The sequence below is a fragment of the Alligator mississippiensis genome, chromosome 9 (genome assembly GCF_030867095.1).
Source record: "Alligator mississippiensis isolate rAllMis1 chromosome 9, rAllMis1, whole genome shotgun sequence".
Lineage (NCBI taxonomy): Eukaryota > Metazoa > Chordata > Crocodylia > Alligatoridae > Alligator > Alligator mississippiensis.
The window spans coordinates 71,559,229-71,703,407 of record NC_081832.1 but is presented as its reverse complement, the minus strand read 5'-3'; the positions used below and the strand labels follow the sequence as shown (position 1 = coordinate 71,703,407).

Here is a 144,179-nt window from a genome sequence, read left to right as displayed (position 1 = left end):
TATATATGCTAAGAGGCTGGTAGATTGGAGCTCACCTCTTGTGAATGCTCTCAATAAGGAAGTTAGGACAAAGAGTATGCTATAATATACCTTCTGCAATTTTGCTCTAATTGAATCCTTCAGCACAAATAATTATGGCACTTTTTTGTGACAGATACTGTTGAAAGTCACCCTTCCTGTGAACTACTGGTTCATTTTGCTCTCTGAAGAATTCCCTGGGAATACAACTATAGACCTATAGCTTAGGCTAACTCAGGGTTACCTGAAAACCAGAATATTCAGTTTTGCGTTCCCTACAAAGTGAAAAAGCAAAAAATGTTCCATCCATTGCATAATGAGAGCCTCCATTCATCATGAGTCACTCATTGTTTTTATAACATACGCCCTCCTAGCTGCAGATCTATGTGGTTTTCCCCAAGCAAGAGGCTTGAATTTAAATAGAATGGAATCCAAGTGGAATGAAACCAGAGTTAAGCAAAATGCTGCAAAAGATGCATCTTCGGTGTGGTTTTCATGTGAATCCATTCAGGTCCAAATGCCTGTCCAATCTCTTGATACCAACATTGAGAAATTAAATTTTGTCTGTCAAACCAGACTGTCATTTTGTGTCCTCAAGTTAATTCTGCCTATTCCATGACAAAGCATAAATAATAATGTAAGCCTTATCTGATCAGCTGCAAGTAAGATAAGAAAATGGTAATCTGCTTGTGAAGACTGCGTGAACAGAAAAAGAGGCTCAATTCATCACATAGTTGAGACTCAGTCACTTGGCTTTAGGCATCATATTTAACCAAAGATCTGCAGAGTCCCACCGAAACACCTGGTCCTCTCTTTGGCCTTTCTAATGAGGGAATTGGACCCAAAAAAACATTCGAAACAGAATGACCTATTTTTGTAAAGGTTTTTCAGGGAGATGTGATATCTTTTATTAGACCAACTGAGTAGATGGAAAAAAGTTCTTAGCAAGCTTTTGGGTGTAAGTACACTTCTGCAGGCATAGGGAGACTCTGCTATTTTGAGACTCCAAGAAACGAGAGAAGCTAAAGGTGTGGCAGGTTGTCAGTGAAAATGTAACTAGGTAGAAATTTCTGTATTTCCTATTTTTGTAAAAAAAAGTTTGAAACTCTGTTTCAGAGCAGAAGTTACTCCTACCTGTATCTGGCCCAGCATGCCCCCTGCATATGGAAGAATCAAGATGGTTGGACACTCGTGTCTTTATGCAGGGCGCCAATGACTTCCTGAGCAACAAAAAGAGGGCTTTTCCTTGTTAGTGTACAAACTAACCATTTGTACACTAACTAGAAGCAACCACTTAGCCCTCAATGAAAGTATATGGGCAGTTACGTGGAGTCCCCCCCACCTTTTACCTTACAGTGGCTTGCTTGTGTGTCCATACTCACCTACAAAGGCACGTGTCTCAAACACAAAAAGGAGCACTTGGCTATATTGTGTGGATCTGTAGGAAAGTGTCGGGGAGGTAAAACACCATCAGATGCTGGCACCCTGGGAGAAATTTCATCTTTTTTCCCCCATATGTCACATGACAGTTTAAGTGAAGTTATCCTCCTGTTTTTATTCAAATCACCACTCTAAAATTACAAAAGATAAGTACCACCTTTCAGCATGAATAAACTCCAATACAGTCTAAAAATAATTCTGCATTAACTTTTCTGGTTTCAGGCTTCTGCAGAGAGTAAATGGGTCTAGCTTTCTATTACACACTTTGCAAAATCAAATGTCAAAAGCCTCAGTAAAATGAAAATTGCATATCCAAGGTGTGAATCTGGCACAAAAGTTATTTACATTAAAATATTTTTAGAAGTCAGGGTCTCAATCCTAAAGAAAATCCAGCCTTTTGAGATGGCAACGGGCAAATGACAATGGCCTTACAATGGGTAGATGAAATTCCTCTCTCAGAGAGGGATCACTAGGATTGATATTTGGGATGCAGTTCTGTCACATGAAGTTGAGGAAATGAGTGTGACCACCTATAGAGTTGTTAGCTGTAGCCATGTTGCCCTACAGCCAGAGGCAGGCAAGTTTCTTTGGGTAGATGTGATATCTTTGATTAGAGCAACTAAATAGTTGGAAAAAATGTTCTTTGCCAGCTTTTCAGGCATAAACACCCTCCTTCAGGCATAGGAGACTCTGCTGGTGTTATGTGTTTAGCTTCTTTACTACCTTGGAGAACACATTACACCAGCAGAGTCTCCTATGCCCGAAGAAGGGCGTTTCTGCCCGAAAGCTTGCAAAAACCATTTTTTTTCCCAACTATTTAGTTGTTGTAATAAAAGATATCACATCTACCCAAAGAATCGTGCCTGCCTGCCACCTGTAGAGTGCAGACCAATACAAAGTGAGCATGGAAAACAGAGCTGATAATCTACAATATGGAGAACTTGTGATTCTGACCAGGTCCTCATGGAAAGCAGCATTAACCTGTTTGCCCCTTTCTATCCTCTTTAAAACCCCCAGGGTGAAGCAAGCAGATTTTGGTACAGGCACATAAATGGAAGACTCCTGCTTGAAATAGAAGTGGACTAGGCTTTGTACCAGCACTAAATTACTACCCTCTAGCACACTACTTCAGCTATTCCCGGCAAGGCTCCGCACCCTATTTGCACCTCATTCACTGGCAATTTACTGCTCACCTATCCCACTGGTACATCTCCTTGGGGAACACAGAAATAAGAGATGCGTGGTGCTTCAGAGCTCTTTCTCTGTTAGGGCATCTTGGTGATTTTCCTGGATTGGGACAGCTTCCTTGCTTGTCTGGTCCCCAGAGGCTTCATTTCATAGTTATAGTGAAAGTGGTCACCACCATAAAATGTTCACCATACGACAATAACTCTAGTATTGACATATGATTTCTGAGGGCCACCACTGAAGTGGGAAGGCAAACCCACAACACTTCTCATAATCAAATAATCACTTAGAGTTACTTTTTTTTTTTCTCCCCCCAATTTTTGGAGCTGGTTTTTGCCCCTGAACCACCTTATTATTCTCAAGGAGCTTGTCTGCAAAGGGTTTCCAAATGAATTGGAAAGTGGAGATAATAAAAACATTTATTAAAATTGAGTACAGCAGATTAAGGTATTTAATTCCTAAAGGAAATACAGGAGAGCCAGCTGTTTTCTATATGCAAGACTGACTTTGACAAATCCCAAGAAGAGCAATGTGGTAAGAAGTAGGCAAAGTGTAAGACAAAAATGAAATCATAAGCACCAAGTAAAGAAAGTTAGGGAATTAATGCAAAGCCTGGCTCCAGTTAATTTGAAACAATATAATTTAAGTCAAAATTATAGAATACAGAATACTGTGAAAAAAATGTAATGTATTAGTAAGCAATCAAAAGGCAAACTCCCCCCGTCTCCCCCTCTCAAAAAAAAACCAAAACAAAAACTTTTAACCTTAACTCTGCTCTTTTTTGTACAGGTATTCTTTAAATACATAACAATATACTACTTTCAAATAATACTATATCACACAGTATATTTTTAAGAGGGTAGAATATATTGTTTCAAGTCTAAGAGCACATGAATGTATAATTAAAGACATTATTGTCATACATGTGCACAAGGATCCATAAAGCAAACTTGACCACAGCCACCTGTGTTAGCTAGACTCTGCTGACATAATTAACTCTTGGAATCGCTTCTGAAAAGAAGTCATAATTTCATCATTATTTGGAGTCCTAAAGCATTATCACGTCTTTTAAAAGATATGCATTAAGAACACCACCCCCTGGATCAACTCTATCACCTACTTATCAGGGAAAGAAATTTCCTCCCAATGCATGAGTCACTAGTTCTCTGGTACATGTTAGCAAGAGGTCAGACTAGGCAGTTCACAGATTTGTAAGGTTATAAAAGCTGTCTACATACATACAGAAGTGCTGGGGGGGGGGGGTTAATTAGAGTGGTTCCTAGGCAGCCACTCTAATTAAGATGGCTCACTGTTACATGTATTAACCCTGCCCCCCCCCAACACACACACACACACACACACACACACACACACACACACTTCAAAATGGCCATGGGGCACTGTAACTAAAGCTCATTTGACAAGATTTAGTTAAAGTGCACCCATAGCCATTTTGAAACATGGGGGGGGGGGGGGGGGCTTAATACATGTGATGGTGAGTAGACTTGGTTGCATTCTAATTAAAACATAAACGAGCATGTCTGTAGGCAGCCAAAGAGATCATCATCCAGTCTGACACCAGCTGCTGCATTTCACCAATGGCATGTATAAATTCCATAACCCGATATTGTGAGTGTGCAAGTGATCAAGACTCTTAAAGCTCTCAGCACTTTTGCAAATGGGTGCCACAACACCCTTTAAAGCCAAATCTCTGAGCCTGTGTTTGAAGAATAGTACTGAACAATCTACATCCCAGTCCTCAAGAGAGCTCAGCAACTGCATGTCAGCTCAGATTATCAGTACTCTGCCATGAGAACTGCAGGATAGTGGGCACCTCTGCCAACGTGGCCCACCTAGCTCAGTCTGCTAAGGGCCTGATTCAACTTCTGCTAGCATCAGTGGGAGCTGGTTGGGGTCCTGTGGGAGTTAATGGCAAACACCCATTTGAAAAGCCTGTGAGAGTTTAGTAAACCTCCCTTAGCTAGAAGGTTGTATGTCATGGTAATGGCTGAAGATATCCAACTTCTGAAACTGCACTTGACCCTATTGATTTTAGAGAAGTATGTTATTTGTCACTTTCTGACCCAAAAAAATGCATCACTTTATCATCCAGATTTTCAAAAGTGCACAGAATTGGGCTAATTGTGTCCACTGAGCTTAACTGGAAATCTCTCTGATTTCAATGGGAGCAGAGTTAGGCCAATGCTGAGCTGCTTTAGAAGTATCAAAGCCTATATAGCAACATTTCACATGGTTGGCTATTGCTTTAACTAAGGCTATTCCCACTGCAAATTTCCTTCCCTCTGGCAATACATTCCTTGTGAGATGATATCTTAACCATGCAAAGTTTCACATTTAACGGATGCCTCAAATGCTGCGTAGTTCTTATCGTACAAAGCACTTTAATTCCCCCAAATAGGTTTCCTGCATCCTCTTCAGCAGTGCGAATGCCTCTAAGAAATTTCCAAAAACAGTCAAAGATTGCCTTATAATGGAGAGCTGCTTCCCATCACAGAGCAGCAACGTCTTGTGCCTCAGATAATACTGAATGGGCAATCAGTAAATGTACTGGTTTGCATCTGTTGGTGGTTAATCTATAATGCCCTGCTTCTCTCTAACCATGTCTATGCTACAAAGTTTTGGCAGCTGGTACTAGGTGGTGGGCAGATGGAGGGGAAGGAAGGGAAGAGATGTATGCAAAACAACAACTCTACCCCCTGGCTGACAGAGCTGTACTGGGAATATACTGAGGACAAAACAGTGGGGTTTTTGGTATATCTTGGTAGTGTCAGAGTAATGTTGTAGCCGTGATGGTCCAAGCATTATGCAAGAGGCAAGGATTTCTTAGGGTGATATCTTTTGTTGGACCAACTATATAGTTGGGATAGAGTTAGACAAACTTCCCAAAACATGACATTCTTCATTAGGTAAATCTTGTCATTTGAGGAGATGGGGTAGCCAAACTGGAAGAAAAACTCTCTCTCAGCATACCTGCATCTCTATCAGGAGGCTCTGCTGGTACAGCTATGGTCATGGAAGCTATTCTAGTGTGGACAACTCTTTTGTAAAATCAAGATCCAACTCCACCCTCAGTTTGGATGCAATAACAGGGTTCAATTATTAACCCAAAACATCTCTAGGTTCCAAAGTAACATTTTGCTTTAAAAGCAAAATTTGTCAGGAAGAAACAATTAGCCTTAGACTCAAGTATTTCAAAACACTTAGCCCCATATTTGAGAGGTCTCTGGAAATGAGAGGAAAGAGTCAAGTCTGGGTTTAGGCTGCTGCTGCTAAGTCTGGGTGATTGAACAACAAGCCCATTTATTTTATTTTACCAAACTTTTTTTGTACAAAATAGTCTGGTTTGCTTTAAAAACATTTTAAAAATCCTAGTGTTGGATTCCCAAAACTCACAGTGAGGTCTGGAGAGAATTGGACATTGAAGCTCTTTCTCATGATTGGCATGGCACTTTAATTAGAGCTAACCACAACTTTGCCAGCAAAACATTTTTAATTAAAAGACAGAAATTTTGTGAAAGCTGCAGGTGTTCTTTTCCGGACTCCCTCTATTCATAGAGTCTCTGAAAGATGTGTCCAAATATTTTAGACATCCTGTTACAATAGTGTTGAAAAGAAAAATGTTACATTCTCATTTAAAAAAATAACTTTCCATCTCAAAAGGGAATGTATTTATATTAAAAAGGGCAAAATGACAAAGGATCAAATACAATATTTAGGAATCATTGAAAGAAAACATTTGATCTTCTGCATTTTTTAAATCAAATTATTGGTTCACATTTTTTGTTTCTGAGATTTTGACATTTTGTCCCATTTTGGAATAGGAAAAAGATTTGAAATCTTTTAAACTCTCAGGGCAGGGAAAAACCATGCCTTACCCAGCCTTACTCCTGATAATGAGGGGAAAATAAAAGGGTTATACGAATTAGTTCTGTGACTCAGAGACAAGGAATGGAGCAAAAGGTAAATCTGTGAAAAGACAAGATATTGAAACATGTTGCTGGTAGTGATACAACATCTGACAAAATGATTCACAAGGGAAACTATTACAGAAGAGTTCCTCTCTGATCGAGACCTTTCTCGTCAAGATCCGGAGGTGAAGAATTCCCGAGGCTCTGGTAGTCGTGAGCTTGCGGGGAGGTAACAAGAGAAATATTTGTGAGCAAACAAAGAACTAGGTCACAACTCAGCAGGAGAGGAAGACTGTCAAATTAAACTATGAAGATGTGCATTGGAGATCTTTGGAGATTTGTTTTCAGTTATTCTGTTTAGCCATGTGGAATCCATATTTTAAGCAACGCAAGGTGCGAATAATTCATGGCTCAGCCCAGTGTTTTTAGCTTAGCTGTTCTGAAACAGAAAGGTGATTTTACCTACATAGAACAGGTTCATTTTGTCATACTTTTCTTCCCCAAATGCAAGAATTGGGAGATACTTTATAAAGTACAATATCTTGCAGAACAGGTACTTGTGGCAGGAGGCCTTGCTGATCAAGCCACACCAAAGTCAACCTCAACTCCATAGAACAGATGGTGAATTTCAAGCTGTTACCATTCATTTGTTATCTCTATTGTGTTCTATATCGAACACACACATACCCACGTGTGTATGGGAATATGTCTACAAACATCTACATCAGTGATTCTCAACTAGGTTGCCACACCATATTACCACTGCTAGGTATGCAAACACCTCCCCATGATTCACAAGATAAATCCAGAGATTTCAAATAGGAATCCATGGTGACAAAAACGTTCTGACCTCTCGTGGTCTTTCTGAGTTCTCTGCAGCAGAAATGCTCTTTTATTTTTCTGTAGTCAAAAACGAGTGAAAGCTAAGAGTTGGTATTTTTCAAGGGATGCCTTGAGTCTAACAAGAGGTACTTTAAGTCTAAAAAGGTTGAGAACCATTGATTTACATATAATGCAAGAACAAGGAGCAACGGTTTCAAGTTGCAGCAAGGGAAGGTTAGGCTACATATTAGGAAAAACTCTCTCACTAGAAGGGTAGCAAAACACTGGAACAGGTTACCCAGAGAGGTGGTGCAATCGCCATCCTTGGAGGTTTTTAAGACCTAGCTAGACAAAGCCTTGACTGGGATGATGTAGTTGAGGGGATGGGTCCTGCTGTGAGCAGGGGGTTGAACTAGGTAACTTCCTGAGGTCCCTTCAAACCCTCATTTTCTCTGATTCTAATGTAACTAATGCTATGGACATATTCTTTTTTCAAGATCTCTATATTTAAACTATATGTTCTTTACAATTATCTGAATAGTTGTTGAAAGAGTTGCTTGCTTAGGGCTGGATTAGGGTTACCATACATCCAGGTTTTCCAGACACGTCTTCCCATCTCTGTCCAGGCACTTTTTTTAAATATCACCAAGTGTCCAGGATTTTGCTCTGCCTCTGCTTAGCATTGAAACTTTTCCCAGTGCTTCCCAGTTTGCCATAGCAAATTGCTGCCTGGGGCTGGGGGCAGTGGAGGAGGGCAGTTGGAGGCAGGATCATTGTGTGCATCTCTCACACGCCCCAGCAGCTGCAGGCAGGTAAGCCTATGGGGGGTGGGGGTTGGAGGGCCAGGGCTGGGGACTGAGTGTGTGCGTGTGCGTGGGTGTATGGGGGGTGGGTGCCTCCTGGCGCTGGGGAAAGCTGTCTGGGCACCGGGGCTGCAGCAAGATGTGGGAGGCGGAGAGGACGTGCCTGCTTCTCCAGCAGGGGAAGGGGGCAGGGGAGCCCTTCAGGGGCTGTGGCTTGGGAGTGAGGAGCACCAAGGGAGGCGGGGGGCACAAGTAGGGCCAGGGGGCTGTGAGTTGGGAGTGAAGGGTATCAGCAGGGATTGGGGGGAGGGGGGAGCAACGGGTTGAGAGTGAGCAGCACCAGCATAATCTGGGGGGGCAGGGTACTATGGGTAAGGAGTGAGGGGCAGCAGCAGGGCTGGGGAGCTATGGCTTGGGAGTGAGGGGCAGGGGCAGGGCACAGGCATATCATTACCTGCCCCCTCCCCCCTGACAGGCATCCTCTTTTTGGAAACTAGAATATAGTATCCCTAGGCTGGATCCTAATTACAATCTCAAGAGATCTTTGGCCCCCAGTCTCATGTCCGTACCTCACAACATCTGTTACTTTTATCCCCAATTTACAAATGGGGAGCTGCGGTAGGCTTACATAGTGAATCTGGCCCAGAGAGCTATAACAGAATAAGGTTCAGTCACCCAAGTGAGATCATATTCTATCCCATATAAGTCCCTGACAACTCATGAAACATCCCCTTAGCGTTAAGACTGAATAAAAAAACTGCTGTGAGGAAGTTAAGAACTAATCCATGGTTTGAGTAAATGTGATATTTTTTATTAGACCACATGCAAAGTAACCAGCTAAATTTAGTGGTCTAATAAAAGATTAACACATTCACGCAAAGAACCTTGTCTGCCTATGTCCTTAGACCAACGTAGCTACCACCAACATCCCTAAAGCTTAGTTTGTATTAACAGTTTTTCAAGACAAGGTGGAATAAGTTCACACTTGAGGCACTAACAAGTGCAGCAGAATCAGGAGTGTCTGGATATGTTCAGCCAAAATATCATCAGAAATAAGGTATGGAATTTAATGGAAAACAGCCAGCATTTTCAAAAGAGCATATTGAAAACTTTAGACAACAAAATGCTGTGATTTTCTCTTATTTTTAACAGCCAAACATCCTTGAAAAGTCAACAGAGAACAGGCCTCAGAACTCACCAAGAAATGTGTTAGGATTTGCGGTATCAGTGCTCTAAGCCAGCAACACATCTGTACCAGGGAAAGGAACGGCTCAGGCTGGATGTTGACACTTGGCAATGTAGGAAAGATTAAAGTTATGGAAATCAGAGCAGTGGGTTACTTGAATAGTCGAGTGTGATAATATTAAGACAGATAAAGTAATTTATTCCCGAGCAATTGATTACAAAGATAAGAAATCCATCCCGTCACAGCCGGAAAGGAGGGGTGGCCTTATTTTCTTTCATCTGCACAAGTCTTCGATGGTGTCACTGAGATAGTGTGTGGGTGAATGTGTGGATTTGTGTCTGAGGAACAAGGCACAAGTGAAAGGATTAGCACGGCATCAATCAGTACCTCTTTAATTAGGCTCACACCTGGGTGTGGAGAGGATGACCTGCAAGGTGAGGTCCCTCAGAGTGTGGGAACGGTGCATTCGAAGGGGTCAGAGAAAGATGGCACAAAACCTCCTGGCCTTTAAAGAGCTGTGGAAGAGCAATCAATTGGGCAGTAATTCTGCTGACATGTTGGATACATCTGACTCCTCTTTTCTTCCTTTTTAATTACTTGCATAAAAACAGGTTCTTTGTTGCTTAGGAAACCATCAGCTCCTCGCGCTCATCTGAAGTCCTACTCCAGTTTTTACGGTATCACCTTTGTTCATTACAATGTCTTGAATCAGAGAGGAGAGGCTTCAGGTGGGGAGGAGGCGGCTGTGGGAGTCCACAGCCATAAGATTCTCAGTCTCAGACAAATAGAAAAGAAAGAACAAAAGAAAGGACAAATTAAAAGGAAAATTAAGATTCTTTATAGTTGGAGAATTAATTCTCAATAGTGTTATTTTAATCTTCCTCAACAGAGTACTTAGCAGTTCTTCTAGCCTTGGAAGTCTTTTAGTTCCAGCATTTCTCATTATGCTTGTGTCAAAACAGTTCTTGTGTGTGGTTCTGTGAAAGACCAATAGGCTCACAAAAGCTTTTCCAAATACCAGAGGAAAGTCAGCATGTTTAAGCTAGAATCAGGGGGATGATCTATTTGAACTATGTGCATCTATTAGAGGAACCCATCCACAACTAAAATTCTGAGTGCCCAGTAGATGGCCCTCAGCTTCAATGAATGTACTTCGGAGAGCTGTCTTAATAGTCTTGTTGATGTCACGTTAAAGGAAGCCTGGGACTTTGTGGAGATGCTGGGGTGTAAATTAAGAACAAAGAGATGCTCCCAGGTGTATGGACAGTTCTAGGTATCCTTCATACAGCTCTTTTGAACTTGACACTTCTCATCCAACTTTCATATTCCGACTGAAAAAGCTACAGATGCACAAAGAACAACCTGCAGCATGTCCTATCGGGTTGTAGGAAGGAAAGCAATATTCAGGAGTTCAGATGCCATGGGAGAGGCATCCTATAACAACCTAGACAGACAAACACTAGGGCTGTACGAAGGAGCACCATTTCTTTTAGACTTCCGCTTCACCATTTTGATGGGACAGTTTTGTTTCGAGTTTTGTTTTGTTTTGTTTCAAAGCACCGTCCCATTTTGTTTCTTCAAAACTGTTTCACTGTTTCAATGCTGCTTTGACATTTCGCCCAGAGGCTATAATGGGGAAGCACAGAACTGCCCATAACTTTGTCATTTCTTGCCTGATTTGGATGAAAACAGCAGGGATAGTAGCCCCTTCTGAGGGCATGAAGCCTGCCAGCTTTCAAGGAGCTAGGTGCAGGGGTTTCTAGGAAACTGCATCTCAAGCTGCTGACAAGCAAAACTCGTGCCGTGTGACTGTGTGGGTGTGTTAAGGCATGCCCACACTGGCACTGGGGCCTCTACATGACATGGCAGTGTGGCCCAATGAGGCCTTCTCCTCCTCCCCTACAGCCTCAGTCTAGTCTATCACTTTAAATGACAACAGGTGAAATAATAACTTAGTGAGCAGCAGCACAGTAGCACCAGCAACATCTCAGGCAGGCAAACTGTGACAGAGCCCTTCTTTCCTCTCCTGCAGGGGCTTCTTCTCCAGTGTGTGTGTTAAGGTGCACACTCACTGTGTCCTTCCCCCCACCATTTCTTTCTGTTTGCCTGCAGGCAAGCCCAGCTTCAGCTTTGAAATTTGGAAACATTTTGAAACATTTTGACTACCCTCATTTCATCTCGAGGCTGTTTTGAAATCCTTTGTTTCATATCAATTGCACTGTTGCAAACTCGAAACAAGCCAAAACAGCATCAAAATGAAACAGCCGGGAAAACTGCACATAGCCCTAACAAACGGCACTTTGTTGAAGGTCAATATTGTACTGTCCAGTTCCAGTAAGTTGCCACCCTATCACTGTGGTGTCCAAGTACCATCCAACGAGCCCATAAGCAACTAGAAATGGATCCAGACTAACACTCCAGATGTTAGGAATCTGACCAAAAGCCCAACTCCATGACAGGCCTGTTTCTAAATTCAGCTCAGACAAATTTACAGGCCTGAACACAGCAAACTTGTAAAGTGGATACATCAGGTCCTTCTCTAGGTTGTGGTCTCTTACCTTGTGGTACTGCTTTGAGGTTTAATCCTGGATTCTTCTTCATCACTGGGGGTTTATTTTAGAATCAAGGAATCAAACAGGAGTTCTAGTTCCCCCAGGGGACTGAACCACATCGTATAATATAAACTGCTTTCACAGCAGAGCAGCCCACTCCAGTTTGTTCTTATGAAAGTCTTTCAAGGGCACAGCTCTCCGTAATCCTCTCCCACCCCTCCTAAATCTCTTTCAAAATAGCCCTATGGTCAACATCCTTCAGATACACTAGTATCTTAAACATAGGAATGGCCATACTGGACCAGATAGGGGTCTATTTTGTCCATCAACCTTTCCCCTACAATGAACCAGATGTTTTCAAGGCCTGGCAACCTCACCTAGGAAAAGTTTATTCCTAATAAACGTTGCCCTCAGCCCTAACGCATGAGTGTGTATATCCTTTTTCACCAGCAGCATTACATAGCAACAAAGCCTTCTGCATGGGGTAAGTTAATGTTCTATTAAGACTTTTAAGAAGCAAAATGACAGATAGAGTAGGACTAATTTGCCTTACATGTCTTGTTTCAAAATGTGTCAAAACCATGCACAGAGTTGTACAAGCCTGACAAGCACCTCAGGAGTTGTACAGACATGTAGAAAGAGCCAAAACATAATTCTATTAGAATAGAGCGGTGTGATAAGCTTCAAGGGAAAGAAATAGCTTAAGGTAGCTCAGAATTACTTCAGGATCTAATTGGCAGAAGTAATTAGCAATACTATTTGGGGGCCAGGTTGGCAATTCTTTCTTTAATGAAGCAAAAGGAGCTGAAAGGCATGTAAAAGTGAAGGCTAGAACAGCACAGGAGAATATCGGTACAGATCCAGATACATGTTCTTGCTGAAACTGTCACAAAACTACCAACGATACCTGTGGGGTGTATTGCAGGAGTAGCTGAGCACTTCACAGGTTTTAATGTATCCATCCTCATAATAGCTCTGCAAGGGAGGGCAAAGGGGCCTAGATTCTCAAAGGTGTACAGGTATTTACCTCCCATTGATGTCAATACCTCAAAGGCATTTAGATATGCAGGCAGAGAGAATAGAATGCAGTAAAATACAGAGATACCTGAACTAGCTTTAAACCAGTTACTTTGGGTACATCTACATGTGCAATTAATGCTCCTGAATTTTCTGTGCAGAAAATTCAAGTGGCCTCTGGCTGCTTTACCACTCCAGCCAGGAGCAGCACAGACCGTCTGCAGATGCTTCCTCTGGTAGAAACAGTAACATAAATCATAAGCCCCTGGGCTGTAACATAAACAACACTTGAAGCACCCCTCTGTCCCTTTAAGAGGGCAAACATTTACCCCAATATAGCATGCCTCCCTGTTCCTGTAAGCAGCACACAGTCAGCCCAGTGTGAACGACTGGTGCCTCGGGGACTGCCCGGTGGGGGCAGTGGGGTTGTGAGTGGCAAGCAGGGACTGCCCACAGATGCCGGTGACCATGTTGACTACTGGGGTGGAGGGTGGCGAGCGGGGACTGCCTGCAGATGCCAGTAGCTGCATCGACAGCAAAGGAAGGGCAGGTAGCGAGCAGTGACTGCCCGCAGAAGCTGGTAGCGGCTTTGGCAGTGACCAATCTCAGGGGGGGCACATGCCCCCTGTATCCCTCTACATGTCGCCTATGCAGCCCAGCATCCTTGGGTGGCTTTCCTGGGCAGGAGCTCCTTCCCCTGCAGCAGCCAGGGAGAGACTCCTCTGCTAGCCCCAGCCTTGGGCTTATACGCTCCCAGGGCCCTGCCTACATCCGGTCAACTGACTGCTTGCAGGCATCTGCTGACTGCCTCATTTTGCCCTCTTGCCCTGGCAGCTACTGCACCATGCCTGCCCTGCAGTGCTCCCTGGCTGGCCTGCCTTTATCTTACATTGCCCCACTAGAACCATCTCCAAAATATCTGAGGAAAAAAATGTCCTAATGAAAACCTCCCCTGATCAGTGGACTATATTAGCTGAAGCAACCCTAGAAATGCTTGCATTTCCCCCTTCCTTTCCATGTCTCAGGTGGGCATCTATACTAAAGAGCCTGTTCAGAATGAAACAGCAGTCTTATAAACCTTTCCAGAAGTGTCAGGGTTTTCACATTTTCAAGAATATGGAGCTAACTAAGCACTATTACCTCTTACTTTAACAGAGCCAACTTAAAAAATATGGAAGGACTTATTTTTCAGAGGTGGGTTCTGAAGCCATTTGAATCATCTCATGAGGTATCCTGAGCATTGGTGCGATTCCTCTGCATCTGTTTAAGGAATGGAGTACAAATACCACGTCATGGTAGGGTAGGAGCAGAACGGCCTAGTCCTGTTCTTTCTGAAATCAGTGGCACCACTCTCATTGGATTCAGTGAGAGGAGGAGTGAATCCATTAGTACATACCCTTGTAAAACACAGAGTACCAAGCTTGCAGAGCCATGGTTTGCCCCCAGGATATGAATCATAAGACTGGCAAGGATGGTTCCATGTAATCAAACTGAAAAAGGAATGATCTAGTCTTGGTTTATGTTCTAGAAAGTCCACACAAAAAAGGAGGATTAAATAAGAACATCATGACAAACTTTTCTGACTCCTCCTATTAATTTTCACACTTTAATATCTGATGGCATTTTGCCTATTACAGTGCCTAGAAAAGTCCCTGTTAAACCAATCTGTCTGGGGTCTTTTAAGCCTCATGTGACCTTTTTTTTTTTTATCCTTCCTTTGTCAGCAACAGCAATATAAATTGTTGTGCAGCAACAGAAGAAATCAATGTCTTTATCTCAAAGCTGCGTTCATTAGCTAGTCACAGCTTGTCCTGACAATCCATCAGAACAGACGCTCGTCCACTACCCAGAGTGGATGGTGGACGTACACTTCATCAGCCGACTTCCTGATTGATCGCTGTGGATGTTTAAACAAATAAGCCCTTTTCATTTCCAAACAACAGTCTGCAAAGCAGATTATCTGTTCTGAACTGCCTCATAAATACTGAATATCTGAGACCGAAGTCAACCACATGAGCTGCATGACACTTTACTGGTGAAATATCAGAACTATAGGCTCAATTGGGATAATAATAATAATAATAATAATAATTTATTGTGTAATAATAATTTTCCCTTGAATACTTTTGAGGTTCTTGACTGCTCAGAAATTAATTCCCAGCAAAGTGAACAGGAGATCATCCTAAAACACCATTATAGTTTTCCAATGAAACAAAAAAAAATGACATGACAATTCTTAGCTTGATTTGTGTGAAAAGGAATTAATGGAATTTTCTCAGGTTGATCTCTTGAAGAACAGACTTTTATAACCTTATTAAAATGGACAAAGAATGATCATTTAAGTATATGGCCCGTGAAGGTTAGGGAAAACAAATCAACATACTATACATGGTATGTCTTACGCCCCTAATTTATTAGGAACTTCAATTTAAGAGGTTTTTCTGGCTGACATAACACTTTAAAGTTAAATGGGTATTTATAATTAGTGAATCATTTTATATAGTCTACAGGGAGAAACACATTTTAGGATGACGACAACCTTTTCCTTTACACAACCTATTTAAAGGTTTAGAGATGGGTTACTTGATAGCTATAGTTCAGTTATTCTACTATTAACCAAAGTTAATAGTCCCATGGCTGGCAGTTCTCAGAGATAGTGCAGGGTTTTTCTATTATACGGTAAGAATTTTAATAACAGTGCAGTGCTGTATTCCCCAGAAGCATAGGCTTGAAAATTATTATTATTAAAAACTGAAGATTATTTGCCTAAAAATAGCAAAATGTTTCTTCTTACTAAGACACATTACTTTACTTGCTGCACAGCCCCCAAAGAGCCTACAGTATACTTATTGCTCTTTTTCTTTTCATCAGAGTTTAAAGTCAGATGGAATTTTACTAAGCAGGGGCATTAATGGCAAATATTTCAAGGAGCTGAGAGGGCTGAAGAAGTCTATTTAGCCTGGCATGATATTTCATACAGTGTGATTTCATACAATTTTCAGTTTATGACCACTAATATAAATGTGAAAGGGCTAATGACATTATCTTAATATCACTCATTCTGCTTTTGGGATTCATTTCCATGATAAAGTTCCAGCAATGAAATTGAATGCAGAATGAATATGCTCCATGAAAGGACAGACGTTCAAGGAGTGATAAGATTTTAGATTATTGTAGCAATCACTATTGCACGTTCATAGATTTTCCTTCGACAAAAATGCAGTCAATTAACATACATTTAATGCCACCGCTGCCAAGAGCATTTTATAATGTCTTTTTTTTAGCTGGTGGCCAGTGAATATGTGCATAATCACAACCACTACCATGGATGAACCAATGGATTGGCCTCTCAAAATGTGCCAGCCCCATTTACGTCGAAATGTCTCATGCTAGCTGAATATCGACACTTCGTTACATGCATGATGTGGAACTGGAAGACCTGAACTTCCTCAGCTTCCATATCACCGCCTCCTGGAGGTTTTTATTTGAAAAAAAAAACAAAAAACCATCAATTCTTTTTTCTAAAAAAAAAAAAAAAAAAAATCAGTGAAAAGCTTCTGTCTACTCTGTTTAGATCTCTTTTAGATATTGTGCTTCATTTTGGCATCTTGAAATTCAGTGCTCGGAAGAACTGAGATTGTTTTGTCTGAGGAAGAAAAGACTAAGGGGGAATTTTAACATTCTTCAAATACAAACAGGCGTGTTATAATGACAACACATCGTTTTCAGCGTCCACAAGGGATGAGAGAAAAATGCAAATGGCTGAAATTGGAAAAAGGGAAATTTAGGTTAAAAATGAGGAAGAAGTTTCTAGCCAGGAGGGTGATTAGGCATTGCAACAGGATACCGAGAGAGGGTGTGAAATCCCCATTGCTGTATGTTTTTAAGCACAGGTTAGACAAGCATCTGTCTGGGATGGTTTAGACAGGAATGATCCTACCCCGAGTAAGTCCTGGACTAGATGACTCCTATAGTCCCATCCAGCCCTGTTTTACTATCACTCTAGGAGTTCCTTAGCTCTTAAACCTTAACTCTATTCATGCTTTAAAAGACCAAAGTAACCTTGCCTTCCACATGTGTGGGATGCTGCTACTTCTCAGAAATCCTCTTTTAATGATATGCAAGACTCATCTCCAACACTGAAAATATCTCTTTAAGGAAAAAAAAAAAAGACAGAGATATATTTAATTTGTTCGGATCTGAAGCCTAGCAGATGATGAATTGTTTTATAATTTCTCATTTATCTTCACCAAGCAACAGACAAACAATTAAACTTGGGATATCTTCCTTTAGCCTGCAGAAGAATATCGCGTTCAATTTTTAGCCTCGTTTTTCTCCAGTCATAGATAAAAAATAGGCCTTAAGTGGTTACCAAGCCCATATAACATTTTGTAATCTCTCTCAAATAAGGTTTATCTTAAATTTCTCTCAGACTAAATAGACAACCCTGCCTCTCCTTGATTAGATTTACTGCTGCTGTCACCTAGATACAGATAGTATCTGAAAATTAGCATCTTTCATACCTAACACTGTCACCTGGCATGTGCCTGTCCTACAAATGTGTTTCTCTCATACTGATAGTCAATAGTAAGCAGCTGACTGCAGGCGTTTGGTTTTGGGGGATATTTTAACTTTTTCAAATGGAAAAGCTTCTGTGCCATTTCCAGTACTGAGTTTGTTAGTATTGAAAATTTTAAAGAATTTGCTAAATAGTCAAGACATGTTCTTCTATAAGAATGGGGATTCTTGCTTTGGTAGAAGGCTTGCAGCCGTGACCCTGTCTCTAAGCGGAGAGGAGAAAAATACACATCTCACATACGTATGCGCACACACACTCACAGGCAATCACTCAATGCAGCAATGATTAAGATCCTAGATCAGGTGTCCTCAGCCTGGGTTTGGGCCTCTACCAGAACCTTTAGATGCTGAATATTAAGCAACATCGTTGAGTTGTCATGTGTTCACAGGTCACACAATATTGTTTTTGCTTCTCGATTGGATGGCCGTAATGCCTGTAATTAGGGGCATTATGAAGAGCCCCCATTTCTTTGAATCTCCCTCCTGGGGAAGTAGCAGCTTAAGGAAAAGCCAAATAACCAGATTAAGGAATGATAAAAAACGTTTTACCCTTTCCTTTCTGGACTAGATACGGTTTGTTTGAGACATCCTTTATAAGAAAAACTAGGCTAGTGTCAGTGTCATAGGTAAGGTGAAGAAGCTTATTTTCTTTTCATTCCCCTCACAGTATGTAGAGGACCATTTGGTGAGATCCCACCTGGGTTGTTCGATTATCTTCACACTCGAGTTTCATCAAAGGAACCGCGTCAGAATATACCGCTGAGGTCCAAGGACCAGAGCATTCAGCTTTCCCATTCATTTAACTCACATCAATGCTCACAGATAATGAGATCACAGGAATGTTTGCCACGAACAAATGCAAGGAGGAAAGCCAGTAAGACCAGAGAGGATTCATCTCTCCATTCAAGCAAAGGTCTGCAGAATTTGTTTTATGCACCATGCAACCAGTTTGCCCATCCAGTTCTACATGCTGTATGTGGCAGACTTAATCTCTCTGTCATTCCCACAGATGTCTGACATAATGGGCTTCCTTGTTCATGTCCTTGTAACAAGGTGCTTAGAGTTTGCAGGTGTGCAGGTTCATTGGAATCTAACCGGGCCATACACTGAGCGCTTCTACTGTCCCCCTGAGCTTGCAACCTCTGGGCTGCATCATTAGCACCCACACCATCCCAGCCGCCATGAAATCTGCTTTCCGATAGGAACACTTGGGTTCAAAACCACTACTTAAGTGAATCCTCCTTAACCTATACGTGACAATGCACCTGTAGCATCAGGCTGTCGCAGTCTTAGTAGTCCACTATGCTAAGAGTTCATCAGCCGCCTGCCCTGTTCCAGTCCCATCACACTGGATCTAGGTATTTTTAGCTCCTTGGGGTTTTCATCTTGTCTGTCTCTTGCTATGCCTACAGACTTCATTGATAGGGTGCCAGCCTCACCCTTCACAGCACAGTAGTTTAGGCACACGTGTTCTCAGACCTGCCGTGTTTTGGGCACCCTGATTCCAAAAGTCACACTTCGCTTTAGCTACCACAGCAAACACACAGCCCTAAACCAAGCAACAAGTACCTACATGCCCTTTCCTGCTTCAGTTTCCTCACCACTTTCTAAAGAGCTTTGGGCTTAGGTTAGAGGAAGCCAAGGAGTCTAAGACTCTTTTCTCTCCACCTGGTTTCCTCCATATAATTTCTCCTCCAGAATGTACATGTAGTTTTGCAACCGGTTTCTTTCTACACACTCCCTCTCAAATGCTGGTGGGAAACTTTCTAATCTCCACTCACCAGGGCCAGACACAGGCATGGGCAAACCGGGTGGCTGCCGGGGATCCGGACAAAAAGGGGACCTGAAAATGGTAATTTTTGTATTATTATCATCATTATCTCTGGTGAAGGGGGGCTGATACTAGAAGTTTGCCCAGGGTCGCCGGAGTCTAAGTACAGTGCTGCCACTTACCTTTGTTGGGCGATCTCTTCAGCTTCATTAAGCTAGCAAGTCCTCTATGGATGAATCATAGTTTAGTAAGCACTGCCCTAGAGTTCAGACCAGAGCAGGGGGTTGGACTCGATGACCTACTGAGGTCCCTTCCGACCCTAACATCTATGAATCTGTAACATCTAAAACCAGCTTGCCCAAAAAGCCAACTCTTAGTGAGGGTGTCTTTGAGCATAGACAGTCATTGAGGTTAAGTGCCTTACCGTTGTTTGTCTCGAGACACCTCCGCCTGGAATTTCGGTCCAGAATGCAGATGTAAAGAGAGAAAATAGGATTCACCGTTCCAAGATGAAACTTGCCGCCTGACAGAAAGTCCTGGAAGGTCCTCATTACCAAGAAGAATCCATAAGATGTGCATAAATTCTACAAATTGCTGCACTTTCCTATAACAATGCAAAAGATCTGACCACCAGAAGGATGGGATAAACAACCAGGAAGTCCCAGAAGAAAGGCAGGCATTTTTGATGCACAAATCCTGTCTTGATTTGTAAAGCTTTACCTACATACTCATCATGTTCCCAACTTCCTAATGCTGGCACGCTAGGATGAAAAATCTGGGACAGTAGGAAAGGAAATTATCATGTATTGTCTCAAATGATAACGGCCAGGTGAGCAAAATGTTTCAGTCCCTACTTCCCTAGTGATCTGAATTCCCAACAATGAACTAAGCACGTATCCTATAATTATGATGAATACTTGAAAGTGTAAGTAAAGAAGCGTTCCATGTAGGCTAGGCAGCTTTTGTGCAATAGTACAGGAAAGAGAATCTCTATTTTTGTCTGAAAAGGAACATGATGGGGAGAAAAATTAATCTGAATGCTTGTACACACACCCATGCTGACACCAAACTCCTTTCCCAGCTATGTGTTATGTTAAAGGTAACCTTAGCACTGTCCTGAATTAGCTGCTATATAATTTGGGGATCAGCTAGGAAGGGGTCTGCAGGGTCTGAGAGGCTGATGGGATGAATCAGGAAGGTGGGAGAAGATGTGGGGTGAGAGGGCTTGGGGAACAGCATGGGCTCTGGGATCTGTAGCGTCTGGGTCCAAGGGTGTTAGTGTGAGGTGGATGTCTTTCACCTGCTCAGCTGCAAAGTTCCCAGTTTTCCCAGCCCCACAACTGTCAGGGGAAGAGGCTTGCCATGTCTCAGGCTGCAGCAGTAGAGTGCAGCCCCAGTCACAGAATGTCTTCCTGCAGAAGCAGGAGGTACTTGCAAGCAATGCATGCTGGGAAGCTGGAGGATACCATAGCAGCTGTAATTGATTAGGAAATGTATGCAAGTGTTTACTCAAATGCACAAACCCCAATCGATTAACAACTCAACCTTGATCAATGTGGCAGTGAATTCTACCACATCAGCCATTTTAGAGGGTTGAAGTGCTTTGAATGCCTGCACATGCTGCATTTCAATTGCAATGAATCCCGCCAGATTAAATGTTACCCTTGTACATGCCAGAAGGGACTGCATTCAAATGCAACACTTAACAGTGAGGAACAGCATATCTTTCACTGCTTTCTTCATTGACATTATAGGATCATAGGAAAGTCACGCTGGAAGGGTCACCTCGTCCAGCCCCCTGCTCAAGGCAGGATCATCCATAACTAAACCATCCCAGTCAAGTGTCTGTTCTACCTGCTCTTGAAAATTTCTCTAGATAACTTGTGTGGAGGAATCACCCCATCCAGTCTGCCTCTGCTGTGAGCAGGCAGCCCCCCATCTGTTTCATTTGACACTAAGCTGTGACCTGGGCTGGAGATATTCCTGAGAGATGGGGAGGCCTGCTCCCATAGTCTGGGTTTCCCCACCATTGCAGGTCATGTGATTAGTTCCCTCACTTGGAAAGGTGATGTCATTAGGAAGCACCGGGCAGTAGCTGCATCTGGTGGGAACTTTATGACGAGGTCATGACAGAGGTATAAAAGGGTCCCCATGAGGAAAAGGAAAGAGAGCCATATTGAGGAATATAGAGTAAGCACATAGCCTTTGGAGTTCTTCAAGGCTGCAGATGAACATGTGAGCAACTTCCCTGAAACTTAACTAGAAAGATAGCTTACTGTAATATAGAAGCATTTCAAACAGCTACTATGCTGGCACTGTTTGCTCTGGGTTATTCTCTGATACTTCTCCCACCTGTACCCTTCCCCAAGCCTACCCTCTTTAACTGATAAAGCTCTCCACTATAAGAAGTGTGGTGGACTAGCTGAGAGAGGGATTGGGTACTCCTTTGTGCCCCCTAAGGGAGGCTACTTTCTGTGCTTCAGGCTAAAGGAAGCACCCCAAGTTCTCACAGTGGGTCAAGCACCCTCAGGGTCTACAGGGCCTGTGTACCCCAGGGGGCACAGGGCCTGAATACAGACCAGACCCTGGGTGGTTGCAGCGGTACCCCAGGCTTGCGGGTGTGCTCCAGAAGGGGGGTTAGCCAGATGTAAGGCGCCCCAGAGAGGCACTCGGAGCTTGGCAGGTGGTCGGGCAGAGTGAGGTGGGTGGCTCAGCACAGGAGCACCCCCTACTGGTCTGCCACAACTTATTCCAATGTTAGCCACCCTCAGAGTCAGAAAGTTCCTCCTAATTTCCAACCTGCACTTCTTCTGCTGCAGCTTGCAACCATTGCCCCTAGTCCCATCCCCTTTGGTCACAGAGAAAAGCCCATCTCCATCCTCTCTAGAATCACTCTTTAGATATTTAAAGGCTGTTATCAACCCCCCCACACCCCCAGTCTTCTCTTTTCCAAACTAAATAACCCTAGCTCTTTCAGCCTTTCCTCAGAAATCTTGCTTCACAGGCTCCTAGTTACTTTTATCACTCTGTACCCAACTCTCTCAAATCTACTCACTTTCTTTTTTAAATGAGGGGCCCAAAACAGGACACAGTACTCCAGGTGAGGCCTCAACAGTGCTGAATAGAGGGAAGAAACATTTCTTTTGATTTGAAAGAGATCGTCCTATTCATACCACCCAGTGTGTTGACTTTTTAAACTGCAGCTATTTTCCATAGCTTTGGAGTCAAATATTAGGATCGTAAAAATTGCCTATGGCAGATTAGACCAAAGACCCATCTAGATCAGGTACCCCATTTTTGACCATTACTAGATGCTTCCAAGGGAGGTAGAAGAAATCCTATAAAGGACAAAGAAAGGAAATCCTATAAAGGACAAAGTAGAGGCAGTTTCATAGATTCATAGATTGCAGAGTTGGAAGGGACCCCGAAGGATCATTGTGTCTGACCCCCTGCCCCAGGCAGGAAAAGGACCAATGTCAGACAACCCCAACCAGGTGCCTATCTAGTCTCCTCTTGAAGACCTTCAAGTTAGGTGATAGTACCACCTCTCTTTTCTGCCTAATTCCTGGTATAGGATCCAAAGCATAGTGGTAAAAGTATAAAGGTGCATAACCTATCAACTTCACCTCCAAAATGTAACTGTTTTACACAACCATACCCCCACGTAAATGTGTTGCACATGGCGAGTCACTATTGGGGAGAAAATAAGGAAGTTCAATATATAGCTGGTCCCTGGACAAAATATTTCCTCTACAAAACACCTCTCTCTGCTAAGGGTCAAACTCGGTGTGGTTCAAAAGCTCCACACAAGACTCTGTCATCAACCAGCTTCTGTAGCTGTGGAGAGGGAGATGTGGGAGGGAAGCATCCCACCTTGAAGCAGAAATAGAATAAGCAGTACGCAGCGCACTAGCTTAAATATCCTCCCCACTTCAGCATAGAGGAGTAAAGCTGGAAGGGACCTCAAGAGATCATCTAGCCCAGCTGCAGATAGACCCTCTGACCTCAGTGTTATTAGTACCACAATCTAACCAACTGAGCTAATGGCCACTTACTTCTGCCTGGGCTGGGGAGAAGCAGGGGATCTTCATTATTATTTATCGCAGGAACGCAGGGCTCCTCCAGTATTTTCTTGCATCTTTTGCCCTTCTACTTCAGAGAAATTGTTCAACTGGACCCAGTGGACCTTTGCAGATATGGAGAAAGGGAAAAGATTGATGAGGTCATGGGTCTATTGCAGTGGGACAAACTTCATTCCTGATGGAATATGCTAAAATCTTCCCGACTAGGTGAACACATTTTGAAGGAAAATTGCAAAACATCTGAGACATCAGCAGTGAAGACATGTCCAGTGAAGGTGACGCTAGAGCCAAGTTCTAAGTACCACATGCCAAATATTACATTGACAAGGAATTTCTATCTTCTAATCTCATATTTAGGTCACCATGTTAAGCATCTATAAATATAGGCACTTAAATCAAAGTGGGCCCCTAATCAGACAAAACTGGTGCTAGATGCCTCAACTTAGGCACCTACATTAGAAAATATAGGCCATGAAGTTTGAAAGTAAATGCTGATGTCTGGAAAACAGAGTGATTCTTATGAGAAAAAAAAAGTGAGTATTTTCTAGTTTTCTTTCCTTTATGGCATTTTGAAGCTTTAAGGCAGCTTTTATTGTGCTACAAGACTACAGCATATGATTTCTTAGATTTTAGTCTGCTAATAGAAACAATTCCCCTGGACTGCAGTTTGCTCTTAAGAGCAGAAGGATTGTAATACAGATTGTAAATGGTTACATTACTGAAAAATACTAGGTCTCTTTCCTCTTTAATTTCCCTCAGCTGATATTTATCTTGGTGGGGGTTGGATAAGAACGTAAGGGATGGATCATGTATTATTTACCACTCTGTCACAATAGGACCATAACCGAAATGATTGTTACCCACTGTGATCATGTCCTGTTTATGTATAATGTGGTTGAATGATTGCTAAAGCAAATATTATTACTCCGTCAGACAGTACAGCGCTCAGCCAGCCCTTGGTGTGGTGCACAAATAACAAACAACAACAGTAGCTAATTTCTTAATCTGTGAAAACTTTATTTCAGTATTTATTTAATACCAGGGCAAGACTAGACCAGGAGCCAGAAGACTTGGGTTCTTGTCTCTGAACTGGCACCGAGACAGCCGGGTGCTGGGCAAATTGCTTAGGGCCAGATCTTTGAGGCCCTTGATCCCACTGATGAACTGCTACTTATATGAGTGGCCCCACTGATTTTTGAATGGATGACCTGTGTAGGTATCTGCTTACCAAAAGGAGTAGGGAGTCTGAAATCCAGTCCCTCAGAGCTGCCTCTGTCATCTGAATCATGCTAGGAAGCAACACGTGTGAAAGTCATGTCTGTGCCTTGCTGCAGGATAAATAGCCCAGCCACAAATTGCTATCTCATCCTCTGCTACTGATCTGGGCAGAGAGAAGTAGGTGGGTAGGGGAGCTTTTTTGCTTTAAGGACAGGTGGGGAGTCAAGTTCTGGGTCATCGCTGGCAATCTATCAATTCAAGGATGATCATGACCATGGCTCATTGATGGGCCTTGTGGCAACATAAAATTTCAATCATTGAGCCACAGACCTGTCTGCAGAAGTTGCAGGTTTTTCTGCAGGGGAGGGTAGGCTGCAGGCTGGGATTCTTCTCCTCCTTCCTCTGCTCTAAGGGCAAGATGCTTTACCTCGAAATGGGATGCTGCTTAGTTGAGGTTGCAGCGCCATTGGAGTCAGTTGGCAGTCGGCGCCTCCCAACTTTTGAAGCTGGCATCCGTTTTCTTGAGGTAGACCTTCAGTGTGTCCTTGTAGCATTTCCTCTGGCCACTACAGGATCTCAGGCCATTACTAAATTGGAAGTAGGTCAGGTTTAGGGTAGATCAGACAGGCAGGTACAACTTCTCACAACCTGGCATGGACATGTAGGCCTAGTCACAAACTTACCCTTAATCTCCTGTATCCTTGTTTCCCCAGTTATTTAAATTGGGTCAGTGTTACTTATTCTTCAGAAAATGCTTTGAATTTTACAGATGAAGAATAAAGATGATAACATAAACCTCCAGGGATGTAAGAGGCCAGCCCCTTGGCTTATGTCTGCATCTTTTCCAGAGCACAAAAATACCCTGCTTAAACAAATCATTAAATAATGACAATTCAAAACTCCCAAACCAAAGATGAGTTAATGGCAAAAAAAAAAATGCAAGTCACTTAAGCTTTTCAATGAGATGCTCTACATGAAGGAAAATAAAGAAAAAGGCTCAATTCTTATTTTTGTAATTAAGGTATTACTTATGGCAAATTAGCCATTAGAAGATTAAGCCTGAATTGAACAGCCATGGCCCAAAACACAACCAGCTTACTCCCAGGGCTTCCCATCAGCTCTTCTATCAGATTCAGCCAGCCAAAATGGAAGCAGAAAGCAGCAAATGGATACTAGAGGATCAGTACACACTGGTGCTCATAAAACACACGGAGCATTTACTGCAGACAACTAATAAGTTGTCTGGCACTTGCAATCCAAATTGAGAGCTGTACTGGTATATCTGCAGGGGAAAGAAAAAAGAATCTTCCAAGAGCTTATGATACAATGTTGGAGGAGGCAAATGGAAGATGTTGGCCTGCTATGGGCAGGAAAAGTGGGAAAAACTAGTCCGCTCACTCAATTCTCAAATCTTAGAGCTCATCTACACCCACCTTCCTGCAACTCCCACACCTGCAGTCCCCCTCTTTCCATGCCTGTGACACCCCTTGGGATCCAACTCAGAATGGTTCTCACCAAAGTTTGGACAGATTCAACCCATGCTCAGTTCTGCACATGCTACTCTGCCCCCCTGAATCACTGAGTCTCGGCATAGACGCCATAGACCTCCTTGTTGCAAAGATACTGTTGGCCCTTCACTGCAAGGCCCCCAGCCCTTCAGAGATACTTGTGAGGATCATGAACCCCTTCCTCTCCTACCATGAGACCCCTCAAGGGAAAAGTAGATGGACTAGTCCCACTGCCTGCACCCACTTCCCAGTTTAACAAGAAGCAGCAAAAAGCAGAACCCTTAAGAACGAGCCAAGAACTCGCCCTTTGGAACTGAACTAAAATGCATCAGTTCCTTGTTTTTCCAATATTATGACATTTATATACATAGCCTTTGTGGTGCTTTTTTCCCAAAGGCTTTGTAATTTTTGCAAAGAAACTATTTATAGCCAACTTTTCTAAACAACCTGAAGCATTAAGAAATCCTTGTCCCTGCTATAACTCAGCTCCCTGGCTGTTTTTTACAGCCTTGTGTATAGATAGTTGAAATAATAATAATAAGGATGCCTGGGCAGTGTTGAGTCAACCTTGGAAAACATCTAGGAAGGACAAAGTTGAGGAGAAGTCACTCTCTCAGGACTGTACATGAGAAGCTACACATGGACCTTAAATATAGGTCTCTCTCATGCTGCTTGCATGGGCCCCTGGGTGAGACGCATCCTTAAGAGCTCGTTATCAAAGAGCAATAAAGTATGCAGGGAATCAGTAGATAGCTAGCACACTCCTTCCAAGGGGGTTTTCTAATTTAGCACCTGCAGACTCTTCAGCCATCACTGGGGTCCTTCAGCACCTAGCTCTACAGATGTGGCAGGTGAAATATGAAAGACATAGGTGTGAAGACTGGAGGAACCTGTGAGCAATTTAGCCTCGGAGTCCCTGGGCGCAGCTTCTACACGGCAAACATAAAAGAAAAAGAGACTTTCTCTGTTTTAAAAAAAGAGAGCAATGACCAGAGTAAAGAAGCATATGCAAACACCGGGGCTTAGAACCAGCCGCTGGTAGAGCGGTGGGTCCCAGTGAAATCAGTAGGCCTTAAGCACATGCTTAAAGTTAGGCATGCACTTGTAGTTGGCACGGAAGAGAGGCAGGGAGCTGAGTGAGGGCCAGAAAGAAGGGTTGATGGATTCGGTCATACACAAAACTAGAACTCTTGGTTCCAAAATGATACCTTTTATTAGACCAAGTGGGAAATCGCAAGAAAATTGTCCTTTTCATTCTTGCAATTTCCCAGTTGGTCTAATAAAAGGTATCATTTTGGAACCAAGAGTTCTAGTTTTTGTACGTCTTCTTGTCTCAGCCCAACACGGCTACCAAGTACACTCCTGGATGTAGTCAGGATCTTTAGGCCTGGCAAGCATCTCAGTGCCAAGCCAAATGGTGCCTAGACATTTTTTGTTATTTGGAGGAGAAACTTCATTCATTTTGTTCTTAAATTTCTTTGAATGCAAGATTCTTCTTCCCGCCCAACCCCCCCCCTTCCCCCCCCATTAAGGCAGAATTATTTTATGATGTTAATTAAAATGCTTACCCATGCAGGACATTGGGTACGATGGCTTGTCGTAAGAAGCCTTAACGTTGACTTGTGTCCGAGCCTTGAGGAAAAGGAAAAAACGTTTCATGCTTTCCTCTGTCAAGCTACCAAATGTTACCTTCCTCCCCCGCCCCTTTTGGAGTAGCAATGTGTTAAAATACAGTATTAACCATGCTTATCTGATGTATTGGAGTGAGGGACTGTGAAAGAGAGCTGGCAGCCAGCCAGTGGCTAATAGCACTGTAAAAGCAATTTGATGAAAAAGAATTAACATGCTAATTGTCAGGCTGCAGAGGGTGCCGGGGACTTTATAGGGGAGACAGAAAAAAAAAGACATTTTCTGTTTACCCTGGAAAGACCCATTTTAATAATAAAAGTCTAAGGTAGAAAGAAAGACTCCAATGCAATTTGCTTGTGCTCTTTGTCTCCCCCCACCTCCCTTATCACCGACTCTCAACCCAGAGCCTCGAACACTCGTGAGGATTTATGATGAGATCGCTTCCTTTTTAGCATCAAGTCGCTGCAAGACATCACAGGCTCCAGAAACATTCAGCACCACGGTGTAGTTCTTTCCTTCACAGTGCAGCAAGTGATGCTGCGGGGAAGCTTCTGTTTCAAGGGAAAAGTCACATTTTACAAATCTTTATGCTCAGATCCCAGCCCCAGGTCACAGCTGGGGTGAACTGGAATCAGGGACAAGGTTTCAAAAGAACTTAAGAGGAAAAAGCACCCACCAAACATTTGAAACAAAGGAAACTTTGAAGCAGTTGTATTTTTTTTTTTTTAAGGCAAGTGAAAGAAGTGCCTGACAAGGGGATCTGGAGAGCAAAGCCTTCTTAGTGCCAGCTGCACAGCGCACAATTAACAGGGATCAAGAAAGTCAACTAATGCTTCACAGGACCAGCCGTTCATCAGTGAGGAGTACCCCAAGAGAGGGAATTGCTGCTGGGAATTCAGCCTGATGTCAGAGAAGTCACTGCTGCTTTTGGTGGCTCTGGATCCTATTTAACGCTGGATTTGCATGCATCACCCTGGAGAAAAAAAATCACCTGGAAATCTGTTGTGCCTTCCTTTCTCTGAAGTGGTTGGTCCTCTTTGTCTGGTTTACAGTACGGGGTTGCATGAAAGAGGGAGACTCTCTTTTGCTATGCACATGAGGCTTGCACGCTACTCTTCCAAGAAAATTCAGGCAACCTTATAAACTCATCCCAAGCGACCAGCTCGGTTTGCACAGATGACCCATTGTGCTGCGTAAGCTCAGGTGAACTGGGAGAGCAAGTGCCAGAACAAGAGGTATCTGTCTCGTTTTCTGCTTACTGTTTGTGGGGGAAATGGTGTAAATGCGATCTAGGAAGCCTGAAAGAAGCACATTTACTGAGCCATGCGAGTGAATTGAATTAGCTGCTTTTCCCTCCGCGCAGAATGCAGCTGGGTTTCAGCCTGTTACAAATGGGAACGGTCCCTTTCCCCACCAGGGATTGACTGCTGTGGGCTCTTTTCTATTACACCTACTGTGGAGGAAATTTAAGCAAGAACATGTATAGTGAATTGTTAAATTCAACCAGTGCCACCGAAGCCCACCTAATCATACAGACCAACACCCCCTACCTGAGCAGCACGCAGAGACCAGTGAGCTCCTCAGCCTTTTACATGTCAACTGCCAGGGTCTTAAAAGAAGGGGAAATAAATAAGCCAGATCTGGTGACATATATAGTCCTGTTTTTCTTCCTGCTCTTGACTGTGACAATAATTGTGCTTTTTATTAACTGTCAGCTGAAAAATTCTTTCTTTGCGACTCTGCCTTATGACAGATCACTCAGAGAAGCAAGGAGCCCGTGGAAAACGCAAGCTGTCTAATACTAGAAGGGGGAGGCATTGTCAAACGCAGCTCTGCTTTGATAGTAGCATGAACCTGCAAACCTGTGCAATACAATGCTATTTCCTTCCATCACCGGGTGTGTGCAACCCCCCTTAAATAGTAGTCTGTGTCTTGGGAGGAAAAAAAAATAAAGTTTTGGCAGGAACAAAAGAAATACAAAAAAGTTGTACCTTTATACGTGTGGAGGTGAATAAAGACGTAATATGGATGCAAAAGATAAAGCATTATTTATATTGAATTTATGTATGGAGGAGCATACCCCCCAAAAAGCCCTCCTCCCTGTTCCATACAGTAGAAACCGCTGTTTAACTCTCTATGTATGCAAATTTCATCAACGGACCCATTCAGTCGCTATACAAGGGTCCTTGCATTGACAATAATCTCTAATTCATGCATCTGGTGAAGCCTCCAGCCTGTGTTTGCAAAATTCTGGCATAAAAATGTACAAAAAAATGTTAATATATTTACTTAACTGCTCCACTCCGAAGAAAACAGTTTACTTTACAGGCTCATTTCTCCTCATTGTTACTAGAAACATGGCCCAACGTCATGGAAGATAAGTCTGATAAAGGGGAACAAACCAAACATGTTTACAGTTGTATTTATTTAGCCTCTTCCAGTGACATTTGGCTAGCCAGCATTCTTGATGCTCTGTGTACCTCAGTCTGGTTTTAAGTCGACAGTTCTGCTATATGAACCACTTAAGATGGTTAGAGAACTTGGGATAAACTTTCCAGAGCAACAAAAGCCAGCTGTTGTAACCAAGGTATCAAGCCAAAGGAATCATTTAGGGGGCTGGAAAAAGGAAAATGCTAGAAAGGCATGGAAACTTAGGATGTGAGAACAACGTACGACAACTAGAAGTCGTAATTATATAAGGACTGGTACTTTCATGCTATTATGGTTTTCCTTTGTTCACCGAATACATCTGGAAAGAAACAGAAGCATGTATCGTTTCATAAGAAAGGCAGCATTGTTTAATCCCACACTCACTGCTGGTGACAAAATTGAAATGTCAAATTAGTTATCAATTAGAATTGATCATAAAAAAGAGCTACATGAAATGATCTAATGGTCTAAACGTGACAACTGACTCGGTTCTTTTCATGTAGATCAATATATCATACTACAGATCTACCAACTTTAATATCAAAATGCCAATTTTGCAGAAGAAAACCTGAACATTGACTAGCATTCATTACCCCTCTAATAAGCAAAGAACCTTTTTTATCCAGTGGTGCATCCAGGTCCAGATCATAGGTATGGATGGATGTGTATGTGCCCCTACACATAAGGCCAAATTCTGCTTTCATCTACAGGTGGAACACCAATGCAAATAGTTGGGTCCAGCTGGTGTCACATTTAACAGGAGGACCAGAGTTTCAGTATATTAACAAGCAGACTGTGTGTGTGTGTGTGTGTGTGTGTGTGTAGCTTCCTTTACATCAAAAAGGGAAGCTCTTACACACAGGTCAAATATATGTAACGTAGGTAGATATGCGCACAAGCCAAGGGGGTGAGGAACCCGTTCGAAAGTTTCCTTACCTTAAAAGAAATATCTCTATGAGTCACTTACACTTCCATGCTACCCAAGTAGTTAACACCTCATCTTTTCATCAGACAGATAAGCCATGCTATAATATACCTAAATCTGACCTTTTCAGCAAGGGGACCATTCTGATCTCACTGAACCCTGTTTCACAATGGTACAATTTCAATGATTTTTATTCAAATAGGAATACAGAGCGCTGTTTAAGAGCTGTCTTTAGCTTGGCACATCTAAGCGTAAATCAGGTCTGAAGATCAAGTAATCAAACGAGGCAATAAATGGTTTTTAAATAAGGCGAGCTTGGCTTAAAATACCAGGAATACAGAGTCTGGGCTAAGAGTTTCTATGGACAGAACGATTAAATCTTTGGAAATGTGTGATGCATTGTATTGTACTTCACTTGTATTAAACTATTCCATCGAGCAAGAATAATAATGGTAGAATTCTGTTTTTTAAAAGGTAGATGTCAAGAGGTGTTACCCCGCACGACTGGCACACTTATGAGATAGCACTTAGCAAAAGCAACAGCTGGCTGAAATCCTGCAGCCTTTCATCAGCTCCTAGCAATGGCATGTGTTTCACAAGTTCTAGTAATGACATTTTAACAAAGGTGCAGAAAAGATCATATATGTCCTCTTTTGATCAGGCCCACAATTTTGGCAGGCAATTCACAGAAAAGAGATAACCTAGGTTCAGAGAGAGGCTTTCCTGGCCATAAATTCAGTTTTCTTATGTTAGCAGACAACCCCCACTATGTATACGAGTGACTAAAACCATGAGCAAATTTTTCATTATTAAACATTATGCATTTCAGCGACTGTCCAGAAAGGCCTACATACAATGTGCATGTGTACAATGGCCTCCTATATGATTGCTTGCCAAAAGCCACTTTAACTCAGCAAAAAGAGATTCAGTCTCAGTGTGCTACAGCGCAAAGGAAAAGTGACACCATGTGTTTAAAAAGTACCAGAAATCCAGCACACAAAACACAGCATGGCACAGCTTAGATTCAGAAGTGCTTTTAAGCACCTGCTTAGCTTTAAGGAGGGAAAGTCCCTGCTTGGAGCGAATTGTGTTTAATGCTAATCATAGAATCACGAAAATGAGGGTTGGAAGGGACCTCGGTAGGTCATTTAGTCCAACCCCCTGCTCAAAGCAGGATCAGCCCCAACTATATCCTCCCAGCCAAAGCTTTGTCTACCCAGGTCTTGAAGACCCGTAGGGATGGAGATTCCACCTCTCCGAGTTGCCTGTTCCACTACTTTACTACCCTCCCTGAGAAGTTTTTCCTAGTATCTAACCGAAACTTCCCCTTGCTGCAGCTTGAGCCCATTGCTCCTTGTCCTGTCACCTGCCACCACTGTGAAGTCCAGCTCCATCCCCTTTGTCATCACCCGCAGGTAACTGAAGGCTGCTATCCAATCCCTCCTCCCTTAGCATCTCCACAAAAGGCATGTCCCCCAGCCCTCAAACCTCATGCCTCCTTGTTTGCTGAAGCAGGGCTTGTTCTGAACATAATTAAGATGCTCCTTATTCTAAGGCAAGGACACAATCATTATGTTGACTTTACATATGGCAGGATGAGTGTGACCTTATTTCACACAATGCCACAAATTATCAATGCCATTGTCACCACAAAATTAAATTGCTCTTCCTGAGACCATACCTTATGACTATTCAAAAAGCTGCCACTAATAAGCAGGCTAAAGTACATTGGAAACTTTAGATCAACACTCTGTGATCTGCACTGATTTCTAAGTGCTTGGCTTAATGCTAAGCTATTGGTTCTGAACCTACATGGCCCTAACTAGTTTGGCACCTGGTTAAATGAGCAACTGCCTTTCATACCATGATGTCCTGTCACATCTGAGGCCAGCAGTGGCCCTTGGGCTGGATAATAAGGGGGTGCTTTTGCAAGAGATCTTTGATTACGGTGCTTGCTCCTAGAAGTACCCACAGTGGCTATTTCAAGCATGCTGCAATGTCCATCTCCCTTCCCTGGTTTCTAAGGCTCTTAAGCCTGGGGATTGGGGTGGGCATATTTATGGACAGGCTGTTTGCATTGCTGTCTGATTGCGATTAATGGACTCAGTGCCTACTGCACAGCCTGGACACCAACAGCAGCAATTTGAGAGACTTCTGACTGATGCCGAATTACCAAGAAGCCTGGGAGCAGTTCAGTGTTTGTGTTAAAGTTCATCTCACACAAACACCGTTGTCCACCCCCTCATCCCCCCATATGCACACTTTTTAAAAAGCAAAATCAAAAGAAAACATGTAGAGTACTTGCTAATTATAGGGTAAAAATGCTGATTGGCCATCATGCTTGACACCTGGAGAGAAGCGAGTCTTCCACAGAATTCATGGGTCTATCATTAAAGTAAGATGCATAGCAAGGCAGCAGGTGGGAGATAAAAAGACAACTGCTAAATTTTTCAGTTCTATAGAAGTCTCTGGCTGCTGGATGCAGCATGCCTGTTTATAAAGTCTGAGGCAAAATTGCAGTCGGTGATCACGCGCTCCAAATTGGTGTCAGACTGAAACTGCCTCAGCAATCTGTAATCGCCCTTATTCTTATGGGGGTACATCTGATAGCGCCTTCAAAAGGAAATGAAAAATCACTATTCTGAGACAGTACTTCAAAATGGAAATCAGCAAGAACAAGTCTATGCCACAATTTAAATTTCCATGAAAAGAAAAAAAAGAGAGAGAGGACTTTTGCAAACAGTGATTGTTAAAAATAGCAAAGTTTAGCCACTTGTGAATTATGTCACTTCTGGATTGTTTCTGGCCTTGCCAATTTACAAAGGCTGATTTCACTGAATAGCAGCTGGAGCGACTGAGTAGGATGAGTGCCCCGATTTCCAACAGTGATGTATTGTACAGTGGGACCTGGTATTTATATAGGAGTAGGTGGGTTGATCTGAACACAATTGAAATGTTGGTGGGAGACGTTTAGTTTTGTTCCATCACTACACCCAGCAGTGTCCCTTGAATGCCGCTCTGACTCAAGCCTTCATTTTCCTGGACCTTTAGAAACCCAATACCTTAAGATACCTGATATTTGGAAATGCATTCAAGCTTTGAAACATCAGCAAATAAAATCAGACTGAAAAGGTGAAAGGGAAACACTACTGGAGTCGGTACACGAGTTGGGGCTGTCATCTTCCTATTTCCCCCTTTCTGAAATTAACTCACCCATCACTGCAGATTGCATAGTAAATGAATAAGACAGGTTTATTAAAAGTTGGGTTAAGGTGCATAATCATAAACAGACATGCAAAGATACGGCATCTATGTGCACTACCTCTTAAGGGAGAGATCATCAGCTTTATCTTCCGTTGCAACTGTTCTTCTCCACTATTATTTATTCATTGTACCGTCTTTGACATGGCAGGGATTTCTGTGTTGCTCACCAGGTAAGTAGGAAGTGGCTTTGGTAAAAATATCATTAGCAAATCTCAGTCCATGACCATTAGCAAATCTCAGCCTATGAACACAGTCTGTTTATTCCAAAGGGCACATTTCTCTTAGTGTTTAGTGAAACTGTAACCATCTCTCTGGCTCTAATCTGTTGGAAGCGTAATGAGATTTCTTCCCCTAGCCTCTCTGTAATAAGATCATTTTTAGCGCTGCAACAAACTGTTCACTAGAGACTTGAAATCTGCCAAACAGGCCCCAAGACATAACTCTCCATTTGGCTTTGGTGTCTGCTTTATTTTACCTTGACATTACTTTCCAGTCTCTCAGTTCCAAATTTCTCTCTAGTTAATCCTCCCACGCTACTGCTTTCTTGAGATGCTCATGACTTTCCTGTGAGTTTTTGGGTTTGGAGAAACCTTAGGAAAAGAAATGTCATGAGAATGGTCAGATGACACAGTATTCAGCTTGCTTTTAGCCCTCAGATAGCTCTGTAGTTTACTAAAAAAGACTTGCAACTTCAAGAGGGGAATGCCAAACAGTTTATAATGCTTCAGAACAAAAATACTTGGTAACCAGAAATGACAGAAACCATGAATTTTAAAGGAAAACTACTTCCTGTGTCTCTCAGACCCTGCCAGCCCTGTGGCACCCCAGGGGAGGACAAGGAGCAATGGCCATAAACTGTTAGAGGATGTTTCAGGTTGGATGCAAGGAAGAACGTCTTTACACTAAGGGTGACCAGAGTCTGGACTAGACTTCCCAAGGAGGTGGTGTCATCCCCAGCCTTAAAAATCTTTAAAAGGAAACTGGACAGACGCCTTGGTGGGATCATTTGATCTCAGCAGGATTCCTGCCCAGAGCAGGGGGGTTGGACTTGATGATCTTTCAAGGTCCCTTCCAGCCCTTCATTTCTACGATTCTACGAACATCAGCATTTCCTTCCCTACCTCCTGAAATCGGAGTTTACAGCTGTGCATTCTCCATGCCATGCTAGTGACAACATGAATAATGCTGAAAACGTATCAAATAGTAGAGCTGTCTGCTCCACTTTAAATATTAGTGAAGCCAATGAGCGGCAGAAAGAAAAACAGCACCTGAAATTGGAACCTTCTGGGAAGAAGCTGTGCAAATTACCACTCTCAGAGAAGGTTTAAAGTGAGCAATGAAGGCACCTGGTCACATCCTCAGTCACTTCTGGGTAGATCAACAGGTCATCCACATGTGATTCTTGCAGCTCTGCCCAGGGCCCGATAGCCTTGCTATGTACAGAACAGGAGCGAAAGGGCAAGACCTGATTCTCAGTAATGATCCCAGGTTTGGCTAGAGAACAGAATTGAAATACCCCATGGCTGTGTCCAGAGCAGAGGTGTGTGTTTGCAGAGGTACAAATTTGTGCAGCTACTTTCCTTCCCTACCTCCTGAATGTGCCCTTTGCTGCGGGCTGTGCCCGCTCCTTCTGGCTACCAGCTGGGCATCACGTGCTGTAGGGTGTGAGAGGGAGGGGGAGAAGGCTGGGGCACAGGGTGCCTCAGCGCAAGGATAGTTGGCAGGCAGCCCCCATGCTGAGGCAGCCTGCACCCCAGCCATCCAGGGAGTGGCACATGGAGACTGTCTCTCTGCACTGCAGAGCCCTTGGAAATCCCAGCAGCAAATTTTGCCCCTACACTGCAAATTAGCAGCACTGTGCATGGTTTAACGTGCAACATGTGCAGTTTGTTGCACCATGAACTGCCCATGCCTGCACATCTGGACGTGCCCTATGAGTATGACACCAGTTCTGGTCACTACTCCCCAGAGAGCCATGCTGGTCCAGAGCCTCTCAAAGCCTTTTCAGACAGAGCAAAAGCACAGGGTAATTATAACAGATACCAGTTTGTTCCAAATGAAATATGGGTTGGGAGGAACAAAACCAAATATCACATGCTCACCTTTACCAAATTCCTTGAAGTCTTTTCCTTTTTACAGGAAGAGAGATCACTTGGCTCTTGCCTCCACTAGGGAGCGTTGACTGAAAAGTTAACCAAGTAAAATCCCAGAGGGAGCAGACCTTGCAGTTTACAACCTGAGGTCTACACAACCTAGGAGGTCAACTGAAAGACTATGGGCAAACCTGAGGCTTTCTGTGACCTGCTAATGCACGTGAAACCTGCAAATGGCCCGTCTTCATTAGGAGATTACCTCCGTCAGGTCAGTTCGCTTATGTTTGCTAGTAGGAGGTCGGAAGATGCCTCCAAGAGAGCTTGGAGATGCCAGTAAACAGGAGTTTCACCTAAGTACGTATGGTCAGCATGCAACTTTTCTTTTTTTAAAAACTAGTTGTGTTTTTACATTACAGTAACCCTGTTGATATGAAATCCTAGTCATAACTGACAGAATTTCTTCCTCTGTTGCTGCGGTCAAGCCTAGTCCGAACACCAGGGGTTTAATTTGCTTAGCTACATCAAGGTAAAGACCTCAGGCCTTGAACTTCAAAGGCATTTAGTGAATAACATTCACTGAAACTTAAATACCTTGGAGTGTTGCAAGACAAGATTAGACAAGGCTATAATGCCTTGTCGCCATGTGGGTTTTATATCCAAGCTAACTCAAGATAGTTATCATGATTAAAACACACACCTTGCTATGCAGGGAAGGAACAGTTTTAAATAACCCTGGGGTAAAGTCTCTTATGCACAGTCTATAGTAACACTGAGTAGTCTATGGTAGCACATGAGCCCACATTGCAGTATGTGAATTCTGATTATGGGAATCAGCAGTAAGCAAGTTGGCAGTATTCACTATGTTGCACTAGATTTCAGTATTAGCAAAAACCCAGAGAAAGACTTGCACACACATTTACCTGAAACCATGAGATATCTTTGGCCTTGAAGGCATCTGGAGTAAGAAATATTAAATAACCCAAGAAAGCATTTTAAGACTTCTACTATATGTAACATATCCTATATTTGGTCTGGGTAACCAGACTAGTTCTCTTCCCATCCTGGTTTTTGAGTGCAATCAGCTCTGGTGTCAGGGCTTATGCCTTTATCACTGCCAGGGTGGAAGCTTGAAGTGGGAAGCCTCTGAGTGTTGGATACTGCTAGGAAGCAGTATGGTGTGCATCCAACCTTGCAGAGGTCAGCCTCTGAAAATCTTCATAAGTGACCAGATTTTAGCAGAAGCCATAAAACCATTAGAGAAAAAGGAGTCAAAACAGAAATTAGTCTGCATGCATGCCTAACTTCCTTAATGGCCTACCAGACCAAGGGGACAGACTGAAGCAGGCCTACTTCCTTCAGACACCTCTGCATCAGTCTGGCATCCTCGAACAGCTCCCTTCCTCTTTAAAAGAGGCCCTTATATTCCAGCCAGAGTGCCTTTGTCCTTGTTAGTTCTGGGGCTGTTGTCTTGTGCAAAGATAGATCAGCCTCCATTCCCCACCCTGCATTCAGTGTTTTATGCCCATCTGTTCATTTTGCAGTAAATTGACTACTTTATTATTATTTTACATGTTTCAGAGCACAGTTCCTTTGTTATAGAACCAGCACACTTAATAGCCAGTTGATCATAGCACAGGACTATACTGTCTGTTTTATTTGATTCTTGCTAATTTCTGCCTATTGCCACACAGTTGCAAAAAACATTTTCATTAAAGAATAAAGAAGCTGATGTTATTGGCATTTTCCACAAGGTGATGGCTTTCAACAAATTTCAGTTAGAAAGCAAGGACTATACTATAAGCAAAACATGTGCATTTCATAGTATTTTTCTATACGTATAGACAGCATTAAACTTTCCAGATCAGTTTCTCCATAAATTGGTGAGTCAACAGAGCTCAACACACAATACTATGTTATCTTCATCATTTTGAAACTTCATTTTTTAAAATCACCTCTTTCATGGAAGAAGTATGACATCTTACAAAAGTAACCAATATAATTTACTTAAATGAGTTTCAGAAGTCTGTAAAAATCAGTTGTAGAAATGAAGAGTGTATTTTGTACATTGGAAACCCAGTTTTATAACTGAGAAGATTCCCTCATTCCCCAATAGTCTCAGGTACAATAGAAATTGTTTGAACTTAGGGGGAAGACACAAAAAATAAGAGACGTTACATTTCAAAATATCTGTATAAAGAAAGATATCTTAACTCGTTGTTATAGCACACACTAATATTTACAAAGCACCTAACACAATGGGATTCTAATCCACGAATTCTTACAACTACAGCCATGACTCCACTGAAGTTAGTAATAAAACTTCCATCCACTTCAAGGGCTAAATACAGACAGTCAAAAAGCCCAAGGCTGAATCAATTCAATCTTTGCAGGTTAGTCTAAACTGAGTAGACTGAACCAATATGCAAGAGAACAGACATTCACTTTTGATTCTGGACATGTAGCCACATGCCTGCGTAGGCTCAGGCCAGAAGCTGAGGAGCTCTAGAGCACACCTCCCTGGTGGCCTGGAGTAGACAGCTTGGGCCAAGGCTAGCCCACCCATCCTGCAAAGTGGGGTTTGCAAGGGAGGTGAAAAGCATCCTGAGATGCTGGCAGACTGTGAGCTAACTTGAATCTGGAGAGAATATGGGACAGAAGTTCGATAAACTGATTTAACGTAAATCTGTTAAGTCTGCTACTACATCAATGCAGGTTTATCTTAAACTGGATTTGGCCCTTTTCAAAGCACTTTATGTGCACTGAATTTCTGTTGTGTTATAGATTTGAACTGGTTTCCAATCACTTATAACAGTTTGTGTGTTATTTCTGTTTCTAGCCAAGCAGATTAGGATGTCATTCTCCTGATACTAGGCATAAGGCTGCTTCTGAAGGTTAAGTCAGAAGCCTCCCTGCAAGTAGGTTATTTCTGTCTACAGCAGGGTGTCTTGTACCTTCTCCTACAGAGAGCATTTGGTAGCGACTTCCCAGAACATGTCTACACTCTGTCCCCTGGGGGGGAAGCATGCTCTCAAGCATGCCTTCTCCTGCTCTTGGGTGCCAAACCTGGAAGACGCATAGTTTCATAGTTAGCATGGTCAGAAGGGACCTGAGCAGATCATCAAGTCCAACCCCCTGCCATGGGCAAGAAAGAGTACTGGGGTCAAACAACCACAGCAAGGTGTCTATCTAGCCTCCTTTTAAAGACCCCCAGGTAGGAGCAAGCATCACTTCCCTTGGAAGTTGGTTCCAGCTCCTAGCCACCCTGACACTTATGGCCGTTATTCCTTGTTACTCCCAGTAGTGCTCAGGGGAACAGGGGCTCTCCCATTGCCTGCTGGTCTCCCTTGGCCAGTTTATAGACAGCCACCAGATCTCCTCTCAGCCTTCTCTTGTGGAGGCTGAACAGGTTCAGGTCCTGTAGCCTCTCATTGTAGGGTCTGCCCTGCTGACCCCCGATCATGCAGGTGGCCCTCCTCTGGGCCCTCTTGATGTTGTCCACATCCCTCCTGAAGTGTGGCACCCAGAACTGGACGCAGTAGTCTAGCTGCGGCCTGACCAGTATCACATAGAGGGGGAGGATCACCTCCTTGGACCTGCTCGTGATGCATCTGTGGATGCACGACAAGGTGCGGTTAGCCTTCCTTGGCAAGCTGTGGTTAGCCTGTGGATGCAGTTGGTAAAGTCCTTCTGGGCATATCATCATTGGCTGCTTTCAAGCACAGCTGAGACTGAGATGTCAAAATGTAACCTAGGAGTGCATCCACACTGCACGCAAGGACTCCAATGTAGTATAAACACAGCCAGTTTAGGTGCTGCTAGTCCTGTGCAACAGTAGCGGAGAGCTCAGTGCAGCCAGCTCCCCAGGGACTAGCTGCCTAATTATGGAAGCTGTCAAGGTCTGCAGGATCTATCATTTCAGCATTGTGTGTTTGTGCTTGGACCAGAACTTCATTTTTTACAAATCAAGTGAATGAGAACACTTAAGTGCTAGGGTTTTTCTTTCTCCCTTTCTTGAGAGACTACTTGGCATTTGTACTCAAGGAACTATTGGCTAAGCTCTCTTAGAGAAGAGATCCCTCACTGAAGTGGTCTTTGGATCAAATACAGGGAAAGCTTTCTCAGAGTGAAAACGGACAGTGGGTATGGCTATGAATAAAAGGGAGCCCAAAAGAACACCATTTAAATATAAGGTACAAACCAGAAATCATGAAGGTAACAAAGAGCTTCCTTTAGATCAAACGGATGGCAGAGGGAAAGGAGACCATCCTCAGATGCAAGTCTACAATATGGCAGAAATGGGGCTATGGAAATATTAAGATAGGACTGCATAACAGTTGCTTCACGCAGGGGCTGCAGTTAGCTGTGCTGGGTTGTTTTCCTTTGAAAAGACTCAAAGAATTTCCTTTCAATTCAGGCTTTTTCTGAGTCTTGAGCCAGCAGCAGATTTCACAAGACTTATGCCACATTTTCTAGAACAGCTTCTGGCTACGCTGGCTTGCTTTCAGCTGTGCTCCAAATGACTTATTTTTCAGGAGCCATCTTCTAAGTTTTGCTAGTTGGAGTGGGGAATTCATGATGTATAATCAAAAGGAAAGACATTTTGCTGTCCGAGTTGTACAATATGAAACACAGGAAGATAAATGCATTGCTCCGAGTCCCTATTTGCATATTCTTGCAATCGCTACAATGCTTTGCTTTCTGCTACACATTATATTACATGCTGTCCCATCCAGAACTGTTCCTGTCAGCCTACCGTAGAAAGAGCCACAAAACAAAAATCAATAAGCTTGCCACACTAGTTCATTAGAACTGTAATCACACAGATAATTTAAGGACATCCAAGCTGAAATTGAGTGGATTAGAGTTTCCAGTATTTTGGATTGTACAGGAATCATTTTTAACAGACAAAAACGGGTGTCTTGCTTTGCATCACAAGTCAGAAGATTAACATTGTTCTAAGATTTAAAAGGGAAATCGCAGCCAGTGGCACAGCTGAGTGCAGTCCAATGATTTTTCATGCCAGCAGTGTCTGAAAAGGACGCCAAGGAATTTCTCTAAGCCTTCTGCAACAAAACATACTTTGCTTTCTGCAACTGAACACACCAGGTTTCCTGACTAAGATAACTGATCCCAGCTATATAAATCACGGAAAGCAGAATAAATCAGAATCCATCATGTTCTGAAATCAGATCCAATATGCTTTTTGCCACCCTGCATACCCAGTAGTTGCCTTCAGAAGCCAAGTCTCAAGGTGCGACCACGCATCCAACACCAATTTTGAGTAAGCAGGGAGTTCAGCAATTTAAGTAGGCTATTAATTAGATTAGGTGGCATGAGTTCATTGACTTCATGAATTATTTAGATTCTTTTGCAACTTGAGCCTGGTGCATAAAAAAACTCTGTAAATATTTTGTCCATTGAGCCCTAAATCGTACAGGCTGAGATACTGAAGTTGGCAGGTTAAATGGAAGATTCAGCATTTGTCACAAACTGTGCTCTTTGTGAAAGCAGTTCTAGCACACCCAAGTGAATGCAGACTCAACATGCTAAAGCAGACTGAGGCATATACCAACCTGCTGAATGGATCTACATATGAATGTCACCATCCATCAGGTCAGAAGTCATGAAGGCCGTGAAAGCAACTTTACAATCCTTGCTTAGCTTTTCAAGATTGCTTTTCCCTAGGTGAGTGGGATTTCTGAATACATCAGTAAGAAAAAGCAACATCTTTTATAAGGACATCCCTGAGGTATGCTCTTAGACATAAACCAAGAAAATAGATTAATGACTCACTGGGCGCATCTACACGAGACTTTAAAAAGCGCAGTAGACTAATACCACTGTGCATTACTGCAGTAATATGGCTTTTGCTGTGATGCACTAATGCACAGTAGAATTAGTCTACGGGGCATTAGCGGCACCTAAAAGACATGCGCCAGCGCTACTGTGCAGTAGTGCCAATTATGGCACATTTAGTACTTATTACAGGTACTAAACTTAATGTGCCATAATTATGGCACGTTACTGCATGTGTAGACATGCCCACTAAGGCATGCCTTGAGTGCCCTAACTTGTTGGCAGTATGGATCAGGTGCTATCATTGCCTTAAAAAGCTTCAATATCAACACTCTCTGTGGGCACAAAACTACAACGTACGCTGCACCCTGGGTGCAAGCAGGAATACATGTACAAATGCCCCCTATATAAAATGCATGAAGAGTTTGGTGGGTGCTGCCAGGGGAGGGGACAAGCGGAAATGGGTTAACAGCAGGCATGTGAGCAGAAAGGGGCAGGCACCACCTTTTGTGCAATAACTTAGATAAAGCCTCAATCACGCAAAGACTGAACCTGCAAGCTGATCAACAGGATTTCTTAAAACATCACATGTGCACAAACTTTTGCAGAGCAGTGGCCCAACGACACTGCAAGCAAGATAAAGTTTCGACAAGGACCAGACAGGAAGCACAAGCAAAGAAAACTGCTTCAACGTCTTCTGTTAGAAGATGGGGAAGACAAGAACAAACAGCAATAGCAAAGTATTTGCATTGAGGAATATGGAGGAGGGGGGAGATCATTTAGAAACAATTAGAACGAGCCTGTCGGCACATCTACACTTTTTTCTTGGAGCAGGGCCACAGAACTAATTACTTGTTAATGGCATGATTAGCATATGCTAACATGAAAGAGGTGGCATGGTCACACTGCTCTGTATGAGGGCTGCACGGAGTTTGTAAAACAGGCATAGCCTGGACCACAGCATAATAAAGATCAACAGCATAGTACAGTGTTGCTCAACTGCAGGGTACCACTCAATAGCAGCAGTTAGGTGTGCAAACACTTGCACATGATTCACAAGATAAACCCAGAGATTTCAAAGATTTCCATAGCATCTAAAAAATTCTGACCTGTTGTGGTCTTTCTTCGTTCTTTATCATAGAAACCTTGCTCCGTTTATTTTTTTTTTTACTACAGAAAAGAAAGTGAAAGCCAAGAGTTGAGATACTTTCCGAGTGGTGCCTTGAGCAACAGGCACCATAGATGGTGCATTTACATTTACAAGGCAGCCACACCTATACTATGCTGGACTAAATGGCAATAATTCATTCCAGATTAACCCAATGTTCAAAGTGAAGCAAATAGCTCAGATCTCAATGTGCAGGTAGATAAGGCACAGGTTCCTTGCATGTTCCTCTCACTGGTTTTCAGTAAGGAGCTGAGAGGGTCAACGCAGCGCTTATTTTACCTGTTTGCATCTTCACTGCTTAAAAAGAGTGTTTCTTGTCTGAAGTAGCTAACACATGAGCAATGCCAAAGGGAATTCACAGTAATAATGCAAAGCTCTTACCTTGTGGTATGCACTTCATTTAGATCTATTCATTCCATGAGGTGAATTAAAGAGCATTTTTGTTGTATTTAACCACCTTTTTTTCCTCCTTCAAAGCAGTGAAAACTTAAAAACAGCCTTTTAGCACTTGAATCCTCCAGCCCATGTTGGCAAACCGTCATGCACGCTCAGGGGAAAGGTATAGTTAATAGGGCTGCGCAAGGCTTCGGACCCTGATTTGATTCGACGGAGATTCAGCCCGATTCAGTGGCCGAATCTCCAAATCGAATCAGAGGACCCTTTAATCTCTCCGAATTGAATCAGAACCCTTCGAATCAATTTGGAAAGATTCGGCAATTTGGACATAGAGACAGCTTTAAATGTTTTTTCTATATACCCGAGGTACCAGGCGGCTCGTGAATGCTGCGATGCTGGGGTGCATGGAGCATCCCACAGGAGTGGGGGGCTGTCCCCAGTCACTTGGCAGCAAACCCAGAAGTGGACCAGAAGTAGTTCTGGTCCACTTCCGGCAGGGGCAGCGCATAGGGGGTACATTGGGGTGAAAGCGCCAGTGCACCCCATCAGGAGCCATGCTCTCTGTGTAGGCAGGCTGTAGCGATAGGCACGATCCAGGTTGAGATCCCGAGTATCTCCAGGAAATCGCAATTCAGTCGCTCCTGGGATGAAGCAGAAACACTGGGCGTAGGACTTCCAAAAGTAGGCCTTTACGACTCAAACAGTTTTCAGACACGGGTGCCTAGAAATCTTTTAGGAAGAGCTGCCAGAGTCTAAGTTTCCCCATGGAGTACCACAGAAGCATTAGTCAAAAGACATAAGGGTGATTTTATAAAGATTACTTTGTCTTTTGCTCACTGGATCCAATTTTAAACTCCTCACACAACTGCTGATTCTCTTTCCAGTTTGTTCTCAGGAGTATTCATAGCATCACACCCAGTATCTATCTGTATTAGTTGCTACTTTGGAAAAATCACTTTTGAGTATCTGAAGCCTCTGTAAAATAACAACTTCAGACGTGTTCTTTTCTATTGGTATTTCAGGAATGACTGCAACTGCTCACCACGGGCAAGATTTTCAAACTCCTATGAGAAAGTAAAATTTCAACAGATTGTAGTATCTAAAAAAATTGTCATGTTTATAAGAAATAATTAAAATGCCTTTTAATGAAGGCGGATATTTGTGCCTTCACTGATGAATAAAGTCATTGAAATTAATAAGCATAAATTGTTAGCACTACGTAACACACTGAACATTTTCCTGTTATAAGTTTCTCTAGTTAACCTAACAACAGATGTTAAATATTTTTTTATATACATATTAAACTCAAACTACAAAATACTACAACTGTTCATTTTAGCTCGAGCACATATTCATATATTTTCTTTCTTCAGATCATAACTGAAGTTACATGCATTTAGAAAAAAAGATATGATAAGCTTCAGATACATAATAGCATTCATTTGAAGCTCAGCTTATTTTGTATGCCAAGTGGAAATCTGCTTAGCCTTCTGCACGGTCTATACACCACTCCATGTGCAATGTATACTTTTCTGTTTAAAGCACTTTATCTTCCGAATGAATCATTTTAATGTTTAAGTTGGGATATTTATAAATAATTAGGTATGAAATGTACCTTTTTTTTTTATTACAAAACTTCATAATTTCTGCACAGGGAAGAACAGACTAACAAGTCTTTTACATTTTGGTCTACAAAATGTAATTTTAATTAAGCCATATTAGTTGTAGAGTTATCTTAATATAGCGAGCCAATATTGAATTTCCAGACAAAACATTTTAAAGCTGTGTTCAGTCTGAGAAAACAGAGCAAATAAAGGGTAAAGAAACCTTACAAGATGGTGGCAATTAGTAGGAAAAGCATTCTTAAAATCCCCCAGGCTTTAACATTTGGGTTAAAAGTAACCCAAATATCTCAACTGATGGTGATGAGTTATTGTATGAGAAAGTTGCTGCAGATGGAAATTGAATTCTGACCTTCCAAAAAGACCTTAAAAAAAAATCTAGAAAGCAGTTTCTAATTTGACTGCTAATTCCAGCAAGCAATAGACTAGAGATTTTATTTTTACATGGCAGCTTGGGTTGTCATTCAACATCCTTTGCCAGTACACTCCAGCCCAAAAGGACCATTATGATGTTGCTAATTTGAGAAGCTATTCAGTTGCAAATAAGCTCTCCGTGTCTCCAAAATGATTCCATGTAGTAGGAACTTATTAAAATCACATTTGAGTTTTTTGTGACTAGAAACAGACATCGGCAAATGAAGCGGATCAGCTGCGGGACAGCAGGGAATGTGTCTTCCTGAGGCTTGAGGGGCCGGTCCCGAGTACCCCGGGAATTCCCATGTAGAATTGGGCACCTCAAACCCTTTGAGCACCTGCCTGGTTTCCCTGGCTTAGGGAGACATGTCCCTGTGACCTCCGAGGCACATCTGGGTAGGTGAGGGAGGCCAGGCAGGGTCTCCCAGAGTTTGAGGGGCCTGGTACTATGCAGGAATTCCTGGGATTCGTAGGATCAGGCCCATCAAGCCTTTTGAGTCTCTATCCCGGGTGGATGGAGAGCACAGACAGCTTCAGGCTGTCTGCACTCTCATGCTATAAAGCAAAGTCATCTGCTGTTATAAAAAGACACAATTTATTACTACCTTCTGTCACGGCCACATATTTGGCCATTTGCAGTGAGACAAGAAATATGGGTGTCTATTTGTTTTCATTTTGTGCCACCATAAAAAGGCTTTCCTACCCTAATGTGTAAACCTCTTGTTACTGGCAGCACAACAGACCTGTGTTTTTGGAAAAGCAATACATCTTCTAGGATACAAAAAGTCTGTGAGAATCAAGTACAAGAAGCTTGGCTGCCAGCCAGAGACCTTTTCAGTACTTCCTGCTTCAATTGAGCAGTGCCATCACCTGCATTTCAGCTTTGTACCAACTCAAATAACTGGTCTTCCCTGTCATGCTTACACAGGGGCTGTCATAATTATGAAACAAACTTTGTACCTATGCTGACAGCCTGCACAATCTATTATTTCCTGTAAAATATCAGACATCTCTCACATGGGAATAGAATTGCATAGGATGTCGTTCTGGCAAAAAACATAAATTTCATAGATGTTAGGGTTGGAAGGAACCTATTAGATCGAGTCCGACCCCCTGCCCTGGGCAGGAAAGAGTGCTGGGGTCAAATGACCCCAGCCAGATGGTGGTTCAATCTCCTTTTAAACACCTCCAAGGAACAGGACAGCACACCTCCCTTGGAAGCGTATTCCATGTTTTGGCAACCCTCACTGTAAAGATTTTTTCCTGATGTCCAATCTGAATTTGCTCTCTTCCAGTTTGTGGCCAATGTTCCTAGTTACCCCAATGGGCGCCCTGGTAAACATTGTATCCCCCATTTCCTGCTGTCCCCCTCCCCCCCTGCCCCCCCAATGAGTTTGTAGACAGCCACAAGATCACCTCTCAGCCTTCTCTTGCAGAGGCTGATGAGATTCAGGTCCCTCAATTGGTCCTCATAGGGTTTTTCTTGTAGGCCTTTAACCAGACAGGCGGCCCTCCTCTGAAGCCTTTCCAGGTTATCTACATCCCTCCTGAACTGCGGTGCCCAAAACTGGATGCAGTACTCCAGCTGCGGCCTGACCAATGCCACATAGAAGGGAAGTATTGCCTCCCTGGACCTGTTTGTGATGCACCTCCTTATGCAAGAAAGGGTGCGGTTAGCTTTACTTATTACCTCATCACATGGGTGACTCATGTTCATTTTGGAGTCGACTACGACTCCGAGATGCCTTTCCGCAGTTGGGCTAGAGTGGTCCCTCCCAGGCTGTAGGAGTGTTGATGATTCTTTCTCCCCAGGTGCAACACATGACACTCATCCTTGTTGAACTGCATCCTGTTCTGTTCGGCCCACTTCCCCAGCTGGTCCAAATCTGTCTGGATTCGCTCCCTGCCATCTAGTTTGTGTACCTCTCCCCATAGTTTGGTGTTATCTGCAAACCTGGACAGGGTGCTTCCTACTCCTTCATCCAACTCACTCATGAAGATATTGAATGGTACCGGTCCCAGGACAGAGCCTTGGGGGACTCCGTTGCCTGCATTCCCCCCCCGCGGAAACCAACCCATCCACCACCACTCTCTCGGTGCATCCTATAAGCTAATTTTCTACCCACCAGACTGTGTAATCATCTACACTGCAACTGTTTACATTGCAACATGTAGATTCAAGTGTAACTTTAAAAGAAGCATGTTTCAGATGTATTCAAATTCTGATTTCCAGGTACCATCATTCATTTCTAGGTAAACTGAGTCATGGTTGGGATGAAAAAAAAAAATCACCGTTACAAGAAAAAAAGAATAAGTATTCTGAAAGCTGGTTTCCTTTGTTCAATAAGGATGCTAGTCCCTTCCCTCATAGTATTAACAAAAAAGAGCTCCCAGTGACCATACAAGATCTTTTCAGTCAAACCAGCTCCATCACCAATAAATTAAACCCTGAAATATCTTAAGTCACCAGGGGCAGGAGGGAGGAGGGCACCCCTTGGGAGGGTGCATTCTAAAAAAAGCTTCAAGTTTCCCCTTAATTTGACTCTTCCTTCTTTTACCATAAATCATTAACTCGTATTAATACTTGTTCTAGTTGCCAAGAAGTGTCAAAGTCAAGCAGGAAAAATAGGAGTTTTTTTTCCCCCCCACGCAACATTTGGTCAGACCAGGTTAAACCACAACACAAAGGCAGCTACTCTGATCATAAAAAGAACAAACTGAATTTACATTTTATTGAAATATTTAAAGCGAGTTTCAAAAGGAATATTCTAACAGCCTTTCTTTGCCTGAAGAAGCTGTTAGTCACTAGTTTCAAGTTCTACATGTTTAGACAAGATGCTTACTTGTTTAAAAAGCGGTATGCTAGCCACAAACGTAAAAAAGAAATTAAACTCTAGATAGCAATAAGTGTACAGATACGTTATGAGATTTTATGCATTGCAAACAACTGCTGTCAGTTTGAGGGTATCTATTTTTCAGATTAATACTGGGCAACTTACAAAAAAGATACATGTACATAATGTTATTGTAATTTATCTTAATATCCGTTTCAACTCGTCTCAGAACCCAGCTGACAAAAGTATGTAATACATTAGGTTACCAAAATAAAATAAAATCTCTCTTTTTAAAAGCCCCAATGACCACCACAATGTTTCCAGGCAAATTACGCAAGAAATAAAATTTCTATTTCACACATCCGTAAAGAATGATAGCATAAGGCATCAGTAGCGACAGTTACAAGCATAGAGTTCAAGTCATTGTACTTTTGTAGAACACAAAACTACACTTTGGAAAAAGGCCTGTACAGACATTTAAATGCATTTAAATTGAGGCACATACTGAATTGAGGATGCAGCAAACTAGGAGGGAAAAAAAATCATACCGAAAGGAGATTTTTCATGTTTATTGAAATATGAGCAGCAGTATGCAAAACATCCTTAAAAAACATAACCTAGCAAAACCTAATCATTTTAGAGTTAAACAAAATAAAAAGATGCTTAGAGTTAAATGAAAAGAAAACAACTCATTGCTAGAACCGTTTTCTACAATGTAAACAGAAGCAACAAGGTTAGGCTTGCAATGCACACAGAAGCAGGTTTATGGAGCAGCACAATAAAGTACAATTATGTCATCTGATGGCTTGGTTTATCCATTTGACTTCAGAATAGGTTTCCTTCCTAAAAAGAGACTTCAAGACTATAAGAAAAGTTAGTTTGACCCTTCCTGCGAGGCAAAATGTTCTTAATGTTTTATTTATTAAGGACTGCTACAACCAACAGTTTGGGGAACTAAAACATTAGCTTTTATTTTTCAAGATATGTCGAGAGAGAGGGAAAAATCTTGATACATTATAAAAGCTCTTCTTCCTCTGTCTTAAGAGTATAAGAATATCTGCTTGACAAGTAAACAATTTTATATGATAACACTGAAAAAATTCCATAGCTTCCAGCAAAAAAAAATAAAATCTTAAGAATTCATCATTATTAAAAGAGGAGAGGCCCATACCAATCACATCATGCAGGCTGCTTCATGGTTATTTTGACTAACCGGGCATTTTGAAAGACTAATAAGTCATACTGACAAGTTACCATTTGGTCCTAGAGATACCATAACCCAATGTCATCCCTTCATGTACAACTACTTCCACAATACAGTTAAGTTTATGTAGTGCTCATGAACAATGCAAATTGACAGCCTGCAAGCCTTGAGTCCTCTAACCAGAGTTAAGTACAAGCTTTCATGCTATGGTCATGCCTAACAGCTCCTTAAACTATCCAAAAAGGAAGGTCAGTATACACCTGTTCTTGGCTCTTTGCTATCAATTAATGCTAGTGGTTGCTATGATCTAGTAATGTGCCCAGAGAATAAGGTTACTTTGGGCATGTGTAGACAAAACGGGGGCCCTAAATTGAAGAGGTGGGTTTTTAAAAACACCACTTCAATTTAGGGCCCTTTAAACCTTTGTCTTGCATAACACCTGCACACGCTTACCCACCTCTCCGGCAGCAGGAAGGGGAGGGCAAGCTGCTGGTGGGCAGAGAGGTCTCTGGGCTGCTGAGGGGGGCTGGTTGTTCCCTCTACAGCAGTGGTGGCCCGCACCCCAGGGGGCACCTGTCTGCAGGCACCTGACTCAGGCAGTCCCGGAGGGCACTGTGGCCACGGAGGGAAGCACGGGGCCCCCGCACACCTCAGGTAGGCAGGCAGGCTCCGGGGGGCGGGGGAAGAAATCAGGCTTGCTGCTTTTCTTGTGCGGAGGCTGTGCTCCCAGGCTGCTGCTAGGCTGCCTGCAGGGCTTCCTGCAGAGCCCCTGAGCTGCATGGAGCCCAGTGCTTCGCTCCACGGCTGTAGGGGTAGCAAACCAAAACCTCCCCAGAGGAGTTATAGTTTGCTGCACCCCAAGTCATTTAAGGCACATTACACCACTGAATTTGCTACAGTGGCTGGAATTAAACGTGCAATGCACCGCAAAGACACGCAAACACCGACACCATTGAAGTGGTGCAAAAGCATTTAGCACGCTTTGAAGTGTTGGCACACATGCCTCTCATTTCGTCTACACATGGCCTCTGCTTCCAAAATGTTTTCATTCAGTGTGACCTGGGCTACACTTAATGAGGCATCATCATCCATTGTAGACAAACTGGTCAGGCCAATAACTCCATCTATCATTAGAAGCAAATCTTAATTAAGAAGCAATTACATTCACAAATACACTGTAAAAACTGAGGTTGCTGCTCCTATCATGGAATTTAAACATCTTTAGTGTCAAAGCAGTTCTCCATCTGCCCCTCTGTGCACAGAGTCCTGAACTGCTACACCAACGGCACAGCTCAGGCCATATAGGATTTAGGAAAAGCTATGATAAGCAGAACATAAGTTACAAAACTATGTATTTAAAAGGCCTCAGAGTCCTAGTCTTTCTGTTAATAAAGACTAAAAAAAAAAAAAAAGCGCACCAGAGCAATATTTAGTGAGCCTGCCCCTCCATGTTTGTCCTAAAGAAGCAGTTACCAGGAATCCCAGGCTGCTGTTGGCATTACAGGTCAAGTAAATAAATGCAGGTAGGCGACCACTAGCCAAGCTATTTTAGTGCTAAACAGCATCCAGAGTTGACTAGATACACGTGGCAGCACTGCTGTAATTACAGTACCATGTGCAGCCAACTTAACCTCAAAATTAGCACTAGGAATTAACTCCAACATGCCCACCCAAGTAAACCCCCATTCCCAGCTAGTATTCAGCCTTGGATAGAGAAAAATTTTATACCTGCAACCGATATTTTACTTTTTTTAATGCCACATTTCATGGCATTAATAAAAGCATGAGTTTGTCAATATCAACACTACAGCATCTTGATGAAGTGACAAAGAATGGGCATAGCTGAGTCTGTAGCTCATTCGATACAACCATCAACGGGCTATCATTCAAAGAAATAAGCAACAGACTGACTGGTAAATGGCAAAGCATTGCTACTTCTTGTCCTGAAGGGTTGGTGTTTTTTCAGGGGGGAGCTGGGGGTGTTGTTTAAAATGGTGGAGGAAAAAATTATTTTAAAATAAAATCAAGCAAAAAACAGTAAATTTCTGTACAAGATACCATTAAAGCTCTATGAAAGTATCAATCTGTCTTTATTCCTTTAAGGCATTTCAAAAGAAACATGTTTTCTTGATATGTAAACAGCATTGTTCCTTTAAGGTGATTCTTTACCAATGTACCATGTGGTGAAGGGATCACCACATTTCAGCAAAAGCTCTGTCACCAATAAAGAATACAAGAATAACTCAGGTAAGCACACAACACACCCAAGGACTGCAGCAACTAGCTACAAGGCATCTTTTAAGTACTTGAGCTTTAGAGTTTTTTACCAATTCCCAAACGCTTTACCTTTGCTTGCATAGGTCAGAGTTATTATATGCATTAACAGGCCCTGATTGCATATTAAGGGGAAAAAAACCCCAAACCTTGGGAATTAGAATCAGGCTATAACTAAGTTCAGTCAAAAGGCTCCACTCTACATTTCTTTTAGCTCAGTTCCTCACTGAAATGGTTCTTCCAGATAGTCTTGCCCTTTAAATGATTGCATTCAGTGTTTGCATTCATAGTCCGGGTGTTGTCCTCTCCCTACAAGACAGATTCAGCACAGGCAGCAGCTGTCCAACCCTTCTCACAGCACCCTGCCAGTGCGCCTCCACCGTCCCTCTGAGGGGTTTCCTATGTGGAAGAAGGAGCAATTTAACCTCTATGTCCATTCAATCCTTTGTTTCTCTGCTAAGACTGCAAATACAGTGGTAAACTATATATGCCAGGGGACAGATCCTCATAAAAAATTGGACTAAGACCACTTATCATAAAGGCCACTAGTAGCAATGATTTTTGCTCATTAACAAACAGGTTTGTATTTGTGTGGGTGACTTACAACTGAAAGGCCTTAAGTTCAATTACTTAGTTTTAAGCCATTCAGTCTTTGACTAGCCTGAGCAGAAAAGACCAAATTTGTGCAAAGTGAATTAAATACCGCTTAATCACTAATACTGTAATAAGTGTTGAGAGACTAAGACTTTAACACACACCAGTTCTACACAGGTCAAAAGCAACTAGGAAGAATAAAAACCCAAAAAACACTTAAATCTTTCCAAGAAAAGTACTGCCTTTACAAAAAGTAGTGTTTATGCTAAAATACAGAGGGGTATCTACAAAAAGCTAGACCTTGGCAACAACATCCAAATGGTACGGGCATAAATCAAAGGAAAAAGAAAAAAGAATTACTAAGTCCAGAGAAGTGTAGGAAGTTTACCTTTTATCAATTACTATTTAAATGGTGGTTAAAAGCAATATTAAAAAAGTGATGAGGGATGAAGCTAATGCTTGCTCTTTTGCAATGAATATACAGTGTGTTTATGACGGCACTTTTTCAATAGATTATGCAAGTGTTTTACATCATTCTGTATCTGTAAAAAAAGTATAATTTCAACATGTGTACACTTAAATCACATTGTTCAAACTGAAGCAAAATTAGCTATAATAAAGGCTAATTTTGTTTATGAATTGTCATCGAAAACTTATGCAGCTTTACTAAAAATACTGCTTGCAAGCTGGAGCTGCACAAGTTCAGCAGTTTATTAATATATTTTTTTTTAAATCTATGATATGTATTTACTCCCTATAGTCAGTCTTCAAAATTCTTGTCCCTACTTGACAAAGAAAAAGTTCCAGTTAAGACAAATACCTGTTTAAGTCTTATATGAAGGAAAGGAAAAAATGTTCTAAAATTTTCAACAGACTTTTTTTTCTTAGGTCTCAATTGTCACTTGAGTATCACAAGAACAAATTGAAATGTAAAACTGATCATCGATACACAATGGAATTGGTCACACCAGGGTAAGAAGTTTAACCATAATATCTGTTCTCCATGTAGCTCACAGTATCCACATTGGAAGTTTCTCTAGAATTAGAATAAGTTCGCTAAAAAGATTTAACTTGAAGAGAATACTTCGGCACTATGAAACAGAGGAGATGGGATTAAGAGGCGAGCCCATTTGTGTCAGTACTTTATCCAGCCACTGCAGGGGCCCATGAAGATGAATTTCTATCCAACATGGGGTGCTTGTGACATCTTGCCGGTGATATTCTGCTCCCCAACCCTATAAAAAAAATTTTTAACATTTGTAATTATGAAAATATACCAGTAATCTGTACAAAGAAATGCTGCAAGGCATCTGATTATTAGATTACAAATAAGGGGGGGAGGGACAAAGAGAGTGGGAAGATGAGAAGGATGAATTTGAGCTTTGGGCACTAGATATAAGACTTCTGGCTTCTGGTCTTCACTCTACCACAGGCTCCTTAGCCAAAGATAATTTTTTTTTGTTTGTTTTGCATGCATATCTCCTCTTATCTTGCTTGTCTAGTAAAATTAGATTTTAAACTCTTTGGGACACCGAATGCTTCATACTGTGCAGAAAATCCAACACAGCAAGGTCCAGTCTCAGTCTTAACCCTTACTATGCCAATAAGGGTTAACACCAATTTGTATACTATGGACAAACTGCAAGATGACAGATCCTACAATTCCATATGTACGGGATTTGATCCAGGAATTAATCCAGGGAAGTCTTATCATCTGTGTTTGGTGTAGTGTCCCTTCTTACCTTAAAAACCTAGAAATTCACTGCAGAGGACCAGCAGTAAATTAGAGTGGGGAAATTAAAGTAATGCATTCATTTCAGATACCAGAATGATAAATTCTTTCTTACTATATCTAACACTTACTGAGGTTTTAAAATAAATCCTTGGTGGTACAAGAACACCCCTCATGCTCCACAGTACAATGGGAAAGACTGTACACAAACTAGCTGAAAGAGGAGTCATCTCAACAAGCAATAAAACCCCAAGTACTAATGAGTACTCAGGAAAATTTTAAATGCCCAAGATAAAAAGACAATGCGTTTACCTTTACAAAACTCATTCGAATGGTGCACATTTTGGTGAGCTCATAAACTGCTTCGAATCCATGATTGACAGACTGAGCTAAAAGCTGAGCAAACTCCTGATTGTTAAAAATTTTTAGGCTGCAGCCACTGGGAATCTTGCACACAGTGGTAGGATGAAAGCCATGATGATAATTGCAGTTCCTGCTCTGTACAAATATGCTGCTGTCACTTAAGCACTCGGCATAGACTTCCCCACCAACATAGTAAAGATGAACGCCTTAAAAATAAAGTTAGAAAAAAATGGTTCAAGCTAATTGCAGAAGTGCAGTTGTTATTATGGGTCCCTTGAGCTTTGAGTTCAATTTAGTCAGACTTCCATTTGAAGAGCTTTCTAGAAAGGATATATTTTTCAGAGAATCTGAAGCATACGCTGTTCAACAAACACTCATTTTATATCAGCCACTAGATGTCCTTCTTTCATCAATTATAGAACAGACTGAATAGCTTAACTTCACAGGGGAAAGTGAGCAGTCCTCCTCAGCCAGTTCCACTGAGAACATTTTGTGGCTTATAAAAGCCTGCAGTTTTGTAAAATTGGTAACTTCTGCTCACGAGAAGCCAGGGCTAGAATAATAATGTTTCTGGTCAGAATGGAGGAATACTGAGAGCTGCATGAGAAAGTATATTCACAGTCTGCTCAGCCTTTCATCTTATTTTACCAATCGGCAGAAAAGATGCAACCCACATCAGACTGGGCCTAACATTTAAATATACTCAAATTTAAGATCAATGGGAAAAATACATCTAATTTTTCTTTTTCTTTAATTCAGCTGTAAAATTCTCATGCAAATTTACTCCTTGACTTGAAACTCAAATACTGTAATATTATGCTAATGTGTCACTACTTGAAAGACAAGAATTAAAAACTCATCCAACAAAGGCAAAGCTATTTAAAATGCTCATTGTCCAAACGTGGGTCTTTGTTCCTACTTCAGCAAAGATTCTCCCAACTATTCCTCCCAATAACACTGACAGGGCTGATATGTCCGAGTTTCATTTAAGGTAGAGAATCCACTAAGAAACATGGTTTCTGTCGGAGGGGATTTAACCATTTGACAAAATTGAGGGATCTTTCAGAATGTAAGAAACGTTAATGCAGGGGTTCTTAACCCCCAGGCCACAGCCCAGTACCAGGCTGCGAAGTGTTGGCTGCCTGACTGGAAGCGACTGCGGACCAGCAGACCGCAGACTGGAAGCGACCGGCATGCTGTGGATCGGCGCCCAACTCCATAAAAAAAGGGTTGGCTGCTGGTCCGCAGCATGCTGGTCCTCAGCATAGAAAGGTTGGGAACCCTTGTGTTAGTGAACCTCATCAAGTTCAATGGTAGCCAGCAGTGGGATGTCATTTAGGAAAAGGAATCTGGAGGCAGACTGCCTTGCCATCAGATCAACTCCAAGGGACTAAACCATTAGATTTGGGACTAGTTTGGAAACAGATTTCTGCCAATTAATTCCATTCTTCTATTTTACCCCTGCTGGCCTCTTCAAGCCAATGAGCTAGTTCAGGATTTCTGGGAAGTGGAAAAACAAAGATAGATAGGAGGCTGGAAATAAAACCTGCAACAAGTTACAAAGAATATTTTAAAATTATTTACTCCTGAAATTCCAAAAGTGACCTCCATTTGAAATACTTATAAGGACATGTGACAAGTCTGGCATTTTTGGAGAGATTGATGTGTAGGGAGCCAAAAAGAAGTGAAACATGTCTGGCAAGTTTCATAAGGGTATAATAGATTTTTTTTTTCCTAGAAAAACTAAGCATTTTATCCAGAAATTGTCCTTTGATTGTTCCCAACTGGAGGAATAAATTACATTTTATTCTACCAATGATCAAGAATTAGAGATTTCAGCCCTACTTTAGGTTAAAACTTGAATGCAAACTTATTTATATTGTATTGTACACCTGGAAAAAATGATAAACTCAGTAAATGTGAGGATTCCAATCACTAAAACTATACATCCAAGTCTGAAGTAGACCAAATCATAAGGGTTATAGTCTTTTTGTTACAGTACTTTGGTTTTCTAAGGCACTCTGCAACTCTTTCAATTTGCCTGATGCCAAGGAAATCTGAAAACTCTTTAGCTGATCCTCAAGTGCCAAGAAACCTTTATAAAGAATAGGGCAGGAAGAAGGAGCGTTCTCTTGTCAAGGCTTAGCTAGCTAATTGCATGAGGACGGGGAAGGAATATGAAAAGGGGTTTAAAAACAACTTGTGTTCTCCTGCAAAACCTGCCAAAACCAAGACCCTCTTCCCCAACATGCAAGTGCATGCATGAGTGCCCACACATCCTACACCCATTAGAGTCACTGAGAGAAAACAAGTCCTTACAGCCTTTAGTACTTCAGAGTTTTCCTTTCATCTCCTAAAGGACACTTAACATACTGTAGACAGTGCTCAAATGCCATATGCAAACTGAGAACAATGCTTTGATATACTGAAAGTGGCAGCAAGAGCTTGCTCTAAAAAGGCAGCTGTATACATGCAACTTGATAGGTCCTGTAACAAGATGTCCCATAGGACTTCCCTTTGGTTAATGTGCTGGCATAAAGTCCTGGAGTCAGCCTACTCAAGAGAAAGGGAATTTTTATATTTTCATCATTTTTGTCTGGAGCCGAATACAGAAGTCATTCAGTTTTCCAAATTTATATAAATCAAATCACAAGCTGCTTTAAAAAAAATCAAACTAACTATCTAGCTATCTATCATCTGCAAGCATATTGTGGATCTGCTTGGACATCAGGCTCAGTCTCGATTTCTGTATATTGTAAAGTAACCGTTCCAGGGACGTATTTTTAGCCTACTGCTATTAGACCCTTGCTCATAAAGGATGCATGAATTATATTGATGTTTTACCTTTTCCAATGTGTCGCCTAGTGTTCTCAATTGTTGAATTCCGATTAACGTTGGACAGCAAACCTAAGCAGAACCTGTTTCTATTATTAGAAGGATCTGTAAATCCATCTACTAAGATACTGGTAGAAGATGCGTGAAAAGCCTCTCCAACACGATTATTTAATTCATAGTACACAATTGAACACCAGTGCCTAGGCTCTTCATAGGCAACAGGTTGAACATCTACAAAACAAAAAAAATCAAAATTCAATCAACTTACATAAACTTATTTCAATACAGAAATTTAGCAGGGTCAAATAACCCTTGAACCTCTTACCATAAAAATGCTTCAGCAATTTAACCTCTGCTTCTTGTACTTAAAGGGCAGCATGAAAGGATTAAGAAGCACGCTACCCAGTGTTGAAAGCCAGTCAATTTTAAAAAGTTACAGTGTTCTCATGTATAACTACTTTAGTTTACTCTGCCAATTTTGTTTTATAGTAATTTTAGTATTTAAATTGTTCTCCCCAATCCAGGGTATGTGAAAGACCCACAAAAAGCAAAAAAAGGAAACAGATATTCAAAAAAGTATTGTCAGATACAAAAGGGAGACTTTCTATAGAATTTTATTTACAAGCAGCATTTGGGGTCCAATATCTTGGGTGCTGAGCATTCACAACTCCCAATGACAGAGTAAGCAGGCGAATTCTCAACACTTCATGTGGGGAGGAGGGGGGAAAAAAAAAAGTCAGTCCTCTAAGGTGTTACATTATATGCATTTTAAATAAAATGGGTCTTGTGGTTCTTTACTACTTAGCTGGTTTAAAAAGCAAAGCCAAACGACACAAGAGTATGAAGTGAACTAGATAAGGTGCATTTATCTTGTATCCACTTCCTTGGGTAAGCCTGGACTGTCTCCAGTTTGATTTGGAAATTACATCAACTAATACATAACTTATTCAATCATTTAAGTTACCCCTCAGTTTGGCCCTTAGTGTTAAGCCACCAATCAAAACTCATCCATTATCTACCATATGACCTTACCTCTGCTGGATATATTTGGCATAATTTGAGGAATCATAGTGTTGCTTGTGTCCATAGATTGTGAACTATCCTGCCCCATCTGATCGTCAGGGGGCATATACGCAGGAGGAGGAGTATCAGCTGCAAAGAGGAACCAAAATGTGAAACCAAATGCTTTATCTAGCTCAGTGTTGTTGGTTGTAGCCGTGTTGGTCTAAGGTCGTAAGTAGACAAGGTTCTTTGGGTAAATCCAATCTCTTTTATTAGACTAGTTAAATAGTTGGAAAAATTGTTCTTTGCAAGTTTGCAGGCACAAAACACCCTTTGTCAGGCATTGGAGAGTCTGCTGTTGGTCTGGATGCTCTCCTGGGTAGATCAGAAGCCAATATGCAAAAGTGCAGGTCTGTGAAAATGCAAATGCGTGGTGGACAATAGGGGGGGAGGGAATCCTCAAAGGGAATTTACAAAATACCTTTTGTAAGTGACCCTATGAACTTCACTTCATAGATCTACTAGATAGAAAAAATCATGGATTAAATATAGACATTGGATTTATGGCATATTAAAAGCTGCCTGCTGTCCGAGAACCCCAGGTAACATCTCTACAGTTTACTAGCTGCATTCTTTCAACAGGTGAACATCCCCCCTTACCCTGCCCCACCTATTGTATGCCATGCATTTGCATTTTCACAACCTGCATTTTTGCATATTGACTTCTAATCTACCCAGGAGAGCACCCAAACCATCAGCAGACTCTCTCGAATGCCTGATGAAGGGCGTTTGTGCCTGAAAGCTTGCAAAGAACAATTTTTCCAACTCTTTAGTTGGTCTAATAAAAGATATCACATTAACCCAAAGAATCTTATCTAGCTCATTTATCATTCAAAGAGAGGCAAGAAGCATTTCTAAGCAAGGGATGATGCTAAGTTTTCACCCTTATCTGCAAAGCAACCTGAAACCGGCCAAGGCTACTAGAGGCACCCCATGTCTTTGCAATTATCTCCATTGATAGGCTTATTCTTGATTATGTGACTGGGATACAAGGACAGGACTTACGAAAAAATGGAAGGCTGTTTTTATTGGCTGTTTCATAGTTACAGAACTCACTTCTATAGGAGATCAATATGATTACATTTATTTTCTCTTTTAGAGCAAGCCGATTTAAACAAAGCCTTAGCCTTAGAAATGAAGAAAAATGAATAAGCAATGGTAGAGAAGAGAAGGGAAAACTCTGAGTTTTTAAACTTTTGGTATATGAGAGAGAGAGAGAGACAGGGAGACGCACACACAACAGCAGAAAGCCTGAATATAAAACTCTCTCGCTTCCTGGGAAGAATGGAGAACTATGCTGGAGGATCAGATTCTCTGCTGGCTAAGAGACTTGGCTAAGTGAACTATATACACCAACCTCTCCTTGCATTCCTCCATTCCTCAAAAGCTGTGTATCAATAATGTCAATAATTCCTTGCAACCCCCATCTCATCTCATGGGGTCTGCGTGTGATCCCAATCCTTACATTATTTGTAATTCAGCCTACTGCTACTGAAAGTGTTGCCATTTTTAAGTGCCAAGATGCACATAATGGAATGCTGACCAATTTAATGGCTGCCATCAATGAGGTCTATAGGCAATTACATAGGTGGATTCAGGTACTGTGTCTACTAACTAGATACTGTGTCAAAGGATCCGTGCAGGATTTTTCTTCTTTTTATGTTTTTCAATATCCACCAAAAATCAAAAAGGTTCATCCCTCCTGGTAGCTGGGATATTCCCTGAAATTTTGCAAATGACTGAAGGCAGTGTAGAAAAAGGTTTTGCATGACAAAGACATCATCAAGTTTAAGTACAAGGCCTCATCTTGGCCAAATGCACTACACACTCTTAATTTTGCTAAGTGCTTATTTACTAGAGATGACCATATGCATAAACTAGGAGAGATTAAAGAATTTATCTACTTAAATACCCTTTGGTGCACCCCAGCATTCTGGCATTTGTGGTATTATAAAAGCCTACAACTCTATGCTGTCAAATGAAGCGTAACAAAAGCTATATCTTCCAGGGTAACAGATTTTGTTAATATCAACTTTATTTTAAGGCTATTTACTTTATCTTATGGATTTTTTTTTATGGGGAAAGCAGGGTTTACTATTAAAGTCACTTCTTTCATCTTGCTTTACAATGTTTATTTAAAAGTACTGGAGATAAATTCAGAAGCCACATTTCTTGACGTTTGTAAGTATCAAGTAACGTGGAAAATAAAAACTTAGATATAACCTACATGATCTCTTTCTGAGCAATATAAAAGTAAGGAAATGGAATAAAACTAAATGCAAATATTGATAATGAATGAATGATAAGTAAATACAAGAATCGGCCAATATTCAGCCAACATGAACTGACAATACCAGAAACAAAAACAAAAACAAAAAAAAAAGAAATTGCAATAGCTTTTAGCACAATGATATCAAAGCAAGCTTTTTATTTCTGAGTGAAGTTCACACACAGACTGTTCTTACCTGGTAGCTGAAATGGACTTGAAGGTCCAGAACTGGCCGGGGAACTTGGGTAAGTGCTGCTGGCTGGAGAAGGTGGATAGGGGCTGTTCGGTGAAATGGAAAATGGAGTGCTGTTGGGCTGCTGGAAAGAATCTGGAAACGTAGCGTTGTGTGGCATATGCGGTTCATTGTGGCTTAGGTTCCTGAACTGAACTAGTAGGCTGTGCTGTGGGTTGAATTCACTATGTCTAGGCACTAACACTGGAGGTAGAACTAAAGAAGAAGAAAGGAAAAAAAAAAAAGAAAAACACACACACAAAAAGAAACACTCAACTAGAATGAAAAACAAAATAATGCACTATACATTATTCAAGAAGATTCTCTCCCCACTAGTTTAGGAGAAAGAAAAAAGAAATCAAACAATTAAAGTTCTTTTCCCAATCATTTTAAATGTGCCCAATAAGCAGTGAAAGAGAACTTTTTACTTTGGCAAGAACAGAACTATTTCTATGCGTCACATCACCTGAAAATGATCATTTAATACTAGTGCAGGGAGTCTTTTGTACAAAGCATACATACCAGGTGTGCTAAAGTAATAATAATTTTAAAGGATTTATGTTTTCTCAGTATATGTGATTAAGTGCAAAAAAACCTACACTATTACATCACAGACTCTAAACTTAAGGAAGGAAATTCAATAATCAATGTTCTTATGACACGAGTATTATATTTGGGAGTGTAACAGGCTGTCAAACATGCGTCTTCCTACACATACCACAGCTATGTTACTGTGGCTACAAGAACCTCAGCTGTTGAGCTCACCAATTATAAGTTTCCCATTTGAAAGATTTTCTAAATCCTTTCATATCCACTGGAGTGAAAATCTGCTGTTACTGCAAAACTTACTTCCCAAAGACAGAAGACCCTTTTCTCTTTCACTCCCAACTGTAAGAACTCTATTACCCCCAGCTTTTCTCACAGCCACGTTCCCAAACAATTCCCCCTGCATCCTTGCAAATGCTGTATTAGGAAGTATCTTCTTGGTCCTGTTCTACCCACTCCCCTCCCAACAATGAAATTCTTCTCTCTTCCTCCCATGTCATCTCTACTGTGAGTTACAAAATTCCCCATGACAAAAAAAAAAAAAAGACATCACTGGCTTACTGATAAGAATAAAGATTTATAGATCAGTTTCCCAAATAACGCAAGAACTTCAGATGACTGGTTTGTATTCAGACAAATTCTGATCACTGAAATCAATGGAAATTTTACTTCTAAGTCTAAGGGAACAGAACTAAGCAATACCTTTAAAAATAAAAAGGATCCAGATTTAACACAGAAAATACCCTTGTATAGACAGGACCATTAGGTAGTAAAATGCTAGTAAGATTTTATCAAGAAGTCCATATCTATTCTAGCCAGAATTTTACACACTTCTCTCCCTACACTGACACACCAAACATTTTATTTGTGAAACCTGGATTGAGAGTCAGTTTCTTCAAATGAACCACACAGACCACCATCCTGAAACATACCTGGGCTTTCCACCCTCTTGTAGTGGTATGGATTAATACAAACTTCCTTTTGCTTCGATCCAAAAGGAAATTCACAAATATCCAACGGTTTCAGCTCGTGGTGACTCTGCAAGTCAGGCCAACGCCAAACACGACAGTAAATAACGTGGGGTAAGCCTTTCCTGTGAGAGACTTGAAGTCGCCCATCTAGAGAACGGGGAATGGTAACACACTTGCTGGGCTGTCCAGGACTGCTCAAGGCTTTCTCCAATTCCTCCATAGCACCTTTTTTCTTTTTTAACTTTTTTACCAAGGCATCAACAGCTTTTTCAGCCCATTTTTCCTCTTCGTCTCCTTGTTTCCAGCCCAACAAACGCTTTACAGCTGGGCTAGTAAAAGAGAACAAACTGGCCATTGACGTCATTTGACACAAGTCTTCAAGGAACTTCTACACAAATAAACTTCAGTGTTTGCAAGAAGCAGTTACTGCAATGAATAAGCTGTATTGTTTCTTGGAAGACAGCAACTGATTGAGCAGATGTCACTTGGCAATTAACGTCTTTCTATCAGAGGATGAGTCTTCTGAATTAATCCTATTAAAAACAAAAATGTAGTTAGTTTCTAAATTTTTTTTGGGGGAGGGAAGAGGAGGAAGGGAAGAGAGGCAGAAATGAAAAGCAACTAAGAAAAGTTATTTCTTTCATTTGAATCATGGCTACTGCATCCTTTTTTTTTTTTTTTTTTTGATTGCCAAAGTATTACACCGCACCTCTCATACTTCTAACTGAAAGAAAGTTTATGCTTCCTGGAGAAGCTGTCAAGTGTTGCAGGGAGGGAATGACAGTAGTGGCTCCAATAGATACAAGGTTCTGGTGCCCATCCCTCACAACGTGGGATTTTTCTGGCAGAATTTGGTTAAATGAGATTACAGTTAGCACAAAGTAAAGAAAGCATTTTATCTCCATTTCCCACATACAGGGCAGGCAAAGCATACATTTGCATAGAAGCTAAAACATTTACCAAGCAGCTAAGTAACTAACCTACTCAGCACAGGCAGATACAAATTCAGGATAAGGAGGAGCAGCAAATTCCTGGGGTGGTTTCCTGAGAGAAACCTATCATGTCACCCCTCCAGATCCTGAAAAAAAAATGCTGGAGCTTCTATCAAGTGGCTGTCTCTGGACCCTGCTCAGATACTCCAGTTCTTGTAGCTAGGAATTATGAAAACCGAACCACCGCTGGAGATAACCAACAAGAAAAACAAAGGATTCAGACATGGTCAGTCACCTCAGCCACTTCATTTTTATGCTGCACCTCCTTGTACCTCTTACCAGTTTTCTGAGGGTTTTAAATAGAGGCCTTTTCAGTCTTAGGCAATAGTGTTTCTCCCCTTAAAAGATACAAAAAGGTGGAGCAGAACCAGCCCCAGAATTACGACCTGTTGTCTGAGAAAGGGTCTCTCCCTTCTAGCGTGAGCAATATCACACAATACAAGACTGCTACAAAAATGGTTTTCATGGGCTGCCCTGTTTTCTATTACCCACCAGATTCCAGTGTAAAATTGTTTAAAAAAAACAGGGAGTAACGATGACAAGAGGAAGTGATGTGCTGTGGCAACAAATTGATAAGAACTCATAAAATCCCTTGTGAATACTACACAAGCAAGCACAGACAATGAGCAGCTGGCAAAAAGCAAGGGCAGAGCTAACAGAAAGGATGTCAATAACAAAAGATGCTTCCTTTCTTGCTACAGAGACTGCCAAACAATATTGTCTCTCAGCGTTTGATAAACTTGGGTGAATCAGAACACCTAACACTCTGGACAGTGTGCGCGCTGAAAAGCATAATGATGATTTAAAAAAAATCCACCAAGGTATTTCAGCACTAAACAAGATAAAAGTATATGATTTCAAAATGCCAGTACTCTCATATCACTTCCTCCAATTGTCAGAAGATTTTACTTCTGCCATGCTGCAAAAAGTAATCGGATAACTCAAAAAAGCTGATAAGTGTTAACTCCAGACACAATACTGGGCAATACCTTTAAGAATACTTAAGATATAACCATGGGTACCTTCCTATAGTTTTACACTGAGCCAACAGAAAGAAAAAAAAAAGTTCTCCGAGTGCAGTGGCCTGGTTCTTGGTTGTTACACTCCATTACCGCATCAGCAGCAATTCAAGCATTAGCTTAAGCCTAAATTCAAGTCACAATTATGAACGTCAGATAAGGGTAAATGACACTCTAGGTTCAGAATACTCACCAACCACAAAGATTTAACTTTTTCCTTTAAAATACAAGTATGTTTGCTGCAATCAAGATCAAATGTAAAACACACACACACAAAATATTATGGGCATCCCCTCTACAAAAGGAAAAAAGTGACTTTGAACAGACTATTACTACAAATGGCCTTATCCTACAGTATCACTTTGAAAACTATGGTAATTCTCCCAACATAACAAGGAATTTTAAACTGTGGAGGTGGGGGGAATTAATTGCAACTCTCATTAGAAGCATCTTACTTATTCTTAAATGCTCATTACAATACCAAAATGAGAAAATAAATTAAAGAGAGAGGTTTTCTATTACTTCAGTCAGCACTTACTGAATGCAGTACTTCAATACTACCAAGTAGCAATGTAAAGGTTTGGGGGCAACCATTATATACAACTGTCAGAAAGGAAGCTTATCTATGCAAATGCTAAAAGTAGGCAGCATAACAAAACCAAACCCCCAGCAAAAACATCAATGACTTTCTTTTTTATTTGAAGAACATACCTAGTGACTTGCATATTAAGTGTGAAGTTGGTTCACAATGTCTTGGTCTCAGATCATGCATACAGAAAACTTTTCCATGGGTGCAGCCTTCAAAATGACAGGAAAAACACTAAAACAACTAAATTAGGCAAAAAGATGAAGCTAAGGCTATTCTCTTGCACAAGTGAAAGCTACTCAATCCAAATTAACACACGTTCCAGATTTGCGTACCACTCAGATGCAAGCTCTTGTTCCTAATTTCCATTTTCAAGCTTCCTTATAAATACCAATTCATCCTAGAAAGGTATAGAAGTACTTTCCTTGATTTTGCCCCAAGCACTAAGTCAATGGCAAAGGCAACAAAATCAAGGAAAGTACTTCTATACCTTTCTAGGATGAATCAGTATTTATAAGGAAGCTTGAAAATGGAAATTAGGAACAAGGGCTGAGTCAATGGCAAAGGCAACAAATAGAATAGAGCTTCAGTAGTTCCAAGATCTCAGCCCTTGCTCACCACACTAAGATGAATAGGCCCATGCAGAACATCAGAGAAAGGGTCAAACAATTAGTGTTTTCAGCAGAAATAATAGGGAAAATAGAGCAAAAGTCTGCGGTCTGCTTTAACATTATTTAAAGTACAAGAGCTACCCTCTTATCCATTCCAAGCTGAAGTTACTGAGTGGCAAGCAGTGCACACAACAATACTTTAAATGGGTTACCTTACTGCATTCATGCATTGGGGATACCTAGGAGAAAATTTCAAGCGTCTTGAAATTAAACTTCTAATTTATTTCCACCTCATCTTTCCACTGATTACCACATTTACATGGCACTGCCCAGCAAATAACATGTACAAATAAGCAGTAGTTTTGTTCAGTATGTAATCATGGTGCAATACACATCCATTTGATTCAAAAGCTTTTGTTTTAGTTCTACTCAGCAACATTTGACACAGCTGCTGTACAAATATAGTGTGCAAGTGGCATTTATTCACTCACAAAGGAGTTTATATAACACAAAAACGTGTGTAGCACCTGCTGGGCAAGTGTCAAAAGAATTCTGTTAGAAACCTCTCTGTCACTAAACATGACTCCATGTTTTTTTCTGCAAGTTTTTCTGAGGTTAACATCATTGTCTTGAAACTCCGAGTCTGCTCTGAACGCTCAATCATAAGCTTGCAAAACCAGTAGAATTAATATTCCTAAGATGTTACAACAGGTGATGGTTTCAGACATGTTTGCGAAAATGGCCATACCCATTCCAACATCTCAGAACAGTTAAGACAGCAAAGTAAATCTTTCACCCATTTCTTTAAGAATTTGTCTACAAAGGCAATGTTACAAAACTGTTGAAGATAATCTGGAAAAACATTTTATTTAACTATCGCTGTATACACACCCCTGTTGGTTTTCTTAAAAACCATCTTGAAACAGCTTACGTGAGTATGCAGAAAAAAAAGATCATCCTCACCCTTTGAGTGATATGTGAGAAAAACAAAACTTCTATCAGGAGTCAGAATCTGTAGAATTTGATAAATTTCAGTCTTATTTTATTATTCCCTCCTGGCTACACCAAAATACTGCTCACAAATCTGTTAAAACAGATATTTTAATCCAAACTTGATGCAGTATTTTGGGATGTTTGTATTATCAAAAAGGAAAGTTCTCTTTCCTTTGGGAAAGAGCTTCCCGAGCAAGCAACTTTCCATTTATTTTCATAAATGGACACTGAAAAGGAATTTATGAACTGCAGAATAGACTCAGGGATTTACAGGTTCATCAGCTTTATCCAAAGTGTGTTCTCAAAACAGTATGCAGACAGCAGTCAAATTGATTCAAATACGCATTGACAGTTATGGAGTTAGTTGTATCAAATTTGCCAGTAGGATACTTAACTTCTAACTTTATAAAACATGAGGAAGCAAATAGAATTTCTAGCAGGACAAACTACACCCAAGAAGAAAGTTCTACAGATCTATATGATTTGCACAACACAAATCAATTCTAGCCACCTGATAGTATGATCAGACTTCCTCGTCATCATTTAACAGAAAGGAAAAGTGAAATGCATTTAAGAGCCAGTGGAAAGATCAATAAGACTTCCAGCAGCTTAAATGGTACTGTGAATTCTGCTTTCATAGTAAGTGCTTGAAAAACTCCATTTAGCCAGAGTGCAATACTGAAAGGTTAAAACCTTACTTCATACAAGAAACAGAATGCAAAAAAATGTTTTATTATTTTTCCTTGTAGACTGAAACTCGACTATTTCTGTGGGAAGTTTTGTGTCACAAAACATTCCCGGAACCCCTTTTGCTAAAACATTAAATGTTTTCTGCCCAAAATTGATTTTTTTAAATAGTTTTAAAGTTTACAATGAAGCCACATATACTACGCTTATAGCCTTCTACTTCTGTTTCATGCAAGGACAGTATTCAGGATAACTCAACAGAACAGCCATGTTCAAAAGCTACTGCCTTTTTGTAAAAGGGCAAAGTCATTACAATTAGTTGTAACTGCGGTGGGATATTTTGTCACAACCAAAGAGATTATATGTTCAGAGATAAACTTTAAACTGTAGCACTTCCTTCATAATGTTACATGTGAATCCCTTAACAGCCTCTCTCAGACAACAGCAGATTTGTCAGGGCAGTCACTCTAGACATTATTACCTCTTCACAAGTGCAAACTGGTCGTGGTTTTTAACCAAGCAAATAAAATCCACCAATTTTCCCCCCAGTATATACCTTACGTGGCTATTTAAGAATCCAGCTTAACTCTCAGGTTGTTCCTTTATTTGTTTACTTTTAATGTGAAAAAGAGCACTTCAGTACACTACAAAATGCAATATTCTATTCACAAGTTAAAAATGTGGTAAAGGATACCCTGATTGCTTTTGGTTACTGAATAGAAAGGGAAGTTCATTTCAGTATCAGAACGAGACATTGTGGCAGACTTAAATTTTACATTACAAGTTCTTCCTTATGACTACAGCACATGGAAGGAAACACGTTGTGTGAACAAGTCCATTGTTTGAAACCCTTCTTCATACCTCATCAGAGCAGCTAAATATAAACAAAGTTGGTTATCAGCAGAACTCGCAGACTGAGTTTCACTTATCAAGGAAAGAGAGAGTAATGAGAAGGATTATTGCAAGTCTTCCAGCTACTATATGCCTGACAGCTGATAGATGCATCTCCACCAAGATTAAGCAATTCATGTTTCTGATTCCATGAGATTTTTCCCCTGCTTATGAGCAGGTGAAGAAAATTTCATAAATGGATAAACTCAGTAGGCTCATTTCCTAGTTTCATGGTTGTTAAGAGCTGGAAGGGACCTTACAGATCATCAGGTCTAGCTCCCCTGTGCTGGGCAGGAAAGACTGCTGGGATCACATGACCCCAGAAAGATGGGCATCAAGACCCTTTACGTGTTCAAGTCTTTTTTTGTGACATTTTCAAATCTCTACACTTCCATTTAAAAAAAAAAAATAATCAAGAAGCTAGTCTTTATACCTAGGATGCTTTGTCTCTAAATCCCTACGTAATTGATGGGTTTAGGTTTTCATTTGCCAGCAATTCACTGTAGATAACACCATGGCCTGTGAATTCCTATTATCGCTGGCAGTGGTAAACCCATAGCATGCCACTAAACCGGGGCGGGCAATCATTTAGCGCAGATGGCTGCTTACCGAGTTTTGGCAAGCCATCGAGGGCTGCATGACAGGCAGCCAGGTGCAGATTAATATTTATTTTCTAAATTTTCTAGGGGCCCCGTGGGCCGGATAGAACATCCTGACAGGCCACATATGGCCTGCGGACTGCATTTTGCCCACCCCTACACTAAACCCACAGCATGGCAATCCACCTTTTGCTCAACAGTGCCTAAACATTCTAGCAAATCAAGTCAAGGTCAGATACAGCTGAAATATATGGATGCCCTCCACCTAGTGACACACATTACTCCTGGCTCAAAATGCCAGATTTACCACCAATAAGCCATTAAGTTAGTTGTTCCTTGAAATTGATCTCAGTTCTTTTCATGACTGCACAAAACACAGTAAGATCGAATGTTGGGTAGGGAGGAGGAAGAATTGGGGTAAAAAAAAAATTCAATTGACCAGAACTGCAGAATCCTCGCCACCTTCCTTCCAACTGGAACATTAAGACATGTCATACTGCAGAAGCACCAGCACCAGCCTCTCCATATTAGACAGTCTTGTTTTAAAAATGCAAGGACACAAATACACAGGGATTTCAATGACAATTTCCAATCTAAAACAATGAATGTTCTTGCCTGTAATTAGAAGTGGCTTAGACTGACTCAGTTTCATAATATAAACAGGCCGCCCACTAGAACTACCAACACAGCTTAACAGTTTTAAGCAGAATCTTTGCAGACAAGTCTGCTAAGAGATGTGTACTGCGCAAGCACTTTCCAGTGCACAGCTTCATTGGACCCAAATCCTTTTATATATTTCTTATGTCTGGAGATGACATTCTTTATATTAAACAACATTTATATATTGACATTACAGACATAACATTTTTATTATGTACTCACTTCTCTCTTCCGAACTGTAATGTGGTGCATTTCTATTTAATAATATAGCCTTTGGAATGATTAGGCAACTACCACTTCACCTAGTTTCATTAAGAGTCTCTTCGCTCCATCAGTGTTCGCTCGCAGGAAGTGTGTAGGATACTAGTGGACACTACAAACAATGCATATGCATTCAGATGGGTCTGTCTTTGAGGATATACAACAGAAAAGTTGTATGTTCGATTCTATCAGACGCATCAAGGATTGAATAGTCGCTGAAAGAAAGCAACTTTCCCAGACAAAGGTGGTTTAATTCCAGGTCACTATTAAGGAATGCTTAATGGCACTGGTAAACAGAAGGCTGCACTGCCAGACTTGTGCTAGATCCACTGTGAGACTATCAAGTTTTTTCCCCTTAGGGATACCAAATCCACATGTTTTGTAAGCACAAAACCACCTGACATTTTTTTTTAAAAAATGGGTACAAGATGAAGGTAGAATCTATTTGCAAACTACCACTTAGGAACTCAGACAGTATTTTGAAACCTGGCCTTAGTTTCAGCCAACTGAATTTCTACTCAAATATTAGCTGACAATTGTTTTCATATTACCTTTGAAATTCCTTACTTTTATTCAAACTTCCTATGCAAAGCAATATATTTTAGTAAACATGAAAGTAATAGAAACTGAAAAACATCCTGATCTAAAATAGCTAACTCAAACACAAGACATGAACAACCTCAAAACCCTCCTTTCCGTTTCAATACATGTTCTTTTTATTACCCTACTTGCACATCACTTGAAATTGTCTATTAAGTTTCATTTTTAAAAAGTCTAAGTGACACATGCATTTGATTAACATTCTTAACTAGTATACATGTCTGCCACTTTGGAAACTTTTGGACTACAGCATAAAAAGTAAGGGCACCCCTGAAGGAATGGGTTAGTGAACAATCCTTTTGAACCTAGGGCTTCCATACGTAAATGAAGGCAGTCATGCAAATTTAAGAACTCATGGCAGTGCAGAGCAAGTATTTCAGCACCTAGAACAATGGCAGCCTTTACATTTCAGAAAAGGTCAGAACTGGAAAGCATGAGCTCCCTATCAGAAGTCGGATTCACATTCAGAAATGCTGAAGGCTCACTTTCCAAAAGAAGCGAACATCCTCAACTCAATGCGACAGCAATGAGAACTCAGCATTCATGCTTGCCTGAAAAAAAGAATTCTGGTTTGAAAATACCTTACAAGATTTCAGGATTTGGTTTTGGGCTGCAGCAAAACAAAACAGAGACCTTTTGAACACCTTTGTGAGAGACAAACCAGAGAGAGATACCTCCCTTCCGTTCAAGGCTAGTCAATAACCTGGAGCAGGTTACGGATTATGATGGGAGCTAACTTTTTTGGCAGGCATGCCACAACTTAGTCTAGCACCCTCACTGAGTACCGCTCCCATGCAAGGCAATCCTTTCCCACGCCGCCTCTGCCTTCTGTCCTATCTGCCACTGTGCTGCTTGTCTACTCCCCAGTCTGCTGTGTGCCACACACAGGCTGTCCATGACACTTGTGGCACACATGCCACAGGCTGGGCCTCCTGGATTAGGACACTCACCTGGAATAAAGGAGATTCAGGAAAAGGAGGGACCTGAATCTATGGCACTTGGCTAGAACTTGGGAGAACTAATCATCAGGTCATTGGCTATCCTGGGAACCATCATCCTTTCTGCCATACCAACCAGAAATTTCATCTTAAAACACCAGAAACCGTCCTGACAAAAGTATTGTCAAAGCCATAAATTTTCATTTAAAGTTTTAGTTTCAACAAGTCAGCACCTTCCAAGGCAAAAGGGTTTGTTGAAAAATTCCCAATCTGCTTCTGGAAAGTCAAACATTACCCTGGCTCATGGTTAAGTTACTCAGTACCTTTTACCTATATAGCAGGTATCTACAACTGAAAGCCAACTTTCAAACAACAAAGACCTACGTGAGAAAGTCACCAAACACAAACCAATGCCCCTGTTGTCATTTTTAACAGACAGGAATCAATGTCTGGATGGTTGAGACTGAACTACCTGGATGACTAAACGGCAATCTTTCAAAAATGAAATGCCACACAAACAGGCCAAACCACGTACAGTAAAAGGGTGCAACTCTTCACAACTCCACTTTATGCTATACCTGTTCTGTGGAAAAATGGAAGACATTCTCCAGGTCTGTCATGCCAGTACTTCTTACAAGCTCTGAAATATATGAAAAAAAAAGGATCAAGTTATGTGAACCTATCCTAAAGTTTAAAGTTATTGTACATATGCAGCTAAATGAAGTACAATACTTTCACTAGGACCCATGGGAAATGTGAACTGGACATCAGGATAATCAAAATCTCAGCAGAAAGCAGAGACTTTATAGGCCGTCATAAAAACTTTTCTTTGAAAAGAATAGACAGAAAAGTTCCAGTTGGACTGCATTAAGGCTCTGACAAATTTACAAATGCTACAGGATTTGGAGGGAAGACTGACAATAGTAATTCACTAATCTCTCTCTTTTCCTTGCATAGAGTGAGTTAATGACAAAGTATTCTGGCTTTGTCCGTTTGTGACATCCACTGACCCAGAATTTAGAGACACTACCTCATAGTTGGTGGATCAGTAGCAACTAGTCTGACAAAGATCCTCTGTCAAGGATGACAGTCCCTGGCAAGCTCAATCTTGGGGGCAGGGATACAGACTTGGCAGACAATGTTCTGGACCTTGCCAATCTTCACTGGTCAAGCCTACTGAAGTGCCAACCAAACTTTTCTGCATGGTTTTAAGAGTATTGCAGAAGTGGCCTGTACAAAAGAGATATTTGTAATTAAGCTGATTATTGTGATAATCCTAGTTTTAATACAATTATATGCAAAAGTCATTTTAAATAGTTAAGAATACATCACATTCAAAAGCTCGTGTGTCCCAACCATGCAGTTAGTTGATCCAATAAAAGGCATCACAAAAAAATCAATGCCTCTTGCATATTTCCTCGGCCATAAGGCTACAACTTCACTCAACACTGCCAAAGTAGTTATTTTACTTATCTATGTTAGCCATGAACCACACAAGTATTCTACAGGATAAGAATGACTATTGCTTGGTTTGAGCATGAGTGGGTTTCTTCACTACAAAAGCTTTGGTTTGCTGAAGGAGCAATTTATGTGAGAAGAAAGCATGTTTAAGGAAGCCTTACACACACTATTTAATTGTTCTCTGTAACAGCTATTACAACCATTGGGAAACCTTTGCACTGGCTTGCATTTTAAATCAGATGACATCCCAAAGTAACAGTGTAGTGGTTTGGGGGGAACCATTATATGTTTCCTTTCTGACAACTGTATATCTATGCAATTGCTTCCAAAACAGGGCAAATAAAAGAGCTGTTACAAAATAACACAGGTTTTACTTAACACGTCTTTAAACAACAAAATCTATAAGCAATCATTTATAAATTATATCTTTTTGAAATAAAAGATGTAGTTCTCTGCAAGATCTTAGCGATGCCAACAGCCTAACTTTCAAAGACGGTCCAAAAAACCTTGAAATGCATTTAATAAACTATTAGTAACATTTGCCTTGAGAAGAGTACAAGAACAATTCTGAACAGTCAGATTGTACTTTATCATCAATATGAAGATAGCAGAGCAGGTCATTTATGCAAGACACACAATTTGAAATCTGACTTCAAAGCAAAAACAAGAAACCAAAAGATAGGGGCTCAACTTCCGCTCCTTCAAGTTCAGTCACAGGTTAAAATTCAGAAGGACCTATAAACTCCCTCACATAGTATTCAAATGCAAAACTTACTAAGACAGCAATTTAACTCCATCTCTACCCTGACAACATTCTGTCATTGCATCCTTGTACTCTTAGCTCGTTTAAAACTTCCCCAAGAGGAGAAAAGTTCCTCTCTTTTTCCATCCCTTCTCTGTTTTATCTTATTCACATGGTTTACCCTGTGTACTCTGCATTCATTAATGAGTTCTTCATCTGTGGTGCATTATGTCTATATCTGAGGTGAAACCAGAATTTTCTGAACAAGTTACCTCACTGGGTAGACGTTTTTTTTCAAAAATAAATGCCTTGAGGCACTTAACAGTGATTTCAGGCCATGCCCAACAGAAGTTTAATTCAAGTGAGATAAAAACAGAACCACTACTGTCTTCCTGTGGGATAAAGATATTAAACCTAGCAGCAGATTACAAGCAACCAAACTAAGTGTTTACTTTAATCTCATATTTATGTTTTCAAAAACGGTACTAATTATGAAACAACTCTGCTGAAATTACAAGTTTTTCCACTATCTTCCACCACCATTGGCTGCCAACTACAGAAGAGCATCAGACCATTTGACAATTATGGTTCGAGAGGGAAAGTTTGAAGAAAAGGTTGAAAAACAACAAAAAAAAGTGGAACTCAGATGCTAACTGCAAGGAAAAACTAGGATTTACAAACAGAAAGTTTTCATAATTGTTATTTCATTACAAGAGATATACATTGAATAATTCTTCTCTTCGTTTTCACTTTTTTAAATACGAAACACAATGGCTAAATACTTGGGAAGTAAATGTAAATAGTTCTGGTAGAGAAACAGTTCTCAACTTCTTTCGATTTAAGGTATCCCTCAGTAGACTCAAGGTGTCTCAGAAAATGTCAGCTCTAACTTTTCACTCCATTTTTGACTGCAGAAAAAATAAGGCAATTCTCTCATAACAAAAATCTTAGAATGACCACAACAGGTCAGAATGTTTTTGACACTGTGGATTCCTATTGGAAATGTCTGGGTTTACCTTGTGAACCATGTTTTGTACACCTAACAGTGACTATAATTTGTGGCACCCTGCAGCACCCTTGAAAAGATCTTACAGTGCCAGAATCACTGCAGCAGAGTGAAAGAAGAACAGCAACACATTTTATCCACACCAGGTCATCCAAGGTTCCCCCTGACAACAGGGAAAGACAGCACAGTAATGCAAGCTTTGCTTATTGTTCTCTGATGCCTCATTACAGTGGGCCAGATCACCAAGCTGGCCATTAAGTACAATCTTTACCCTTTTATAGGGCGTCTTCCACTTAAGATGTTGTAAATTTAAAATGTACGAGTAAATTGGATGAGTAAATTAAGCCTCTGAGAGACAGGGAGGATATGTGGTTCTCAATTGGGTGCCTAGAGATCCTTTCAAGAGCTCCCCGGGATCCTATGCAAGGTTTGCACTGTTAGGTGTACAAATGTGATTCGCAAGATAAACCTAGAAATTTCGAAGAGGAACCTATTGTGTCAAAACCACTCTGACCTGCTGTGGTCTTTCCAAGTTCTTCGCAACAGAATAGCTGCTCTGTTATTTTTCTGTAGTCAAACATGATGTGGAGATGGCATTGTCTGAGAGGCTTTGAAGCTATGCAGGGGAGGCCTCGAGTTTCAGAAGGGCTGTCTCACATCCATCCAGGGGTGCCTCGAGTTGAAAAAGAAATGGAAAAACTGCCAATTGAGACACAGGGAGAAACGAAACACAGCAAGGCTAATTCCATAACTTGGTTACATTGACATGGGGAAGTCCCGGGCCTGGGGGAGGCCGCAGGTCACTTGACTGCCCATCTTGTGCCTTCCCCACCAGCCCACGCTTCCTCTTTCACGTTCCCAGGCCCAACGCACCCGTGGGAGCTGTCCGGCTGGGACCAGGGCTGCAAGGCCACTGGTGGGTGCCAGGCACATGAGGCAGGAGGAGCATGGGGCGGAGGGAAGAGACCACAACCCTGGCAGCAAAGAGCTATAGGATCAAGGGCCCACCTCACACCAGCACCTCCCCCTTGGCAGGCGCACACTCCTGACTCGGGTCAAGCACGTGAGCCTGCGCTTCCCTGGAGGCACCGGCACATGCTGTTGGGGGGGGGTCGGTCCTCATATCAATCCTTCAAGCAAAGCCCCATACCCCCCGTGGAGATATCGCCCCAGGTCTCCAGGGAGATGCCCCCCAGCCCCTAGGGAAATGCCCCCCTCAGCCACCCCCCTCTACTGGGAGACCCCCCCCAGGTCTCCAGGGAGATGCCCTGCAGGTCTCCAGCCCCCCTTGGTCTCCAGGGAAACCCCCCACTTCCCCTGGTCTCCAAGGAGACACCCCCCTCAGTCCCCCCAGTCTCCAGGGAGACACCCCCCAACCCCAGCTCTCCAGCCCCCCTTGGTCTCAAGGGAAACCCCCCCTGGTCTCCAAGGAGACGCCCCCCTCAGTCCCCCCAAGTCTCCAGGGAGACACCCCCCCCACCCAGGTCTCTAAGGAAATGCCCCCCCAGGTCTCCAGCCCCCCTTGGTCTCCCGGGAAACACTCCCCACAACTCCCCCACGTCTCCAGGGAGATGCCCCCCCTCGGTTTCCAGGGAAACGCCCCCCCCAACGCCTCAGCCGCACTCCTACCCGCCCCCCGCGGGCCCCGCTATCCCCCAGAGCCGGCCCCGCGGAGGACAAAGGGCCCGGCCCGGCCCAACCGCACTCACCGGCGGCCGCTCCGCTCTGCTCTGCTCTGCTCCGCTCCGCACAGGCCGGGTCGGGTCGGGCCGGGCCGAGCCTCAACAAAACTTTATTGGTCGGCGCCGAAGAGACAAGTCGACCGCGAGCGGCAGGGGCCGGGCGAGGACCCGGATGTGCGCGAGGGCCGCAACGCGCATGCGTTGGGGACCGCGACAGGGGGCGGGGCCGAGCCTCCCCTCGCCTCCCTCAGTGCGGAGCTGGGCGCGCAGCCCTGGGAAGCGGCCTCCTCCTCCTCCTCGCAGCAGCACCAAACCCTGCAGCGCGACACAGACACCACCAAGTGTCATTTGCCATAAAAAAGAAGGGGAAAAAAACCCCATTTTTTTTGTCCAGCTCGAGTGAAACCCCCCTGCCCTCAGCCTGGAGGCGCCTAATGCTTCTCCTCAGACAGCACAGAGGGCCCAGGCTGTCTTGCAACTCTTTATTTGCCCCTCATGGAGCCCATGGTGCAAATCACTGCCAGTTATTTGAATTTTGGTACCCGGCAAAACGTGACTCGCGGCCCTGCGATAGCCGGCACGGGTCCCACCCTTGCATCTCTGCCCAATTTGCTGGGGATTTTTCTTCCTTTGCATCTCCGTGCCTTAAAAAAGCCTCGGCTGCCGCTGAGGGATTACAGAACGAGTCCTGCCTAATAAAACAGGAGCTAATGAGAAACATACGGGACGCTTTGAGAAAAAGAAAACAGCTTGTCAAGCAAATACCGCGCTAGACGAGGGTGCCCAATGCGATTTTTGTACCAGAAACAATACAATCGTGGGCGGCGTCCCACCAAGCGAGGTTGTATCCTGTATTTTCCTTGCAGTTCTCCTTACTCCTTGAAATACAAGTCGTCACCCTTCCTGTAAGCTACCTAGAAGAACGGATACGCGCACAAAGGGAAGTGTCAAGCCGCCTCGACCGTGTGATGATCGTAACACAGCAATACACCGGCTGCTTGACTGTCTAATGTGGTTTGGTTTTGCCTACGGAGCGAGGACCACGTTGTGTAACAGGATCGCGTTATACTGAAGTCAATGTAGCGACACCAATTCACGCCGGCAAGCTGAGTGCGTGGGTCGAAACACAGCGAGCATGGTAAATGGCATGATATATTAGGAGGGGGGAAAAAACAATCAGACACAGAGAAATATAGCGGACAGTATAGTATGTAGAGATAAACGAGAAAAGTAACCATACCTTTTAAGTGGTAGAGATGATGCTGAATCAAAACCCGCCACAAAAATAATCTTTGTGCATTTCAACAACCCCCTCTCATACATGAGACCGAAGCTTCAAACACCTTGAAAATTCAGACAAAATTGCCCCTGGCTCCAGATCATCTCAAGTGTAACCAGAAGTCTTCGGTAACCTGTGATCCAACACCAACACATTGCAACTAGACCCACACGGCGATCAAGTCATTCCCTAATACTATGCTTTACCTGGCAATTTATTGAGAGTGCGGAGGAACAGGCTGCTGTAGTTTAGCCAGTGAACAATTGTTCTGGTTTGGCCACTCACCCTTCAAGTGGAACAACAAAATAGCTGGGCTTTTTCCAATCCTTTTGTGTAGCTCAATTAATAAACTGAATAACAAACAACAAATTGGCAGCAGGCATTTTAGACGTTGTTCACGTGCCAGTCATAAAGGTTCCTAGACTTCTATGAAACAAAATGTACTTTGATTGAAGAGCTCCAAAACAGTTGTATACTGTTTGATGACACGCACAATACAGAATTATTATGTATTTTGCTACAGAAGTGTCAGTCCTGCTGGTGAAGAAACCTAAAGCTGTCCAAAGAGGGGGGAGGAATAACGGTACAGTAAGAAGTATGTAGTTATTAATTTAAGCCTAGAGGTAGGGTTAGGGGCAGTGCTTGAAACACTTTCCATCTCAGCCATGATTCTTTAGAGCAGGGGTGTTAAGCTCATCCCATCCCCTCGGCTAGATCTGGACCTGATGACAGCAAGGCAAGTGACAGAGGTGATGAGGCTAGTGGTGCCATAAGCATGGATGGCAGGATCAGCAACAGAAGCAGACAAGCAGCCATGGGGTAAAGGACAACAGGCCAAGCAATTGCAGAATCATCGGGGTTGTGTTGGCACAGCTCTCGCTTGTCCCCCTGCCTGTGACAGCCAGGCCCAACAGGACCCTATACCTCAGATTCTGCAGCAGTCCCAGTCCCTGAATTTCTTGGCCCACCGGGAGCCCTACAGACTGGAGGAAATGGCACAGTGGCTCCTGAAGGCTATATGTTTGACACCGCTGCTTTAAAGAAATATTCTAAATGTTCTGGAACCAGGCAACATAAATGATGAACATAAATAAGCACATGGTCTCCTTCCAGTCAACAGGATGGCAGAAATGACATTTTATGCAAGTGAATTCAAATTTCATACATTCTTACAACCCCTACAAAAGCAGTGGCACAAAAAAAGCAGTAAAACACCTCACTCAGCCTATCAGTCTAGATCAGGTCTGCTCCCTTGTGCAGTATTTAATAACTTATCATAGCCTTAGTAATGGGAACAGAAACCTGAAATAGCTGTCTTTCAAACCTTATCCCTATTAGCGTTGTTTACAGTCTCTGGGCAAGATGCTAAGAGTCATCTTAGGCTACTAAAATGAGACTTAGGAAGAATTTATGTATGCAAATGCAGTCTGCTCCAGCAGCTGCAAAACCCATCAAGCACCTACATTTTGGACTCCAAAATTACCGAGGCATCTAAATGCAGGTTTGCATGGAAGCAAAGAACCACTGTCAGAGCAGCTAGCTCTTTCCTCGATCCTGGTGTAATCTGGATAGGAGGCAAAGGGGCACCTAAGCTCCCCAGAGGGGTTCAATCAGGTAAGTTGTCCCAAGTATGCCTAATAATGTTGTTGAGATACGGTCTAGAGCATGGGGGCGGTAACCTTTAGAGCTGAAAAAATACTGCTTGCTCCATGGTGAGCTGGTGCTTCTGACCCAACCACTGTTGTCCCAGCTTGTCCCAACATGTACAAGTGAATCTAAAAAACTGAGTCCAGACAGATGATCCCGTGACCTAGTGTAATTTACGTTGAATGTGTACACCAGACATAATTTCCACGGAGATCACAGAATGAGAGATATACAATTGCTGCAGGGCACAGTTGTTGTTATTACTGTGCTTACCAATAATACCAGTATAAGTGATGGAAAACCAGTTCACATCTGTAACACACAGAAGTTCAGTGCACATAAACTATTTTCAAAATGGCTGAAACCAGTTTAAGACAAATCTGGATGGATATAGTATCAGAGTTAACTGATTTAAGTTTAAATCAGTGTATTGGACTTCTGTCCTGGACTCAAGTTAACTCACAGTTCTCCAGCATCCCAGGCTGCTTTGTACTTCCCCCACAAAACCCACCCCTGCAGGATGGGCTGGCCAGCCTTGACCCAAGCTGTCTGCTCCAGCCCAGCAGGGAGGTGTGCTCTAGCACCGCCCAGCCTCTGGCCTGGGGCACTGCAGGCATGTGGCTGCATTTCTGGAATCAAAAGTCTGTTCACTTGCTTATCAGTTCAATCTACGCAGCTTAGACTAATTTGCAAAGATTGAATTGATTCAGCCTTAGACTTTTTGACTGTCTGTATTTCATCTAAGTGACAGATAAACCCTTAGCAAAAGGATGTCCTGGGATAGACATGGACAGATGACACCTAAACTGGTACAACTTATCCCTCAGTCTTTCAGGTGCAATTTTCCACTGGATTGGCCAAAGTTTTCCCAATTTCAGCTCCTATTTAACACCACTCTGATACATATTATACCACAACAAAGGTGTCGTCTCTCTAGCCTCTAAATTTGATAACTAAATACAATACTTAAATACAAGGAAATGGTTTAGAAAAATAATTATGAAACCTTGATCTTCCTGTGAATCTTTAAATGATTGACTTAACTGAACTTTTAAATTGCTGGTAAAAGGAAAACGAGTTTAAAAATAGTTAAAGTGTTGGAACCCCCACTTGAAACACACTGTAGCAGCTGGTCCCATGGGGGAAGTGCTGAGCATGCTCCACCCATCCAAATCTTCTGACATGCTACAGACCTTGAAATTAGCCAGCAAATGTCTTTACCAAAGGCTGAAGGCTCAAAAATGGGCTCTGGGGATGAGATTGGAGCAACTTCACAGGCTAACGTCCAGGCCTGGAAGCATATCTGTAGATTCAGGTGGGTGCGGCACAGCCAGCCTTGCCTTTGCTAGGACCTGCTGTATATCCAAGCATGCAGTCACATTTTGGAAGAGTTCAAGGGTGGGTAGAGGAAGCTGGGTCTTTGCAGGCAATCTCACTATTTGTAGCAGTATGAGAAGACCAAAGGGCAACTCAGGTGGCTGTCTCAGAAGCAGAACATAGAGCAGAGATTTAGTACAACACAGAACATATGGAGGAAGAAAAAGGCTAAAGCAGTTTCAAAATATGGAGTAGAATATTTAACTGTTTATTTCGAAAGATACATGGTGAATTATGGGTTATTGTGGGACACTATCTTATTGAGTTCATAGTTTTGGGGTATTTCATGGATGCTTTTGTGGAACAGAATCTCAAATTATTTAAAAATACCTGTTTAAAATTAGTTTGGGCTCCATGAAAGAACTGTTACTTCTGCATGCTTTACCTTAAGTTGAAAGAGAAGGGAATCATAAAGTAGCCTGCATTAGTGTACAATATGGGTGTCAAACATATAGCTCACAGACCAGATCCAGCCCGCCAGGAGTCTGGCAGAATACCAGAAGTTGGAGGAGGAATGGCCTGCCACAGAATTCAGAAGCCTCCAACATCAATGGACGTGCCATCTGCAGCAACCCCCTGGACCTGTGCTGTTACCCAAATGCAGCCCTGTACCACCACATACCTGGGGAGGTCCCATTATGCTGCCCAAACATGGCTCCACACTGCTGCCTGAATGCAGCTCCCTGTTGCTACTTGGTCCCAGATCTATGCTGCTTCCCAAGCACAGCTCTGTGCCGCTGCCAGAATATGGCCCCACTTCAGTTGCTGCTGGCTCCGCAGATCCAGCCTGGGCCATGCCCTTGCATTCCCTATCTAGCCAAGGGCCTGCGGCAAGTTTGATACCTCAGCTGTATAATATTTCCATATTGTTGTTGTTGTTGTCATCCTCTTGCTCACTAATGTTGATAGACATTGGACAGTATGGGAAAGGAGGACAGCAACAATAACTCATGTGATATTATAGATGTGCTGGATATTAATATAAAGTTGCTGGGCAGCAGAGGAAAAGAAAAATCAATATCTGTGAATATTGTTATATCCACAGTTTTTCTTAATCACCTGAAAAAATGACTGGATCCAGTTAAGCACTGAGATCAGTGAAAATGTTCTAAACAAGAAATGTTACAGCAAGATCAATATTACTATTATCATTTGAGCATCTAAAATTGTTCCCCATGATGTACAGAATACAAAACCATTGATGATTTGATATGTCTTGCTTGATATGTCAGAAAGGCAGCTCAGGATGCAAAACTGAGCAGAGCGAGAGATGGAGAAGTGAGTCTGGGAGTCTTATGCACAGAAATGATAATCACAGCTACAAGAAGAGAAAACAGTACACGAGTTTAAAATATATATCCCAGGAGAAGCTACCAACAAGAAGACCATTTGAATATTGAAAAGATGCTTTTGAGAGTTGAGAGTTAGTACTAAAACCTGTAAATAGATTCTGACCAGTCTAAAATATGTATTGTTGGATAATTGGATTCTGTGAAGAGCAGAAAGTATTCCTGAAAAAATTAGGGGAACAATACGCCAATTACTTAACATGAAATAATACCCTAATTTAGAGAGGGAGAAGTAGAAGAAAATGTAAATGGTCTAATTCCTTAGAACGTCCTCACTGTTGCCATTTATCTAGAACATCCCTCATTTTATGCTCATCTTTGTTTCAGTTGCATAGAAGTAAGTTGTATTCTCACTTATTACTGGAAATCTGTGGTTCTCGATCTTTTTAATACCACCATCCCATATTATCATAACAATACTATGTAGAGTTTTGAGACCCACCAGTAATAAAAGGCAGGGAGTTACTATCTTTCTGCCCTTTATGAGCAGTTTGTGACCACTAGGCTCAGAAGTCACCCATAACAAAAATGCTGCATCATGATAAGATGTTATAGAAAGATGTAACGCATAATGGAAATGAATCCCACATCACTGTTAACTTTGCACACTATTATCATCTTGCATCTCTCAGTATGAGGTTCTTTGTCCTTTATTAGTTCCAGATTGGCTTTGTAGAGCCGTGTTTTTTAATTGTAGTGCTACAGATTTACTCATCTATATACCACTTACTTTATAGCATTACATCAGACTCTTACTGTACAAGGCTATAGAGAGGTTGCCAGTTTCTGAGCGTTCCCCATTCCCAAGTGTCAATGCCAACGTTCTTGCCTAAGCATGTTCAGTTTTGAGAGTAACTGACATTTGGGTGGGACACGTTCCGTGTACAGGACAGTGGGGAGGTCTAACATGCAGCATCACACTAATTATAGCAATCTGTTGACAAAACTGTGAGTTGGAAGTCCACCACTTTCAGCAGCAGAATTAGGACTAAGATCCACAATAGCCATGCACTGAGCAGTTGTATTTGCGGCTCCATAGCCAAAACCACAGGAAAACTATTTTTAGCAAAACTGAGCCCTAAATAGTGGAAACACTGAAAATATAGCTCACACAAGGGGCCAAATTCTTCTCTGGGCTACACCCAGTCCCCAGTGATGCTGGGATGGAACTACATGGAACTGCACTGTAACACAAATGGGCAAGATTTTTAATAGTTGGCATCAAAGGATTTTATTCTTTAAACAAAGGGTTTTTTTTTTCCTGCTGAAAACAGAAAGAAAAAGGAAAGAAGCAACTGACAGTGCAACTCTGGTTGTCTGTCCTATCACTTGCAATGGAGTGAATGCATCCTACAGTCCCTGCATGTGTACATAATGTTTATACATAAACTAGCCCTCCATTGATTACATGGATACTTTTGGCCGGCAGGGGCTGTCACTTTCAAAATTGATGAAAAAGGTTCTCATATTCAACAAACTATCTAGACCAAATGAAAAAAGTACATCTATAGTCTGGGAGAGGAGAAGCAGGTGAAAATGCCTCTGAGGACCAAGCCCATACACAATTACTGTTAGTTATAACCATAATTGATTCCAAAAGACAAATACATTCCATTGCCATTATTGCCACATGCCATTTTTCAGCACAGTGGTACTAGCAATAATATTCCCGTTATTCAAAATCACACACTTATGTGCTGCTTGAGAGCATGATTCTTCTTTCTAACTGATGTAAGTACTGTGGAGTGTTTCCACTGAGGTCCACAAAGTAACACAGGTGCAAAGCCAGCATCAGGCTTTTTTTGAGGTAAAATGGATCATTGCACACTTAGTAATACAACTAACCAACAAATATTACCTTTGGCTTAATTAATATCCTCTCCAATATCAAGATGTGCAGCAGTAAGTACATTCATGCCTATCTCATGAAACTGCTAAATAACCTCAAGGGCAAGGTTATTAGCCTTTCCTGTTTTGCTCAGATTTCGAATACTTTTAGCACAAAATTTGTCTTTTCACATGAGTGTTTTCTGTATTAATTCAACCAAGTGAAAGAATGAAAGTAAAAGTGTGAGTGATTTTAGGAACAATTTTGCCGATTCTGCTTCTATTTTCACAGGAGCTATTTTCAGCAGCAAAAAATGCTTTTTATGTGGACAAAAGCAGAATAGGGGATGCCCTCTAAATTAAAACTTAGTGGTGGCCTAAGAGAAGATGAAGAAAAAAGGAAAGGTAAGAAATATTTAATTTTCATGAAAGTAGACAAAATCTTTTCTTGTTGCCATTTTTTACCACTCATTGCACTTCCCTAGTCTTTAAACTTACAATGACACAAACATTTAATAGAAATGCTGTGGGGAAGATGGGGCGGGGGAGAAGGGGGATACGGGGAGTCAGCTTTTAAATTTAAGACAGGGTTTTTACAAGTCTAAAAGAAATGGAGAGAAAAATCATTCTTGGTTTATGCCTCAATTCCTCCGTATTTGGCAGAGTAAGGGACAAGTTAAAAGTTCATAAACTTTTTCACTCCAGATGCTTATATGGGTCCCATGTAAGGCTGGGTCAGTAAAGTAGTTGAAAACCCTAATTACAGTGCACTGCATCTTCTGAACTGCATTTTGGGTTCTCAAAGCTCTTTTAGATCATATTTACAACACACACATACTATTCTCTGTTTTGTACATTAATTGCTTCCCATCGTGAGGACAGAATTGCACATTTAGATTGGGTTAAAGATACTGAAAGATAAACATTACACAATTTGCTTGACTGTCTGGAATAGAAAACCTAAAACCATTCAAACACAATCCTTCTATATGCATATTCCAAACCTATGCTTCAGCACAAAATCTCTCCTTCTCCACAGATGTATAATTTTTTTTAAATAAAAAACTTTTTTCCCTAACTGCATTATTCCAAACCCACTATGAATGTTAGGAATTTTCTACAACTCCAGTATTAAAACTTCATTGTTTCATGATTTAACTCAAATCCTACAAATTAATGACCTTAGCAGCAGATGCTACCTTGGAAAGTTGTACATGCACAGGCCTGTGCTTAGACCTTAGCCACGTTATTCAGTTACATTCAGTTTAACAACAGTAAAATCTGCAAACTTTTAGTATCTGACGCCATGTTACCAGCTCTCCTCTTTCCTCTGAAATACAGGGTTTAACAAATTAAGTAGACATATTTTAAAGGGAAGGAAAAAAATAAGCAAATCTCCATCATTTTACCTTAGAGAAAGAAAGTTATTGCAGCTCCATTTTCTGTGCCCTTATTTTTTTTCCTCTAGTTCCTTTCCAAGTGATTTCTATTTCTCTCTTTTTCTCTCATACTGGCGACAGACAGGCTAGGGGTGGAGCTCTGAGTGAAGTATCCCCCTGCCTGCTGGGAGAACTGAGGTATCAGATAACAAATACTTCTCAGCAAACAACCAAGGGCAGTCAAGCTGGGAAGTGTGCCTGTGTGTGTGTGTATGTGTGTAAAGACTTCAAATTCCCACTTTAGAAACTTTCTGGAAGTTGTATACCAACACAAATTTTTTCTTTCATCTTGAAATAATGTTTTTAATTGCAATACAATACAGCCATACTTTGAACGAGCGACATGCTTCACAGAATTTCTGATCAATGACATTATCAAAAATCGTTGATTCTTTTCCAGTGAACAGTTTAGTCAATGCATTTTATTTTCTGTTTGTGAATCGCGAATGGAGGAGGAAAATGTATTGAGTCTTTGCATTATGTTTCTTTGTACTCAAACAGTATATAGATACTTTGGGTTTAAATGATCTTTTTAATTTCTACATATTAAAAGGATGATAGAACAAGAAAGAACACAAACCTACTTAAAGTAGAAGGGTGCTCTCCTCTGAATGGACTGAAATGAACACAAATAGCTGCCTCGTTCTGCCGAGAGCAGAGGCCTTCAAAATTTCAAAGTGCATTATGTAGAAACACAAGTTTTGACTCCAAAGTTGGAAGCACTTACGCCAAAAAGTATGATTACTCATGTGTGCAAGCATTACCAGAATCAATCCATTTATAATTATCACAAGGCTCTTTTCAGTCCAAAGGTTTGACCCATGCTATTGGTGATTACGGTACTGATTAGGACAGCTATGTCTGATTTCATTTGCTAATATTTTACTATATTGATATTCTCTTTTATAATCTCTTGTGTGTTTCTACTTATTTTGAAAGTTGTTTGTGCAGCGTCCTGATTATTTCTGCCACATTACAACTAACATTATAAATTTGTAAATTATACAAATAATCAACTCCTTTAATGGGGATAATTCTTCTGTTCACAGCCAGGAGAATGTGAAATAATTTTGGGTTACATTAACAAGCCTTTCTCTGTCAGAGAAACACAATGAGCTTCAGGTGCAAGACTCCTTGCAAACTGATAATGAGTTTATACTGTGTTTCACAAAAATGCATTAATTACTATAATCAACATTAGGAGACGCTTATTGTGGCACATTAAAGGTGATTTGAATGGATGTCTTCATTTAATTACACTTCAGTTTGTTAACCCAGCTACTGAGTTCAGTTTTTCAAAACAAGAAAAATATTGATATTAATAAATCTAAACATAGACTCAAAACAAATTAGAGCCTTGTATGGGATGGAAATACTGTTCCACCGTTTTGAAGTTTGGCTTCAAAGAGGAATCAAACCCTCAAAATTTGAAATTCTCCACTAAGGAGAATTCGAAAAATAAAAACAAGGTTGAAATCTTGCATTTTGTCAAAACTGAATCCATTTATTTTGATTTTTTCTTTTAATTTTGTGTTCTAAGATGCATCTCAGTAAAAAAAAAAAATCTTACCTGAAAAGTAATTAAAAATAAATAAATAAATGAGTTTCATTGTAAAATGTTTAAAAATGACATTTCAGAGATTTTTCTCAGTTTTTTTCTCTAGTTGATTTTCCACTGAAATGAATTTTATTTTAATTTCAACAGAAATGTATATTCCAATAGAATATCGGGGAGGGCGGGGGGAATTGTTTTTTTTTTTCCCCTCTAATCAGGTCTAAAGTACATCAAAATCATTTGGCAAACATTTACTTAATTATAGCTTCTGTAAGAGAGACATTTTTATCTCTAATTTAAACATAGAGAACATGAAACAGAGATCAAGAAAGTGACCTGTACTCATACAGTTCATGTCAGAACTAGGAATAGAACTAAAAATTATTTCCTAATCCTCCAGTATTGAACTTTCACCACTAGACTGACAGCTTCTATAACAACGTACCTTCAACTAGGCTTTAAAAAGTTGTAGTTTCCTTGAAGTGTTCTGGTCCCATTCTTTTCTTCCTCTTAGCACAAGTGTAAGGAACTAAGTATTACAGCCTTCGTAACTTGATATTTCTTAGAGGGCCTCAACAGCATCAGTTCTTTCTTGCCTTTCTCCGGCCATGGTTTGATTAAAAATTTACAGCAGGTACAGGATTATATGCAAAACATACATATTTACAGTTATATTTAATTATCATGATCAGAGCATAGGATTATTTGAATGTAAAAACTGAAGGCATTATAATCCTCTGCATTTTATAGCAGAGCAAACACATAAACATAGCGGCAGTCTGCCCATTGCTTTTGCACCTATTAGAAGCCTAAATGGATATCAGTGCCTATGTATAATCCTATTCCATCCAGTTCGAATCCCTGAAAAATATACAATACCCCTTCTTTTGTATAACACCTTCATCTGATCCTTTAAGGCTAAATCCCAAAGGCCTACCTACTTGCTGCACTAACATTTTTCAAGGACTTGAGCAGCAGGGAATCAAATCACTCCTTGGTACCTAAGTCCACTTGGGCACCTAATACATGGAACAGAATCTGGCCACTACCATTTAATCTAAGTACGTTTAATTTTATTGTAGTTCTGTATTCTCTGACATTCTTCAGATAACAATCAGTGAACAAAGAAGGCTGAAAAATGTCACCAATTAAAAAAAAAAAACAACATAATTACAGTACTGCATTTTCTTGCATGCATTGTGTATTGTTTCCAAAATTCAGCTGCTGGAAATTGGTGTGTGCATTATAATTGAGGAAATACGGTAACAGCAGTATCTCCACTAAGCCTCTGCCAGGGATAATCAAAAGTAAAGCTGTATGTGCTCCATGCCAGAGCTGCTGGCTGTGGCTACTTGCTGTCTCCAGCCCTGCAGAAGCTCTCAAGGAAAGATCTTTTTTTTTTTTCCTTTCTGCTTTTCAAAAGCAAGGCACATATTTCATTAGGGATATGCTGTATGCAAGAGAATACATTACTTTTGCTTATGCAAGCGTAGATGCATTTGAAGACAACTTCTACTTGATGTCACTCATCTTGTTTATGTACAGTCAAGATCATTTAAATTCAACAATTTAAACAGTTTTTAGTTTTAGATGAGAATTGAGTTGAATTCTAGGCTCTGGACATCAAAATAATGCAGGCACACACAAACCTTGCAGATGCAATATTATGTTGGCTGGTCTTCCCAAGTTCTTCATGCAGATTAATCCTGGGGGAAGAGGATCAATTTGGGCAGGATTGATGAAGATGAAGGTGGATGTACAACCACAAAAGTCTGGAGATAATGCACCTGACCTCTAAGCTCTGACCCAGCATGCCCTGTCTGTGGCTTCAGCTATGTGGGAGGGATGCAGGGTAGCAGCCTGCTTGGGTTTGGTGGGGAGCCAGAACCAGTTCCAGTTTCTCTCATCCATACCCACTGGGCACATCTACACGTATACTTTAATGTGCAGTAGATTCTTTTACTGCATATTAAAGCATCACATAAAAAACTGTGACATTACGCACAGTAAAATCTACTGCACATTAAGCATCACTTAAAAACTGTGCAAGTGCGCTATTGCACATTAGGGCAGTCAAATGCACTTTAATTTAGTACGTCACATTTGGAGGTACTAAATTTAATAAGCTTTAGAAAAGTCACATTAATGCATGTATACACGTGCCCACTGAGTAGCATTTGCTACACTACACAAAAGCAACCTGAAGTCAACATTTATTGCACTGTTTCAAAGAACTGGAAGCCAAGTCCTCTAGCAAGTGTGTACCTCTCCGGCAGCATGCAGTAAACTAGCTATCGGGTCCCATCAGAGAATTTCTCTGACCTCAAAGGATTTGCTGCTGGGTTGAAATGTACTGCACTCAACCCAAGTCTCTTTCTTAGCTATCTAACTCCCTCAGTGTAAATGACGTTTTGGACGTGTGGTTTCAATGAAGCAGAGCTTAGCAGACCAAATGCTTAGCAGAGTCACTTGTCCATGCTTCTCCTCCTCGACTGACAAATCTCTCCTCCTCATGCTTTGGAATAACAACATCCTAACTCCTCATCTCTCCCAACTCCAATGTACAGGTTCATCGTCTCTGTTTTCCTCCACCTTTCTTTCCCCTACTCCTCACCAGGCCTCGTATTGGAGGCAGCAAAGGTCTGAAAAAGGCCTGTATTATTTGGCTTTTTCTTTTCAAAGAGGACGGTATTTGAGGCCAGGATATTCAGACATCCTGGGAAAATACAGTCTGTAAAACCATGTGGTTAAGCCAAAGATGCCAGTATCATATCCACAATCACTATAAACTATGATTATTTTATCACTTCCATAAATGTCACTTCAGCAGTTCCATACCAGAATGGGGGTGGACTTGTCTGTTTCCTCCTTGTGGGACAGTGCACATATGCAGTCTTGTTTATCCTTGACCCTCTCAGCAGAAAATCAGAAACATCTTGAAACATCTTGTTTAAACAAAAAAAGTGCTCAACAGTACAACTGCTTATTCTTGTGGCGCACTGCAGTAGCCCTCATTATTCTGAGCAAGTGTCCTGAGCAAAATCATTCAGGGGACAAATTAAATCAGCTCCTGATGGTTCACTGAGTTCCCACTTTGCAGTCCAGAACCATTCACTGAAAAGAAAAAATAGGTTTCTGGTCCTTATGGTTGCAGAGGTAACCCTTAATTTAAGAATAAAATGCAAAATAATACCATATGTGTCCCTAACAGGGCCTCTCTGCAGACGCTTCATATGAAGTTCTGCAGACACTTTATACCTGGGTAGGAGAAGGAAAGGATACTCTCCACATTGTGCAGTCATGCTGGCAGAGGGCAAAATTCTCTCTACAAAAGTCCATATTGACTACATGCTATCTACATGCATGCGAGATCAGATTGCAGCTTCAAATAACCATGATTTTTCTTTTATTCCCTCTTGTGTACGCAGAAGGATCTCTTCAAATGATGCCATGATTCAGTGGAATCTCATGTGTTTCATACACTGTATCTATTCCTCTAGCAAGAAATCACCAGCTTCTTCAGGACTCCTGCTTTTAAAGTTGAGACAAGAAGCTAATTCTGTACTGACGTGCTGTTTGCAGACTGCCCTCCATTATAAAGGGGCACAGCGTCATTTCACTGGCTGTGATATGTCTGTGAGAGAATCTTCCATTTTTATCTCTCTCTTTGCAATTATTGTTTGCTTTCCCTACCACAAATATTTCCCACAGCGGTATTGTTTTCTATTGGACTCCTTAGTCATCCAAGTTAATAGTTTTGGGCATACTGGACATTTTGTTATGGTCTTTTATGTCTTGGAAGGCATGAAAATGCTCTGTAGGGATCATATTATGTCTTAGCACTTGTGCTCACAGACAGAATAGTTTCACCGGCTGTCAGAGCAGCAATGCTGCATGAACAGCTTCTTTTTTTGTTCTACGTATTTTTATTTAGAAGTTCATAAACAGGTTCTGTAATGCGCAGTTTTCATTATACAATACTCCAGAGTTTAAAGGAGGAAGATCTGTTTTCAATTGGAAAATTAATCTGCAAATGGCCACAAACAATCGCAGAAAAGAAATTAGAGGGGGGGAAATCAATATTAAGCTATCAAAACATGATTCTGTAACACTTGCAACTCTTTAGCCTCTTATGCACATCATGGCTGCAGATCAATAAGAAATTTAAGCCAAGAACAGCAGCTACCTTCATTATGTGGGTAGGTGCCTTCATCAAAGAAGCTGGTAGTGTGTTCTTATGGATATTGATTTCTCCTTGATGCTAAGCAATTTTCCTTGATGCTAAGCAATCAAAGTTCTACGCCTTGATCTCTCTGTTAAATCATATCTGCAATAAGTTTCATGGGTGGAGCGCAGTGCATTCCAGTGTCAAAAGACACATGTATTTTGTCCGCAAGAGTATAAAAAATTTGCTTTCAAAAGTCTGCACACCCACACTAGCAAACCTGGGTCTTTTTATACTAGAAAACGGTTTAATTTACCTCTTTGTGTAATGTATCCACATACCCCTTGTTATCAAATTAACTACATAATGATATTGCACTTATTTACATTAGTTTGTTTACATAAAATGTCCACCCCTAAATTGTCATTTAAATTATTTTCAATACATTATTATTAAATTACTACTAAATTTATTCTTGAGGGGTTGAGCTGATGGGAAGGTATCAGTGACTCACCACGATGGTATGATTTAAAAGCTCTGTATTCCCTTTTGTGTCTAGTTACCCAGTCTTCATTGCTGATATTTTTAGAAAGGGCACAGCATTTTAGTAGTTCACGTAACTTCCATTGCCTTAAAAAAAAATCAATTATCTAAAATAGACAATGCTAATTTTAAAGCCGAAATTGCCTCACAAGCATGTAACAAGAGCCAAAGTAAATGGTGGGGATGTGGACAAATGAAAAAGAAAACCTCCGACGAGAGGGGAAAATAAGGATAGAAACCTGCGACCTTCATTTAGTGCAAGATCCAGAGCGGTGATAGAAATAGTGAAAAATGTTCCACACATACTTGAACTTCATAGGAAACAGACTCCTGCTCACAGGAAGAAATGACTGAACACATCAGCAAGAGCACCGAAGATTTTTAATTTTCTTTACTTTTGGGCACCAGTGCTACAAATGTTTGTGGATCTAGCCTACTTGAGTCGTAGTCCAGTTTGTTAATGAGTACTGTATCCCCGTGTGACTGAAACAAGGCCTTCAGAGAAGCAGGGACGTGATTTATTAAGTAGATGGACAGCAGTACCAGAAGGCAAATTATCTTTCTGGAAATGGTTTCAGGTCAGAAATGGGTCATTTCCAGAAAAGTGATGATGTTCCAATCATTTGAATAATTATTTCTGGATACCTACTTTGCTGTTTGCTCATAAATAAGTGACTACATTAGTTTTACTGTCACCAGTGGAGCTCAGAGGAATAATTCTCATCACTGGCCAGTTACCTTAATGGGCATTATTGAACGTTGTAAGCTATACCATATTGCTATTATTTCTCTTCTTTGCTCTCCAAAAATTCATAGGTCCATCTATCATAGGGTTTTATTGTGCTACCTATCACTATAGCATTGGAGTGCTTGTGATGCAAAAATCATTAATAAAGACCCTAGTGGACAAAATGGTTTCCCTTTACAAGGTCAGAATGCTACTTTGAGGGGCTGGCCAACGAAAGGAGGGACTAGGAATAAAAAAAGAGGCTGCCTCAAGCATTCAGCTTCACACTCAGTGATGTCCAGTAATTCAGTCTGGAAGTGACAAATGCATGAATTACTACAGTCAGGCTCTTGATAGCAAGATGGAAACAAAAGGCATTTCTAGAAACAGATGTTACCTGTTCATTCAATGTTATCAAGGAGTGTAACAGGCCCTCGAGGCATTGAACTATGATGAATGGGAGCTAAGGTGCTTAAACTGAAGATGGAGACTAGTCCTGGCCAGCTCTTTGAAACACTTCCCATTCTAATTAGCATAACTGACGTTTTTCTTGGGTTCATCTGGAGACTTCTGCAGACAGTCTCATCAGTTGAGAATTAGACCAGTGTGTCATTGTCATTATAGCTATCACTTTTATAGTATATCACTTTTAGTGGAATCCATAGCAAAGACTATTTGGGGAGGCTGCATTCTGTTGGAGAGGGACTATTTGTAGTCCAGCTGAAATAAATTGGGCTTCCTGGTAGAATAAAGCACTGACCACTGCCTATAAGAATGGCAGAATTGCATATCAGATACTGAGTATGGGTAGCTTCAATGGACTCTGTCCTGCAGGATTCCTATGGATGTTAGTAGGAGCTCTGATCAGGTGAGATTTGAGAGATCAGTCTGATCAGCCCCCACGCAATCAATCAAAATTACTAAATGCAAGTGTCAAAACCCTGGATTTTAGCTGGACTATTTAGAAATGACAAAGAACAGACAACATCTGGAAAGAGGTGTGAGCCCTGTTATCTGATATTTAACATGAGTTCCAAATTTAAATCCCTTGGCAGACATGGAGTTCAATAATATATTAGGGAAATAACTGACCCTGGTGCACTGCCAAACAAGGGGATGATCCAAATTTGATTCACAAGAGAACTACATCCATCCAATGAAATTATGAAACAAGGAATGGCAGATGCCGCTTGAAGCAGAGGGCTGAGCTTTCTCCCACCATAGATTGCTGTTGTGACTTTGCTGTGAACCCTGCAACAATGTACTGCCCAGGAGCACGCAAGGAATCAGACCAGGACTCAGTCAGTCTTCTTCCCGGTTTCCCCGCCTGCTCTGGGGTGGTAGTGTTCCTTGAACCATCCCTATGTCTGGCCCAACATATGGCTCCATTTCAACTGCATTGTCCCATGTGTTGTGAGGAACTGGAACCTCAGCTCCACCCTGTCCCTGTTTCTGGCCCACATCTGAGGGAAGGATATGGTCACACTGCTGAGGCTGCTATCATGGCCTTAATGATATCTCTGGTATGGGTACCTAGATCAGAGGGGTAACGGGCTTCCTTTGTTCCCTCTAAAGATGCACAGTATGGGCTAGTCCTGTACAAAAACTACCTAGAAACTTCACTTTTCCTCTCAATGTCTTACTACTTATACGACAGATCTTGACTTCAGTGCGGCTTCTCGAATGAAGGAAGTATACAGGGTTGGACTCAAACATGACATGGCAGGCACCGGGAAATACAGACAGTCCACATGTAAAAAATTTTCCTACACAATCACCTGCCACCAAGGTTCAAACTATGTACCAGTATTCTAAGATTGATCAGTTAAAGTTTAAACTGATGTTCACATATTAAAAAAAAAAATGTACAACTAAGAGCCAAAACGTGCACTCCTTACAAAGAGCAAACAAACCTGTTAAATGACGGCATTTACAATCTTGTCTGGATCAAGCCCCCAGAAATATCGGCTTTTCCCTTCCAATGTATCTTTAACAGGAAAATTAGAACCAAGTTCTCCATCAAACTGGATGCGATTAAATTTTTATATGACTGATGGCAGGAAGCTGAGCAAAGAAGATGTAAGGATTTGCTTCAAATCCTACTTTCTATTTGCAAGGCAAAAAGCTGAGAAAATTTACATTTAAATCAAGCAATTCCTAATGCTAAAAGGAAGGCAAGAGGACTAAACTTGTGTAGGTCTCAATGTCAAAAATGCTTTGCTGCAAAACTGTTTTTCCCTATTATGTATTAAAACTTTGGATTTGTGAGCCAAGATGACAAATTTATTTCCCCTGTGATTTAGCCTGCACCTGAAAAATCTCAGCACTCACTGTTTTCATGACAAAGTGTGGAAAGTGCTGCTTTAAATTTATTTGGGACAAAAAAAACCCTTATACATATATATATAGAGATATTTGTCTAAGAAGTGCAGGTCTTCCCATAAGCTGCTTTTCTAGTTAGACATTCTTTTCCATTATATTAGTGGAAACACAGAATTCTTTGGTCACTGTATTAAACTGAATTCTCCAGATATCTTTCTTTTTCCTTATTGGATTCTATGGCCTGACTCTATCACCACAACCCACAGCATTTCTGGCTTTTCCTCCCTTATGTGATTTTATGGACTCAGACTTCTCTACTTTCTCAATGGTTTTAGCACATGGCCCTAGTTTATGATTCTAAATTGTCTCTTTAGTAAATGACTTTTCCATCCTCTGGAGCAGTTTAATAAAAGTATTTAATGACCTTTTCATTTTTAGCAATGACCACACATAATAAATGACTTTTATATAGCACTTCTCACCCAGAGCTCTCAGAGGGCTTTGCTAAAGGAGGTAATCATCATCATCTCTTTTGTGGATGGGGATACCAAGACATAAAGGTAGAATGTGGCTTTCACCAAGATCTCCCAGAAAGCCCATTGCAGAGTTAGAATTTGCCCTATCTACTGAACTGCACTGCCCCAGTGTGAGGCAGAGAAGTAGCAGTTCTTGCAACAATAATATTCTGGGATCAAAAATTCTCCATCTACTGACTAAAGCCCCAATTCAAGAAATAATCTCTATTCAAGAAGGCAGTTAGTATACACATCACTTTAAGCATTTAAATAAGCAAATTCCTGAATTGGTGGTTCAGGACTGTGGTAGAGCACTGGGATGCCTGCCCCTTGAAGGACCTGCAGAGCCCTTGGCAGGTGTGGCCAGGCCTAATCAGGGAATCAGAGGATTCGGGGGCTGACAGGTGAGGTTGATTAGGAGGGCTGCATGAGTGCTGGGGGCGTGCCAACTGAAAGAGAGCTGGGCTGGGTCAGGACATAAGCCTAGGCTAGAACTGCAAGAGGACTGAAACATCTGGGGAGCTGAAGGAGCAACACCCACCAGTCAGAAGACCACATCTGAGGGCATTCAGAACCATTTGGGAACAACTGGGAAGGAAAAGGTTCCTAAGGACCCAGAAGGGGCGCACAGCTTAGGAGAGTAGGGCTGAGGGGGAAGAGAGACCAGCCTGTAAAGAAGATGGCTGAATATATTGAGGCCCAGGAGGGGGCCAGGATGAACAGAGGACTGAGTGATTGGGTCCCAGAGAGGAGCCAGGGCTGCCCAGAGGAGGGAGTGGCTCATACAAGGAGCCTAAGGAGAAGCCACATTGGCCCTGAGGAAGTTGCAGTGCATACAAGAGCCCTAGTGAGGAGCCAGGTCTGCCCCAAGCAAGGAGTGCCAGAGGCCTACTGAGAGTCCAGAGCAGTGCAGAGTGATGGGCAACTCACACGAGAGGCTGGGAGAGGGGTCAGGTCAGCTCAGGGAGCAGGGCTCAGGGTACATTTATATAACACTTCTCACCCAGAGATCTCAGAGGGCTTTGCTAAAGGAAGTAATCATCATCATCTCTTTTATGGATGGGGATACCAAGACAAAGGTAGAATGTGGCTTTCACCAAGATCTCCCAGAAAGCCCATTGCAGAGGTAGAATTTGCCCTGTCTACTGAACTGCACTGCCCCAGTGTGAGGCAGAGAAGTAGCAGTTCTTGCAACAATAATATTCTGGGATCAAATATTCTCCATCTACTGACTAAAGCCCCAATTCAAATTCTCCACCTACTGACTAAGGCCAGAGAGTGACTAGGTGGGCCCAGAGAGGGAGGCCAGAGCAGCTGAGATCAAGCTCATGACCAGGATATACCCAAGGAGTGGGGTTGACATGATCTCGGTGGGGCTTTGAACCCTGTGGAGATCAGGGGAGTTAGTAGAAGGAACCCAAGAGGGAGGACCCATGATTGAGGGTGGTTGACAGCCAGTTCACTGGTTACAAGAACCTTGACTGGCCTATGCTGGGGCCAGGGCCCAGGAGGGGGCTGAAGGGGCAAGCCCACCATGAGGGATGTCCAGTGCTGTGGAGGTCCTGGCACCTTGACTGGCCTGATAGCAGTGCCAGGACCTCAGGGAGGCCAAAGGTCTCAGTGGAGAGAGACAACACCTGAGAGGCAGGGGCCAGGGCCAGTACAGCTAAAATGATGTTGGCTGAGAGAACCATCTGAGGAGGAAGGCTTGAAAGTAAGGAGTCCAAATGCAGATTAGGGCCAGGAGTGGAGAGAGAGCCATGAGATGGAGTCAGGGGCTGAGGACCCAATATCCACCAGCCCAGAAGAGGGGCAGAACCTCTAAGGGAAGCCCACGGGAGAAGGTATGGAGACCAGGTAGGCCTGATTATTCTGCACTGGTCCAGTCCTGTAGGGAGCAGACCAGGAAAGCCAAGGCTGCAACTGAACTCCAACTAGCTTTGAGCATCAAGGACAATAAAAAGTCCTTTTTCAGATATGTGCGGAGCCAGAGGAAAAGCAGGGGCAACGTTGGACCCCTGCTGGACCAGATGGGGCAACTGACAACTGACGCCCAGGAAAAAGCCAACCTATTAAATAGGTACTTTGCGTCGGTCTTTCATCAGTCCCATGGGACGCCCATGCCTGCTACGGGACAGGGAAGTCCAGGTGAGGGTGATCCCATGCCCTCCATTGATGCTGACTTCATGAAGGAATATCTTGAGAAGCTGGATACCTTCAAGTCAGCCGGCCCTGACAATCTTCACCCCAGGGTACTCAAGGAGCTGGCGAGCATCATAGCCCAGCCTCTAGCGCGGATCTTTGAAAACTCTTGGCGCTCTGGTGTAGTGCCCGAAGACTGGAAGAAGGCCAACGTGGTGCCTATCTTCAAGAAAGGGAGGAAAGTGGATCCGGCTAACTGTAGGCCCATTAGCCTGACTTCTATCCCGGGGAAGATCTTAGAAAAGTTTATTAAAGAGGCCATCCTTAATGGACTGGCCGACGCCAACATCTTAAGGGATAGCCCGCACGGGTTTGTTGCGGGTAGGTCTTGCTTGACCAATCTCATTTCCTTCTATGACCAGGTGACCTATCACCTGGACAAGGGAGAAGAGATTGATATCATATATCTTGACTGCAAAAAAGCCTTTGATCTGGTTTCCCATGATCACCTCTTGGAGAAACTGGCCAATTGTCGCCTTGGGTCCTCCACGATCCACTGGCTGGAAAATTGGCTCCGGGGTCGGACCCAGAGGGTAGTAATTGATGGAAGTCACTCATCATGGTGTCCTGTGACCAGTGGGGTCCCCCAAGGCTCTGTCCTTGGACCCATACTGTTCAACATCTTCATTAATGATGTGGACACTGGAGTCAGAAGCGGACTGGCCAAGTTCGCCGATGACACCAAACTTTGGGGAAAAGCATCCACACCAGAAGACAGGCGGGTGATCCAGGCTGACCTGGACAGGCTCAGCAAGTGGGCGGACGAGAATCTGATGGTGTTCAACGCCAATAAATGCAAGGTTCTCCACCTTGGGAAGAAAAACCTGCAGCATCCTTATAGGCTCGGCACTGCTATGTTGGCTAGCACTGTGGAAGAAAGAGACTTGGGGGTCATCATTGACCACAAGATGAACATGAGCCTGCAGTGCAATGCTGTGGCTAGTAAAGCGACCAAACGCTGGCTTGCATCCATAGATGCTTCTCAAGCAAATCCAGGGACGTCATTCTCCCCTTGTACTTGGCCTTAGTGAGGCCGCAGCTGGAGTACTGCATCCAGTTTTGGGCTCCACAATTCAAAAAGGATGTGGAGAAGCTTGAGAGAGTCCAGAGAAGAGCCACGCGCATGATCAGAGGTCAGGGAAGCAGACCCTACGATGACAGGCTGGGAGCCCTAGGGCTCTTTAGCCTGGAAAAGCTCAGGCTCAGGGGTGATCTGATGGCCACTTATAAGTTTATCGGGGTAACCATCAGTATCTGGGGGAATGTTTGTTCACCAGAGTGCCCCAAGGGATGATGACTAGGTCGAATGGTCATAAACTACTCCAAGACCATTTCAGGCTGGACATAAGGAAGAATTTCTTTACTGTCCGAGCCCCCAAGGTCTGGAACAGCCTGCCACCAGAGGTGGTTCAAGCACCTACATTGAACACCTTCAAGAGCAAACTGGATGCTTGTCTTGCTGGGATCCTATGAACCCAGCTGACTTCCTGCCCTTTGGGCAGGGGACTGGACTCGTTGATCTTCTGAGGTCCCTTCCAGCCCTAATGTCTATGAAATCTATGATAGTGGTCAGAGAAGACCAAAAACTGCACCCTGCTGTACTTGGTTGGTGTGGTGGAGCTGCCTGTGGTGGGGCAGTCTCCAGGAAGTGCCACACCTATGCCATTCCAGTGAAAGGGGAGAATGCGGCACCAGAAAGCCTCAGCCCCAGTGCCTCATGGTAACCCCCTTGTGGAGGGGAAAGACTAAGGGAGCACACCCTGACAGAAAAGTGCGGGACAAGGAGGATTGGATGTACAATGGAGGTCCCTAGGCCTAAGCAGAACTAAGCCAGGTGTGAGCGGAGCGGACAAGGCCTGAGCTAAGGAATATGACTCAGTTAGGGGCATGAGTCAGAGTGTGACCCAAATGGGGGCCTGAACCATATATGATGAGTAGAATGCCATCTCTGAGGCATGGGACTCGGTGTAAGGGAGGCACAGAGCTGTACAATTCATCCAGGAAGCTGGGGCCACAAGTCCAAGGGCATCTTAGATCAGGGTAGTCTCCTGCTGTCTACCTATAGCAGTTAAAAACAAGGTATGGCAGGAGAGTGCAGGGTGGCCTGCCTCTAAAACAGGGTGGTATAATTTTTTGTTGGGGAGGGGGTACCTTGGCACCGCCCTGTTACAAGGACACAGGAGAGGTTGTTATTTCTCTCCTAACTATACAGTTGACCCAATAAAAGACATTACCTAAAAAACCCTTGCCTTCTGTATGTTTCCTTGATCGTCATAACTACAACGTATCAACCCTACAACAACATAGAACAGGCCATATGAACTAAGAGAGCTCACTACTGGTGTATTTAGTCCCTCAGTCTTCTGTGTCTTAACTGATTTGGGGAGTAGAAATAAGAATCCAAGGCCTTTCTCAGACCCGAGTTCATAGTGTTATGACGTAGGAGTTGTGGGGGCATCTACACACATGCTTTACTGGGGAGTTGACCAATTAGTTCCACAGTAAAGTGTCACTATCTACAAGTGAAATGATATGAGGTTGGAGTAAACTAATCAACTCCTCTGTAGGATAGTACTGCCTGACACTAGTACTATCTTATGGCAGAGTTATTTATGCTGCTGCACTGTACACGCAGACGGTGACCAGGGTGGCTGGGGCAGGAGGGTGCTACAATGCAGGGGCTGCCTGCCAGCTAGCCCCACACTGTAGCACCCTCATGCCCCAGCCAGCCCCTCTGCAGCACGTTGAACTGGGTGGAGCAGCTCCAGGCTGACTGGCTGACCCCTACAGCCCCCTGCCAGCTGGGGCTGCACAGCCCTTGCTTAAGGTGCTGCGGTCCTGGGCACATGTGTAAACACTGTGCCCAGGAGCAATAAGCTCTGGTGTGAACTGTGCCGGAGTTTACTGAGGCATGCCAACTGCACGTGTAGATGCCCCCTGCCTGTTCAAGCCTCTGCCACTCCAGTATGTGGGTCATCCACACCAGTGCAGCACATTAAACATTAAGCCATTGCATCAGCCTGCATTCTATCCATTTTAACGTCCATGTAATAAGCTTTCATCAGTGACAAACTAGCGTGGATAAAATATGAGCCAAATCTTAGCTTTTTTTGATGCCTGAAAATATTGGGGAAACCTGAGCCAAATCTAGCTAGGTGTACAACTCTCAGCACTTCTTTCAGGGCTATCTTTGTGGAAATCCCTGCATGTATGTCCACCTGATTTAATGGACTAAGACCCAAGAATACCCTAAAAACGGTAATTATCAGGGTATTTATTTGTAATTTCCCAAAATAAGGATGCATCTCAGGACTGATGGCAACAGTGATCCATATGAGATTGAAGATTGTGAATTATGGCAACAGTGCCAAAATCATACCAAGAATCTTTTTTAAAAAGGATCTTACCATTTTGAATGCTTTTTCTACACTCACTCTTCCTAGATTTAGCCTAGTGTGAAGGGTAGAAAGGGAGCTAGTACCTCATTTATAGCCTTTTTGAGCTTAGCCCGTAGCTAGTAATGATAGGGCCTTTACTAAATAATAATAAAGTCACCCAAAGTGAAACCCCTGCAACCCCTGCACCCAAAGTGAAAGACATTTTTGAAAATCTGTGCTACCCACAAAGGCTGCAGTGTTGATCAATGTTAAGTGTTGGGTGGTATTTCCAAAACAACGTACAAAATTTAGGAGTGCAAACCTCACCAAAAGTAGGATGCTTTTCAAATCCAGTTAGATACCTTTGAAAATCTCTGCCTTGGTTCCCATGAAATGATGAAAAGAAAAGGTCATTTTGTTAGTTTTGTTTCTGGAAAACTTGAGATGCTTTCTTGATCCAGTTACCATTAGGAGTTTAGATACATCCTGTGTGCAAAAGTTACCTGCAGTGCACAGCTTCCACCCAAGAAAGCTCATGGGACAACACATGTAAGAGTGCTCCCTCATGACTGAGGGGCACCTTAACAGCTAGAAAGATAATTAACATAACTTCTCTTCCCCCACAATGCTCTGCATTCACACACTCAATATGAAGCAAGCAGCATGGAAAAAATAATCACAAGGAAATGTCCAGAGAATAAGGCAACACTGTCTTTGGGATAACTTGAGCCAAGAGTTTACACCCATAATTCAGAGTCAGTCTTGTCACTGTCTGGAATGCAACTAAGAGAGCTCTTTGCACCCGTGATGTACAAGAGGAGCCAGCATGAGAACTGGCTAAGGAAATGTCATTAAAACAACAAGATTGAAGATTAGCCAAAATAAAGCAGGTGCTCTAAATCTAATGGGACCTGCCCATGTGTTTCAAAGCAGCAGGTATACTCAATGCTTTTGGAGTGCAGCTGTCTTGCAGGCTCAGCTATGTTATCTGCTCAGCAAAGAGAAGCAAGGATTTTGCAAATTAAGGGCCCGATACAAAATGAAGTGGCATCAACGGGAGCTTCTGATGTCTACTTTAGCAGATGCTGCATTGAGGCCCAAGTGCTCATGTTTATTCTGACATCATGCCTATAGTTGGAGTACGGATTTTGGCCAGCTACAAATTTCTGGCTTAGGCTTAGAGGCCCAGATTCGCTGCTGGGTCCTGTTTGCAATTGGTGCAGCGATGGGGATAGACATGGCGAAAGGAGTGTCCACAAGCCAAGAAGGTACAGCAGCCTGGTTTTCAGGCTGGTTCGAAGCAGCACCATGAGATTGCTTTAAATGAATCCCAGCTGCTACTGCCCCTGCAGAGGGCTTCTGACAATTCAGAACAGCTAGGGCATGTCCCAACAAGTGTGCACATGCGGTCTGCAACCCCTCAAAGCAATTTGAGGCACTGCAAACTGCACGTGGTGCATGTGCAAGCTTTTGCCGCACTGCTAATTTGCACTGTGGTTGGGGGGGGGTTATACTGGGAGATCCCAGTGTTAAAAAAAAGGGAAAAAAAACACTTAAAGTGGCATGGTACACACGGCAGCAGCAAGTGACACCAGAAAGGGAACCTGACCAGCCGAAGCCATGCTCTCCAGGCTCCAAGTGGCTGGCTTGGTGCTGCTGCTGCTGCTCCAGGAGGCCCCCAGAACCCTAGGTAAGGCTGGTGGGGAGTGCAGGTGCTGGCCCCAGCCTCCTCAACCCCACCCAGGTCACTTTGCTGAGTGGCAGAGCACACGTGCAGGGGCGTGCCTAGGGACAAAGAGCGGTAGCACAAATATGTGCTGCTGCTATTTGCCCCACAGGAAACAAGCGTCCTTGCATGTGTGCGCTCACAGAGACACCCCCCTAGAGTGCAATTGCAAGGAGCCATGTCGTTCCTTATCCATAGCCCATCCCTCACATCTACTGCTTTTCTCTGTATGTCACAGATAGCTCAGCTGGCAGGTTTGGGCTATTTTCTGCCTGCTTTGGTTCCCCAGCATGGCCTGATTGCTTTGAAGCAGCCTAGAAAACCTAGCTGCACCTCTGGAACCTGAAAGGCTTAATGGTTCTCTCACCCAACAGAGAAGGGCTGGTTAATGGTGTCACTGCCCCAATTTCTGAGAGCTTCTAAACTTTCCAAATCTGGAGAACAATTACTGAATGTGAAGTATTTCTACCACAGCAAGTTGGAACCATTGACAAATGTCCCTTTAAGGAAAAATAGCCTCCCCTTTGCTCGGGCAAGTAGCCTGAGAGTTCAAAAGGTAAGAACCATTTCTCACCATGAGCGTTTGAGAAGCGCAGCTGAAAACTGAGATTCTAATTACATTTGGCATTTCTAATAGTCAGTCTCTTACTAAACAAATGACATCACTTGTGGCATTGGCAGAAAAAGCGCCCAGCATAAGAGGCTGTAAACAAAGGTCCATCTAGCTTCATTCTGTGCTCAGCAAAGAGGAAAGGGGGGAAGGGACATCTTGTGAAACGACTGTGATGTTCAAACATTTAAAAAGTATTAAACATGTCCTGTGAGATGAAGTATATGTTTTTTTCAGAATATTACTAATGGGAAAATACACCCTGGCACTCTACTTTTCCGCAAATGCAGGCGAGCAATTACATGCACAAATTATATGTACAATTCCCCAGTGAACTTTGTCAGTGTTAGCAGCGTTCAGACTGCTCGGGTTGGGAATTCCTCTAATAGCAGAGCTGCTATATTTTGCATTCCTTCTGATCCACAAGATAAGCTTTCCCAAATGGGTTTTATGTTTCAAGCACCTCCTCTGAAACGTATTCCATCACTGTTAATGTAATATTGGGTGCTCTTCTGGTTCCTTTCAGGTGATGGCCTTCCAGAAGTTTTACAAATACCAAATGCTAACCTCTCCCACTGCCCTACGACAGAGAGGTAAAGGATGCAAAGGGATTACCTCCTCTGACACTGAAACGTAGCCATCTCTGGAGTGGGACGCAGAAGGTGTTTCACAGCCTGGAGCAGTGATTCTCAACAAGGGTGCCACAGCACCCTGGGGTGCCTTTAAATCCTTTCAAGGGGCTGTGGGTGTCCCACACAGTATTAGCGCTGTTAGGTGCACAAATGTGATTTTGCAAGTGAAACCCAGAGATTGCAAAGAAGAATCCATAGTGTCAGAAACATTCTGACCTGTTTTAGTCTTCCTGAGTTCTTTGCAACAGAAGTATTGCTCTATTTGCTAGTTAAAAAAAAATGAAAACTAAGAGTTGGCTAAGGGGCGCCTTGACTCTAAAAAGGCTGAGAACCACTGGCCTAGAGTAACACTGCATAGTTTTTATGCGAGGAACCAAAGTATATTGTAGCTATCTGACTCTGCAGGGGGAATTTAGGTCAGAAAAATGCATTACTAAAAGCCAAAACAACCCCATCTTTCCAAGCTGGCATGGGGACCCCAGATTTAACTCCAATCCAGATGCTAACACCTACAGCATTGCCACATTCCCTAACCCTGTGCTGAGGACATCAGTTCAGTGCCTGGAAAGTGCTTCTAACACCTATGCATTCTTCAGAGGTCTCCTTTCCAAACAATAATCTGTCTTGACCCTACCTCATCTGTAGGACTGGATAGCAACATAGCCCAGAGCATTATGAATGCAGCCATTTAGTTTTAACAGGATGTAGTTAGAGGCTTTCTGATATGAACATACCAATAACAGTCATCTGTAATCACATTGTTATTTGCATTCTTTAATGCAAAAATGGAAATAATGTTTGTATCAGAATTGCCTTCAGAGCATACATCTATAGCGAGTAAGAATTAAAAAACACAACAAATGGAAATACCTGCTCTATAATTGCAGACAAGTCTGGTTTTCATGTACTGTAGATATGTCTTATCAGCCTTGTACTCAGGAAATTATGCTGACAACCCCTGAAGAACAATAATACATTTGTACTTTTACAGTCAACTGTCATTACTGGAAGGTCTTAATGTGTTTGCTTTTTCCTATTTTTGGCATTTGCTTCATAGTTATGTTACCTTCACTAGCCTAACTTCACAGGCTAGAATGCATGTCTTGTCTCATATCTTTGCCTTTTGCAGGTAGCGTGTTTTTTTCTTGTTCTCTACATAGGGGCGCAGGGGAGGGAAGTCACTCATTTGAGATTAAGACAATCATGAACAAATCCAGGTGTAAAATGTTCTCATTGGATCATTTGTATGTCGTCATGCAGTTGCTTCACGTCGTTACATGTTATTTGTGTAAGAACTTGCCATTATGATATGCATGAAATTGGCTATTTTAAACTTAATAAATGATAATAACCAGCAGCAGTCAGATGGATTAAAAAAAAAAAAGCCCACACAACAGCAGTTTACAGGAAAGGACACTTCAGTGTTGCCAATAGAGTGAAAAGGTCAAACATCTGGTTGTTCATTATAGTCCCCTCTGCAATCCAAACAGAGCTGCTGGGGAGGGAAGGGGGGCGGATTATTGTGGCGGTTCAAGAGCAGGCATGGCTCACAGCATGTGTGGACTCGAGAGCATTCCTGACGGCATAAAACCACCTTTCTTCAAGAAGTCCACAGCACAGAATTGGCAAACTTTGCAGAGTCAAGCTCCTAGCAAATAAAATCAGAGATAGGGGATTTTGCATCTGTTTTTAATATTGGGGGGGGGGGGAGTCAGTTTTTGGGGGGGGGGGTTAAGACAACATTATGGAGCTTTTGGGGCTTGATTAAGAACTATGAATAAGATGAAGAAGAACTCTTTCACATCATGGTGGCTTCAGCCATTGTAACAGCTTGGCTTCCCATAGAACCATAAAAAACAGAAATATAAAGGACATCAGGAGGCCATTTAGTTTAACCTCCTGCTTAAAGTAGGATCCTCCCTGTCCAAACCATATCATCCCATATTTGTCTAACCTGCTCTTGAAAACTTCCAGTGATGGGAATTCTCAGTGATGTATGCCAAGGGTCAGCAAGCTATGGCCTCTGGTCTGAATCCAGCCCTGAAGTTCTGACTCTACCATCTGTCCCCTCTCCAACTCTTCCTGCTGCTCTCTTGTGCCTGTGCTACCCTCGCTGCAGAGACACCAGGTATCTGCAGCAAAGGTAAGCACAGGTGGTTTGGTTGCTCCAAGGGATAAAGACTTGTGGCCCATGGCAGAAAGCCAGGTCACAAGCTCCAGCCTGTAGTGGCAAAAGGTTGCCAACCCCTGCTTCATAGGCGATTGGTAGGGGGAGCACAGGGGGGCACGTGCCCCCCCCCCGATGGGACCGTCCCCAATGAGAATGCTGCAGGCGGCATCTGCAGGTGCTCGACATGTCCCCCTGACAGGGCCGTCCCCACTGCCGACACCGGTATCTGCACAAGCTCACCAGCTTGGCCACCGACACTGCCAGTGGCATCTGCGGGTGTTCGACAGCTCTGTCCCCACTGCCGACTCCAGGGGCAGCTTCTGCAGGTCCCCCCACAAAACTCAGGAGGCACCAGTTGCCCATGCCCTGCTGTATGCCATTAACTTATTTCAGAGTATTAGGTATGATGTGAAAGACATTCTGAGTTCAAAAATAGTGGGTCACTCTTGGATAAAGGAAAACAGAGAAAGTTACCAGGTTAATTATGGGGCCTCAGTCTGATTTCCATTCATGCACACGTGAGTTTTCCTTGTCTGCTCTGCAAGCATTAACATGATAGACTAGGCAGCTGAGGATTTGCAAATTCTGTGCATGTTGTTCCTGGATTTTGCAAGCATTCTTGCTTCCTCCTGTTTCAATAGCGAAAGGATTGGGTTGGGGACTACTGGAGGTCTGGAACAGATTACCTACAGAGGTTGTGGTATCTCTGTTGTTGTAAGCTTGTGTGTGCCAGTTTAGATAAACATTTCTCTGGGATGCTTCAGACAAGGATGAGACGGTCTTGCGCTGGGGGTTGGAATGACATCCTGAAGTCTCTTCCAGCCCTATGTTTTTCTGATTGGTCAGCTATTACCTGGCCTAAGATCTTTGCAATACAAAAAAGATGGAGTAAGTCCTGCACTTCACTACACACAGACTGGTTGAGCATATTTTGAACTCTCAGCAATCAACAGGAATGTTGGAAGCACAAGGATCTCACCCTCTCTACCCTTGCAGCACCTTATGTCATTTTTCCTCTCATGCTATGTTTCAGCAAGATCCAGCATTTCTCAATAACTTTATCAAGCACTCATTTCCTGCATTCAGCTCATATTCATAACCATTTTTTTTAACAAAAACAAATGGGTAAAAGCATGTTAAATCAGTAAAATATTTCTCTTGAGGATCATCCGAGTCCTTGATTATATCTTTTCCTGGCACTTGGTCCATTGGTTTATGAATTATTTTGTTACAATGAGTACATACTTGATAGCTTAATGGCTCAAAGTGATTGTTCTGGAAATATGGAGATGGTTGCCATGGTAATACATTGCTAGGATGCTTAATGCATGTTTAAATTAAGGCATGCAATGAAATCTCTGTTGTTTTAGCTACTTGCTCATTGCCTTGTTTGGAGAACATCTTATCTAGTGAAATCCTCCAAGACATCTTGCTGGATTACCCTTCAAGAGCATATTAGAAATGACTAAATTAGTGATTTGAGTCACTAATGTACTATCCTTGGCCCAAGGCAGTGTTATGCTGTATATATGGAGGGAGTTTGCAGACCCAGGAACAGCAATTGGACTGTCTGTTCAGTAATACCCGAAATTCTTTCTAGATCCCTTCACTAAACTAATCTTGACTTGATTAGGGAGAGATTCCTAGAAGCATCTATAACTGTCAAGAGAAACTGGTTTCCATAAGGCAGATGTGTAAAAGGTTTTTAGGTACCTAATGACATAGATAACATAATTACAACTTTTTCACAGTCCCTATTGAATCATCTCATTCATGGGGTTCCATCTATCCTGACGAGTATGTTATTCAGCTTCCAAAAGGAAATCAGCATAAGCAGTGACTTCAGCAAACTCCTTGAATGAAGACACAAATTAAGGAAAATCAGTGCTCTGGTGTTCAATTTGGGAGACATTGCTGTTGAAATTTGGCACAGCTATGTTCACATCTATCTTCAGCTATCCTTCAGTACGAGGATGATGTCTGCCAGAGCGGGATTATTGGTCAGTTTTAATGTGGCCGAGCAGTCCAACCCATGCTCTGCACGTTTTTCTACAGATATGACAGGTGGTGCTTGTGGCAGAAATGCCACCGTCGGTGCCCCTCTCCAGAGATCTGTCTCACCAGCCTGAGAGGCTGGTGTTGAATCCCTCAGGGCGGGGATGTCCCACCTTGTCTACATGACAAAAGCCTGGTGCCTGGGAGGCGATGCTCTGGTCACCTGGGCAGGGGGGAAAGGCCCGGCCCTGCGCGCGGGCCCAGGTAGCCAGGGATGCTTGGGAGATTGGTCGGTTTGTGGCCAGTATTGGCAGCTTCGATTGGACCGGGCTGCTGAGGTCAGAGAGGTTATTTAAGGGCTTGGTCCAAGAAGAAGGTAGCCATTAGCCATGCGGTCATCCAGATGAATCTGAACCTGGCTCTCTCATCACCACATGCTCCAAGAGTGCCCTGCCTCCAGAGGAAACTCCAACTACCTCTGGACGATGCGAGTGAGTAAGCTACTAGTGATCCGATTAGATATTTAGCTTCAGTAACTCAGATGCGTGTTTAAATGGCTACCTCAGCCACCCTGGTTTGCTCTATGGGATTCCTTTGATATTCCTGTAAGATTTCTATGATATTGCTCTACCTTTTACCCTGTTTCCGCCCTACCCCCTGTAATCAATAAAGTTCTCCTTTGTGACCGGTGTGGGAGACTTATTGGGGGGGGGTCTAAATTATGCCAAGGAGGCCCCTTAGGTCTGTGGACTAAGGGAGACTTTCCTAATAAGCCCCTGACTTGGGGAAGTGACCCAAGTGCTTGTATTGGGTCTAGGACCCATTGGACAATCAGGCCTGCGTTCTCCAAGGTGCGCAGAGCCAGAAGTGAGTCCAGAGCCTTGGATGGTGGCAGCGGGAACCCCAGGCTAGCGGGTGTGCTCCAGGGAAGGGGTCGGCCGGACGGGAGGCACCCCAAGGGAGGCACTCGGAGCCTGGAAGGTGGTCGGGCGCAGGGAGGTGGGTGGCTCAACGCAGGAGCGCCCTCTACTGGCCCGCCACAGTGCTTTGGGGGGAAGGAAGGCAGCATAACTGTTGGCCAGGATGTTGTGCGCGTGTTGGCCAGGATGTTGCACACTTTCCTTCTCCTCTGCCCTTTCTCAGCTTCCTGAGTAAGACGGTTCTGTTCGAAGTGGGCTGTAGCTTGATGCCTGGTGCCATTGAAACATGCTACCAGCCATTGAGACATGCTACCAGCCAGAACTTTCCAGTTTATAAGTTTGATGCCACCCATCGTAAGGTATGTTTTCAGGGTCTCCTGGTAGATCTTCCTCTATCCTCCACGGGTCTTCTTACCATGACTGAGTTGAGAGAAGAGGACTTGCTTTGGGAGATGAGTGTCAGCCATCCACGCACTGTAGCCAGCCCAGCGGAGTTGATGTTTCATGAGCTTTGCCTCAATGCTGACTATGTTAGCTGCAGAAAAGGTGATGGCATTGGTGCAGTGGTCTTCCCATCTAATGCAAAAGATCTTCCTGAGGGAGGCAACACTGATGGAACTTAATATGGCTTTGATACATCACCCATGCCTCACACCTGTAGAGAAGCATGGAGATAATCATTGCATTGTAGACCAGGATCTTAGTTTCCATCTGGAGATCCTGGTCAGCAAAGATATGGGGAAGCAGCTTTCTGAAGGATACACTTGCAAAGCAAATCCTATGTTCGATTTCTACATCAAGACTGACTGACTGGGAGAGGTGTCTGCCAAGGTATGGGTAATGCTCAATGTTTTCCAGGGGTTCTGCATCAATGGTAATTTGTGGGGACAGCTTGTGCTAGGGCAGGCTGATGGAGCACCTTGGTCTTTCCAATATTAAGGAAGAGTCCCAGGCTGTGACAGGCACCTGAAAAAAGGTCAAGGGTAGGCTGCAGATCAGTCTCAGTGTGCATAAGGATAACATAGTCATCAGCGTACTGAAGGTTGGTTATGCCAGTCTTGGTAACTTTCATCTTGCTGTGAAGGCACTGCAGGTTGAAAAGCTGCACATCCATTCAATACTCAACCCCGGTTCCAGAAGGAAGGAGGTCACAGATGATAATCAAAATCACAGCAAGATAGATGGAGAAAAGGGTTGGGCAATGATGCAGCCCTGCTTGACACGAATATGGATGGTAAATGGATCTGTCTCTGATCCACTGCAAAGGACTGTGGCAGTCATCCCATCATGAAGTAGCCTAAGGATGCTGATGAACTTCAGTGGAAAACCAAACCTAGCTGGCACCTTCCATAAGGCATCATGATTGATGTGGTTGAAAGTCTTGGGTCGTTGAATGCCATTAACAGCTCCTGGTGTTGCTCTCTACACTTCTCCTGGATCTGTTATGCAACAAAAATAATGTTGGTGATATCCTGTGATGGTCTAAAGCCATACTGGCTTCTGGATGGACATCTTTGGCAAGTTGACTCAGAAGGATGCAAGTAAGAATCTTCCCAGCAATGCAGAGGAGGTCAATGCCTCAGTAGTTCCAACGCACTGACTTATCCCCTTTCTTAAAGATGGTCACGGTGTTGGCATTCTTTAAGTCAGATGGAGCTTCCTCATTATATGAACATAAGGAATGAAAAAACAAGTGACTAAATTTACCAAAAGACCAAACAGAAATAGACAAATAATTAGCAAACATTTTCAAAAGTTTCCAAGTAACATAGGAGTCCCTATATTAGTCATTTTCAACCTTTTTAGATTTGAGGGGCTCCTTAGTAACGCTTGGTAATTAAAACCGTTCTTCTTTATTACAGTGCTTACTTCCTGGCAGAGGGACTGGGCAGTGGAGGCAGTAGAAGCCTGAACCTGCCCTCATCTGCCCTTGCATCCTGGTTGAGAAGCACTGCCCTAAACTCTTTTTAGGAAACATCTGTATTGTAAATTTAGTGTTTTCCAATGTCTTCCTCAGGAACACTACACTGCTTCATGAAGACTGCCTCCTAAGATGAGAACAGTGAGCCATGCCCATCTGATGCTGCAGGCTGGCTAATTAGCATGGGCCTCAGATGATTAGCACTATTGCTCAGCAGTACACTAGCCTACCTCAAGCACCCCACAAATACAGCTGCTTTGCTTCTGGTTGAGGAGGTGACCTAGATGGAATAGAGCAGCATGCTCAAGGGCACTGCTGCTAGGCCCAGCAAGTACACTGTGTAGACATAGCCTTAGCCCAGGCCCCATTCAAAGTCAATGGGAATTAACCTAAGTCTCTTTGCAAAAGCAATTACCCTCTTTTCCAGAAGTTTACCCAACAACCAAGCTACTGCCAATAGTAAGCAGAATTTCTGAAAGTGTTCTGTGTGGACCGCATGCTGCTCCTGTTGGATTTGGTGGGAGTTTGACCATTTGTTGTTATGGCAACAAAATAAGGATAAAAGCCAATGAGAAATTCCATCTGTTATTTTCAGTTAATTTAGTGTTAATGAAAGGTCCTAGGCTGTGACAGCCCTGTTTCTAATGATGCGCAGGGGAGGTAGAGCATAAGTAATGGCAGTTCTAATAGCAGGAGGATATTTTCCTAGGATATGAAAGCCATCTTGATCTGCAAATGCATCAGTTGCCTGGTACTGAGAGACTACAGAATTGTGCTCAAATCAAAGAGCAGTAAGGCTTAAATAAAAAAGAATCCAAATTACTCCAAAGTCTGGAGTGTTTAGATAAAAACTCTGGTTCCTCTCTCTAGCATACACTGATGTTGCTGTCACATACCCTGCACCTTCTCCCTGGGAGCCCAGCCAACTTGTTTCACAGACTTCTACTCATGCCCACTTGGAGTTTCACCAAAGAGATGTAGGCCATAGAGAAGGGGAGCCGTTTTGACTTGTTCAGGGCCCTGCCAGCTTAGGATTCTGGTTTGGCATTTGCTACTTCCATGCATCTGTTGCAGACAAAGCCAAAGCAAAAAGGAACTAATAGGGAAACACAGAAAGAAAAAAACATTTAGTGAGCTTTGAAAGCTAGCAGCCACTACCCCACCTAAAGGCAATCCCAGTTTTTACTTAGTGGGGAATATTCAGGAAAATGAATGTACATTGGGCCAAATCTTCCTTTCCTATTTGCAGCAAAAACCCAGTGACTTCAGAAGGGATGAATAAGATGAGCAAGGATTTACCTTCTAATTGCAGTACAATAAGGAAGTTTATAGTTCATCAAGGACTCAATCTCATTTGAAGGCAACGGCAAAGTGCTGCTGACTGACGATGCAGAGTAAGGAGGCAAGCAAGTACATAGCAACATTGTGGAAGAGACAATTAATTTGTTCTGGAAAATTATCTATCAAAACCATTTGTTTTGCGGTAAATAATTAGTTGAAAAACAGCACTTGACTGCCTGCAAACTCAGGCAAATAAGTATTCACTGTGCTGTACGTGATCAAAAGCTTGCAGCAGTGATGACCCCAGGCAGATGGGAAAATTATCAAAGCAAAACATGCAATGGCTCTTAAGAGAAATGACATTATCCATAGAAGAGAGAAATACACATGGCCTTCAGATTCTTTTCAAACAATACCCAGGCTGCATCATGACTGATGCTGGGAAAAGCAGATGCCTTCTAAGGAAGAATAAATATGCTGGAGAAGTTGAACGTGCTCTGCACCCTGCAGGAAACTGTAGTGCTTGATACAAGTTGAGAAAAAGTTCAAGCCAGGCTTATTTCAAGTTTATTTGCTATAATCCAGATGAACCTAAACGAAAGTTGGACTCGAGATGCAAAATGTCAGGATGGGATCATTAAGTTCACTCAGTTCAACTTGGATCTGGCATTTTGATTCAAATCCTGGAGACAGGAGCCAGCTACAAAAATTAGCTCTGGCCGAAGGTCAGAATCTACTTAAACAAAGGAGGAAAACACTCGGGGCTGTTTGTACAAGGGACAACTGAGTGCAGCTGAGGCTAGATGTCTCAATTGGTGTCTTCGTTCATTTTAAGTAAGAGGCTCTCACTAAGCATAAGAGGTCCACGGTACACCACAGTTTAACATTTGTCACTGCCCAGAAGAGAATACAGCATGTCTAACATACACATCTATCTATTTTAAATAGTATCAGAGGAGCACGTCTACTTTTTTCAAAATTTGGTACCAAGCTTCTACAGCTGACATTGAACAGTGAAATTATCCATTTTAGAAATTTATTGCAAGAGAAAGAGTTTTAAAAGCATCCCCGAGCAACTTTCTGCCTCTGTCAGACACATGTACAGAACATACCCAAGCTAGCAATGTTAGTTCTGGGACTAACATTCAGTGCTTTGTGAACTAGGTCTGATGCTGTAATTTATGCCGCCTCATCCCACTGATTTTGAAGGAGGAATAACTCCTAATATACATCACAATAAATTTAGAACTATACCCAGCATGGGAAATTTATTTATTTGATTCAGAATCAAGATACAATTAACAGCAACAATCTTTCCATAAACCTAAGCAAATGACAGAGAAACCTAGGTAATGTGCAATTCTGACTATGTAGTGATGGTGGACTCTCCATCCCTGGAAATTTTCAAGAGAAGGCTGGACAGACACTTGGTTGAGATGATTTAGTCAGGGATGATCCTGCCACAAGCAATCGGCTCAATTGGATGACCTTGTGAGGTCCCTCCCAGCCCTAATTTCCACAATCCTATGGTTAGTCTATCTTGTGTGTCCTGGATCCTGCTAACCTGTTGTACAGTGGGTGTCTTACCTTTGACCAAGTACCCAAGTGAGATGTTAAATGTATAAGCAGGCCCAGTTGTGCTTACAGGCTTGGACACGTTTGTAGCACTAGTCCCTGCACATTCAGGAATTAGGTCTGAATGCATTTCACAACAGGCTGCTTTGTCCAAAATTGCCTAAAAACAAATACAGACCAGACAGAGACCCTAACAGCTAACAGGCCTGTAGTTTTTTTCTCGCCATGGGAGGCAGCTTATAAATCAGGTCTAAAATGAAGCAAAGATTGACACCCCTCCTAGGCCCTCACTGTCAGACACCCGTACATGACACTTATTCTCAACAGGAGTACAGGCAGAATGAATCATTACTTGGCACCCTCTGGCGGACTCTAGCTGTAAATGCAGCAGCAGCCCAAATGCCTACAACCCTGCTGCTGCGATGTACTGTTGAGGTATTGTGATTTATCAGCGCTGCTTTCACTTTAATGGACTTAAAGCCCCACTGCATGAATAGCATCTGGTAAGCTGCAGACCTTCGGAGCAAAAAGGACAACAGCTGTGCTTAAGCAAGAGCTCTCCATTAGAAATAGGTGGCCACTTTCCAAGATCATATGGTTCAAAGGCTGGGCAAAATTTGACCACCCAAGAGTAGCAGTAGGGGGTCAACAGCTGTATGTTGAACCATGCAATCTCCTTTATTTCTATGGAAAAAAGGGGGCAGCTGCAAATTGCTTTGATTCAAATGGAGGAAATTCACATTGTAACCTGTAGTCTTTTCCTGTAATAAACTTGATGGAAGCTGTGAACTCTGACAAGGACCTCAATAGACTGAGTTTGTTCTAGAGGCTGCATTTTGGCTAGGTTTGATTTTAATTAAGATAAACTTAAAAAAAAAACCCTGAAAACTACTGGACTACTATCTTTGCAATGGAAGTTAATTTTTCCTCCCTTCAATATTAACCCCAATGGAACAACTTTCCCAGGCACAGTGCGAGGTGCCTTAAACTGGAACTTTATTCCTCAATAACAAAATGCAATTACTCTTGCAAGTTATCACTCATGAAGTAAAGGCAGATGCTGTATGAAGTCAACAACTCATAGGCTAATCAAGGTGAAAAGCAGCTACATCTGGGAAGGAATTTGCTCTCAGCCATTAGAATAATAGAATCATAGAAAATTAGGTTAAGGACAGAAATTACACATAAACCGGTATAAGTGATTGGAAACCAGTTCAAATCTGTAACACAACAGAAGTTCATGCACATAAACTGCTTTCAAAATGTCTGAAACTGGTTTAAGATAAACCTGGATGGATGCAGTATCAGACTTAACTGATTTAAGTTAAAACAGTTTATTGAGCTTCTGTCCCAGATCCCTTCCAGATTCAAGTGAACTCACATGCTTTTCACCTCCCCCACAAGCCCCTATGCATGCTGGGCAGGATAGCCTTGGCCCTGTTTAGCTGCTCTAGATAAGCAGGGAGTCACACACTAGCACCCCACGGCTTCTGGCTTGGGCCACTTCAGGCATGTGGCTGCATTTCCAGAATCAAAAGTTATTGCCTGTTCATTAGTTTATTGGTTAAATCTACACAGCTTATGCCAACCTATGAAGATTGAATTAATTCAGCCTCAGGTTTTTTGATGGTCTGTACTTAGCCTTAGGGCTGGAAGGGACCTCAGGAGGTCACATCTAGTCAAACCCCCTGCTCAAAGCAGAACCAGTCCCAACAAGATCATCCCAGCCAGGGCTTTGTTTAGCCAGGCCTTAAAAACCTCCAAGGATGGAGATTCCACAACCCCGCTGGTCATCTGTTCCAGTGCTTTACTATTCTCCTAGTGAGAAAGCTTTTCCTCATAGCTAACCTAAAACTTGCTGCAACTTGAGCCCATTGCTCCTTGTTCTGTCATCTGTCACCACTGAGAACAGTCCAGCTCCATCCTCTTTTGAATCACCCTTCAGGTAGTTGAAGGCTGCTATTAAATCCCCCCTCGGTCTTCTTTTCTCTAGACTAAATAAACCCGGTTCCCTCATCTTCTCCTCAGAAGTCATGTGCCCCAGCCCCTGAACCATTTTTGTTGCTCTCCACTGGACCGTCTCCAATTTGTCCACATCCTTCCCATAGTGGGGGGCCCAAAACTGAATGCAGTACTACAGGTGTGGTGTCACCAGTGCTGAATAGAGGGGAATAATCACTTCCATTGATCTGTTCACAATGCTCCTACCCAGTATTTCCTTAGCCTTCTTGGCAACAAGGGCACACTGTTGACTCATATTCATCTTATTGTCCACTATAACTCCAAGGTCCTTTTCTGCATTCAGTCCCCCCAGCCTGTACCGGTACATGGAATTGTTCCCTCTTACGTGCAGGGCTTTGTACTTGTCCTTATGGAACCTCATTAAATTTCTTTTGGCCCAACCCTCCAATTTGCTTAGGTCTCTTTGAATTCTAACCCTACCCTTCAGCACATCTACTATTCCCCTTAGCTTGCTGTCATCTGCAAACTTGCTGAGGGTGCACTCTATGCCACCGTCCAGGTCACTGAAGAAGATATTGAACAAATCCGGCCCCAGGACTGACCCCTGGGACACTCCACTTGATACTGGCTGCCAACTAGACATTGAGCCATTGACTACTACCCTTTGAGTCAGATGATCCAGCCAGTTTTCTATCCACCTTACAGTCCATTCATCCAGCCCATACTTTCTTAGCTTGTCTGTGGGAATGTTGTGGGAGACCATATCGAATGCCTTGCTAAAGTCAAGGTATATCACATCTACTGGTCTCCCCGCATCCACAGAGCCAGTCATTTCACCATAGGAGGCAATCAGTTGGTCAGGCATGACTTGCCTGTGGTGAATCCATGCTGACTGTTCCTGATCACCTTCTTCTCTTCCAAGTGCTTAGAAATGGATTCCTTGAGGACCCTGCTCCATGATTTTTCTAGGGACTGAGGTGAAGCTGACCCATCTGTAGTTCCTTGGATCCTCCTTTTTTCTTTCTTAAATATGGGCAGTATATTTGCTCTTTTCCAATTGTCCAGGACCTCTTCTGATCGCCATGAGTTTTCAAAGATGATGGCCAGTGACTCTTAAATCACATCAGCCAACTCCCTCAGCACCCTTGGGTGCATCCTGTCTGGCCCCATGGACTTGTCTATGTCCAGCTTTTCTAAACAGTCCCTAACCTGTTCTTTTGCCATAGTTGGCTGCTCATTTTCTCCCCAAACTTTGTTTGTTCTACCATAGGACATTCTTTCTAGAACCTTTGACAACACTCATTCTGTCTCAACCCAGGAACAAGTACCTGCAGTTTATGAGCTGGAAGAGATCTTATCGCATTAACTTGCTCCATAACTAAGAAAGCTTCCAAGTCACTTCATGCCAGAAGGTAGCCATTACTTCTCATCAATGAACAGTTCCTTACATGGTTAGCCCTACTGACTTGAGTGGGATCTTCTGTGCAAGGATGTGTTCCCCAAAGGGATTCACAATCTGGCTCTCACTGAGTTCTTATGGCTAGAAACAGGTAGTAGACAGTGGGAGAAGGAAGATAGCACAACTCTCTCATGCTGGAATACTTTCCCCAGCAAAACTACTGGGATTGTAAATATCTGTAACCTGCTGTTGTCTAGCAGTAACGCTGTGAGTATTGCCTTAGTATTGTTTTGCAATGTTTATAAAAGATTTGCTGAAAACTAGTCTTATTTGTAGAGCTAGGTCTCAACTGTAAGTTCAGGTTTGTGTCCAAACCACCCCTGCAGTGTCTATCAGGCTTTTGCTATAAGACCCATCCATGCTTTTTCTTCATGTTACATTAAATATTTGTAACTCAGCATAAGGAGCCAAGTGCTGCTCAATAGGGCTGTGTGAGGCTTCGGACAGAGCTTCGGATCCAGAGAAGCTTTGGATGCTTTGGCGTCCGAAGCGGCATGTCCAGATCGAAGCTCTGGCTTTATTAGGCTTTCCAAAGTGGTTCAGAGCTTCTGAAGCACTTTGGAAAAGCTTCAGAGCTGCTTCGGAGATCTGACCATAGGGTATAATGGGGAAATAATAAAATATCTATTACTTTGTTATTCTTTGTCTGATTTGGATGAAATTTGCAGAGATGGTAGCTCCTGCTGCTAGCATGAAGTCTGCCAAGTGTCAAGGTGATCAGTGCAGGGGTTCAGGAGGAACTGCACCCTAAATTCTTGGAAGCAAAACTGATGTCACGTGTATGTGTTACATCACAGGGGGGTAAAAACTGCAGGGGTGGTGGCCCCTGCTGAGATCACAAAGCCTGCCAAGTTTCAAGAAGATTGACTTGGGGGGAACTGCACCTCAAGCTGTGGACAAGCAAAACTTGTGACATGGGTGACCCTGTGTGTGTTAAGGCGCAGCAGGATGAAAGCTGCAGGGGTGGTGGCCCCTGCTGTGGCCATGAAGCCTGCCAGCTGTCAAGGAGATCAGTGCAGGGGTGCTGGGTTCTGGGGCCCTGCACCCCTAGCTGCTGACAGACAAAACTCATGACATGGGTGCTTGTGCAACTGTGTCTGTCTTGGGGCCTGGGAGACACTGCTGCAGGCCTGGCTGCTAAGCTACTGTGTTACCAGTTACCAATCAATCATGATTCACTCAGGGACCAGCTCAATAGGCACTTCCTAGCTAATGTAGCCAGTTATTTACTGTCAATTAACACCTACAAAACCACAGACTAAGGAGAGGAAAGAATGAATACAGACAATCAACTGCCCCAAGACAGAGCCAGTCAGGTGCACAAGCACCCATGAACATGAGTTTTGCCTGTCAGCAGCTAGGGGTGCAGGGCCCCAGAACCCAGAAGCCCTGCACCGATCTCCTCAACAGCTGGCAGGCATTGTGGCCAGAGCAGGGGCCACCATCCCTGCAGCTGTCACCCTGCTGTGCCTTAACACACACGATGTCACCCATGTCATGAGTTTTGTTTGTCCGCAGCTTGAGGTGCAGTTCCCCCCAACCCATGCACCAATTTTCTTGAAAGTTGGCAAGCTTTGTGGCCTCACCAGGGGCTACCATCACAGCAGTTTTGACCCCACTACATTGTAACACACAGATGTGACATGAGTTTTGCTTTCAGGAATTTGGGGTGCAGTTCCCCCCCAAACCCCTAAAGCAATCTTCTTGTAACTTGACAGACTTCATGCTCTCAGCAGAGGATATGATCCCTACAAGTTTCATCTAAATCAGAGAAAAAACAACAAAGTTATAGATATTTCATGGATTCCCTATTATATCCTATGGCTGGATCTCTGAGGCAGCTCTGAAGCTTCGGAGTCGCTTCAACCAAATCGAGGCAGAAACCCGGTCTGGAGCTCTAGATCAGATCCCTGGCATTTGAAGCAGCCATATCTGAAGCTGGATTGGATCGCTGCCGACTTGCACAGGCCTACTGCGCAACTCAGAAAGTTCTACCGACTTCTGAGTCAGGCCACCCAAGGTAGGCAGGGTTTGGCCCACATATTTGAACGAATTTTAGTTAAAACATCCCCACCACCATTTTTCAGTGCAGGGACGCTGATGCACATCACACTGGAGTCTGCTGGAGCACGGTAATTACCATGTTCCAGCAGGCTTGATTAATTGAGTCTGCTCCGATGCTCAGTAATTACAGCACGTTGAAGCAGCTTCGCTGCATGTCTATAAGCGCCCTTATTTTCAGTATTAAATCAGATATAAAGAGACCCATTTACTTTCAGTGGATTAGTCAAACTATAGAGTGAAATGTCTGGGGATTGAGTAATTCACAGAGGAAGCAAGAGATAATGAGATATCAAATCCCTTGGCTCAATCACTCATGAAGACTTTGTAAAGATTGTATTGTGGCACAGGGAGGGAAAAGACAAATTCCCCCAGACAATTCACAAGTCAGCAGCTTGAGATTTAATAGCAGAGCTTTTACTAGGTCTTTTTTTCAGAGAAATTTTATTTTCTTTAGACGTTCCATTACTTAAAAAAAGTGTAATGAATAGTCTCTAATGAGCCTTTAGAGAAATCCCTGCATGGCACTGCCATATTCATCTGCCAAAACAGTTTTAGTGAGCTCCTCAAAGTTCATGACAATGAAATGCATGTTTTAAGTACCTCATTTAATTCATATTATTCTGAGGAATCAGCATGTGCATTTCTCCTAACTCAAGACGTTAATGTAAGACAGTGGGCAATCAGGAAGCCTGGCCCTTCCAAGAATGAGTGAAAATGTTTGAGAGAAAATTGCCCTTTCTTTTTTCTTCCTGTCTTCTAGAGGGGAAAAACACAGCAGCATTTTCCAATCTAACTGTCACCTTGCAAGTCTGAGGGTTTCTTATCTTATTGTTTTCCCCACCTCTTACACGTGTTTATCTTTCAATTGCTTCATACTTCACTGTAATTCAAATGTCCCATTCAAGTACAGAATACTTCCCTCACACACTGTATCCTAAACAGGGATGCTTATGTACTGCCTTTGCAGTGTCTAAGTAAAAATAATACAACAGGGTTCCCGGAATACAAGTTCGGAAAAAAATATATCTGCTTTAAATAATATATCCATAATGTGACCTCCCATCACAGCACTCCAGTGATTGATCTGCCATGACAGTCCATAGCAACTGGAGACAGACTTCAGAAATGGAAAGTTTTGAATGAATGTTTACAGCACTTATGTAGAAAAATGAAAGGAGGAATTTAACAGCCCAAGGACAGAATCAGAAGTCAGGAGCCTCCAGGGCCAGATGCTTAGCTGGTGTAACTGAAGAAGGATGGCAGGCTTTTTTGGGCAGGGGCAAATCATCAAGTGCTGGGAACTGGTTGCTTTTAGTCACTTTGGAGGCTGGCTGGGAACACTGTGGAGGAGTGTTCTCCACCCTGCTCCAAGATCTGGTGTATTTCTCTCTCCGTATTGTTCTCTGACTGGAGGTCAACACGGCACTTGACTAGTGTCTAGGTCCCAATGTCATGGTGTATGCCTCCATCCCTCTTATTAGTACCGCTCTAGAAAGTTCTGGGTATATCCCAAAGAGGAAGAAGGGCCCTCTACAAGGTTCCCATTAAGAAACAAGTCTTACTGTCTTCCCCATGCATGATGAAGGGACCAGGGTTATTAGAGGATCTTTTTCATCACCTTGCAAAGATCACCATTCATGTGTTGACCACCTTGCAAAAGGTGTAGCTGTTCGGCAGGAAAGGAGACTAAGTAAAGTTTGAAGCTAAGAAATAACATCATTAGAGGACAACATTGCTTGTTTCCCTTATCCTGACAGAATTCCCTGTGTCACTCCACTCCAACACTGAGAACAGTGAAGAATCTCAAGCCTTTGTTCCACGGTAATTTTGGGCAGCTCCTGTAGCTTTTAACTCCTGGATTGTCTGCACATTAACACCCAAAGCTGGTTTTATGCATGCATTAAAAGCCTCAAAGTGATGCTACTCCAAGGCAGGATTCTTTCTGATCTGTGTTACCCAGCACATGTTCCACTATGGGGTAGCCACTCTAGGCTACGCCTTAGTGTAAACACCTCACCCCAACCTTCACTGGCCCAAATCAAGCCCACTGCCCCCGCCCCCTTACCCTCCCCAGCTTCCCATTCATTGCCCCCTGCTCCCCAGCTCACTTTTGGCTGCCTACACTGCCTGCCCCAGGGAGCAGGCTAGGAAAGGTTAACCTACCTGTCCATCTGCCACCACTGCCTCTGCTGCTCTCTGGGCTGGGCTCAGCTCAGAGAAGAGCAGCAGCTTGCAGTGGCAGCCAGGCAGGAAGGTTAACCCTTCCTGGACTGCCCCCCCAGGACAGACAGCACAGGCAGGGGGAAAAGCCCCCAGGAGTCAGAGGGAAAGCCCAGAATGGGGGAGAGGGGGGAATGCTTTTCTTTTAGTACTCCAGGTCCCTGCTGGCCCTAACATGTGACTGCTCCAAACTCAAGCTAGCACTAACATAGATGCACATGTGTGCATGTGCAATTCACAGTGTAACAAGACCTTTTGAACTCAATATTTACATCCTATCACAAGGCATTTCTCAAAGGTGGCTGCAGAGCAATGCTGCCAGCGCCTCTCCAGTGAGTAAGGAGGGCTTCAGAACCGGATGGCAATGAAGAGTTATAGAAGCTACTCTGCATGGTGTTCCTAACCCTCTGGTCTTCTGTTTCCTTTGATGATATGCATTTCTGGATATAACCTTTAAAAACAAAGTATTTCTCCTGCTTACAGCATCATTTAACCAGTTCCTCAGGATGTTTCCTGGGCATACCAGCAGGCATGGATTTCCAACAGAAAATATATCATTAAGAAGCCTAAAAAAGGAAAGATGCACCATAATTATCCCACTTCTGCATTTATAAGACTATATAAGGCAGATGCTCAAATGGATAGTGAAGATAAAATAGAAGATAATGCCATCAAAGCTTTTCAGTGCAGTTTCATTGTAATTAGAAGCACAATTGCTAAACACACAATACTACATTCAGTAACATACGGTCACATTAGAGCAGTAATTGAATTGCAGCATATGCAGTCTCTACAATTATTACAAATAGATGCAGGCAGTTAAATAATTTAACATTATTTTGGGTTTGTTAAGGGAAAAAAAGCCAGGTTTACATCTAAACAACCCATCTAGTTTCCATGAAAATTAAATATTTTAGTAGGAAAGAAACAAAAATCTACAAAGGGGGGATAAATGTTCATAACAAGATTTAGAGGCGATGTGGCAGTGGGAAATATTTCTCATACATAAAATTATTATTACTATTAGTTTTATACTGTACTCACTGAGTATTAGACAAACTCAGCCAATGTAACTGACATGCAAGGAGCCCAATTTTTTTGGTTTATCTCGTTATGAGCAGATTAATCTCTGGTGCCCAGTACCTTAGCGTGCAGATGCCTGAGAAGAACTAAAAAAGGCAAAATCCTGGTCCCTTTGTAGTCTAAATATCAGGTCTCTTTTACTCCACTAAGCATTTAATAGTCTCAAATGTATTTATCATCATACTACCCTGTGCAGCTGAGGAGCTCTGGTAATGCATGGCAAATACAGGGTAAGACCCTCATAGGTGTTTAACTGCCAAACTCCCAAGTGACTTGCCCAGGGTCACAAAGAAGTCCCTAACAGAATAAGGAACAAATCTAGTCTCCTAGCCTGGGGCCAACAGCCCAACAACTGGACCATCTTTCCTCTTATCATATTACTACTTTAATGTTGCCTTTGATCAGGCCAATATTTGACTCATCATAAATAACATCCCAGAGAAACATGTCCTATTTATCTAAAGAAGAGGCATAGGACAAGGTATCAGAACTTAAAGCTTCTTCATCTGGTCCTGTCTATGTCTCCACCATGGTCAGTCAGGGACATTCTACCCATAAAGGAGTATTCAAGAGTAATGGCCATGAAATACTAATATTGGACACACCTGGTACTGCATTGTTGTGGGTATAACTGTCTTATAAGGAGATGCACGGAAGAGCTAACCCCTTCTGATGCCATCCTGGCTAACAAGGTAGCCAGTGCAAGGATGGCCAGAAGTCACTTCTTACATAGTGAGTTATCACCAAAAGGCCACCAGAAAGTAATAGATGTTTCCACTATTAGCATCCTGAACTTGTATTACAGAGGCAACAATCCTGCTATGTATTACCAAGCCCCTGAATCACCCAGTCCCTCTCGCCAGCGTCTTTGAACAGATACAGCAGACATGTTTACCAAAACCCCCTGAGAAATGAGCATGTTGAATTTTTGCTAATTGAGATTTTGGATGTACCCTAGAGACAGCCGCTGAGGATCCTTTACACATTCTGACTCAACTTGGATCTCATTTATTTTTCTTAAATACAAATTTACAAAATTATACTCAGTAAAGTTGCTCTCCAGCTCCTGCCTGTATACTTTCTAAAAACCCACAGCCTGGATTTTCCAGGTATGCGACAAGAACACATTTGCTTTCGACAGTCTTCTCAGACGGGGCCTTGTTTGTTGGTTTGCGATTCCTTCATTCTGTTTGGCACAAGACAAAGCTCAGGACTTTTGTTGTGATCTAATAATAGATAGATCTGGGTTTGTCCATAGCGAAAGTTTCAGTAGGTTCCTCCTTTGATGCCATATAACCATTTGTTCCACTTTCCTTACCTCAAAGCTAAACAAGAAAGGAGCTTTTTAAATTAAAGCTCCTTGGTTTCACGTTATTACCAGCAGGCAGCTATTTATAATACTTGGAACAATAGCTGACCTTGGACGACTATGAACATTTGGATACCCTTGTGTTTTCATTGTCCTTTGGTATTCCCACCCAGCTGCATGGGGCTGCCTTCCCTCGCCAGGGCTGCTAAGCTACTGTATCAAGGGTGGGGACATCCCTGAAAATATAAACAACATAAGTAACATTAAGACACTCAAGGGCTCTGATGACAACGTGTTTCAAAGATGAGAAGAGATGGTTCCCCCTGCATCATAACATGTAGAGAAAACCTGACCATCGAGACCTGTAATTTTATGGGGGAGGTTTCTATATGCCTGCTGTCTGCAAGTGCTTCTTAAGAGCACAAAAATAAATGCCCTACTCTGATAGTTTTGTCCCTTTCTCTGTAGCCAGCATGGCATTTTCCTATTACAAGAGGCATAAAGGAAAAAAAATGGAACTGAAAAACTCAGACTGGGACTTTCAAAAGCATTTGGTATTGGCCCATCTCTGCTCTCTATGGGGAGAATCCTCTCTGCTGGTGCAGACTGACAGCGCTCCAGTGAAATGAATGAAACCAAGAGGTTCTGCTCCATTGGAGAATTACCGAGGACTTCAGGACCAGGAGCATGGGGTCCAATGCAGACCAAAAAAACTCTTATCCTTATTCTTTTCTTATCTCATCACTGATCAGTGGCTGTAATGGGAGAACAACTTGGTTACAAGCTTGAATACCGTTTTGTCACGTTCCCATTGTGTTTGCAGAATGCAATAATTTGATAAAGCCAAGGCCACTGCTTATTACAAGGGCAAAGTGCCTTGCTGTTTTCACGTGCCAGAAGGCAGGGTGCAGCAGTGCTGTACAGAGCTAGCAGTTACAGAGCATACGTCTTGCCAGTTCCTGCCCTATGGGTACCAGTAGACTGAATATTTTCATGATATGGATGTAACTTGGAGTTAAACCCTTAAGAGAATAAGCTACCCTCACCAATAGGTGCTCCCAAAGCATCAAGGGAAGAGAAAATGGGTTGGGAGAAAAAACTAAGAGGGAGCATCAGAAATAAAGCAGAGACCTTTCCTAATTCCCCCACCCTCTCGAGCAGGCCTATTTTCTTGGTGGGAGTGGAGGGAAAATATATACTTCAGAAGGACCCGATAACATCTAGTCCAAAGGGAAGGCTTTATTTTTTTCTTAGTCCATACTGTCTAAGAGATGAACACGAAGAAATAGCAAATCAGTGGTCTGAATAACGTATTGTTCTCTCAATGCTCTAAAACAGTTTGCCAGTAGAGGGACCTCTTGCTTAGAGCTGTGGAAAATGCTGTAGGCTACAATGCACAGAAGTTCAAATCAGGCACATGTTTTGAGACCTTCCCTGATCTCTCAGCAAATCTTGCCATCTCAGTTGACCGGGCAAACATGGGCAACTGAAATGGTCTCGTTGCTTGCTTGTTAAGTGGTTAAGTAGCTTGAGGGCCAGAAACTGTAACCGAGAAAAGAATGGGCCACAAGACATTCCCCTTGCTGGATTTCACTTATTTTTCTGTTTGGTCAGCTTGCAATTCTCTCCAACAGGGCTGTTTCCTGAGACATGTCACTGAATACTTGTATTGTACAGCACTAGCCCACCCCTGGAGAAGTGAGCAGCAGCAGTTTCAGGGACCAGCATAGACCAAGTTTCTCCTCTCCTTTCCTTTCTGGCCATGCCCCTCCTCCTGTCTTCAGCACTACCAGCAGTTGCCAGTCTGCCCACTGCAGGAACTTGGGTATCTCAAAATGTGCCACTTTTGCTGACCCTGGACCTGAGGAAACCTCCTGCATTCTCTTTACTTACTTATTTTGTAAGTCTAACACGCCTAAATAACAAGTCATCTCCAAGCCAAGGAACTCAGGTAGATGAAGGTGACTAAGGTTTAGAACAGGCCCATTTAGACAATGGACTGGAACGTGGGTCGCTCAGCAGGGCGGCATGGTCACAAGACAGGTGGCTATTATTGGGTTGCTTCTTTCATTCAGAGGGAGAAATTCCATCCTGGACCCACAAACCACCTTTTCCTTGGGGAAGATATCATTAAGAAGAGCCTGGAAAGACTCAGCTTAGTCAAACTGGCAAAAATAATTTCATCAAAAAATTTCCACCCAGGTCAAGCTCGTCCTGCTCAGGAGTGAATTTGGGGCTGACCCTAGGTACCTGTGCAGTGCCTGCCTGGAGTTAGATGTAAAGAGAACCAGGCTACGATCACCTACAGGACTTTAGCACAGCAGTTCCCGGAGTTGGAATGATTTCCTAGTTTGCTATCTGATATACAGTCTTCAACTGGCACAGATCCTGGTGGAGACACCTGCCAAGGAAGCAAGCAGTTGTTCTGACTCACAGCAGCTCTGCTGGGAAATGTTATTTATACAGCCGCTTGCAGGAGAGGAGTGAAGCATTTGAAGTATTAGAACAATTGTATTAGAGGTGAGATGTCCTCATTTAGAAGCCACCAGAGAGGAGTGAAATGGCAGGGATGGGATCCAGTACTGCCTGGGGAGTAATTTGAGCTAGCATGCACCTGCGAGCCTATTCCAAGCAGACTTGTAAACACCACTAGACACATCACACAGCAGTTTGATATACTGCTCCTTCATTTTTCAGAGCAGTGCATTGAGCCTTGGCCTGGCACCTCTCCCTGTATGTGGCGCAAGCCTCTCGGGGTGGTGAAGGGGATTCCACAAAGTATCTCACACCAAGGCTCAGTCTGGCATGAAGCCCTTCTCCTATCAATGATCTCCAACTACCAAGGGGTTGGTCCTGAAAACAAGGTCTACTCATAAGAGAGAGGGCTTTTAACATTGGGTTCACAGAGACAACACCTCCACCCACCTTTCATGGTCAGTCTTAATGCCTGTCCCCACTTGCACAAAAGCAAGCCCAACTAGGTTGGAGGCTCGCAGTAGCATAATTAAAGCAGGTGAGCAGGGCACCCACTGCAGGTGCTGACTGTGGTGGGCGATAGGATCCCTTTTTAGGGGCCTTTGCTGGAGGGTCAGGGGTGATCCCTCTGGGAGCCTTTGTCAGAGCAGGCATAGCCTGGCTCACCATATGTATGTATCAGTGAGAGGGAAATGAATGGGGCATCAAGATCTGCCCTGAGGAGGCTTGGCCATGGGGGAGTTGACACTGCTGATGCTGAGCACTGGCAGCAGCAGCCCAGGCAGGTAAGACTTCCCTTCCCCTCAACCATGCCACTGAACTCCCTTCCCCACTTTCCTCTCCCTGACCAGGGGCAGCATACCCTTGCCGCCACCCCACCCCATTGCCTTGAGCACTCAGTGAGTTTGCTATGCCATTATGGACTTGGCAGGAAAGGAAGAACAGCCCCAATAATACCCACAAAAGCCCCCTGACCCTTGTAGGCCTATTGCTGGATTCAGCCTCTGGGTTCACTGTCCTTAAAGTCCGTGAGGTAACTTAGATTGAACTTTGCATCTGATTTTATGACTGTCTTCTGCACAACTCCTTTTCCTGGCAACTGCAAGAAGAACCCAAAACTACACTAGGGGCCACAGAATGACCTTCATTTAAGCCAGGCTTGCCTTATGTTGGGTTAGAAAGAGTTTAGCTACTGCAGAAGTCCTGAGGAGGCAGCCACAACCCGGGCAACATAAGAAGTAGAGGTTCAGGGTCTGTGATCATTTTCTTTCTTCCTGCACCTGCTTGTAAACACCACAGCCCATAGCATGCATGTAGTATGTATGTGTGCAGGGGCTTTTTGCACACACCTCTGTATTGTAAACTAGAATCCAGTCCCACAGAGCAAGCTTTGCCTTAGACGTAGCATTTTACACTAGGTATTGCTGCGATTGTTTTTATTTTATGGTATTTGCAGTCATAGGATTGTGCCAGACACCAACCCTAAATGCACACCCTGAGTTGTTTAATGGATCTCAGTACAATTCAGGCTGAAATGTCACTTAAGCCTTCAATACTGGTTCCCAAAGTCATGTACAACCTTCAGTCTACAGTAGAACTTAAACCTACAACTCCTGGTTGCTGTGATATAACATTACAAGAATTAGCCAATTAAAGGGGAGAAAAGATACCAAACAAACTCTTTCTTGCTTAAATAATAAAAAGGTGAAAAGAATATTGCATTTTGGCTACAAATACAATTTATAGAGGGCAGCAGAACAGAAAGCAAACTCCCAAACTCCGTTATGCACACCCCACTTCCCCTGGAGGTGGCAGTGCTAACAATATTTTAACGTCAGTCCCTTCTTAACATTTCACCAGTTCATCTCAAGCAAAAGGAACTTCGTATTTTCTGTCCACTTGTTCTCTTCTGCAATTATTTTTACCCATCATCCATTTGCCTTGGGGAATGGAGGTTTCTCTGAATAGAAGCAGTGTAACACCTTGTGTATCAGGTGCAAACCAGTGGGTCCTGTAATCCCCCTGATCTAGCTGTGTTTTAGTGGGTGATGAAGACAGGGAGCTTCTCAGGGGGTGTTCTCCCTTACAGCTAGCTGTTAAAACCCTCCATAATTTGGAGGATGTAAAGCAGATGTATAACTAGTCATTTTGGTGCTCTGGGCCTGTGCCCCAATTCCACTCTAGTTGCACTACTGGTTTAAAGCCACTTGTTCCCAGCTGCATCTTAAGTTTTGGGTGTTTCAAGCAACATCATCCTTACATACTCAAATGGCCATCTGCCAATTCTAGTGAGCAGCAAGGGACTGAATTCAAGTCCCCAACTTTCTGGGAATATAATAAAAAGAATTAGTCATTTTAATTAAAGGCAGGAATACCATTTTCCACATGCTCTAAAGTACTTCTTCAGTACTGCCCTGGTTCAACATACTCTTATTTGGCAAAAAAGAGCTGACATCCTGTGCTTGATACCAATCTGTAGTTTGACACTAAGACACTTAATGGGAGAGTGTGGTCATGAGGAAATTTTATTTTAACTTTTTTGGATTTAGCGTCTTTAATCTATACCCATAAATATTGTGAAAATAAACAAAAAAGCAAAAGTGCAAAAACTTTTTCCTTTTGAGTAGCAGCTGGTAACAAAAGGATTGATCTCTTGAGTGCCTGGATATTTTTACTGCAAGGCCACTCTGATAATTGTGAGAAAAATCTCTTTATGTTTCCTCCAAGATCTTTGTTCTGTGGCCTTGGGGAATGTCACAAGATATTTTATGTTTGTACTGATCTATGGCACACACCATTTTACGGTTGGTCGTGACAAATATGACTCCAGTCTTGGATTTTGTGGTCTGCTAATTAATTAAGTTCCACCTTGATCTTCATTCTTTCTTTGCATTTCCTCCCCACTGACTCTCAATCGCTCCACCCATCCTACTGCTGAGGTCAGAAGCAGATGTGTTTTGAGGCCTGCAAGAAAGAAATATAGGAGCCTGCTGCAGAGGACTTGAAGTTCTCTCCCTATTGTGCTGCCTTTCCCCCTCCTCCTCCTCCATTTCAGTTTTGACTTTTTGCTTCCCTTTCACCATCAGTCTTGTTGAATCTGCCTTTCTGTGTTTATAGGCTCTTCCCTTCAACCCCCATCCCCTTCTTTTGCCTTCATGTCTGTTCCTTTTGTTGCCTACCACAGCACTATCTGCTCTGTGGGCTAGCAACTCTCACTGACTTCCACCAACATTTACTTCTGTGAAGTGCTCATCCCATCTTTCAACCTGCTCTGTGAACAAGAGTGAACGTTACCCAACTCCAGAGACTTCATTTGCTTCTTGAAAGGGGATTGAGTTGTGAGAGGAGGACAAAGCCAAGGAGTCAGAACCCAATCACACATCATCAGACAATTCAAGCAGAGCAAAATGGTTCTAGAAACCATACTTCAACACAGGAATCTTTGCCAAAGAGACACGAGCTCAGCTTTGAGGTTTGCCACGTTTCTGGTGTTTCCCAGCTCCACTTCAGAATGGATTGTTCTTGCTCTTTTTGGCTTCTCACCAGGAACATAAGGTCACACCACAACTGTTGCTCACCCCATTACCACTGCTGGATAATACTCCATGCTGTTTGGCTCTTTTTTTCATTCATATAATTTAATCATTTCCCAGAACAACTCTGCACCTGCTGCCTTTGCAAATGTCTCTAATTATTAAATACATCTCTAATAGCAACTTTAGAAATATTTAACCAGTTGACATCACTGTACTCAAGAAATTGATTCCTTCCTATCTGCCTGTTAATGGCCTCAAGTGGCAAGGAGCAAACAGTGCTGTACTTTGAACTTGTTTGTATTGAATTGAATCTGCTGCCTTGCAGGACTGGACTATCCTTACCCATCAGCATTAGTCTAATCAACATTTCTAAAGCTCCCATAAAATAATATTCAGTGTTCTGATTCTACAGAATTGAGTGTCTCCAGGCCTGCTGACTTCAGTAAGATGCTCAAAACATTAAAGGATCTACACAACCATATGTGAAGCTAATTTCTCTCTAGAAGGACCCAAGCCATTCTTGTCCCACTTAAGACTTAAGCTGGGCTGAAGAGATGACAAGACCTGAATGATATCCAAACTGTGCGTTAAGTCCACTATGTAGCAGGAAACCTCATCCTTAGATTTCAAAATTGGGCTGAGACTCACCAAGGCTAGGGACAGAAATTACACATAAACTGGTATAAATGATCAGAAACTGGTTCAAATTTATAACACAACAGAAGTTCAGTGCATATAATGGCTGAAACCAGTTTAAGATAAACCTAGATGATGCAGCATCAGACTTGAAACTAGAGGGGATCAATAAATCGATTTAACCTAAATCTGTTAACTCACAGTCCACCAGCATCCCAGGATGCTTTGCACCACCCCCACAACATCCTCCCTCATAGGGTGGGTGGGCTAGCCTTGACCCAAGCTGTCTGCTCCAGCCCAGCAGGGAGGCATGCTCTAGCACCCCCCACCCCCTGCTTTTGGCTGACCCACTGCAGGCATGTGGTTGCATTGTCTGAATCAAAAGTGAACACCTGTTCACCTGCTTATCAGCTCACTCCACACAGCTTAGACGAACCTGCAAAGATTGAACCGATTCAGCCTCAGGCTTTTTGACTGTCTGTACTTAGCCCAAGAATTCTGTCTAAAGTAGGAGCAAACTCCAGACCTGAGATTCTCAAACTTTTTAGGCTTGAAGCACCCCTTTTTAGACACAAGGGGTCAGAAAATGACAGCTCTTTGCTTGCACTCATTTTTGACTACAGAAAGAGAGAGTAATGTTTTGTTGCAAAAATCTCCAAAAGACCACAACAGGGCACAATGTTTTTGACACTATGGATTCTTATTTGACATCTCTGGGTTTATCTTGTGAATCATTTGTAAGTATTTGCATACCTAACAGCACTAATAAAAGGATCTCATTGCACCCTGAGGTTAAAAATCACTGCTTCAGACCTTTTCTTTATCCTAGCCATTCATTTCTCAGACAAGAGCTACTGAGCTTTCCTGGCCCATTATTTAGAGAAACACGTTCCCTAAGAAATAAAACCTTGGTGCTAGTACTACGTCCTAAACATGCCAAGCACTAGCTTGATAAAAACACTTATGTCTATTCACAGACCACACAGTGCTCATCACAGTGCCCTCTCCTGTGACATTTTTAAAATCCAACCCTGTGAGTCACCCATGTGGAGGAACTGAAACAATTATTTATAACCGGCTATGACAGCAATTAGAAATCCTCAGTAATTGTTTGACTTTGAAGATTAAAACCACCCTAGGTACAGTGTAGATAGTTTTCATATACTTGAGTAATCAGATGAAGCACGAAGCAACTTGCTTTTGTAGTAATAGGAAACAACGTCCTCAAGCTAAGCAGCCCGACTGTTCTAAATTATGTGCAGATTAATTCTTATATTGATGTTAGGGGTTTTCCTTTGCTGATATGATCATTTCCTCTAACTGCTGAACTTGGAAGCAAGCCTTCCCCTTTGCCATTGTGATTGTGTGCAATCAGCACTTGCGTTTTGTGTTTATATTTGCATGTTTATAGATGGCCGCCTGTGCGGTTTTGAACTTTCCTCCCTCTTCCAAAAGATAATTCTGTTCCAAGTCAGAAGTTGGTAGGCCCTTAAAATTCACTAACGCAGCCGCCTGATATTGTTGAGGCCCGTCTGGGAAAGAAGGCAGCAAGCTTTCTCCTCTTCAGGTTGCATAGTCTGGAAAGCAATGAGCACCCCGCAATTTTTCTAACCTCCAGTCTACATTAGCCACCTCTCAGTGTAGATTACACAGGCTGCTGCAAACTAAAAGGGGCCTCTCTCCTTCGTCATGCTGGAAGGGTGACAAAGTCAGCCTGCCTCCCCTGCCAATTAGCAGCTCTGGCATGAAGAACATCAGCGTTTTGTTCTTTATTTTCCACTCTCTGGCACTCCCCCCTGCACCTCCGCGGCGACCTCAGTGAGAAGTGACAGCCTCTCCTTTCTTGTGCCGCCACTGGTTGTTTATTTTATTCCTACACCCCCACCCCAGCCGATCAAAGTCTCTAGGTCGCTCATACGCCACAGCTCTCATATGGCCATGCAACAGGCCGATGCCATTTCGACAGGCTATCAAGCAACGTCTCATGCTGAAATAAGGCCACGATGCCGCAGGGAGCACACATCTGCTTTCAGGTTTCCAAAGAAACCATTTTCTCCTGAGATGGGTTTTGAGCATGAATTATTAAATCATTATTCAGAGCACTGATGCTATAACAATAATATTTGTTTACTCCACAAGTCTTTGCTGATGAATGCTCCCTGACCTTGGATGAAAGGACTCTATAGAAATCAACAGTGATACAAGTGAAAAATATTGTCCCTTCCTGCCAAACCTAACTCCCACTAAAATCAACGTCAATCTTTCCACTGGCTTCCATGGGATTTGGATTAGGCCCTTAGGGCTTATGCTCTCCAGGAGAGGGAACACACAAATGGCCAAGATGTCTGCTCAATTCATTTTCATACGTAGCCAGGTTTGAATTTCTTTGCCCGGCCAATCTTTTATCTTGTCAAAGCCATTTACGTAAAAAACTCTGACCCATTCCCATCCCCCCCCGCCCTCATATCTGCTGTCCCTCAACACCTTGGAATTATGCCCGTCATGGTTAATAATGGAATAGAAAAGCTCAGAGAGAGTCACCCCCTTGTTTTTAAATTAGTCTATTTTTTAAATTTTTTCCCTTAGCTTCAACATTTTCTGCACTCATGCGCATACTATCACTTTCTACATTCAAGTCCTCTGTCTTTGGTTTTTGGAATGACATCCCAGCCCATGGAAATAAACCATATTTGGTCTCAGAAAGAGTGTCATTAGTTACGTCCATGTGCATAGTCGCATAATCCTTGGAAAGAGAGGAATTAAAAAAAAAAGTTGCCACCTCCTGGCAACATTTTACCATGGTCCTGCTTTGAGCAGGGGTTAGACTACATGCCCCCCCAAGGTCCCTTCTAACCTTTCTATGATCTTACACTTCAATATCACCAGTCTATCCTCTCTGCATATATGCATAACGACAAACCTGTTAGCAATCCTGAGCGTTTGGCATCTACACTTCTCCAAGAAAGCCGGCTGTCTCCACAGTCTGTGAATTAATCCCCAGAATACAGGAACCTCATTTTACTGCTCCAACCTCAGTGATGCTCATGGGGAAGGGACGGTGTAATGGAGAGCAGGAGTTGGCATTTGACTTGATCCAGGACACTGCACAACTCATCAAGTTGCTTTCTCACTTGTCCACGTTGCTTGCTCTTGAGGTTATCTGCAAGACCCAGGCTTTCCCTGACTAATAAGGTATCTCATTTTTATGATCCAAGGGGGGCAACTGAGCAAGCATCTATCACTTATCACAAGAGCTTGAAGTGAGAGTCATACAGGAATGGAGAAGCTTGTAGCATGTTGTTTTCTACTGGGTCAGGCCGCTAGTTCAAGATGTTACTGTGACCTGCATCAGAAGTATACATGTCTCTGCTGGAGATGCGTTGCTTAGGTTGAATACTCTCTTTAGTAAATGCCCTAGCACAGCACACCAGGGCTCAATAAAAACTCATACATCTAAATATCCACCACACAATGATGTTGTTGTGTGTGATGTTGGAGTACTGTGTCCAGTTCTGGGTGCTGCACTTCAAGAGGGATGTGGAGGATCTGGAGAGGGTCCAGAGGAGGGCCACTCGCATGATTAGTGGCTTCCGTGCAAAACCCTATGAGGGGAGCTTGAGGGATCTGGATCTCTTCAGCCTTCACAAGAGACATCTGAGGGGAGACCTTGTAGCAGCCTATAATTTGATCAAGGGAGGACAACAGAGAGTTGGAGATGCGCTATTTACCAGGGCACCCCTAGGAGTAACTAGGAATAAGGGGTACAAACTAGTGGAGAGTAGATTCAGGCTACATATTAGGAAGAAATTTTTCACAGTAAGGGTGGCCAGAATCTGGAATGGGCTGCCAAGAGAGGTGGTGCTATCACCTAGCTTGGAGGTCTTCAAGAGGAGGCTAGATAGGCACCTGGCTGAGGTCATCTGACCTTGGTCCTCTTCCTGCCTGGGGCAGGGGGTCAGACACAATGATCCTTCAGGGTCCCTTCCGACTCTACAATCTATGAATCTATAATGTGCTACAGTGTCTCCTCAGATCAGGCTTACAATTACCATCTTCCATGGACCTCAAAACAATATTTATTGTTACCTTCATGGTTCCTCCTCATTTTGCAAGTGGGGAAACTGAGGCAGGGAGCGCTGTCCAAAGTCACCCAATAAAACAGTGAAAAACCAGCACAAGAGCCTAAGTCCTTGAAGTCCCCTCCCTTCCTGTGTTCTGTGTGCTTAGCCATGTTCCCATTAAAAAGTCTTTGGGAGGTAACCTCATTTAACGGGAACAAAGCATAGGCCATGCAGAATATTTTTACAGCTATTTAAATGGAGCTTGCTAGCTATATTGGCACCTAGAAGAAAAGTAGCTAATTGGCATAACTAACTACTTTGGGTAATCTCCAGACACGATACTACCAACTCTGTGGGGGAGAGGGGGGAAGGCAAGCTGTAATTACCAGTGCGGGAAAGGAAACCTTTCCAAAACTAACAATTACCCAGTTAAAGTAAATGCATATACATATAAGGCAGCCTTAGGGACAAGCCGCCTCTTGGTGCCCCACTAAGCTGGCCCTATGTATAAACAAACATGTTGGAAGCAAGACTTTTTCTGAGTTTTCATGAGCAGGCCATTTGCCGGGACTATTGCTTGGCTGAAAGCCTGCACTTAGGGGTTTGTTTTAGTACATTAGGTAAATAATGTGTCATTATTCCCCATCTGGGGATTATTCGCCTGTTCTTTCAAAGAATCATCAAGCAAGAGTCAAAGGGGCCTTTGTGGCAGCATTTTCAGCTCCCTTGCAATGACAGACCCTCAGGCAATGAGTTTGCACACAAGATCTCTCCTCTCTGACCCAGCTGTGATGTCACATGCCTGCCTCAATTTCCCCAGTAACTGGAGGCACAGACAGAAGTGACACTTTTCAGCCAATCTAGCCCCTGAAAGGACTCTACAGCTGTGACCAAACAGAAGTGTGTGGCTGCAAAGCACTTCAAAAGTGCTCAGTCGCACAAAACTAATTGTGTGAAGGTTCAAATGAAGACATTTCAAAACAGAGAATCTTCTGTAACTTGTGTCTGCACTGCCTGCCAGTAGGCCTGTGCAAGTAGGCAGCTATTCGATCCGGCTTTGGATCCAGACACTTCAGGTGCCACGGATCCGATCCAGAGCTCCAGACCAGGTTCCCGCTTTGATCAGCCTGAAGCAGCTCCGAAGCTTCAGAGCTGCCTCAGAGATCCAGCCATAGCTTATAATGGGGAATCAATGAAATATCTATAACTTTGTTGTTTTTTGTCTGATTTGGATGCAACTTGCAGGGATGCCACTGCAGAGGGCATGAAGCCTGCCGAGTTTCAAGAAGATCGGTGCAGGGGTTTGGGGGGAACTGCACCTCAAGCTGTTCACAGGCAAAACTCATGACACAGATGACCCTGTGTGTGTTAAGGTGCAGCGGGCTGAAAACTGCATGGGTGGTGGGCCCCTCCTCAGGCCACGAAGCCTGCCTAGTTTCAAGGAGATAAATGCAGGGGTTTGGGGGAAACTGAACCTCAAGCTGCGGACAAGCAAAGCTCGTGACATGGGTGACATTGTGTGTGTTAAGGCGCAGCAGGGTGAAAGCTGCAGGGATGGTAGCTGACCAGCTAGGGGTGCAGGGCCCCAGAACCCCCCTGCACCGATCTCCTTGACAGCTGGCAGGCTTCATCGCCACGGCAGGGACCACCATCCCTGCAGCTTTCACCCTGCTGCGCCTTAACACACACAGGGTCATATGTGTCACAAGTTTTGCCTGTCAGCAGCTTGAGGTGCAGTTCCCCCAAAACCCCTGAACCGATCTTCTTGAAACTTGGCAGTCTTTGTGGCCTCACCAGGGGCTACCATCCCAGCAGTTTTTACCTCACTGTGTTGTAATACATAGACGTGACATGAGTTTTCTTCCAAGAATTTGGGATGCGGTTCCTACTGAACCCCTGCACCAATCATCTTGAAACTTGGCAGACTTTATGCTGTCAGCAGGGGCTACCGTCTCTGCAAATTTCATCTAAATCAGACAAAAAACAATGAAGTTATAGATATTTAATGGATTCCTCTGGACGTTAGGAAGAACTTCTTCACAGAGTGGCCAAGGTCTGGAATGGGCTCCCAAGGGAGGTGGTGCTCTCCCCTACCCTGGGGGTCTTCAAGAGGAGGTTAGATAAGCATCTAGCTGGGGTCATCTGAACCCAGCACTCTTTCCTGTCTATGCAGGGGGTCGGACTTGATGATCTATTGAGGTCCCTTCCGACCCTAACATCTATGAATCTATGAATCCCCATTATACCCTATGGCCAGATCTCCAAAGCTGCCCTGAAGCTTTTCTGAAGTGCTTTGGAAGCTCCAAACTGCTTTGGAAAGCCTAACAAAGCCAGTGCTTTGACCAGACATGCTGCTTCAGATGCAGAAGCATCCAAACCTTCTCCAGATCCGAAGCATGGTCCGAAGACTTGCACAGCCGTACCTGCCAGCCTCTGAACTGTTTTCAGAACAGGAGCTTGGGAAAGGGAGCGGGGGGAGTTCAGTCTGGGTTTTTTTCGGCTGGTGCTAGAGGGTGGGAGAGGAGCTCCAATCCAGGCCCCTCCCCCCCCCCACACACACACACCTTCCAGCACCAGCTGGGGAGCTCCCTCTGCTCCCTTTCCCCCATCCCATTCTGAAAACAGCTCCAAGGCTGGGAGGGGAGTCACCAGTGCTATGAAAAACCAGATGCAGGCTCCCAGCCAAGCAGCCCGATTCCCCAACCCCACTGGACCCAACAGTGAACTTCTGTTTGGTCTGGACGATCATTGCAAGTCAAAATGCTTCCTTCAAAATGTTATGAGTTACAGCAGGGAGCTGCACTTCTGTCTGTGCCCTGGGTTGTGAAACAGGTCCTGTTTTACCAAAGACTTCCTCAAATTCCTGGGGAATTCTTTTTTTCAGGGAACGAGACCTTCAGGGTCTGAAGTGGTTGCATGGATGGAAGCAATCTGAAGAGAAGGTGGGAACTAACTGGCCCTCTTCTGCTTGTGAATGAGCTTACCTCAGTAACTAGCACAGACCATGGCATCTACAAAACCTTCTCTGAAAATTGTGGTGCTAAATTTAATTAAGGAAAGAAGTATTTAAAAAAACAAAAACAATTATAATATTCAGAACCAGGAAAACAGGTCACTGCTTCCTTCCTTAGATACCGTCTTTTATGTTCTAGAATCTAGTCCAAAGTCCAATGAAACCCATAAGTTCACTTTATACATAGTAGGATGTGGATCAGGTCTAATCCTAGAAGTTATTTTGCACTTATACCCAGAAAAGTACTCACATGCTACAGTGACAGGCCACTATAAGATTGTGGTTCTCAATATTTTTAGACTCAAGGCACTCCTTGTAAAATGCTAACTCTCACTTCGTTCTTGATGATGGAAAGGCTACAAAGAACTCGGGAAGACCACAACAAAACAATGCTTTTGACACTATGGACTCCTCTTTGAGATCTCTGGGCTCATCCTGTGAATCAGGTGTAGGTGTTTGTACACCCAGTATTGTGCAGCAGCTTTAAAAAAGTTCTCAGTGCACACTGGTTAAGAATCACTGCTATAAAATCACATGTAAAACTCAGTGATGTCTATAGCTGAAGCATACGCCCATCCCTCTGGGCACAGCCGTACTTACTAACCCTCATAAAAAACACTAGGGATGACCTTTCCTTTTTAGATGAGATTATTGAATATTTATTAAGAATTTAACAGGGGAGGGGAACAGGAGAGGGGAAACTAAAGAAAACAACTTAATGGACCCTGAGGTTAGTAGGAATAGAGATTAAAATTTAAATGGAACATTCTATTTAAAATATACTTGGCCAGAAACTGTTTTTTTTTTTCCTAAATCTAATTAAAAAGTTATATTTTTAATCTTCTCTTCTTATTGCTTCTTTCTAATCAAATAGGTTGGTTTATGAAACTGTAATTAAATTCTGGGTGACTAGGGAAATTTCCTTTTGTTAAGAGGATGCCTTCCCCCCCCATTCCCTTTCCATTTGTTTGGATCTAAGGAAAGCAGAGCTTCTCTTATCAGTCACTCATGCTCTGTGTTATTTTCATTCTATAAACCAAACTCCAGACGCCTTCACTTTAAGAGCCAGCCAGAATGTACAATGGCACCAAAGCTAGAGTAATAATTCCTGCAGAAACTAAGCAGACTTCATAGCCGTCATTGTGTTTTTCACATCATAACTTCTGAAAAGTTTGGACAATTCAAGCATGTTATAAAACCCAGGATCATGTTACTAGGAAGGAGAGTTTGGGGCTCTCAGTTCTAAAAGCTACAATGTCTCAGACAAGTAGGAGCAAACACTAGCGGGACAGTGGGCCTGCACTGTAGCCTGCTTCAGGCAATAGGAGCCTTTTCATTGACCTCAACCAACATTGGATCAAGGATGATGCACAGAAAGGAGCAAGGAGTTGGTTTCAGAAGGTTTGGGCACCAATTTGTATCAAAGCCGGCTGTTACTGTGCACACCAGCACTGCATGGAGGGCAAGCAGACTAATGAAGCAGGTATTAAACCCAAGAAACACAAAAGCAACCTTGAGGACAGAGGTCCAAGTTCTCTTGTACTCCATCACTTTGTGCAGCCTGCATGCACAGTGCTGTTGCTTCTAACAAGTTGCATTATTCTGAGCATTTTTCTTGAAAACTGCAGCTCTGAACCCAGGCTTTTAAATGAACCCAAGCATCTATATATCAAACTCAGGAGGTTTAAAAATAACCACACAAATTCCATGCTGCACCCGCTAGATGGGATCTTATAAGAGGGGCAATGCTGACATACCTGGCGTCTGTGCCCCTCTCCCTTACTCAGCTGGAAAAGAGACTGTGTATGACTTGGAGGGTGGCTGGAGCACAATGCTCAGATGTAAAAATTTCTTCCAGACCACGGCAAAGTGGCTTATTTGAGAGGAGCCTTTAAGCCACTCTAACCCTTGCCAGGACTTAGGGCATCTCTGATCTACTCCAAAAAATCAGGGACATACAGCCAACATCCACTGACTCCCACAGTAACGACTGGAACCTAGATGATGTTGAGGATATGGGCCACATAGTGAAGAGGCCGGATCCTCATTTAACCTAAGCGTAGCTTGCAGATTCTCAGCTGCCTGGTTTTCACAGGATGTAGGTGCTACCCCTAGCTATACAGGTTATTTTCTTTTTATGTCATAATGGGTTGAGTGGCCCTCCACTGTATATGTTACTTTTAAAAAACTGCTCTGTGTGTCCTTAATGAGCACCTCCCCTTCCTGCTTAGAGTTCATACACCAGTTCACGGCAGGCTTCTCACCCAGATGTTGGGAGGATGTAAGATAGATATCGATCCTACAGCTTGTGCCGGAGAGAATGACTTCATATGTCTTCTGTTTAGCTTTTGTCTTCCTTATCTGCTTGGAGCCAAGTTAGGAAAGTATCGTTTTAATAACAGATCAGAAAGGAAGCAAGATTGCGGAGGGGGGAAAATAAGCTGAGACCAGATGCAGGAGACAGCCTACAGATTCAAGCCATGACTAACACGTGATAGCTAACAGATGGTAGGTTTCCATGCATATAGGTGGAGACAAAGTTTAGGCAGTTTGTATAACAGCCTATTGTAGAATGACTTAGGAAAGTTCAGTCAAAAATGACCTAGTGAGATGGTTGAATGATGCATGCAGTATGTGAAATTAAGTAGCATCAATCCAATCTCATATGCTACAGCATATAAAACACCCCTGAAGATTTATTCATCTGTAAATTTTATACACATTTGAAAAATCTAATTTATTCATTAGATGCAGAACAACTTGGTACAGAGATGTAGTCACTATGGGTCAAAAGAAGTGGTTCCAAAGAAGAAAGAGGATGGAGCTAGCCTGTCCTCAGTGGTGGCAGATGACAGAATAAGGAGCAGTGCTCTCAACTTGCAGCAAAGGAAGTTTAGACTAGATTTTAAGAAAAAAACTGTCACTAGAAGGTAGTAAAGCCCTGGAAAATGTTACTCAAAGAGGTTGTAGAATCTCCATCCTTGGAGGTTTTTAAGACCTGGATAGACAAAGCCCTCGCTGGGGTGATCTCATTGGGAATGGTCCTGCTTTAAGCAGGGCGTTGGACCAGATGTGACATCCTGAAGTCCCTTCCAACCCTAATTTTCTATGATTCTATGGAAATTCAGCACGGGTGTAAATTGGAACAGCTCCAGTGAAATCAGCACATCTACTTGCATCAGAGTTGACTTTGTCCTCATGTTTACTTATCAAGTGCTGTTGACCTGCCTTCTCCAGAGGAGGGGAAGAGAAATAAGTAGGAGGACAGTGGGTGGGGATGAAGTAAAGTTTTTTTCAGATTGGTTGGCAACCAAGATCAAGCCACTTTCTTTGACTTTTCAAGTAAGTGGCATGAGAATATCTATTTCTTCCTGGCAGCATTATATAAATAACATCAAATCAAAGACATGGTAATGGATGCATGCTTACAGTGATGTTTAACAATGGGTAAAGCATTATTTGAAGCACAAGGTCAGCTGGTCATTTTTGAAGAGGTTATAACTAGGAAATAACTCATGTTGTTGGTTCCTTCAAGCATGGAAAGTTCAAGTATGCATATGGCACAAACTTTAAAATCATGGGCATGGTTGCTAGAAATACATACTATGTGTATGCACACAGCTCGATGGAAGAGTGTGTGTGTGTGTGTGTGTGTGTGTGTGTGTGTGTGGCCTTTTCCTACATCTGTTGGAATTGGGTATATGGTTTTAGAAAATAAAAGAACAAAAACAAGCATTGTACCGTCAGTATCCACAGCAAACCCTAAAGATGAATTCAACCAGCACAGTGGACTCCATTCAGCCAGTTAAAATAAAGAAAACCCTTAAATGTAACCTCTTGACTACCACCAGAGGAAACGTAAACACGCAGCCTTCACTGAACGGATGGAATATTTCTATTTTATGTATAAAAATGATGTATTTACCCAGTTTGAGATACTACTGCTGAATTAGGTCTCAAAATACAGTCATCTTAATTTTTTCAGTTACAGTATTTCACTGGAAAATAGAAGTTGCACCAGAAAATAGTTAAGCTGGGTTTATTCTAGCATCACTTCACTTCACTGAAGACTGTATGTATTGTGGCTTATCTCCATCATAACCCTTTTGTGACCAAAGTCTGTATTGTAGCCAGTTGCACTTTTAGGTGCTAGTTCCTTATTTTGATTTCCTTTGATTTCCACAGGGAGCACAGCAGGCTAAAGAAGACAGACAGATATAGGAATCATCTAGTCTAACAGAGTAGGGGCAGTCCTGTGAGAGGATGAGGAAGAGCTAGACGACTGAAGTCCATGTAGCTTCAGGTCCTTGATAACAAAGTCTGTAGGAAAGGAGATTGTCTGTCTGGCCTTATTCACTTGCTGTGCAGTGGTAGGCACAATTACAGTCCTCATTCCTCTTCAAAGTTACATTACTCCTAAGAACAACTTCTCAGGCAAGTTCTTGCACTATCTCCATTTGATAGAGAAACGGTGAATAGCCTTGTTCAGTGCCACACAAACTGGCACAAACAGGGGAAAGACTTGGGAAAAGACTCCTCAACTCCCAGCCCTGTGTTCAGGCCACAAGCTGTCCCAGCTGTATTAAAGTAAAACAAAAGATTTGGTTTTCATGTCTGGAAAATCATGAACCTGCTGTATCTGAGAAGACATCATTCAAATGAGCTGCACATCATACATCGCAAGCAAAACAAGAGCTAGGCTGGCTGCTTCATTTGTGAAGGGTAAATCTTTTTAAATGACAGTAAGAGCTCTCCAGAGGAGAGATGGCTTGGGATGGACTACTTCTGGAACAAGGCCCAAAGAAAAGAAGTCAGTTCTGGTTCTATTAGGCTTGATCATTTCACTTTTGTTATTTAATATGAAACATTTGTTGTTGAATAAATGGATCAAGGCATAGAAGCCGCATTTTAAATAACTCTGCAGAGGGGAAAATAAGCTATGGAGAAAAAACCAAGACAGAGAAGACTACAGTCATCAAGGATGCTTGAAAAGGCAGTAAATTTAAGGAAATGATTTTTTAACTCCCCAGACTGTCTGATTCCAGTCTGAACCTAAGAAAACAGGTGGGGAAAGAGGTCATTGGAAATAACCGACAGCCCTGAAGCAAATTTATGTATGCAGCAAAGAAAAAAAATCTTATTTTATCACTTAGGTTTTATTTTTTTAAATGACTTTTATCATGGCATTGTAGTACAATTCTTTATAAAATGAGGGGGGTGGGGGAGCTGGAGAAAGCAGGGAGTAGGGCAGGAGAGGAACTATGCTTGATGCTTCGGACTTTAACGGTAATGGAAACCGGATTTCTAAGAACCACTGTCTTTAGAGATCAGATCCTGTGGCTCACAGGGGGGAGGTGGATATAAGAATAGGCAGAAAATGCTCATTAAAAGTAAAGAGTCTGAGAAGATTGCAGGGAGTTGTATGACAGTAACTCAGTGGACGCCTACCTGGTCAAGAAGTGGAGACTTACCCAGGATACACGGAAACTCACTATCTCAAGTACATGTAGCAATGCAGACACAGCTGCACTGAGGTTGGCATGGGCTGCAAAAGTCTGCCCAACTAACTGGCTATGAGCTCAGGTGGTTAGTCTGCACTGATCTCCATACAGCCACAGCTACATTGCTAGCAATACCCAAGCTACCTCAAGTAGGTTTACAGCAGTAGCAGTCACGCCTCTCACTGAATTGTAAATGTATCTTTTAAAACTCCAAAAGACACAAATAGAGGATAGCATACTGAACACATGCAATTTTAAATCTGATGCCAGATTAAGGGATTAAGAATGGAGAAGAAAAGCAATGTTTGTTAGTGATGCTGTGGAAGGTAGAAGCGGGAGACCAAACAATTTAGGGATGAAGTCAGAATCACTGGGGCTGACAAAAGAGCTGAGGACACAAATGCAGGCAATTGGATCAATAAGAATTGCATTATTTTTCCTAACATGCTGAGATGGTTTGAGGAGGAGAAGGAGGGGGTGAGGGAAACACTTCCAAGAATCAAAAAAGAAAAAAAGCTAGAGAGAAAAATGAATTCCTCAAATATTGTGATAAGACCTACCAAATGAAATACATCAGTAGAAAAATAGTAGTGGGTCAAAGATAATCCTATAAAACAAGCAGAAACTGCAGGAGTCGGAGTGAAGAGATTTCTTTCAGTACAGGCAGGAAGTTGTAGAGAAGAAAGAAAAAGGATTTAAAAAATAAGTTTTATGTAGATTAATTTTAAGAAAACCTGTTTAGCGAGGAACAGCAGAGACAAACGATATGGGAAGGATGGTTCTTACATGACATTATGAGAGGCTAGTCAAAACTAGATATGCGCTACCCAAGAGAACTCCTGTATCTTGGGAAGTGTCCATCTTGTTCAATATTAATTTGATGGGCTGCCTCTGGATGTATGATTTACAGTTGTGTTAAATTGATCAGCCTGTAATATCTCAAAATATACCTAGTCCTTCTTATCTCAACAATTTCTACTGGATACACTTTGTAAAAATAATTGCTTGCTATTAGCAGGAGACATTAACATGTCAAAGGGCCATCAAAGATGATGGGCAACCACATTACTATAAGGGGAAGAAACAGGCACTTAAACCTTAAAGAGGGCCTATTTCCTACGAACATCTGAGGGTCAAAAGAGTATTAGCTAATGAAAAGTGCTATTTATGAAGGAATGTTTCCTTGTTAATGAACCAAGGCCATACAGTAATC

General features: G+C 42.6%; 2 protein-coding genes across 5 annotated transcripts; one reads left to right on the top strand and one right to left on the bottom strand.

The window, feature by feature from the left end:
• The first annotated feature begins 28,156 nt into the window (after positions 1 to 28,156).
• Positions 28,157 to 31,488, top strand: SMIM32 (small integral membrane protein 32). Its single transcript, XM_059712876.1, has one exon. The coding sequence runs from the start codon at positions 29,220 to 29,222 to the stop codon at positions 29,538 to 29,540; it is 321 nt and encodes a 106-aa protein (XP_059568859.1). The 5' UTR covers positions 28,157 to 29,219; the 3' UTR covers positions 29,541 to 31,488.
• Positions 31,489 to 48,553: 17,065 nt separating this feature from the next.
• On the bottom strand, positions 48,554 to 85,514 carry SMAD5 (SMAD family member 5). 4 transcript variants are annotated; one of them, XM_019478556.2, is made up of 8 exons: positions 85,382 to 85,514; positions 72,181 to 72,242; positions 62,727 to 63,298; positions 61,213 to 61,464; positions 58,718 to 58,837; positions 57,695 to 57,916; positions 54,800 to 55,056; positions 48,554 to 53,990 (listed from the first exon to the last, which is right to left on the bottom strand). In XM_019478556.2, the coding sequence occupies exons 3-8, from the start codon at positions 63,127 to 63,129 to the stop codon at positions 53,847 to 53,849; spliced, it is 1,398 nt and encodes a 465-aa protein (XP_019334101.1). In that variant the 5' UTR covers positions 63,130 to 63,298; positions 72,181 to 72,242; positions 85,382 to 85,514; the 3' UTR covers positions 48,554 to 53,846. The 4 variants fall into 4 exon arrangements, with proteins under 4 accessions (XP_019334101.1, XP_019334102.1, XP_006276472.1 ...); XM_019478557.2 differs by lacking the exon at positions 85,382 to 85,514 and adding an exon at positions 76,521 to 76,616; XM_006276410.4 differs by lacking the exon at positions 72,181 to 72,242.
• Positions 85,515 to 144,179: the final 58,665 nt, after the last annotated feature.

Bases quoted from the DNA above. Each gene is read 5' to 3' on its own strand.
- SMIM32 (XM_059712876.1), top strand. From the start codon at position 29,220: ATGTATAGTGAATTGTTAAATTCAACCAGTGCCACCGAAGCCCACCTA.
- SMAD5 (XM_019478556.2), bottom strand. From the start codon at position 63,129: ATGACGTCAATGGCCAGTTTGTTCTCTTTTACTAGCCCAGCTGTAAAG. The intron at 58,838-61,212 runs GTAAGAACAGTC...TCCTCTTTGCAG, and splicing joins AAGTCCATTTCAGCTACCAG to CTGATACTCCTCCTCCTGCG. The intron at 57,917-58,717 runs GTAAGGTCATAT...TTTGTTTTGTAG, and splicing joins GCCAAATATATCCAGCAGAG to ATGTTCAACCTGTTGCCTAT.